At 33.6% G+C, this 132,212-nt stretch overlaps 3 protein-coding genes across 5 annotated transcripts; 2 read left to right on the top strand and 1 right to left on the bottom strand.

Annotated features, from left to right (window-relative positions):
* The first annotated feature begins 43,073 nt into the window (after window positions 1-43,073).
* LOC124363031 (putative fatty acyl-CoA reductase CG5065) lies at window positions 43,074-76,956 on the top strand. Of its 3 annotated transcripts, none has more exons than XM_046818091.1 (9): window positions 43,074-43,241; window positions 65,056-65,257; window positions 68,084-68,332; window positions 70,095-70,240; window positions 71,289-71,398; window positions 71,892-72,084; window positions 72,400-72,639; window positions 75,073-75,330; window positions 76,710-76,956. In XM_046818091.1, coding segments are annotated over exons 1-9 (1,551 nt in total). In that variant the 5' UTR covers window positions 43,074-43,239; the 3' UTR covers window positions 76,861-76,956. The 3 variants fall into 3 exon arrangements, with proteins under 3 accessions (XP_046674047.1, XP_046674049.1, XP_046674048.1); XM_046818093.1 differs by lacking the exon at window positions 43,074-43,241 and adding an exon at window positions 49,988-50,008; XM_046818092.1 differs by lacking the exon at window positions 43,074-43,241 and adding an exon at window positions 59,633-59,716.
* Window positions 76,957-91,535: 14,579 nt separating this feature from the next.
* Window positions 91,536-101,676, bottom strand: LOC124363030 (myotrophin). The gene is made up of 4 exons (XM_046818090.1): window positions 101,414-101,676; window positions 97,807-97,917; window positions 93,490-93,573; window positions 91,536-92,442 (listed from the first exon to the last, which is right to left on the bottom strand). The coding sequence occupies exons 1-4, from the start codon at window positions 101,480-101,482 to the stop codon at window positions 92,356-92,358; spliced, it is 351 nt and encodes a 116-aa protein (XP_046674046.1). The 5' UTR covers window positions 101,483-101,676; the 3' UTR covers window positions 91,536-92,355.
* Window positions 101,677-103,387: 1,711 nt separating this feature from the next.
* LOC124363029 (26S proteasome regulatory subunit 7) lies at window positions 103,388-121,982 on the top strand. Its single transcript, XM_046818088.1, has 8 exons — window positions 103,388-103,590; window positions 107,154-107,191; window positions 108,763-109,076; window positions 110,404-110,572; window positions 118,125-118,289; window positions 118,921-119,112; window positions 120,042-120,237; window positions 121,777-121,982. The coding sequence occupies exons 1-8, from the start codon at window positions 103,518-103,520 to the stop codon at window positions 121,932-121,934; spliced, it is 1,305 nt and encodes a 434-aa protein (XP_046674044.1). The 5' UTR covers window positions 103,388-103,517; the 3' UTR covers window positions 121,935-121,982.
* Window positions 121,983-132,212: the final 10,230 nt, after the last annotated feature.

The following is a 132,212-nucleotide window of genomic DNA, read 5'->3' as shown; positions in this document are numbered from 1 at the left end:
CTTCAGGCGTTGCCCAGGGCCAAACGAGGATGTGTGAAACGGCCCAGGCCCAACGAGGATGTGTAAAACGGTCCAGGGCCAAACGAGGATGTGTGGAACTGCCCAGGGCCAAACGAGGATGTGTGGAACGGCCCAGGGCCAAACGAGGATGTGTGGAACGGTCCAGGGCTAAACGAGGATGAACGAAACTACCCAGGGCCAAACGAGGATGTGTGGAACGGTCCAGGGCCAAACGAGGATGTGTGGAACGGCCCAGGGCCAAACGAGGATGTGTGGAACGGTCCAGGGCTAAACGAGGATGAACGAAACTACCCAGGGCCAAACGAGGATGTGTGAAACAGCCCAAGGGCAAGCGAGGATGTGAGAAACGGCATATACAAAGATACACACAAAGATAGCCTACATATTTTGTGCGGATATTTGAAAATATATAACTAGGAAAACAATTTTTTTAACACTTCGTAGAGGTAAAATAACGATTTATTAAAATACAAGAGAACATAATAGTTTACATAGTGCACAGTATTTAGTGAGCTTCAAAAATAGAGTAAAATGTGCTTGTAATAAACGAAAACAAGCATAATAAATCTCAACAAGTTACATTTTTGTTTAGTTATTGTAATGTATAACTCTTACACATGATCACTTATATCTTCCATATTTGGTATATATATTGTTTTATAGGATTTTATAGACACATTTTTAGAATATTTATTTATGCCCATGATTAAACACTGCGCTGTTGAATGAAGTCGTAATTACTTAATGTATTGCAACGGTGTGCTGCTTCCTGATAATAGTGCAATACATCTCTACTTAGAATGTAAAATGTTCATAATTGTTCTTCTATATGAACAAGAAGTGCCTGTAATATTTAAAATACATTTATAGTTGTTCTGTGAACATTCCGCCACGAGTTTCAAACCGCCTTTAGAGATGCAAGTTTGCCTTTAGAGAGTCAATGCAGGGCGTGTATCATTTCTGGTGTTTACTTGCCTAGGTGACAAACACTAGATACAAGCAGCATTAGGTAGTTAACAAGATCCAATCTTTCCTGTTGTTCCTAGAGATGTATCTTGAGTCCTGTAACGGTTACTTTATAATGGTTATTCATTTGTCCCAAGAGTAACCGTTACTAACTCAGAGTTTCTGTTATAGTCACTGTATGGAGCTCACGAGTGGAGCAGCGGGAGGAATGCGCCCTTACACTGACACGGCTCCCTGTCAATAACTTTTCATGCATTTCTAAAAACATCGTGCATGCTTGAGTATGAAGAATGTAGTTAAGTTTTCGAATAAAATAACATTAGGTATTTTATTTGTAATTACAATAAATAATTTGACGATCTATTATTTAATTATAAAAAAATTATGTTTTCATAGTATTATTAATAGTGTTGTTTCGGTCGTTGTTTTAAATTTGTCTATTAGACTATTTTCATTGGTTATTGATTTAATGTTTGTAATTATTGCAATATAATTCTACAATTGAGTAGTATTATTAATTGTATTGTTATTGTTGTAGCTATAAATTTATTTCATAAGTTTAAACTACATGCATGGTACCTTTTTAATGTAACCAATAGTTGCATTATAACCGTTATAAGTGCACTTAATGATGGAGACTCTCACAGTCTCTACGAACACAATAACACTTTAATGGTATCCTGGAACACAAAAGTGAAATGTTTCATGTTAGTTTTTACTTTTCACGTTGTTTGTAATAAACTCGTTTTATGTGCTAATTCTTTATTTTTACTATTTTGAAAACAATAAAATAGTTTAATTGATTTTTAAACTACATTTATTATTTTTTTAATTCGTGTTATAACTTAAAATGCAATGTATTTACAATATGTATCTCGTAATATTGTATTTCATGAGTACTTTATAGCTGATGAATACTTTGTAACCGTTACTTCAAAGTACATGCTGCCGTTGTAACGATTACGGCGTAGCTCCGGTTATCGCAAGAGCAACGCCGAGCGTGGACGGGTGACCGATGAGCTATCCTGTCCTTGCAAGCAGCCCACCAGCTCAGCCATTGGTAGTGGTTCTGAACGTATCTTTAAGCCGCTGGTCCCTCTCTACCTTACGTGTCAGAGAGGGCTTCTTAGCTTAGTCTAGGCAGTTGAAATGACATACGAGTATTTATTTTAATTCTTCTAGGACTGTTTGACGCATTCGGTGGGATTTGACCCGTGTGCTCGGGATTATAACTGTAACCTGTTTTGAGAATAGGGAGGTATCATGCTATGGATGCCCTTAGTCTGGCGATCTCCGCATTTCATCAGCCCAACTAGATGGGAATGGCACATCGTATATGACATAGAATTGGGAACTCTTTTTGCAAGTACGGCTCTCTGACCTCATCAGTAATCCTTCCTTCTCTTCATACTGTGTTCCTTGTATCAAATTTACGGAACGTACGATTGTAGCGTTCCGTAAATTCCTTGCTTGTCATCGCAATTGACAGTTTGCATTGGATTATTTGATTTTCGATTGCACGAATGCTGAAGGCTGCATAGAGCTGTGTTTGTCTGTGTAGTGTATGTCCATTCATTAACAACTTGCCGTAAAAGCTTACGTTAATAATAACCCATACATGTAGACAATTCCATTTTGTCACGCATCATTTCACTGTTCCTTCTGTCATTTGTGCTCAATCCTGCTTGCTAATAGTGAAGCAAACGGAAAGCTACATGTTAAAATCCACAGCCTTTTAGTGATGTCCACCATAAGTCGAATAATGGGCTCTACGATCCTGAAGACTGTGTGTCCTCTTTATGTTGAAAAAGTAATGGACAATGAAAAAGGGACGCAATGCGATAAAGAATGTCCCAGATGGTTTTACGTCATCTGTATTAGCTAGACTCTACCTATAACTATTGCTCTGATGGTAAAGATCAACTAAAACGTATGTGTAATCAGGTTTCAGAAATATTGAAATTGTTGTCTGATCTTCCAACTAAAAGCGACCTAGCAGAAGTGAATTCCAGCATTGTTGGTATTAAAGGAGAATTATGTGAGGTCTGTAAAAAGTGGGTGAATTCGAACCTAGACTGAAGACTGCAGAAGAAATAAGATATTATCGAGAGTTAAATCAATCAATGTATTAAGCCGGAAATATTATAGGCGAGCTAAATGATCGGATGAGAAGGATCATTTACAGTTGTACAATATTCCTGAATTGAGAAATTCGGAAACTAGAACACGAATATCACACGATAAGGCTTTTGCTCGTAGGCTGATTCAAATTGCTATCCTGGATCCTAATCACAAAATGTGAAGGTACTGAGAATTGAGAAGTATTACAGAGATAAGCCGAGCCATAATTATTCTGCCTTCAGAAAGGACAGGTTAGGTCTTACTAGCGAAAATGTCGGGCGGAGGTGTCTTAATAGCCATTCACTCTGAAGTTCCTTCTCGGTGGTTGATGTTGAGCATCCGTTTATGACCATAAACCTCCGTTGTCATAATGTGCTGATTGGTACAGCCTAATCCATCCCAGTTCATATTCAGATGTATACTCATCCTTCTGAGGCGCCACTGAGGAAGTTCGCTCTTCCCTCGACCCTAACAAAGCTGTGATGGTAGATGGTGATTTTAATTTACCTACCGTTAGCTGAATAGATACATTGGCCTCTGATTTCACGCTCAGGGCCCAACTAATAATCAATTAGGTTTCTGCTTCATATATATATATATATATATATATATATATATATATATATATATATATATATATATATGTAATGCTGAATACTAGAACTGTGGCTCAATCTCACCAGGGTTGATGAAAGCCTGACAGAGAATCCAAAATTATTCTGGGGTCACCTGCGTGGCCTCAGGGGAGACTTGATCAACACTTGATTGCCATCACTTTGACGATCAAGTGGTAAATGAGCCTCGTGCAATGTTTAATCTTCTACTAGCTGTGATCTCCACTATCTATTCATCTCCGTCAACTGCAACGCTTTATTACTCGTTCTTGACAAGTTGCTCATCCATGACGTATATCCTACATATGAGTAACGGCTACTGAAGTTAAAAATTGCCTTACAAATTTTGACTATTCTCAGGGCCTAGGTCCTGACATGATTACTGTCAGAGTCTTAACATTTTGTATTAAAGTGTTGGTTCTTCAACTGTCTATCTACTTCAACAGCCTCCTTAGACATGGTGTCTGTCAAACTTAAAAGCTGAATTCTCAGTGTCAATTTACAAAAACTAAAGACCAATATTTATTCAATCCACAATGGCTAAAGTATTTGAAAAGATTGTTTTGGCCGTAGTACCTTCATGTTTAGAAGTATATAATCATTCCACAACAACATGGATTCTAGCCAGGAAGGTCGACGTCAACCAATTTAGTAATTTTAGCAGCAGTGCACTTAATATTTTTTCAAACTGTAAACCAGCTTTATTGCGTGTATCTTAGATTTTACCAAGGCCTTAGATAGAATACGCCAGTCTCACCTGATTAGTAAGCTTGAGGAACGCAAAGTTACTGTCTCCTTGCTCTCCTGGATTCGAAGTTATCTGATTGGACGCACGCTGTGTTTCAAATGTGCTTCTACTCTCTCAAGGCCTGTTCTCGTGTTATCTAGCGCTTCTCAAGGCTCTCATCCGGGACCATTCTTATATAGCCTGATTGTGAATAACATTTGTAGAGCGTTGAATTTCCACTTCCTTCTATATGCTATCAAGTTTTATGAAGAGGTCTCCTCTGCCTCTCAATAGGTGCTGCAGAGTGATCTGGAGAGGATTAGCCCTAGTATCTTAATGGAATAAGTCTAAATCCCACTAAATGTTTGGTCATCAACTATATCAGATCAAAGCAGAGCTATCAGTTTGATTATGAACTCCAGGATGTTGTTCTTGGCAAGGTCAACGGTGTTTGGGATCTCGGAGTTGTTGTAACACCTAACTTTGGCACTGGAATAGGCATTAGTTAGGTGCCTATTCCTAACTGACCTTCCTAACTCTTGACCTTCGTGACCTTGGTCAACAAGGTCACGAAAACTCTTGTATTCATTAATCGAACTTGTCGCCCGCCGGGTCTTCTCTCTGCTGTCTCTCAGAGCTCTCCGATGTGTCCCTTATTCGACCTATAACGAAATACTCCTCTGTGGTCTCGTCACCTTACCAGGTAGGTCAATTCTCGTCTCTAGGTACGGTACAGAGCCGGTTCTTCCGAATGGTTAATGTAAGGCTCGGCTACCAGTACATGGATGTAGACCTGCAAGAGGTTCAAATCAGCTTGCAGCTTCTTAACCTGGTGGGCCGCATAAAATTGATAGACATGGTATTCCCCTTAAAGATCAACGGTGTAATCGACTGCCCGGAGGTACTCCACATCATCGATCTTCACGAACCTCGTCGATTACGCTATTGTCAACTGTTTGCCAAACACCACTTTCCAACCAGTATTACAGTTTTAAGCAGCGCCTACTCTATTTTTACCAGTTAAGGATCCGATGTTGACAGACAAGATAGTGAGTGGCCTTACATACTTTTAATAAGCACAAAGTAACATATGGCCAATATGAGTTAACGCAGTAAATGTCATAATTTTGCGCAGATATGAGAACTATGTGATGAGAACACATGCCTTGGAAAAGTTCGTTAACTATTTCAAGATAGCGGTCATTCGCATTTGTATATAGACTACCTAAAAAAACTAGCTACCTAGTTTTTTGTGGTTTTTATACTATTTTTTATGGACTTTTTATTTATTTTTTATGTACTACTATTATACAACATAAACCTAGACTCTTTACAGACAAACAAGCATAAACATACGTCTTTACCAATTATTCATTGTTACTCCTTAATCCTTCAAATCCAACGTATGGCACATATTTTAAATAATTTGATGTATACCTTATATTCCAGCAGCGATATGTTTATCTACACTTCTTGTTAAGAACTTTTACAAATTGCTTTTTAAAAAGCTAATTTCTTCTGGCCTTTTTGTTTAATTCTTCATGGCCTAATTTTCAATATTTTGACATCTAAAAAGCAAAACTCAACCTTGAATTAGGAAGAATACACCAATATTTGGAAAGCGAGTTTAACTAAATAATTGTTCCATTTTTCCCTCACGTATTGCCAACTCGGGTGGTGAGTCAACTCTTCCCTAAAGCTCCTAAAACTGTTGATTGGCGCAATATCGGAGGATACATCATCGGCCAAGGTCTTTACAACACAGCAGTGTCGCGGGTAGTTTCACTTAATGGTGATTGGTATGCCTGAGCACGCCTGAGACCACGGCCTACAGTCATCATAGTCTACTAATGTGGCTGTAGCAATGAGGCGTTAATTTGACATCTCTGGCGTTCGCAGACCTACTAAGCAGACCTAGTTTGTTTCCTGGATAATTATGCAGGCTAGAGGAGAACATAAATTAGTTTATTTTAGGATTCAAATACCGCTCTCCAGATTTCCTAATAACAACATTCGCCTTTTGGCGCCTCATTTAAACCTCGTACAAAAATAAAAATGTTCGTGAAAATAAAATCGGATAATGTGTACTCATTTCTTGTTGTCCTAAAAAAGTTTTATTTTGAAATTTTAATCTATGTCCTAATTCTTTTATTTTGCATTACACAACTATTTTTAACCGTCTTGAAAGTAATATTTAGTGGAATTCTATTAATTTTGTTCATTTTCGAGCGACCTTTACGAATGTATTGATTTTATTACTTTTATATTTTTTATTTTTGGTACAATAAACATCATATAAAAACTCAAATACATTTAATTTTGGGAGGAAGTAGCCTAAATGTTCGGAAACAAAAATGAAAAAATTATGTTATGAAACTAAAAAAAAATATAATAATTCATCCATTAATTACTGTATAAGGCGTAAAACTATTTGTGCTCCAAAACAGGATGAGGTCTTATGATTAGAAGGCTCTTTCTTTGGTCTATTTTGAATATCTTATATCTACTTGTCTATCTATTAAGTAGGACAATGATAAAGCAATATAACCAAATAAACTAACCGACAGAGTAAAAATATACTTCTTGAGAATAGAAACAACTCTATTCCTAGAAAATATAAACATAAAGTTTCGAAAATGTACCATAATTTTCCCATTCCTAAGGGTAATAATAATAATTAATTTTGTTTATTAAAACAACTGTTGGACTTAATCAACAATTAATTTGGTTTATACCAATTTTACGCTTTAGTTAGTTGAGTTTTATCGAAGGCTATTGCTCGATATCTTTTTTAGACTTGAAAATTTGCATTTCTATATATGTAATACTGAGTTCGATGAATTTGCATGTCACAACGTGCAGTTTGGCTTGCATTTCTATATATGCAACACTGAGTTCGATGAATGTGCATGTCACAACGTGCAGTTTGGCTTGCATTTCTATATATGCAACACTGAGTTCGATGAATGTTCGCATGTCACAACGTGCGGTTTGGCTTGCATTTCTATATATGCAACACTGAGTTCGATGAATTTGCATGTCACAACGTGCAGTTTGGCTTGCATTTCTATATATGCAACACTGAGTTCGATGAATGTGCATGTCACAACGTGCGGTTTGGCTGAAGTGTTAGTATATATTTTTACTCACAGGTAACCATGATGACAACGAGAAAATAGCTGAACAAATAAATGAGCAGACTAGCCGAGTACAATCATAAAAAATATGATCATGTAACATATAAAATGTAGGTTATTCGTACAGTAAAAATAATAGTATCGTGGAAATTCAGTGACAAGATTTGATTTCAGCGCACTCTTGCTTTGTAGTAATTTTCCTACATCACAGGAAATTTTTATCATTTAAGCACGTTTATGAAATCTAACTCAATGAACAAAAGTGTGAATTTATCATGGTAAGATCGAGAAACTACATTTTGTATGAAACTCTATTTCTTAATAAACAAGAATGATTATTATAGTATGCATGTTCAACCATGGAATTTGGCTGAGCGCCATTGAAGCTTAACACTTAGTAAATAGGCTGAAACTATTTCTCTTTTTTATGCCGGCGGGGTGTACAAATGTATTTTCTGCATGATGTCTTCCTTTCTATCTATCCACAGGACACCACAAGAATGAAATGGACTGTAGAGTTGAAATGTATCATGTATCCTCAGCGAAACCTATTACGCGACACGAGGTATGGCGTACTCCTACCCGTGGGGTCCCACAGCGGAGATTCCTATAGCGAGGAATCTACAAGAATCCCACAACGAAGAATTTCATAGCTCGGAGACTCCCACAACAAGGCGCCTAGCTGTAGGATTCTTTCCAGCGATGTGCCTCGCTAAGGGCTTCTTTGCAGTTAGACTCCTAGCTATGAGACTGATTTGTTAAATATTTCCCACAAGAAAGAAAGTGGTGGGGAGAATAAGAACGGAGGGAAGGCTAGATTACATTGTCCGATTGGGAAGTTTCCTCTCATGGGAGGGAAATGGTTTTCTCATGGATTGTAGAATAAAGATGAGCTGCTATAGTGTAAATATTATTAAATTTCTTTCTTTTCAGTGCAGTTTCTTCGTTGATTAAACTTAATAACCTAAAATACAAATGTATTCTTCATTTATAATCGAAATCGAGTTGGTTGTTTCTGTTCACTTCTTCTTTTTCTCCATTCACACGTGGGGTCTCACGGCTAGGAACCCTTTCTCAGAAGAAATGAAAATCTAAATGATCGTCAACTTACAACATGAAAACCAAAAATATAACAAAATGTGTGACTTTCACTCTCTGAATCTCATTGTCTGACAGTGATACTACCATTTACGTACCTAATGTTGGTTTTAATGTGTTAAGCTAAAAATACGACTCGAGATATTAATTATTGGTTTGATATGTGAATGTTGAGTTAAGGTCCAGTTTACCTTCCTCTTGTTCCAGCATTTGAGATTTGACGGATCTGACGCTGTCATAGACTTGACTGCGAGAGAGAGAGAGAGAGAGAGAGAGAGAGAGAGAGAGAGAGAGAGAGAGAGAGAGAGCGCTCCTCTTGGTTCAAGATACAATTGCCTAAAGTTTGTGTAGAGATGTTTGATACATTCTGTATAGGCTATTATTCAGCTTGTACGTTAGAACTCAAAGGTTTTCTGTGCAAGTCAAAACACCAGTATCAGAAGTAGTTATGTAAAAGCAACAGAACAGCATACAATTTAAAGGTAAAAAACAATAAATTCTTGTAACATTTTTAAGTTATTACTACTGCAAGAAAAAAATCGGTCTAATCAAGACATGGGTATCACGAGAGCCTCGCGGAGACTGTAGAAAGCCTTCCCGATCAAGTAAGTCTTTAAATAATTTTTGAAACTGTTTAAATTTGTTTGAATTTTTACTACATTTGGAAGTAAGTTGTACAATTTGGGACCAAAATAAAAAATTGAGTTTTTGAAAAGGTTGCATGGACTGAGTGCATGGACATGAACACAAACCACCTACAGTGCTGGAGACGTGGAAGCCTTCGCTTGACATGTTTGGTCGAGATTGGAGAGATAATACCTTCTTGCTCTCCAAGAGCATCCTAAATGGACTAAACACCAGGACAACCTGTAAGTTGGTGACTTTGTCGTCATAATTGAGGATAACTCTACACCGCTTACTTGGGCAATGGGCAGGATCCTGCTGTCTCCCAGGTAAGGATGGCGTCGTGCAACTGGTTCACCTTATAACAGCTACAAGGAACCTTAGCAGAAGCAAATAAGGTATCTTAGCTTCCTATTCATGCAAACTCCTCATATTCTGGCTACCTTTGAAATAATATTGAATCTGTACATTTGTTGTGATATGACATATTTATTGTATCGGGTTCCTGTATTATTGAAGTAGATGAAAATGTAAAATGTATGCTTTCTTTGCTGTGTTTTAACAAAAGTAAAATAAAAGTTATTTAATATACTGTTTTATATAGGTATAAAAGATGTTAAATTTAAAAAAAATATATAACGCAAAGCTTAAAAGTAGGAACTAATTAAATGCATATTATTATTCAGAAAAAAAATATGGTATTCAATTTTAATAGATATGAAAATGTTTGCAAAAAAAAAATAAAAAAAAATAACGATGTACAATAACTAACTGGAGTGAATAATAACTTATCATGCCACTCAAAGATATTTTGTTCCAATACCTTTCCTTCCTGTGGAAATGAATTCGCAAATGCATTTTTTTTCCGCTCATGCCTTCCAAAATCCACCATAATAAAAAAAAAAAACACACACACACACACACACACACATATATATTGTATGTCAGTACATATAGGCTTATGCAATATATCGCGAGCTTGTGAACACGATAACTGGCGTATTAAAAATATTTATACTAAATTTCAGAGCCAGTCTTAACCAATTAAACAATTAAAAGTTTCAAGGAGACCACCATTCGAATTCGAGCAAATTATTTTACTTAACTAATTTTCATTCTAAGCCCAAAGCAATAAGTTTACATATTACATATTTATAAACAACTTGTATACTTTAACTTTTTCGATACCTTTTAAGGTTTAAAGATCGCGATCTTTTAAAGTTATAGATGTATAGAAATGAACCGTTATTATTGAATATGTTTTTAAAACAAAACTTGTATTCGTTATAAATAAATGCAGTTAACGTTCCTACAAAAGAATTTGTATGCTTATAAAAATCTCCGCTCTGTGAGTTTTCACGATTATGAAGTTTATAAATGTTAGAAAATGTTACAATTACATTGACATACCAACATCGAGAGTTATTATTCCATGTATGTTACACATCTAAACTAATAATGTGTCCTCAGTTTGACATTTATAAATGAGAACCACGTTTCTTCTGACAACCGGAAGTTATATTTTTTAAGAAGATGCCGATCCAACTTTAAGCTTTATTATACCCGTTCTCATGGACCAGTTGCATATGCGAGGATCTTATCAAATAGAATAAAGGGAGAGTCGACACAGTACAGAGTGGATGGTAAAGATGAAAAATGCAACGCTCACATAGGCTACACGATTTGAACCTACACTATCTCTAACTCAGATTCAAAGTCCGACACCTTAGACTGCAAGGAAATCTGTACTCCCAAACGAAAGAAATCAAGCTTCATACTTTTTATAAGGCCGGTGGGCTCACAATGGATTTCATCAATCTATCTTAGATTCAGGCAGTAGACTCGGCTGTGTTGTCACAACATAATTAACGGTGGTAACAATGGTTTTTATCTGAATTATTGTTTTACATTCATACTCACATCCACTTAAAATATGCTTTTATCATACTACATGGCATTGTAGGCATTCAAAAATAGCAATCTTGGCTATCTTCTAAAAGGGGCTCACGAAGAAATCACTGAAGATCGCAAGACTTTTACATTACATGTATGGAATACGACTGAAGCGAATGATCTGTCAATTTTCTTGTCATAAATCATTAAAAAACGTGCCTAAAGTCATGATTCATGTATATGATGTAAACAACTCATAGCCTTATCTTCAGCGGTTTTTCCTCGGGAACCGCAACCAAATCTTCCAACACTATTAAATTAAATGACTGAAGTAAAAATAGATAATAATGTGGAAATCCAATGTTAAATGTCATTGCAAAGCTTTGATTTTAACGCACTCTTGCGTTGTAGTATCCACCTAGCTTACTGGATACTGGAGGCCAAGGCCTGCAGGCTCAGGTTTCCCTATAGTTAGCACCATTTTCCAATTTGTCAATACCACATCGATACTATCATAAACTAGTAATCATTCTGTTTGTAAACATTTCCAAAGTCGGTCAATCGTTTTAGATTGCAGTACATCATAAACATACTACATTAACTACATTTATGTTAATTGTCAAATAACATAAAAGGTGACAATAAGTTAAAAAGACTGTGAGTATTATAAAAAAGTTTGTAACAAATAAAACTAATTGTGAATAAATATGGCAAGGTTGATAATCATGTTACCAGTTAAAACTCAACAACAAGATCTGTAAAGAATGTAAATAATGGATAGACATGTGAATGCATTTTGTCAGCTCATATTTCTATACTATATCACAGTGTAAATCCTTAACCGATCAAAAGCTAGATGTCTCAACTAGCGCTCCTTGCGGTTTAGTACCAAACTAGCGCCCATAGTCCTCAACTAGCGCTCTTTACGGTTTAGTACCAAACTAACGCCCATAGTCCTCAACTAGCGCTCCTTGCGGTTTAGTACCCAACTAGCGCCCATAGTCGAAGAAGAACTAATCTTGGTACGGCCGCCGTATTTGTAAACTAGGCCTGGTCCTCATAACATAATCAAAGATTTTAAAAAATCCTTTTTTATTTTTAAAAAGCCATGTATCTCGTACATTTAAATAATTAATGAACAAAACTGAAAGCGCTCTATTTTGAACTGCTGAAAAATTGTGATAGAGATGGGTTCAAACACAATTAGGCGATCGAAATCTCTCTGGTGAAAGCAATGGATGTCCTTTACCTTCAGCAATGTTCCTCGAGCACCGCTACAAACTCTTCTAACACCGCCGGATTAAATGACTGTAAGTTCTCAATCGTTCTGCCATCAAAAAAGTTAATGTAAAAGGCTATGCCTCTAAAAAATGGTCTAAGATCCGATCGATTTATTTGAAACTGGATAAAGAAAGTTTTTTTTATTATTTCAAGAACAACTGAACACCCGAAATCAACACACACCAGTTGATTTCGCAGTTTTATGCTGAACTGGAGCTAATTCAACATTCACATCGAACCAGCCCTTCCCACTATAGCTGCTTTATGTGTAGAAGGCCCTTTCTATATCAAGAACTGGTAAAATAAGTTCAAACTCGTTACAAAAACTGACCTTTTAAATATTTTTGCTACATTATATGACCAGCTCGGTATGCCATTTCGTTTCATTATGGCGGGTATTTAAACTTTTAAAAATACATAATTTCTTTATGTACGAACCTAGGGAAAATATTAAAACTGTTATAGAATGCTTATAACATTTCCTAAACTTTAGGTTTTCAAACAATTTTTACACCTCAAAATTTTGTTAACTCAATGTACATACAAATAGCATAAGAATAAATTAACGATTTCACTCAAATCTACATACTTGCTTCGACTGAGCCGGAAGGACTAATTAATTTGTTTTCAGTATAGATATTCCGATAAGAAACTCCATTTTGAATACAAATGGACCATTACTTTTAATAGATATTCATATAATTAACAATTCGTAATAGTTGGGACACATAAAACATTAATTTTAGAACGTGGGCGGCCGGCAGCTAACTAGCGTCCCATCAGTCTAGAATTGACTGTCCGATATTGCCCGAAAAATCCTAGATACGGATGGAGGTTTTCAAGTCAGCATGTCATGAGTGGCAATGGTGTGAGATATACATATATTGGAATAAATGATTATCAATCTAAATGTTTTGTATTTACGAAAAACGTTCATTAATTAAACAGATATTGTACATATTTGTTTAATCTCGAAATAAAATTAACTCTCGAAAAAACGAGACTGAATTTTACATATTTTATCTGATATCTCATAAATGGGTGGTCTTGCAGGTCTAGGACATATTTTATTCAACTTTTAAGTTCATTTTACATAAAATCTAATAAATTTAACAACTATCTTAACGCCATAAAAACACCAGTTTCGCTTTATTTTCCTCCTTGTCTAGAAAATCGGGAGAAATCCTTCGCCAGCCGTAGCTCGCTAATAAAGCGTTTCCGGACGTATGTTTATACGAACTTTTTCATCATTTTGATGAGAGGAACCGATCTGAGAAGTTTGTCGGGTTACACGTGGGACACCCTAACCCTGTATCAGAACAACTATTACATAAGTGATGGTACAAAGCACATTTCTATAAATCAAACATACAGAATGAGTTACGCCATTGTTGGCAGATGGATAGATAAAACGGTCCAGAACCAAAACAGCCGCACTGTTGCTGGAACACGGAATTTATCGAGAAAAGCAAATGCATTCGTGGAATCGTGAATGGAAATAAGCGCACCTTTATTTGTCAGTTTTATGATGGGTTTTCCCTTATTGCTTGGTTTCCTGTACTCAGACTCTCGGGCTGATGTTTAGGGTGTCACGCTTTATCAATATTTATTTTGTACTAATTAATTTTGTTCTTTTTATAGCCTTTTCCAACGACTCTGGTAAGCGTCTTGAGAGGTGCGCAATCTAATTTCGAGGCGAATTCCATAAATAAACACAGTTTCAGTTGAATCACATCGACCAATATTAATCACTTTAAACCGCGTCTCTTTTACCAAGCACGTTTTTCATTTGGGTCCGTTTGTGAGTGTTCTGCGAAGAAAGAGTTCAAAAACACGAGTTGCTGAATCACAAATGTAGGTGGTTCGTAAGTGTTTTGTGGCATTCATTATTTCTGTTACTAACCAGGTCTAATCACTCTCGGGTCCCCAACCGCAGCCATCCCTTGCAAGAAATAACAATCTGGCAGAGGGTTCCACGATCTGAAAAGGACCCCTAGATTTCTGGTGGGGAAATCTCTATGGAAGACATGCTGGTTACAATGGCAGCGTTCGTTGATAGTCTGTATTTGATATCTGGATTTACCAATATTATCTTTCCATTATATGATTGGTCTATTTTTTATCTCTTAAGAAGAATACGACTCCAGACACCAGAAGTCTGTGACAACGTCAAATTTCATTCGTTGCTCTGAGAAGAAGGTGAACTGGAGCTAACTAATTTTCACATTCACATTGAATCAACCCTTCCCACCCTTTCCCACATTCGGTTGCTCCACAGTGATTTGGGATCGCGTCTCTTGTAAATGTCACTACATTTCTATAAAACAACTTAAATTTCATAGCAATAAAAGATCAAACTTTCTGCAATGCAATATATCTAAGATTGTAGCGTATACATTTGGGTAAGATTCCATATAAGTCCTTTAAGTTGTTTGGAATACAATGTAATTTGTGAACTAAAACATATTTAATAACTATTTGTTCTATGGCCAACTAAATTATAAACAACTGAAATGTATTATAACGTGATAATATTATTTTTTTAAACAGAAATGCGGAATTTTGTAGCATTAGCGGGTGTGAACTATGCCATCTCTCAGCGAGTACGTTATGAGGGTAGGTTGTAACCATACCAATCGAAAAAACACGACATCTATTTGATATAAATATTAAGGAATTTAGGAGAACATCGAAACAGAATCAAAATTTTAATACAATAAAAAATAAAGAATTTAATACAATTATTATTTTATGAGGGTAGGTTGTAACCATACCAACCGAAAGAACACTACAGCTGTTTATTATAAATATTAAGGTTATTATTATGCTGCACTATATTTGAGTTTAGATAACAGTCTGATAATTTATGAGAACATCTACTAAAACAGAATCAAGATTTGAATACAATAAAAAGAGGATTCCGTTCCAATATATACAATATAAAAAAATATTTTTGTTGGAAGTGTTTATTTTAATTTCGCCTGCAATTTCTTTATATTGTAATACCAGTAGGGATTTATATCGTCAATATTATGTACATAGTTTTCAGTATATCATATTTGTTTTCCCTTAGTATTTATTTGCATAAGCAAAATCACTTAAAAAGTTAAGGGGATCCGCCTCCTTCAAAAGCCAATTTTGGTAATTTTTGACAATTTTTTTTTAATATTATTTCAAAATACATATTCTTAGAAGTGTGTTTGTGAAATTTAAAGTCATTTTGAACATTCTTTCTTAAAATTTCGTGAGTTTTTTGTAAAATAGAACAAGTCGAGAAATTCTGGCATTTTTGCTGTTTTGCTCTATATTTGCTTTCTTATGTTTGATAAGCATTGAGATATGCTTTTATAAATGATGTTTTCAACTAAAGAATTAATATTGTTTGTTTATTAGTGTTATAAAACAACAAATATACAGTTCACTTTATAGTCATAATATAATTGTACATGTTTTAGTTTCATAATTTCTATAAGTTGGCAACACTGCACCAGCTGTTGAAGATGAAAAACAACAAGAGCTTTTTATGTTAGAGGTTATGTTTGCATTGTACAAATTGTGTTCTAAGTGTGCAGTAACCTGTAAACCTAATCCTAACCTTACCTATTTTATATAAAGGGTTTTACTTTTATAAAGGCATTTACTTAGTGCTGTGTGTAGTGATTTCAATTGAAGTGAAGAGTGTGCTCTAATAAGTTGTTTACAAGAGTTTTTATAATATACATATACAATATGGGTAGAGTTAAAAAACATAAAGTAAATAGATCTATGGTAATGAAGACTGCTATGTCCAAGAGACGGAAAGATACCAATACATCTGTAGAAAGTAGGTCCTAGTAATGAACCCATGGCGAATAACATCCCAAATGCTTTGCAATTTGAAGACAATTTTAGGCCTAATCATACTAATCTTGGTCCCAGTAATGAACAACATAGCCCTATTGCTCAGTCAACAAATAGCAGTTTACGAGGAGGAATGAAAGCCTACAAAAAAAGGAAAGGCCTCGAGGATTTGAACTTGTTTCGAGCTATAGGGCCTAATGTCAATGTACATGATGACGCTTCTGTTTACTGCCTCATGGATTTACAATCTGCTCAAAGGATTTTTAGCTGAACTACCATGTATGTTTTGCCTTGATATGAAACACAGATGTTACTTATGTATATAAAAATTCATTTGTGATTCAAATAAAGATACAATGTAAGTCATGTGATCAATATTCTTGTTTCGAAACATCAAAAAGCGTTACTGATCAAAGCACTAAAGGAAACTTTTCTGACATAAAACAGGAGGAATGGTTAAAACATTTAGTTCATTAGGTAAAGGGCACATGGCAATGGAAACCTTTTGTATGGGATTGAATATGCCATGCATGAGCCACTCAACGTATGATAAACAAGTGGCAAAAGTGACTAACCAAAACCATCCTGTACACCCAAGAGTCTCTAAAAAAGGCCAGAATAGAGGTAAGAAAGGCCTATTTAGAAATAGATAGCACATTAGATGAAGTGGGACTAATAAATATATCTGTGAGTTATGACGGGTATATATCTCCTCGGCACAGTAAGTGTCCACCTGGGAAAGAAAGCTGGTGCTTTTATCAGAGAGACTTGGCAAATGGGAGTGCTCCTAGAGAACATCTAACAGCTATAAAGACACCACTAAATGAGTATGTAGTAAAGCATATAACTCCACTGTATGTAAGGCTCTCAGAGAAAGATCTTTTACAACGATGCTCTTTGGGGAAAACTCAAAACGCCAATGAATCCTTTCACGGACTTATATGGAGTGTAAATGCCCTAAAGTATCATTTACAGCAAAGAGGAGAGTTATTGGCTGCAGTAGGAGAGGGTATATGTATTTACAATGAGGGATATCTTATCTAACTATGACTCAGCTTCTAGGACCAAGTCGGACTTTCTCCAGGTGCTTCTACTGCAAGTCACGCCAAGAAAAGAGATTCAGACCGCCTTCGACTTCGTAAAGCAAGGTCTACAGAAAAATACAAAAAATACAGGAAGCTGCTAAAATCAAGAAAAATCCAAGAGGAGGAGACAAAAAAAAGCAATGGAAGGAAAAAACCTATGGAGGAGGAGAATTTTAGAAAGTAAATAGATGTATTTTATCATTTAATCTTTGAACGCAAGTTTAGCGCAAATTCATTTTTTACCTGTTTTACTATACTAAACATTAAATAATTATGGAACCATAAAAGATAGAGCCTTGTAATTTTTACCATGTCATCTTGACACATGAGCTAACTTTTAGTTTATGGAAACCCCTTCTAAAAGCTAAAATAAAATTTTTATTCTAAATCAAATATTTTTTTGGAAATATTTATATTTGATTTTTTTTTTCAAACGTTTGTAAATTTGTATATAATTAACCTATTATGTTTCCTATAATCTAAAGTTGCATAATCTAATATAGAATAAAATAAAATAAGGTTTGTTTAAATAGGTTAAGATCCAGAAAAGTTAATCAACATTTTAAAAAACGCAAAAAATGACCTCAAAATTTACAAAATCAAAAAAATTCTATGTTCTAAACATAGGAAAAAATTATAACAGTCAAAAGTTTTTTTTTTAATGTGTATGAAGTTTAAAAGAAATACATACGGTATAAATATTTAAAAAAAAAATTAAAAAATATATATTGAAGGAGGCGGATCCCCTTAATAAATGTAAGTGTAGTACAAATCAGTACAGATTGAGAATGTTATTTGTCTTTGTCAATCTGTTACTGTCAATTATGAGTTATGAGAACTAAACTATTTTACTTTTAATTTTAAATTCAAGAATACAGGTCACAATATGTCTCCACTGAACGACCAACCACTGACAACTGACCAGAGGCCAATAGTAGATGTTGATCGTTATGAGAGAAACAAGATGGCGAGAATCAAGAAATGGGGATGGGGCTTTATTATTATTGGTTCATTCTAAATAAACTTATCAAAACCATAAACTCTAGAGATCTCTAAATTGTTTTACATTTTGGGTTTCCTTGCTTGTTCATTTGTCGGAATTGGCAACCAACAAGGTGGAGGATCTGTCAGTCCTTTATATAGATGATACTTTACACTGTTAATGTTAAGCACATTACATTAGAACAATGTTCAACAGGAATGCTTAAATATAGAGTACCGATGGCCATCAAGGCATTAACATCAGTTCAAATTCTTATTTCAAACATGAAATCGTAAAACCAATAGTAATACAATGTTCTATTTATTTATTACTTCCAACGGTACAACGCCATTTAACATAATTACAAGATTACAGACTTCTAAGATGACTATATTAAATTAAAGCTAGAAAAATAGAATATCACATTGTACACAAAACAACAACACAGCAATCAGAATAACAGATAATCATAAGGCAAAGCAGTAACAACAATAGTTTGACACCAAAATCATTTAACATTCATAGCAAGAATGTAACAAATCAATAACAAATATCAATATTTAACAGAACTATAATATGTAGGGAAATAATATACAATTATACATTACGAGGTAAAACAAACTATAAATTGAAGAAAAACAACATAACCATAATAACAAGCACATGCACTGATGAACTCATGACAACACCCTGGAGCACCTCCACTTAAAGGACAACCAAGAGCCCTGGAAGAAATCCAACCCATCGCAAACCAATCCCCCAGTACGCTGCATCCTCGCCAAACCACAGTTGCTAGCATAACTAGTTGGCCGGTATACTCTTCCAAACACTGCCTTTGATCTAGTTCCTCTAGGAATGTAGAAGTTTACTTGACGAAGGAGGTCAGGACAATCCAACTTGCCATTAACCAACTTGTAAAGAAGCTGAAGATCTTGCAATTGACGTCTAGTGTGAAGAGGATGCAGGTTGAAACTCAGCTCCAATTCTTCAATTGGAGTCGTCAGGTAGCTATAGCCCATTCGAACCCATTATTCCATATGTTTCTTTTTAAAGGAGTATTATTTAATGAAGACAATATTATTATACTTGCTACTACAGGTTAGTAATTAAGTGGACATTAGTAGCGTAGTGACTCAATGAAAGGGGTGTGCACTACGCTATACCCAATTAAATCGAAAAAATAATTCTGACGGTTTTCTGAATTAATATTAAAAGAACTATCACGATTGCTTTCATGGTGGATGTCAAGCTTAGTAGGATGTACAATCTTGGAGCACTGGAAAAAAGGTTTATTGTACTATCACTAGTACACTAGCCTACTTAGTAGGTTTTAACTTATGAACGAAAGCCGTAGTCCGCATGCTCGATTTGGTGGTACAAAACAAATTGAGCCGGTTCAATACCTATATCTCCCCGGCTCATGTGTGTTTTATATAGTGTATGTGTGTGTGGTTTATTGGCTGCAGAGGCCACTGACCTTTTGAAGGCGTTTGGCCTTTCCGGTAGAGTGGCGTCAAGACTCCGAGCCGTGGTGTACTGGTTAGGAGTAGCTCCAGTTTAAAATTTTGTTTAATTAAGTGTTTTGTTAGTTTTGCTGAGCTGTTTTCCTTCTGACATGTGCGGCTAAGTTTACGGCCCCTCACTGATGAGGTCCAAGAGATGAGTGGTTTTTCTCCTGTCATCTCTCCATCATGCGTGGTCGCAGAGAACCTTCGCTTTTGCGCTCTGCTGAAGGACGGCCACCATGATGGACATTTCTTCTAGTCAACATCTGTGATACCCTGCTCATATTCTTTATTTATTTATTTGTTATTGTTATTGTTGCCATTTATATAGTTTATATTTTGTTATTTAATTTTAAGTTAGTTTTAGATATTATTTAGTTATTTCTTGGATTTCATTAGGAGCCCGCCCTTAGCCGAAGGATACCGGGTGGAATTGGCATTTCTTGTTTCAAATTACGGCGTTTCTAATTTTTGTATGCAGGTGCACCTGACAAGGATTGTTTGAGGTATATACTATTGCAGGCACTTTTTATTTTTTTTTTATTTATAGTATATTTATATATATTTATATTGACTGGATAGGCCTATGTTATGTCTTAGTGAATGAACCTGAGTATACTGACCACGGTGTTCTTTATTTTACCTAGTTAGTTTTGATCCAGCATCCCGTTCGCCACCATGGGCGCGCGCTTCCCTGATGGTTTGCTGTGGGTGTGCGAGCGGCGATGTACCGGTTTCAAAATACTTGTACAGATAACCTTGCCTCGAGTTCCCTATCAGTAATGATACTAGTAACTTTATGTATGAGACAGAATGTATTACATTTTCCTATCTAATATCTATTGATCATAGATAAAATTATGCTGTTCGAGAATTCTGCAATATCTACTTTGGCAGAGCTACAGGTGCTACATTAAGTGTTGAAATCTATTGAATTACTGTGAGGTCAAACTTTACATTATTTCTTCTTATTACGGTGATTGAATCGATTTTTGGTTTGGAAAATATTTTTTGAGTTAATTTTATAGGCCTTTGAGACAACTTCTCTGAATGCAGAGAAAGTAGAGAAACCTTTCATTGATCACCCCCACTTGAAATTACAAGCATATAAAATACAACAATTTTGTAGTCAGATCAAAATAATAACGGCTGGATATAAAAATGTAAATTTTTCATCGTATGTATATACTTCAGGGAGTGACATGTATTTTATTCATTTGCAACTTAAGGAAAATTGTGAACTAAATATTGTTCGTGAAAATTACGTCATTTTAATTTTTTTTCTTAACGAAACCAATTTTTTATAAATAAACACAGTACGAGAACAACTCCCTTGTAGTTACAACTCATATACATTCTGTAATAATTTCATATATTTTATGTTTATCTTAAGCAGTTTTTATATGGTCCTTATTACAGAATTCCCTACCCTAAATGCCTGTGGTTTCACTTGGAGTGATAAAAACAATGTTCAACTTTTTTATATAAGGGACGTTATCTTAAAGAGCTATTAAATTAACACAACAAATTGTTTTCCAAGCGAAAAATTGATTGCACTACTTGAATTTGCCAGTTAAGTTCATCACTCATCCACTATTATTATTTTTCGATTACGCTTGAAATGTTTCATACGGAGTACGAACAATAGTATTTTCAGTATTCATTGATACGGATTATTTATGAAATCCCAAAGGCTTTAGAACTAAGAAGAGTAACAACAACAAAGTTATAGACAGTTACAGGTAGCTTTCCACCCTCTACTGCCTCGCCTGGGACTGTCTCCTCCTCCTCTACACCCCTTTAATCAATGACAGGGGAGCAAGACACGTGTTTGGCCTAGTCTGTGCGGTCAAGGGGTCCATTCAGTTTTAGCCCCCCTCCCCCCATCACCCCCACCATCCATGACGTCATTCGGAGTTTCGAGGACTTTTCTTTCAAGCTTTTATTAATCGGACCTGGTATATAAATACGTAAATTGTATATTTACAATTACCCTATTTAAATTAACAATACGTGAATGTAAAAAAAATTAATTGTGAGAAAGTAAAATGTTATTTTGGACATGGTTGGAATATGGAAGAAATGCATTTCGTGGTCGACCAGTCATATTGGCAAATCGAGTAAAGCTGCACTTGTGATTCCTGGAACAGATTTCTGTTAGTCTCTCAGCTAACTTTCTTACATAAATTATGATTTTTTTTGAAAACAAAGGCCAAACTATAAGAACTGATATTTCACAACGTACTGGGATATCCCATTAATAAGTCCAAGAAGTTCAATAACCCGAAACAGCCTGGTGGTGCTATGTGAGCCACGTAAGTACATCGGATCGCCCAGTATTTACTCCCAGATGTGTTATCTCACTTCATTACCTCGGCTGAGTAGTACACCATCATCGAACTCTATCGTCGTTCCTTAGCCAAAGCCTTCAATAAACCAGATTATCAATTGGAGTACATTTATTTCAATCAACTTCGAAACCCAACATAACATTACAAAAGATTTTAATCGCAAGAACAACTGTCAACATACGCTCAGCTGTCCAACAATGCTCAGCTGTTTATGCATCTGTCACGATTCATTCTAGAAGAGGGGTTACTAAAAATAACGTACCTACGCCAACTACGTCAAACCACGTTGCCTATACAGGGTGTCCGTAATTCTCTGGACAAAGGTATGCGTTATCGCTCAGGGCAAAAATCATATTTCACTATATGAACATTGGTCTCTCTGATCCTTAGTTTCCCATCTGTCTGCCTGTAGCCTATGTGTTTTTTATGAAAAAATTAATATCTCAAAAAGTAATAAATTCGATGGTTATGAGACAAACTTAATACAAACTATGAGTCACTGTATGTTTAAATGTATTTAATCTCATTAATATAATAACTGTTTTACAGGCAATCACAAGGACCGAGTAATTATTGGTTTAAATCAAAACCTGAAATCTAAATCAACAAAAAACAGTGTACATCGAGGCTTCTTGGGACCTTTCCAAAGCCGGCCTTTAGGCAAAAAAAGGAAAAAAGTAATAAATCAAATTACACCAAATTTGGCTCAAATGTTTATAATAATAAGGCCAGTTACCGAAAAAATATAATGAAATTATTTTTAGTACCTATTTTCAAAATAACTTTTTATGGCTAAAAATACTTGTTATAAAAATTTGAGTCAAATTTGGTATAATTTAATTTATTACTTTTTTAAAGTATTATGTTTTTATTAAAAAAAGACATATAGACAGAGAGATAAGAAACTAAGCATCAGAGACCCATCTTTATATGGTGAAATATGTTTGTATTGACCTGAGCAATAACTAGGTATACCTACCTTTGTCCAGACAGTTACGGGACACCCTGTAAAGAACAATGTAGGGCGGTTCGTGTACGAGACATCGTGCGGACATACACACAGGCAGAGACATAAATGAAATTTTCCCAGCCCCTACAGTTATAGACTTCGCTAACGCTCAGCCAATAAAGTACCTATGTAAATTGTGTTATACCTATATAACCTGGAGATGAACCATCATTATCAAGTTAGCAAAACGAGTAACCATGTAGGCAAATAATAATTTGAGGTGTACTCTAGTTATCGGCTTGATAATTTAAAACATTACATTAGGTGTCATTTACCTAGTTACTAACAGAAATGCTTTTGCAGTATTGATTTAACAACTGGTTAGGTTAACTCATTAATAAGTTTGTTTGAAAGTACTTAAAACACTAAAAGTAGTACATCACTTCCAAGGGAGCTGAGGTCAGTCAATTTTAATTAAATTTATGATTAAAAATAAGTATCTGCAACATATTATTTACGAATACAATAAATAATATTAAGTACCTGTGTGTACTCCATGCTATTACAATTATTTCTAATGAAAAATAATCGAATAGTATTAATTGATGGGTAATGATCAATAGTTTATACGAAATCAGTGTATAACGATCAGAGTCCACTATAGTGAGTCAATTAATACTTTTTTACATTACGGGTGGATTATATAAAATTGTTTATATTTTCTATTGCAAGATAACAATACATTGATTGTTTCTAAGTGAGCGATGACAATGGCACTTGCTACATTACAGCACACACACTTGCCATTACTCGAGAAGTAAGTCACGGATAACGAGTTCGAGTACCACGTCTGGATTCAACTTTAGGCTTTGAGACATACATAATGGGAAACTGGACCTATTTCAGGAAAGGTTACTGACGGCTTGACAGCAATTTCCATTCGGGTACGGCGAGGCGGCCATGGCAGTCGCCATGATATCTGTTAACGATGCGTACAACGGAAACTACGGCGTAACTCAGGGCATCACCTTGGGACCACTGTTATTTATTCGCTCAATTATTAATTAATAGGACTGTGCCAGCTGATACTGGCTGTCTTACAGGCAGTCAAGATAGTAACAACAGCGTGTACAATAGTTTGTTTTTAAGATTAAAATTTATATTTCAAAGTCCAGCAGATACTAAAGTTTTATACTTCAATTAGCAATTTATACTTCAATACATTTTTAAATCAGCCGAATTATTCTACGAGGTAGAATCTACCACATCTTAAGCCGGATTTTCCCGGACATTTGCCATCATTCAGTGAAACAAAAAAATCAGTAACACAACCAATTGATTTTTTGTTTCCCTGAACGATGGCAAATGTCCGGAAAATCCTGTTTCCTTCACAATCCTTCCATCGTCAAAAATAAACTTCAAACAAAGAATCTTGAAGCCGTTCATATAAGGAGCGTATTAAGGGCAAGGCCTGGGAGTCCAATTCCCTTCCCAAACAGTCTGCGAACAATAAAAAAATCCTTGGACATGTATAATTTTACTTCAGCTGTAGCTTTAAATAAAATTGTAGATTTTTTAAACGTCTGTTTAGTATTAAAATCTAATATATGTTCGGACGTATCCAAAGATTTTGCATATGGTTGTCATCTCGAAATATTAAACTGAAAATGCGGTCATGCGTTCATACGGTCAATTTGGAAAAAACCGATAACTCTTAAAGTTGGCACGTTAATACACCCGTAACCATTTAAAATATTTAGACACTCCATCATCTTGAAACCTCACAAGGCAAAATGGTTGTAAGCATATAAACTTGTTTCTGAAACATGCATCTAGATGTGATTGCACTTGTTTGTACACATGTTCACTTGTAATGATTCAAGGTTATTGTTTATTTCTAAAGGTTGTGTATGGTCATTATCGCGAAACCAAGAACCATGTAAATACAAACAGTTACTTTTATAGAACATTTCTTCGGTAGAGGCTTACACACTAGGTGGTTGAGGATGTATAAAGTACTCTCCCTAGGAACCTTTTCTTAGGAATTGTTGAACTTTAAGAGCTCATAAATGAGTTGCAGCTTAAAACAAACTACTGGATCCAATTTTAATGTTTTCCTTTCAAAATTCCGTGGAGAGGATCTTGAGCGTCCAATATACGCACATTAATAAAGTTGTAAAATTGAACATTCTAAAAAATTCTTCTTCGTTTAGCTGTATGATGCATAATAAATGAGATCCGACTATTTCGTTTCTAACCTTTTAAAGACCACCATATTTAAATATTAAGAACATAAAAAACGAATAATACTAAAAGTTACTTGAAGAAAGAAAACAATTATTTTTAAGTAAATTTCATTGAATCCTATTGCATTCGTCCTCCTAACGGAATGTCTGGGAGGGAGATTTTTGCATTTTCTCCAATCATGACCCTCAGAATACAAAACTACCATAATCCGAAAATGGTTATACAGAGTGTAACAAAAAGTTTGGGCTTGCTATGCGTTTCAGATTTTATATGTAAGTCTAAGCTAAAAATGAAGAATACTTATTAAAAGACAATGTTTGCTGCTCACAGCTTGTTCAAGCGTAAATTTAAAGTGATCATGCTCGCTTATGGCTTAACGGATTCCGTTGAAACTAGTACCGTTGGAATTGCAATAAAATATCCCAAATAGTTGATGCCTAGTACATTTTTTATAAATATACTGGTTTTTTTGTTATTTGACTTTTAAGATTTTCAACAGACACCATGTTGTTACCATTAAAGAAAATAACACAATTACTCTTTTTTATTTTTCTCTTCCTTCGTCAAACCTACGTGCTAAGTTTGGTTTCTTTAGCTTTACTAGTTTTAGAGATAATAATTTGTTAGTACACAATACAAAATGGCTGCTAGCGACTAAACTAAGTGGACATTGAAAAAAGTTTGTCTTCATTTTTTAGCTTAGACCACACACAGAATTTGAAAATACATAGCAAGCTCAATCTTTTTCTTACACTCTGCTTATAAGCTATTATGAATTACAACGCAAAATAGTTTTAAAATTCTCAGGCCATTTGCAACAATGTTTGTTTTTGTTTATTTTTTTTATCTAGATCTCGTAAAATTTTCAGGTAGCAGACTTACAAAGTTGTAAGCAGTATACAATATTGCGGTAATAATACTCGTCATTGCGAACACGATAACCACCGTAGTTCTTAATAGATTCAGACTACACTTGATACAAAGGCAATATTTGTATATAGCTTGAATGAGTTCGTTAGCCAGTCTTTACCAATAAAACATATCAAGATGATGGCCATTCGAATTCGGTAAAACATTCTAATTCCACTAACTCCCAGCATATATCCAAAACGATAGTTTTAAAAATATTCTAGGCAATTAGAAACATATTGTATTATTTTAATTTGTTTAGGTCTTTTAAGGTTTTAATATGGTGGTCATTCAAAATTAGTGTTTGGGTTTTATACCAGTTAAATAAATTATAGCTCAAAACAAGGAAAGTGTTGTATGATTCTCAGATAGTTTACAATTATGTTTTTTTATGTATTTTCGATATCACAAACTACCTTAGTTCTTATTAGAATAAGTTGAGGTACTTCAGCATTTACAAATAGCTGAGTTGGGTTTCCTGGCCACTCTTAAGCAATAAAAAGTTTCAAGATGGCGGTCATTCGCATTTGGGCAAAAATTGTGTCTCGAGATTTTCATAACATTAATCAAAATTGACACTTTTCTTAAAATTGTCAAGCAATTTCAAACAATATTTACTCTTAATTATTTTTTGAAAACTCTTGCTGTTTTAAGATGGTGGCCATTTAAAGTTAAAGAAGTATCCAACTGAACCATTATAATTGTATATGTTTACAAACATGAGTTCGGATTAATCATAACTAAATCAATTTTACGTTTTCACAAAGAATTTTATCTGCTTATAACAACTTTTGTCTTTCAAGGTTATGGACTTTCTAAATTTTTGAAAGTGTCACAATTATATTAAACTTGACAACATTGAGAGTTATTGTTCTATCAGTGATGTCCAAATTAAATATCTAAACTAATAATGAATTCATCTTCAGTTTGACATGTGAATGGAGGTTACGGCAACATGTGAAATCAACTTTTCTTCAGACTGAGTTGGAATGGATATTTCTATATCTTGTGGATATCTCCGAAAAACAATTACGTACAAATGAGTATGGCTGCCATCTAGAATTAGTGGTAGAGTCCGGCTGACGAACTTATGTAAGCAAGTAAGTACTAGCTCTGTACCAAGGTTAGTCAAATCGAGTAGAAATTACGGCAATTATAGTGTTTTCTATTATTCCACAATGTTTCTCTACTACTCAAATCTTTCAGGTATTCCATTAGATTGAGTCATAACACGTGGAAGCTGCATATATCAGGATAGTAGTATCGGTTTAGACTGTTACATTATATTACAGTATTCGAGTATTTTTATTGTTATAAACGTATTTACGAATATCGTATAAAAATGTATGGATGAATTTGACATCAATTTGATTTAGTTCACATTATCGGTCGTAATGTACTAAATATTTGCCTAATTACGAGGATTTAGTTAGTAACTAATGAGGCGTTGGTTCGATAGCATCGAATCCGCCTTTTAGTCTGGTAACGCCGAACATTAAATAATCCGATTGCTTCCTAAAATATTCCGTCAGATTCGAGAATTGAACTTGAGGATATACATAGCGCTAGAAGAAGCAATGTTTACAGTTTTTGAGTAATTAAAGCATTTCACTTGTTATGCGCTTCAAATATCTTGGTATTAAATACACAGTATTAAGGTGAGGTAGAAGTAATCTTTCGACACACGTGTACCCACCAAATTGAAGTCCTTGATACGCCACTAGATCATAGACAGGGACTGACATATTTTACAGCAAACTGTACTGAAAACAAGGCGAAAATTCTGAAAAACGTAAAAAAATATCTTTTTCAATATTAAATAAAATGTTCCATATATGTATACTTACTTATTTGTTTATTTATTTTATATTACATTGTAAAAGATTCTTCTTATTGGAATCAAATACTTAATTTATAAACAAACACTCCAATAATGATGAAATTTTTGTATAATAACAAAAATAAAATTTCATCATTATTGGAGTGTTTATTATAACTTAATTAAGTATGTATTATATTGTTCAAAGAAGATGACTTAGAAGGGGAGTCGACCTCCAAATTTTTTTTATTTTGTTTTTGTTTATCTTGTCATATTTGAGTAGCTTAACCCTTCTAGTTTATGGCAATATATAACACTATATATGTTTTATTTAGTTTAGGCCATGAAAAGATGTGTTAACATATGCTTGCACAATGTTATGAATAAAATTTACTGTCGCGCCGCCCAGCTCTGAGCTACAGAACTTTTTACAGTACTTATAGTTTTGATTATTTTAGCTATGGTCTTTGTATTTAGTGGTCAGAAGTTGTGATGATGCAAATAAAACACCATTTCAGAGACCTATCGAATCCGTTGCTCTTAGCAAAGTGGCGGTACCCAAAACGTGAGTGAATCGCTGAACAGTATAATATGGAGCCGAATCCCTAAGAAAGTGTTTGTTCGAGTTGATACTCTGAAAATCGGTGTTTATGAAGCAGTGTCCAGCTACAACAAGGGAAATGTGTCCAAGTGTCTTGTGTATAAAGTGCTAGCCTAGAACCGGGACAAAATTGCGTCAAGGCACTAAAGAAAAGTGACGCGGTACGAATTCAAAAAGCTGAAAAATCCGTCAACGAAATAGCAAAGAAATGCCGAAAAGACACTACATTGAAAAGGATGCTATTAGAGGGAGGTGAGGAAGAAGTTGAAGACCCTGACAACCCATCCTATGCTCTAGGACAGTACTAAAATGTAAGATTCCTACAAACTTCAATTACATTTATTTTCATTAGCGATTTTGAAAATTATGTGTTTTTTCCCTTCAGGTACATTTTTTTCGGAAAGTATAATAGATAGAGGCCTCAAACCTTTTACACATACTTTTGAATATACATTGAGTATTTAGATGAGAGAGATTATTAACAAAGTACTATTAAAACCCTATTTAAAAAAAATGAAAGAACTGAAACTTTTAAAAGTTATGAAAGCTTTTTTTAAAAAAAATCATGAATCGGTTGCCAAGCAACTTAGAACAAAACAAGCTCATACAAGTGTGTAATAAATACCGTAAAATAAGTATAAAAAGTTTCAGCCTTGTATCTCTGCAGGGCTTTGTGTAAAGTGTACCTAAGTTAACATTGAGAAGTATAGGAGGGCGACTCCCCTTAACACGTGTATACCAAATAAATGTTTAAAAATGGTTTAAGTTTCTTATTTTTATATTACATAAAACGAATTGACGAATAAAACGGAAGTATCTCTCTCGGATATGCTCATCTTATTTCTCGGCTGTATCCGGAAGTGGGAATCCTACAGAGCGACGGTGATAGCAATAAAACACAAGCAATATTTGAAGTGCCATATATACATTGTGAGGAAGAATGTGCTGACGGACGACAACAGCAGAAGTGGGTCAGCACCGGTCAACCTCATAGCGCAGTTGCTATGGATAAACAGCAGCCGTGAACGGCTACTGCTGACGCGTACTGCTTCAGCATCAGCAATGCCTGATCAATGCCACCATGATCGGTGATGTTCGTCCACCCGTTAAAGCCTTAAAAATTGAAACCATCTAAAAGAGAATAATATGAATGAAACTTGACTTTATTGGAGGCAAAGTTATGACTATAAAGCCCTTTCTAACACCCTCAATAAAATTTATTACAGACGCAAATAAAGGTTATTTGAAAAGAACACAATAACTTAATAAAATACCATAAACACAAACAGCTTATTGATAACACAACTTAAAATTAATATTGAACGTAAAATCAGTATGTGTAATAACACAAAGAACAATAAATAAGGATCATGATGATCATAAATTAATCTTACAACAAATATACTGCTTTTATAATAAGTTTTAAATTAATAAAGTATCCATTCAGGAGGTTTTTGAGCGTGAGTGGTAGAGAGGGCTTATTAGCCCTAACTCCGCCTCTTTAATAAAGGCATTTTTCATTCATTCATTCATTTCATTAATTGAAATCATTCACACATTTAGCCCTGAAGCATGTCAAGACTACGTTACCTTTCGCGATTCCTGCACTAAAACGAGAACACAATCCAAAATTTCTGATATCGTCGGGAAGTGCATTCCACAGTCGACAGGCACAAGCAGTGAACGGTTTATTGAAGAAACTAAAACGATGGTTAGAAATGCATAGAAAAAATGCTCTCCTAAGAGTAGATCAGTCACTGATTTAGGAAATGAAAGTGAGTCTTTTGGGTAGATGATTATTTAATTTGGTAGTGATTATTGCATGAAGAAGAACAAGAATATGATATTCAAGTAGTTCATTCAGTTTAATGACGAATAGCTGTTGAAAAAATGACTAACATGATCACTTCGTCTTAAATTGGAAAAAATCTGATGCAATAGTTTTGAGCCCTTTTTAGTCTGTCCTAAAGTTCAACATTAATATTTTTGTACAGTACACAACGTCACAATGTTAAAATGCGGCACAATCCCACAAGTCACACAGCCCAATTTTCATATTAAGGGGTAAAAACAAAGCAGTAAATACCAATAGAGACCCTATTACATATCGTAATGTTCTGATCATTCCACCCCAAGTGTTTGCCATAATTAATCCAAGGGTCTTTAACATATCACAATATTCAAGCTCTTTATTGTTTTTATTGTTGAATTCAAGCCTCGGTGTAGTAGTCAAGTCAATTTTACTAAGGATTCTGAAATAGCCAATAAGTATAATCTGAGTCTTACTTTCATTGAGTTTGAGTCCTTGTGTGAACCTAAATTTCACAATTTCATCAATATCATTCATTAAAGTTACAACAGCGTTTATATTGTTTGGTAGAAAAAAGGTGTAAATTTGCAAGTCATCAGCATATAATTGAAGTTTATAATTACTTATTACAGTTGTCACATCGTCTATATGCAATGAAAATAGTAATGCACCAAGCACAGAGCCTTGTGGAACTCCTCTACAGACATTTTTCCACGTCGAGTACTCATTACCTCTTCTCATACATCGTTGGCGTTCAGAAAGTCTAGAATTTTGCCAGCTGACACAATTATAAAAAAACCCATTCGCTTGAGTTTGATGAGGAGGGATAAACACATTCGAATATGGCCTTGGAAATGTCGAAGAGCGTCGACAGAGCTAGATATTTTTCGCTCATTGGTAAACGAATGCCATCTGTAATTTGAAAAAGTCCGGTGGTTGTACTACGGTTTGTACGGAAACCGGATTAAAAGCGAGAGAAGATTATTATACCGTTGTAGATCGGATGAAAACTGATGACGTACAATTCTTTCTATACTGATAGGTTTTAAATTGGGAGGTGATTTAGGAGGTGTTGACTTAGGTAAAGGCTTGACCAAAACTGATTTCCAGACCATTGGAAACTCAGAGGACATTAATTATTTATTGAAAATTGAAGTGATTATTGGAAGTGTAATAGGAAGCGTGTCCCTGAGAAATCATATCGGCAAATTGGCGGCTCCGACTGAGTTACTGGTTGTCCTCTTGATAGCTCCGAGGACGTCAGCCTCAGACACGGAAGTGAACGAAAACTGACGGCCAAAGCTCCCACAAAGAATTGCCTCAAGCTCAGAGACGTAGTTATTAGCCCCATAAACATCGGCAGGGATGTTGAAGAAAAGATCGTTTATGACGTTTAAGATTAATGGGGATAGGAACGCCCTGACTGGACTTGCCAACGCCAAGGTCTTTCAGTAGTGCCCAAATAGTCTTAGTAGATCGTTGCTTTACAAAGGCCCTGTAACAAATGACCTTGAGTTTCCGATATTCTGTTTGGTCTGATTTCGGAGTCCCTTATCTAGTCTAATCCTCAATACATTCAGCTCGCTTGGTCCTACGGAAGGAAAATTTGACAGTTTTTGTAACTGACGTGTTTGGTCAGATATTCATAGAATAGGTCATCGAATAATTTATGGTTGGGTTTTACAAGGATGTTTTTGGTTGGGTCGTTTTTTGCTAAGACTTCTAGGCATACTAAATCACATTTAAGTCAGTTAGTGCCATCAAGATTTAAGTTAATTTATTAGTATGTTATTAAATAATAATTATTTATAAAGTACATTATAATGTTGTAGGAAAAAATATTGTTTTTAATGACTCTCACTTTTAATTACCAGTTTAAATTTTTTTAAGGTGTTATATTTTTGGAGCCACGAGATATGTGTTTTTTTAATTGTATTTTAATGTTACAAATTGTAAGAACAAACTAAATTCTGTATGTAATACCTTACTAACATGTGCTTGTATAATAGGTGTGAATGACTGAGTGTTCAATGAATGATGAGCCCTTGATATTAGCCTACTTCCGCTGGTGGTCTCGCTAACCGCCTGCTGCTCGCCTTGTCACGGCCCAACCCTTCCTCTATCGGCCCAACACATCCCCTCTTTCCCAACCGTAAAACCTCTTACGACTTGCCCATGTCAATGCACAATCTGTCATATTGATGAATACAGTTCCACAGTCGACTCTTTACATTACACTTTTGTCATCATTTTAATTTCAGATACTAGGCAGAAACCGGGAATAATAACAGGAGCATTGACTTTTTTGGTTATTCAATAATCGGGAACTAATGACCAACGATACTTGACTGATATGCCTCACTCCTAAGACAAGCAACTCACCATACCACCACAGCTGACACTTTGTTAGACATTGTAGTTGTTGCTGACCCAACCCATGCATACACATTTATTTACACATGAAGTATAAAGCCTATGTAATTGTGTAAAGTGAAAAATCTGTAATCGTTATAGAAATATAAAGTACCTGGATAATAATAATTAACATATACAGTAATCGAAATTTGTTAAAAATATTTATAAAATTATTAGCAAGAGAATAGGATATTAAAATGTGGTAATTACTTAATGAAACCAAAATTTTAACTCCGACAAGATAGCCTACATTTTCGCATTAAGGCTATTAATAATAATATGCCATAATAATATTGATATAAATTGTTGTATATATGTATGATTATGCAAATATGTACAAATAAAGTAAATTATATAGAAACAAAATTATGTCCCAAATAAAATATTAATAACAAGAATTAAATATCAATATGTACAATATAGTAAATAAAATAAATACACGTAAGTGTTATAATAGGGTTGGTTAGACCATTTACACTTTTTGTTTCAACATCATTGTTTTCTTTAAAGTTGAAATAAAATTCAAAATTTATGAATTGCATGTATAAAGTATCCAAGTATCCATAAAGTCTTGCCCCTTCCCTCTTGAAACTTGAATGAATTTTGGTGAACTCGCCGGCGATCGCTTGTAGGACATAACATGATGAGTTTCAGTTGGAATATTAATGCTCTCTATCCGAAAACGGAGAGGGAACTCAAAATATTTAAATGTTAAACCATGAATTCAATTTTAAACACACAGCTTCAATATTCTCTATAATGTTTAAAACATTAAAACATTCGTTTTAAACATTTTGTGTATGGACGGATTTATTGCACAAACCATTGTCAAACTTAAATGTACGCCGACCTATCTAAATTACTGGAATTTTTTCAAGACTAAATGTAACAAGTTTTTCCTTTAATTCGGAAATTAATCAGGAGTTACAATTAATCTAGAAAATAACCACCGATTCACACCTAGAACGTGTTTGAAGGAATGCCTGACTAGATTATTGTCCTACTCAAATTATAAAGACTTTTTTTTTTTTTTTTTCAGGGAGACAAAACAATTTTGTTCGAGGTATATAGTTAATTTAAAAAGACTGTTCTTTTAAAGCTGAGTAAAATAGTATAAACTAAAGGTATCTATGTGGACGATGGAAGGATTGAAAGGATAATAAGGTTTCGGACAGCAGCCATCTTTATATGTTACTTTTTACGATGGTAAATGTTCGAAATCTTATTATCCATTTCTTATCCTTATTGGCCGTATTTCGTAGAGCCTGATTACAATTGTCAGAAATGAGTGCTTTGAATGGTCATTATTGCTCATAGTTATTGGCATAGTTCCATTACGTATTGCGTATTTAATGTTTTATATAATTTAAAATGTTACTTTCTGATTGTTTACATAAAACATAATAAATTATGTACGCTCTAAAGTAAGTCAAAACCTATAAGTTACGAAGCGATGTTTTTCCTTATTCTTCCCACAACCTTAGATAATTTAGGCTGAGTGTGATAGTTCATGTGAACACGGATGCCTCTAGACCTTGGCTCACCAATTACGAACATAGGTCTATCTAATGAGTGTGCGGAATAGTTCTGTTTGTGAGATCGAAATCATCAGAGGTCTAACCAATTAATTTGGGCACTCTCAAGGTCACCGGTAATAGAGGATTTGTGTTGTAGAGGAACCATGATGGATGTGATAATGCTTGTTTTAAATGTATATTACAAGTGCTATGTATGATAATGGTAGAGTAGCAGCCCTGACGCCATTTGTCTCGATTATTTTTGACAGGAACCGGATAAAGATGGCGCGAGATTCGAATGCGAGCAATAATGACAGCTAAAGTATAATTACGCTTCGTTATTAGTGCTTACTAACGAATATAACCATTTCACAATATTTTCTCATTTTTTCAAGGAGAGGCCGATATTCTTTTAAGCCTTATTCTGCTTGTGCTCATGGGATACTGGCCTGTGGAAGGATAACTATTTTTCAATCAGAATAAGGGGAAGTGTCTTTACAATACAAGTGCCTTTACAGATGGTACTGATGAAAATTACTATGTCACAGACAGGATTTAAACCTGCACTATCTCTAATACAGATCGAAAGTACGAAGTATTAGACCGAGTGGAACCGACACTCCTAATCGGTATTTTACTAGTATATTTTAAATCAGTATTGGAACAATTTAAAATGTGATCGCTGTCAAACAAACGAACACTTTAGACATTAAAGACCCAAAGAAGAAGGAAGTTACGGTATTTCTGTACTAAAAAACTAAATCAATTTTAAATGGAACATTCTCATAGTTTAAGCAAATTTAAATTAATTAATCTTTCTCTGTATAGTTACAAATTATAGCATAAAACTTCATTCTATACTTAGTAATTGCTGTATTAATATTTATAAATAGTGTATAAAGTATCATTTAATTTTGAGCTTCATCAGTTGAAAGTTAATTAATTAGTTTATTCTGCTCTAATTCAAAGCTGAACCTAACCTAATTCACTCCACCCTACAATTTCTTACAAACTTGCACCAGTTTTGATATCGAAAATGGATGTGATGTAATGAAAGAGTTCTGATATTTATACAAACACGATAGGTCTAAATTTGCTAATAACGTATACATATGTACAATAATGTGCTTTTTATCTTGTTATAGATAGTACAATTTTTGTTATAATAAGAATTGAAATGATTTTTCAAAGAAAAAGATAGCTTAAGAATGGAGTAAAATTCTGCTCTTGTTTATTTTAAACAGGACAAGTGATTGACCTTCGAGTTATGCTCTATTACCGCTAAGCGTACAGCCTTCATAAGTTATCTAAGCAACTTAAGTGATCAAAATAGTTACGTAAAAGAGTAAACGAACGTGGGACTGCATACCAAGGCCAAGAAGGGTTGCACCCTCATAAACCTATCATAATTAAAATTCTGGGCATGTGAATTAATTGGTATAATTAATTCTTACGGTTCAATATCGAACTCCTAACCACCAATTTTGAGATTTATAGATCAATTTATAACCACTCGTATGAATATAAGTGGATGAAATTTAAAACGTTGTATTATTACTCTAGGAATTTGCCTAGATCCCAGATATAGTTTTATTGTTTGCATTGTACAAGGATTTAACTGCTAGTAAGACCTGCAAAAACCTTACAATCACCAGATTTATTGATAATTCATGATTAAACCTTATATTCAATAAAAAAGAGTTGTGCCTTTAAATTATAAAGATTATGGTTCCCAATACCGTTCCTTGGAGCACTCCTCAAGTTTTAAATGTTAGGATATAGATATAATAAGTAGACAATATGTTATAGTTTCCCTATAAATCTTTAAAAGAATCGTTCAACATGAACATGTTCGTTATCACATAAAAATGGCGAGAAAATAAAATTTAAATAAGTTAAAGTTAAAATATGATTGCAAAAATCCTTGCGTCACTTTTGCCATAAGCGTGCGAACTATTACGGCGATGATGTTAGCACAAAGTACGGGTATTAAAATTAGATTTCATTCAATTGTTCAACACTATTTATTTTATATGGCGGTAATAAACTACTTCCTGCATATTATAATTTAACGGTGATAATTTAACAAGTTTTTTAGTCACCGACTTATCGTCTTTCTATGTCACTTGCGTCATGCATGAATGTGAAAGATGCTGAAAGCCTTCGCAGTAACAAGGGACTGCGGGCTTTTACAACATATTATATTATTGATTACTCCACAGGCCAGACAATAAAATAAATGCTAATACCTCCGTGGCGGCAGTTTCCACACCGTGAGTCTTCAGTATTCCTATTGCAGGACACTTCTGTAAAAGATGCAAGAATCGTCATTATGCAATAAACGCTAACGATCGTTAGTCTGTTGTCCTAACGATCGCCGGCACTTAATTTATTTTGCATGGTCATTTATCCTATCTCTTATATAACTGGATCGAAATGATCCTGTCATCTCTTTTTTTTTTACCTTTTTATCATGCACAGAGTATCGTGTTGGGCAATAATAATATTTGAAAGATTGAAATATAGGTTAATAACTGGCTCTTAGAACAAAGCATAACCTTAGTAAAAATGTACCACAGTTTCTGAGGTACCTATCTCAGTATCAGTCTGAGCTAAAAATGACTATACGCTCATGATCACATTGGTTTTCATGTAGATGTGAACAATTCTAACCGTTCTCTAGATTTTATGCAAGGGGGATGTCCTGAACACCATTGGACCAGACTATGGAGCTAATTGCTTAAAAGACATAACCTAAATTAATACCTCTGAGCTAATGGGAAGCTCTCAATCACACTGTGGTAAGGTGTGAGCATTGAACAAATTCCTTTCTACAGCGCACCCCACCTGCAACTCTGAACCAATGAGTGGCCTTCGACAGAGATATCATTCTTCAATTTCATATGGAAAGATGTTTCCAAGCATACCTAAGGTAGGGAAGGAAAGACTTCCACCTCAGCCACCCTCCCTTCGTCATCGTGCACCCAACGAAGCTCATAGACACACGAGATGAACTGTTACAGTGCAATACGTTATTCAAACTAATCTCAATCTCAGAACTGTTCTCAGTCATTAGCTAAGAGTTGACGATAAGGATGGAACATTTTATTTCTGTCTGTCGGAACGATATCTCGAGAGCAAACTGACCTATAGATTTAAGATGTTCATGAAGCTTCATCTCGTTTATAGGCAACATCGAGTTCGACTATGATGCATGCATTTACAATAGGGTGGGAAATTGTATTTGTATGTCTATCTGTCAACAGGATATCTTCATCAAGTTCAAAGATGGTGCATGGATTTACAATACTAAGATGATAGGCTACATGCAAAAATGCCTTTCAGATTATGTTATTAACTCCACATTACAAGGGTTATCTTTATATTAGCGTAATAAATTGTCTACAAACAATAATTATACAAACAATCTGGAGTAAATTAACTGTAGTGACTGTGAAATCTGTTATATTGGACAAACTGGCAGAAGTTTTAATGACAAGTTTAAAGTACATAACAAGCTTTGAAAATAAATACTATGTATACAATAAATCAAATTTCACTGAACATATATTAGAAACCGACCATAATTACACCAATATTGTAATGTTGTTGTGAATATCTTATTGTTTTTTTTTTACATGTACTAATGGTGTTACCGTAGATAAATAAATAAATAAATATTGAAAAGAACATGGTAATTTTAGATATTGAAAGAAAAGAAGAAAAAGTAAACACGAAAGAGGAATGACATAATATACTTAAATTATAACAAAGAACCTCATAACATTTTAAGCAGCAATCTGAAAAATAAGACAAACCTTATTTTTGAAAAAAATTAAAATATTAAATATAGAATACTAACCAAATTACAATACATTTAATACAATAATACATTTAAACTTATTGAAAACAAAGTGAACCAAAATAATGTCAAACAGGAATTATACAAACAATCTGGAGTATACAAAATTAACTGTAGTGACTGTGAAAGCTATTATATTGGGTAAACTGGTAGACATTTTAATAACAGGTATAAATACCATATACAAGCTTTGAAAACAAACAACATATCTACAATAAAATCAAATTTTGCTGAACACTTATTGGAAACTGACCATAGCTACACAATTATTGAAAATAACATCGACATTTTAGATATCGAAAGGAAAGGAGAGATTATTAAGGAAAAGGAAAATTAAAGAAAGGAAATTAAACACAAAAGAAGAATTACATATCTATCTAAATTATAATAAAGATCCTCATAACATTTTAAATAGTAATCTAAAAAATAAGACAAACCCAATTTTTGAAAAAAAAATAAAAATATTAAATAGGTAACAGATTACTAAATATAAAAATATAGAAAATCAAAATTAAAACTGTGTCATATAAATGTAATATCTGTTTAAGTGGTCCACGTGTGTATATTTAGTTGTTCAATATCTATTTATAGGTTAATGTACACACTGATGATGGTTGAATCCCGAAACACGTGTCTGGGAATAAAATAATTAAAAAAAGGATTTTAGTCGACCATTCATTACACCTTTCATTTTCACTGTAGATTTTTCGGCTTTTACTTACACTCGACGTAAATAACCTACCTATTTTATGATAAGAGAGGAATAACACGTGTAACTTGACATCTGATCCTAACTTACATATCACGCTGTAGCATGCTCAAATAAAATGATCAACAGAAACTTCGACTCCATTTTTTGATAACTATATCAGTAGATTATTTGATAAGTTGAGAACCCTTTCTCCGGAACAATATAGATAACGTTTTAGATTGCACCCTGGAGGGTTCACTTCTACATGATTTATCTCTACCAATAGAATCTAGACTGGGTGGCACTTACATTTGAGCTATAGATGCCTAGGGGCATATAAATTATCGCAAATGTCAAGATAATATTGAAATTAAGGGTTGATTGTCATTGGTTGGTTGGATTGTCAATGAACTAGTTTTACAAGTTTCTGCAAGCCTGAACTATCCCATGTCCATTCTGACTGAAAAAGTAGCTATGGAAAAGAGCTAGCAATTCTTCTTTCAAAATGACATGAATGAGACATAGTTCTCGCTATCCCTCATGGCACCTTTACAGGAGGGATACTCGCAACCATGCCATCCTGAATATCCTGTCACTCCGGAAGCAACCCAAAGGTCCTTCTAGTACTGCTACAGTACGAGACATACCATTGCAAGCTTGGGTTGTGACATATTTACTGTTCATGATCATAGAAGATTACTTTCTTGCGATATCATAGTATTAAAACTTAATTAATATCTGTTTACATTATTGTTAATAAATAATAAAACTAAACAGCCAAGCTTGCAATGATATGTCTCATACTATAATAGGTACCATGAGAGAATTCCTCAGTTTCATGTCGTAAGTGAACATAGCGAAGCATATAGATTATTAGGTGATTTAACTTTACAATATATCTTAAAGTCGATTAGACATTATAATATATAGTACAGTAATGAGGACGATTAGACCTACAATGCCTCAGGTAATAGAGTTTACTCTACAATCATAAATACATCACAGATTCTTGTATTCGTTTCTATTACTGAGAGTAGTGTCACTCGATCAAAGCTTTTTCAGTATAGTTCTCATAGAATAGTGGATTTAAAAGGATCGGGTTTTGGTAACAACAGCGTCTCCTGAAAGGTTATAAGATAGTTAGGACGTAACACCGTTCCTTGCAGTATAATATGTCAGCTCTGGCCGTGTCAGGAATTTGCTGCACTAATTGTATTTGTATAATAAGAATTGTATAGTAAGGATTTGAGGAATCAAATTCACTTTTCTTACTTCTTGTTAAGGAAGTAAATAATCTGTCTTAAAAATCAAAGTAATTTAATGTAATCACGCAGTGTGATTACTGTGATGGCTAATCGGCCAGTGTGCAAAAGAAAACTAAAGATAAGTAATTGCAGGATTTATTTTGACTGGACGATCGAAGGTCGCACAGATGCACAAGTGTGAAATCCTGCGCTAAGACAGCCGTATGAAGCTAAATTCGTCAGGCGCTGAGAGTTTTATTGTTTAATTGGTTTACAATCGCCACTTCAATGGCACCGCGCGCTTACTATGGTAAAGTCCATAACAGTGGCCTTCACGTGGTCATGTGGTTTGTGATCCTTGACGGCTACGCGTCCTTACCGTGGCTGAACAGCAGCAATGAAGGATCAACAGGGCCTGTATTCGCCCTGTTTCAGTTATTACAACAAGGATCTTTTATATTTCATGTATTTATTCGCAAGATTCTAAGGATTCTCTTTTTGTATCCACAGAAATCTATAACTTAAGCACTATAAGTCTTTATGATTATTATTAACGATGGATTATTTGAAACGTGACCTGATTGATTACCATAGAGCAGTGAATTGTAAAAGAAAAATATTAATTTCAAATTTATTATTATGAATCGACAATTCCGCTGATCTTGCTCTTCCTTTTTCTACCTTCACATCATATGCCTTTGAACCCTTATGTACATTATCGAAGAAACCTAAATTCACTTCTGGAAAATCACGTGACCCATTAAAACCCGTAAAGTTTTACTGAATTTTTTTAAATTTCCTATTTGAATGCTCAACAGTACAGTAAGAAATTATGGATAACATGGTCCGATACCATCGATGGATTTATTATATCGTTCAAATCTCCATAGAAAGTATTGTCAAATATTTAAATTCGAGAAAAAATATTCAATATATATTTAGTATATGTTATCTACATATTTCAGACTTTAATAGTTTTAACTTTACTACTCGAATTGTGTTTTGTAGAAACCCGTCATTGTTGAGCACGTAGTCATCTTATGTCGTTGGTGAAACGATACTTTAAAGAAACTAATAAAAAAAACTGTTCTATTATCCGATAAGTAAAAAAAACCTATTGAAACTTAAATAACTGGGTATTCAACACCCAATAAACTACAACGCCCATTTTATGTTTGAAACTTTTTAATTACGTTTAATAAACCCAAAATGTCTGCAAGAAATGAATAGTACAAAAAGTAACAGAACTGTATGGGTTTTGCCGTACTGAAACGGCCTTGAGTTTTTACTGTAGACAAGAATTTGAATCTTAAATGATTTTACTTCTTTTTCTGTTCAGTAATTTCTTTAAAAGATAATAGTTGAGCTTTCCAATTAATATGTTTGTGATTTTTGTTATAAATAACTGTCAAAAATATCAGGAATACTTTGGATACATCTGGTATAAATAATGTCTTTAAAATGAACCGTCTCATACGACATCTCGTAATGACAAGGGAAGTAAAATGATTTCAATACAATTTAACATTGTTCTTATAAACAAAACCCAAGTAAGTTAACAAGTAGGTTAGCTAGATTTGTTTATATATCTTAATCTGTGAAGATAACTGCCAAAATAGATGGTAATAACTTTTTACATTTTTTAAACATTAAGCCATATAATACACGTGATATCTGAAAGGTTAGTAGTGACTAAGTCACGTTTAAAATTTACAAATATAGTTTAACTATAGATTTAAAGATAAGAAGCGTCATTGTTTAAAATAATGCACACGAATTAATGATTTCGACAATTTTATTATAGGATAAAAATTGCAGACTGCTGTTTATTGGCTGGTATTCTTAAACGAACATGTGTACCTAAAAATTTGTTTCAAACTTGATCCACAATGATTCAATTGAGATTTTTGTGGACAGCTTAATACAAAATTGAGCAAAATCAAATTACTCACGTTCTGTAAAGGGAGTACAATGTAACATGACCAAAAGTTAGGGATTGGGGAAAATTATTTGCCTAGCTAGGACCTCTTCTTGTTAATCAAACATGTGCTTTACATTTTTTAGGACTTTCGCATTAAAATTAATCATAGTCAGACCCACATAACTGGGTTTTTCATAAAAATATAAACAAATATGTACTTAAATATAGAACATCCGTATGCATCGTAAAGAAGGCAATATTCTCAAAATATCTACATCAAATATAACTATAAATTTGTTTAATGTATATGCAAAATTTAAAAAAAAATTGTGTTCAATTAGATAAAAAAAACAGTAGCGGAAAATTTTGAAAACGCTCAGCTTCATAAGTAACGAATTATTATTGAAATTTTTTATTTAAAACTAAACATAAAACGCATTTATAATCTAGCTAGCACATTTTGCAAATCTACTGAACAACGTAAGTCGTTTGATTTGAACCTAATATAAGTTTATATATGAATAGAATTAATATTAATATTAATAAATAAATAAATTTAGACTATTAATTAATTAGTATATTAATAATCATAAATTAATAAATATATGGTTCGAATACAATTCAATAGCTTACGCTTGGTAAATAAATTCAAAAACATCTAACACTTTAAAAGTTCACAATTAATGCCTCTAGTTTTGTTAAATAGTAAAAATTAATTTTTACTACTTGATATCTATCGATTCGAATTCAGAATTAATAATTCTATCCTACGTTAGGTAGCTATTTACAAAGAAATTATCACTACTTGATAAAATGGGACATTGTAGCTCTCGTACATACACATGCACCCGGGGATAGCGTACCGGTGCGTAGTGTAGGTACGTCAGGGAGATGACGTAGCTGCCAGACAATTACCCAACGTCCAGAGTGTCCGATACACCATCGTGGCGTACCCACAACCCGTCAGTCGGTGATATGTTGTGTTAGAGGACGTACCCATCCACACCACATGTAAGTAACCCAACGCAAGATAACGCTGTTCTGGTGTCATCGTTACTGTTTATAGATAGTGAAATACATTCTATTTGTGTTTGTTCATTTTATGTTGTTTATATGTTTTATCATAATAACACATGATACCGAATGGTAATTGTATACTCAATTTAAACACACGTGCTCTTGGAACAGCCCTACTGAACCAAATTAAAATGTTTTAATAATTACTGTATATGTTGGAAAATAAGGATCATTAATATTTAAAACTATATAAATGAAAATTTTTTTACGACTTCAAAATCAGTAGTAGCTCTTGCCAACGGGGTTCAATTCCTTCGTGCATCAAAAAAAAACTTCAAAAAGATCCAAACACATTTTAAAGAATTTTGGGTCTAAAATTAATGAGCAAATGTAAAATTGACTCAATACAACATGTTCAGAATGAGTCGGGGTTATATATGTTTGTGCATATAACTAGTTTTCAACGGTATTTTTGATTGAATATTGCGAAAATTTAGTTTTTTTATTAGATACGAGTGCAATTAAAACAATTAATAAGTATTTCACCAACTACTATAATTACAATTCATAAAAGCTAAATAGTTATAAAATAATTCAAGTGTTTGCATTTTTTAATTCATTTGTACTTGTTAAAGAACAGTTACTTTTAGTTTATTTCAAATAAGGAGTCGTTTTGAAAACGTTTTAATGTGCTGGCATTAAGAAATTGTGAAATTATTACTGTACTTAATGGTGCCCTACTTTCTGAAACTGCAACATATATACCTATACAATTTTGTTAATAAAACAAAATTGTGTTTAAATGAAGGGTATTTAAACCTTGTGTAAAATTAAACTAAGGAATCTTAAATGGTGTACCATTATTGACGTATATGATACATATCACGGTTCCATTTGGTTGTATACGTACACTTCTATTTAGGCGATTGAGTATTCCTACCCCCGCTGGCTTTACAGGATTAAGTCCGTCTAATGCTCGCGAATTCTCATTTGACTTCATAGAGTACACCGAAACCAATGACGTAATCAGATCTTTCGTATATATAATTATGTCAATCCCGCTGGCTACGCTCACGTTTCCTCGACCTTCGAGAATCGTTGCGACTCATTCAAATTACATCAATTCAATCTTTTATGTCAATCATAATTTTACAAATTCACTAGTAATTCAAATTTAAAATAGCTAATTACACTTTAATAATACACATATTTTTAGATATATTACCACTACAAGAAATTAAACAAGTACAAAGTAGTAAGAGTAAAAAACTCAGTAATAATTGTTTTTCCAATTAATCGTGCCAGCGCACTGCAAATAAACTGATTTAGGCCCGTTTAAATATTGATAAAGCTTTGAAATTTGCTAATTTCCAGAGAAATTTGTATAAAAATAAATGTCAAAAACTAAATATTAAATATTGAAATGAAATTTTGCTAAATTATTCCCCCAAATGTATCTGTATTTTTATTACACAACAGGGGTTGTTTATTGTAATAAAGAGTTCTTTTACTGTAGCCCGATCATGCCTTAATATATATACATATAATATTGAATGATCATAAGGTAGAATGTTTAGTAGGTAGAAGAGTCTCACCAGTTAGGTTGAGAGTGATTCTAATTTTCTGAATATGCGGAGTCCCCATTTCGAAACTCCAGTATAAATTTGCATCTGATATCTATATATATAAAAATGAATGTTTGTATGTTTGTCCTTTATGGAATCGTGAACTATTGGACCGATCATGATGAAAATTTGTACGTATATGTATTTTTCCACGGAGAAGGTTTATAAGCTATGCCCATCCCTTTCCCGATTCAGGATTCCGCCCCACTGGTTACAGAAATACCCATAAGAAATGCATTGCAGCAAACATATGTTAACGTCTTTTCAAATTTTTTAATCAGCTGTTCTTTGTAAACATATATTACACTTATAGTTTTAAAGCATAGAGTAAGCTTAAGAGAAACGACAAATTTTGTTTAAACTGTTTTTGCAATCACTGTTAAACATAGACTTTACTATCCAGATAATACAATTCAAATTTGACGTAAAAATTCACCTTTAACTGCAATATTTATTTAATATAAACCATGCTCATGCTTGATCAGAAGAGTAATGCAGATATCATAATTACTATCTTACGTTGGCTACAAATATAAAGAATGTTATAAAATCAACCTTAGTTGTTTTTTTTGACAGAAGTATGGTTCTCAAAACTCCGTGTGTACATATTCTCTCGATCGAGACAACAAAGCAAGCTCAATCGTGGCATCGGAGATATAACTAATTTAATCTAAAATTTATTATAGTAAAAAAAAAATTTACTAAGTAATATAAGGACTTCGGTTCTTAAGATTTGCGTGCGAAGCCGTGGGTAACAGCTAGATAGAGGCAGGAATATGGTACATACCTTCATAATACGCCCAAGAGGCTCACGATGGAACGACTATCAATTATCTCAGCAATGTTTAGAATGTGATAGAAAAAGAATAAGTGAATATAGTGTACTGTTTTCAACGGGAAATTGCGTGCGAAGCCGCGGGCAACTTTTGCAAAAAATTATTGAAATGCGCAGCAAAGCGCGCCGGGCCCGCTAGTAAATAAATAAAAAATGCCTTTATTCATGAGCGTATTTCAACAAAAAAAAACTGTTTTTCAAATCAATCATGTCAACACTAAATCATAACTAAAACTAACAAAACTACATAAATCACACCTCATCATCCACAACTAGTTGGTTTTGATTAAAAATTCTTTCATCTTATCTTTAAAAGACGAACAAGATATAATACTTGTAATATGTTCGGGGAGGCCATTGCATATGCTGGGATCAAAATAAGAGAAGCCTCTTCTTCCAACTTCCAGCCTCACTTTCGGAAAGTGAAGCCTTCCACTTAGCGGGTGCTTCGTTGAGAGACCTTCCCACGATACAAGACTTTCTTGCAGAGATATTGTGGTTCTCTAAATCTGAGAACCTTGGGGACCGTGCAACACGTCAGTAGCCTGCACACTGCATCTATGGGAAGTAACTGAACAGCATCTTAGTAAGGAGAGATATGATCAATCCGTCTTATATTGAAAATGAACCTAATGGCTGAGTTCTGCAGCTTTTGGATTCTGCCAACGTCCTCTCTCGAAATGCTGTTCCCATAAGCAGGTAGACAGTAGTACAATACTGTCAGGACATCGTCTGCATAAGCCACAGTTTCGCAGTCTTCGGCAGTAATATTCTAAATCTGCATAAACCCTTCAATCTGCCGATCTCACGCTGGGCGACGTGAGAAATGTGATCGTAAGCGAGATCTCGATCTAACACGACTCCAAGAGTCTTAAATCTATCGCACGCGGCCAACCTCTCACCGTTAAGCACCACTGCCAACCCATTCTCACTAAGGGTCTGTAACAGATTGTGCGGAGCAATATGCAGCACTGCGCATTTGCTTATATTGAGCCTTAGTCCAGTTTGGATTGAGCAAATTGACATGTGGTATACATCAGCATTGATCTGACCGATGGTCCTTTCTATCATATCAGGCTCTTAAGCGAGATGCAGCTGACAGTCATCTGCATAGAAATGGAGGGTGGAACTTTGCACACACAGCGAGAAGTCTGATATGTACAAGTTGAACAAAATTGGGCCGAGGCAGCTGCTTTGAGGTACACCTCGAAATTCAAAAAGTGGCTGAGATGTCTCATTGCCAAATTTTTGTGACTTGCTGTCTATCTTGCAGATATGATCTCATCTATGAAATCACACCTTAACCAAAGCCATAATTGTTCATCTTGGCAAGAAGCATTTCATGACTGATTGCATCAAAGGCTTGAGAACAATCTATCATCAGAGAGCTGCATTTACCTTTATCTTTAGCTTCATATAACCCATTGTCTAATTGAAGTAATTTTATGTTACGTCTAATTTGAGGTTTACATACTTGCGTCATTGCGGAAAATAGGTGAATTAAAAAATAACATTTTAGCGGCCAAGTATACCTAAATTAAAACTGCCTCACGAGTTTTAAGATTCACAGCAAGTACGGTAATAATTATGATGGCAAAATTAGTTGATTGGGGTGGGTTGGTTTAATTTCTATCATTCCTAGACCAAAACACACCTTTGTATACGTCAATAACAGTTCAACATTCAGAGCTGTCAAAAGTGTATCTACTATCTATGCACATATATTGACGTTAGATGAGTTTACGATTCTTACAAGTACGAATTTCACGTATATTACGTTTCAGACAAGGAGGTCAAAGGACTATGTATCAATTTCATTCGGTACTATATTAAAGAACCTCAAATACCTCAGTTAACTATATGACTACAACCCGAAATGCCAATTAACAAACTTTAAAATCGGAAAAGTTAAGTTAAGTCTTGTTGAAACACATTGACGCGACAACTAATGAGAGAGATCGGGCCAAATCAACTTGTAACTCGATTTAAAGGATTTTCTACGTGTTTATTTATATTTATTATTGGCTGAGCGTTAGTGAAGCCTATCACTTGAGGAGCTGGACAGATTTCATTTCTGTATGTCTGTCCACATGATATCACAAAAACGAACTGACGTATAACTTGAAATTGTGCACGTAGCTTCATTTTATATGAGGAACACCTAGACTAATAATGGTGCATGTTAACCCATGGGATTTGGCAGAGTGTTAGTGAATATCTTGTCATTGGTTTTACAAGTAACCATGATGGCAACGAGAAAATAACAGAATAAATCAATATGTTAACAAACTATGTACAATCATTTGAGACTTTAACAAGTAACACGTTTATTCGCAGAGTAAAAAAATAATGTACTGGAATCTATGTTAAAAGTCGGTTACAATATTTGAATTCGGCGCACTTTTGCATTACTGTACCTGCTAGCTTACCGGAACTGTTATTTTCTGAACACTGTTATAAAACTCAAGATAATGAACAAAATGTGAATGTATCATGTGGCAAGATATATCGAGAAAGATTTCATCAGTACGCTTTGTATTTTACTCGAGATTACTTGTATGCACATATAAAACTTCATAATTCTGCATCAGGAATACTTTGATAGTGCATGTTCAACCTTGAAATTTAGCTGAGCATCGTTTAGATGTACATTTTTTTCTTTTCTATAACGATTTTGTGTCTGTTTATCTGTCCGCAGGTCATAAAGAGAGTGAAATGAGCTATATGGGTATGAAATTTTGCATGCATACTTACCGAAGCCTGTTACGCCATACGTTGTGTGGCGTACCCTTGCTTTGTATGGAACAAAATAACTTTTTAACCACTTTACTTTATTGACATAATTTTATCTATATAAATTTGGAACGTTTTTTACACTAAGGTAAACGGTCCCTAAAAATGATTGTCTGTAACATTCAACTTTTTAGGAAAGGTATTTTAATTTATATATGAGAATCACAGTCTGTCGACGAGTCAGCTGCAATAAGAATCGAGCCCTTGTGACAATTTATTTTATGATCGCTAATCACCATAAAATCTCGGTTCTTATGTCACGTTTGAATGGCGATTAAATGAAGTTTTGCAGTGTTACAGATTTCAGTTATTGTTCTCCTGCTATACAAATTTATGGTTTGTATTATTAAATCCCAATATTCGAATTTTGAAATTTCAAAACTTCTCCCTGATACCTGATGTAAGGTTTATATTCTTTGATTCATATATTTTATTTCTATATTATTTTATTCTATAAGTTTGAGTTGAAGAGAGGGCTAAAACTGCCCTGACTCCGCCTCAAATATGAAAACATATTTAATTTCATTTATGTCCCTTAAGAAATTTTGAACCATTACATGTTTCAGGTTTTGATAGTTATTTGTTGGTAAAAAGTTAAGTAGGCTACGAAGACAAAGTAAGCGTTAACAATTGAAGAGCTCTTTTCCAAAAACTGCTAAGTCCATTTTGTTATAAATTGAGTTGCTATTACTACATTATTAAACATTCACAGCTCTACCATGCATTATAATAATTTTTTCCTAAACCCTCTTAGTCACATTTATTTTAATAAAATAAAAACAGATTTTTTTTCCAAAACTTATCTAGGTCCCTCAGAGGTTTTTTCCAAAACCCACCATGTCCAGAAGCATGCGCAATACAGGACAACAGCTGACTGACTCAAGCTATTATGCGGTATAGCAGTAATAAACATAACCTCACTTGTTGATGTTTTAAGCTGCCAGTGTGTTGCATTTATGTTTCCAGTTTTTAAGTATATTCTTTTAAAACTTTAGTATGAGTGATTTTGATTTAGAAGGGCTTATAAGCCCTCAAGTTGTGCTTCCAGGACGAGGTAGAAGTGCTTCCTTGGACTTAGCTGTGTTTGGAAAAAAGCCTTCTCAAAAATTGACTTCATTCATTTAAATTTTTAAAAATCAGTGTTTTCAAATATTTTAATAAGTAAGTACTTCTTTTAACTTAATATAGTGCATAGTAATCTGATAAATGAGCGGTTGTTCAAAAAACGGGTTTCCTGAAAAATTACCTTTTTGGACTTAGCAGGTTTTGGAAAAGTGCTCTTCAATTAATTAAATCGTTTGTCGTATTTGCAAGAATGCGTATCATACATATAGTGTGTGTATGTACCTTACTTATTATATCGCCAGTTACATAAAACCCCTTATCAATTGCCTTGGTTATTTCTAATTATTCTTATATTATTTTATCAGAATTATTTGAATTATGAGAACATATAGCTCCTCCTCACTAGTTCCCTGCCAGGTTTACAATATCTGCAGAGTCAGAAGGTAAGTGCCTCTGTAAACGCAGCGTTGGCAATTCTTTTGGCTTATACAGGGTGTTTCAAAACTCTCTCTACAAAATTTAGGATAGGCTATTGTTTCACGTACAAAACAGAGCCTAGACCTAAATGCAAGTAGTGGTCTATGTTTTTCCGTTTACGGTTTGTCCGTCTTTTTGTGTTTTATTTTTAATTAAAAATATATTTTAAACCAATAAATCTTATTTTATATATTTTACTTGTAATCAAACTTGTTTAACTGCTTATGTTGATATTATATGTGAATAAAAAAAAGGTTGGTCGAATTTGGCAATTGATTTTTAAAATGGCGCCCATTACAAAAGTTTAAACTAGGATTTCTTAAAACCATTAGTTTTACAAAAATAATTGTTTAAAGAAAATACTATAACACTTTGAATGGTATTTTGAGTTTTTAAATCGGATAAAAAATAACTGAATTATTCCAAGTTTAGTCCAACCATGCATATCCCGTCTAAAGAATCAGCAGTTCAACAATGGAACGAATATTGTTCCATACAATATTGTTCCATTGTTTGGACCAATATTGTTCCAAACAGAAACAGCCGACCAATTATTGTATTGTGTTTATTTATTTGCACTAAACCTGTGATGTTATCCTATTTAAGAATTGTCATTTTAGAAAATAATTCATTAAGAAACAAGTTAAATTTAATCTTGCAAATAAACAAACCACCACTTTATAAGGAGCTTCCTTGGGTGAAAGAAGGATTAATATAGTGTATGTATACAAGGAACCAGGGGCGTACCGACTGGGGGACGAACGGGACCTGTCCCACCCCAAGAGACTTTTATTTCCAAACATTAGATCGCCTAATAGTCTATTTTCGATAATAGACCAATATTTATGTTGGAACTTAGAAATATATCACAATCAAATATATAAATTCTAACCTTATAACTATTTTAATTTTCGAAATACACGACACTGCACATGTAATAATTCAAATTTGTACAAAATATTAAATATTTGAATTTTGATGACGTAACGCAGCAACCACGAAAGTAGTGTTAGTACTTACTATTTCTACAGGCTTCTACCTGTACTCGTTAGTTGAGTAACTGAGTACAAAATGTACACCTACTGGTTTAGAATAAAATGTTACAAAGTCCTCCTAAAATGGTACAGGTACAATTCCAGTTATTGTTACTGCTAAGAGCCCGAATACCAGGGTTGACAGTAACCGTGTAATGCACTCGTACTGATCAGTGTCGTACCCAGGAATCTTCTCTGGGAGGTATCCAAAACACCGGTGATCTGGAAAATCCTCCAGATCAGTAGGGGTCCGGGAGCCTTCCCGAGGACATTTTTTAGAAATATTAGATTTTAAAATCTTTATTTTATAGTTCTTCTGAACTAATAAAACGGGAAAAGATCAACTTAGATCGTATAAAGTTTACAGTAAAACCACACCCTCTCTACCACCAATCACCAGGAAGCTTATGCAGGAATAATTAAAATCTACCGCTACAAATACAGTTTAGGCCTACATGGAGTGTATTTAACTAAAACAAAATTTAATTATAACATTAACCAAATATTGAACAATATAGTTATCTTAAGTTTAAATCACAAATTATAACTGCAAGAAACAATTATTATATTATATTACTAGCAGTTGCCCGCGGCTTCGCACGCAATTTCCTGTTGAAAAACAGTACACTATAATCACGTAGTCTGTTTCTATCACATTCTAAACACTCCTGATATAATTGATAGTCATTTCTCCGTGACCCTCTCGGGCGCATATGAATGTGTGTACCATATTTCCTACCTATATCTTTCGTGGTTTTTGCTAGGTGTTTATAAGTTATTCAGTACAATTAATTTATATGGATGGATCTATATAAACTAATTAGGTTATAAAGAATCAAATTCGGTCTGTTAAAACTAGTTTTTTGTCTAAGATATTTCCAGTTTTATTGTGGGGCTCCGATCAAAAAAGTTTTTCAACGAAAACCAATTTCGATCATAAAGCGTCTTCTTTCAGCTCTTTTCATTTACCTTCGATCTAGCCAAATTCGATTACATTATGTGCAAACATTCACGGCTTTGTTCTATGATGTGGTTTTTATAACAGAGTGTAATAGTATTTTCATTGCATTAGATAGTTTACTATCTGCAATAACTTCTTCTATACAATCTGCATTACACTACTAATTAAGCACTTCACGATAATAATTGTCTAAATTTTAAATATAAACAAATGTTTTGTAATAACAAACAGCTGTTATTACAAAAGTAATAACAGCTGTTAAGTATCAATTCACTTTGTATTACGTGTCGTAGTGCAGTCTGCCGGATCCAATGTAAAACACAAAAAAATCAACAACTACTTACAAATGAAAAATTAATTAAAACACATTTTCCAGTGGACCAAATTGTGCATCTAACCCATTCTCGAATTCCATTGAAAACACACACAAAATTTCATAAAAATTGGTCCAGACGTTTAGGAGGAGTTCAGTCACATACCCACGAACACAAGATATATATATATATAAAAATTACTGAACAGAAAATCAATAAACACATTTGCAATATTGAATAAATGAATTTTCTTCTGTGAGTATTATAGTATTCAAGAATTAAATGAGTTCCTCAAACTTGTGGTCTCCCATTACGTTTATCGCTAAAAGCTATTACACTATTAAATTATCACATGGAAAAAATTATTTGACTCTTAAATACAGACATTTCAGCCAAAAATTTTTACCGCTTATAAGGTAACAATTATAATTTCTTATTTCTTATAATATTTTTATAATCATATATAATTTCTTCCTTGCCAGGAGTAGACAACAGTACAAAAGAGAAATATTCATCCAGTTCATGCGTAGTTTGTTTAATTTATAGGAGATACTAATTTGAAATTTAGTTGGATTTCCCTGCATAGTCCTACCAAAACTTTATTCAGGTAAGATGGTTTAAGTCAAAGTATAAAAATGTCAAAAATTTTGGAAACGTTATTATAAAATTTTTATTGTTGTAAGAAAATAATATAAAAAAACTAATCCGAAATATTTAATTTTACTAATCTGAACTCAGTGTTACAAAAGTTAAAGTTAAATTTTCAGACCTTTGTAGTTATTTCGCTGTTCTGAGAAAATCTGTACAACCTGTAAACTTGAAAAGATTCTGTGTTTATTAGTAGTGAATAAACTAACTTTTGAAAAAGAACTAAACCTGTACAACTTAGCAACAAAAGCTTTAAAGCTATATAAGAATATTTCTGTTTCATTGTATTTTATGTGCATAGTGACGACAATTTTCACACTTGTTTTTGGTTAGGTTTTAAAAGTTAAATTCCATAACAATGCTGTTATTAACTTCCAATAAAATGCTTATTAAAGTGAACAAATAAGTACTTTTGACTTACAGTGTTCTTTTAAGATAAAAGCGTAATATGTTATGTTTTCTGTACACACCATACTCTCTCTTTAATCTCAGCTTCTCCCTTCCCGATGCTACCGCGCCTGACAATGATAATAAGAGTAGCATGGACAGTTATATACAATTTAGCCCTCTAGGATCACATATATTTGACCTGCTTGAAAATAAGCAATTGGTCTTTATATTATAAAAGAAGTCTATGACAAGTAAAAAGATCTTTTCACTCAATTCCATATACCAGTTTACAATAATACTCACATTGTTGTAAATTTGATTTCCTCCAGCCAATAAACACTAATATTGCAAACCATATTTTTTACAGATCTTGAGTAATAAAAGTGATAACTTTAAACAGCCCTGTTATGTAGTATTGGAGCTATTCAATCAATCTACTTTTCAAACAGTCGACACTTTCCTGCAGTGTTTAAATCGTGAATAGAACATAGGTCCATCCATTTTAGAATATAACACAATATACTCAACAATAACGCAGTTTTGCTGTGTCCTATTATGTTAATTTTCTTTTGAGATTAATTAAAAACAAGTACAAACTGATTGTTGTTTTTTTTACTAAACGTTCTCCTTCCTCTTAGTGTAGCGTCTGGGACATGATGCTGGCACAGACTTGACTCCTGGAATCTGGAGTCATATTTGCCTGAAGAAATTTAAAAAATTCGGCGTCGAAAATGTTCTAAATGACCGGTTTACATAGTTTCGACATCAGAGGCACCTAGATTACAAAGTATAGTGTAATCTAGGTAAAGAGGCATTCTCGTCATGCCGTTATTCTCGTTGTAGACTGCACTACAATGTCTTAGACGCGATCTCTAAGCACGGTGGAGCAACCGAGTTTTCTATACGTAACGTAAGTATGGTGGGAAGGGTTGATTCCCTGAGCTAAACTGGAGCTAAACCCAAAATTCACACTGAATCAACTCTTCTCGTCGTAGCTATGTTAACTATGATTGATATGAAATTATAAAAAAATGAAATATAAATTTGTAATTTACAATATTATTTGAACATAAAGTAGGAATTTATAAAAAATTCATATTACTTGTTAGTTGAGTCGAATTTTAACACAAAAAAATGTATTGTAAACATTAGTTTTCAACTCAATAATACCAGCGTTTTTGAAAATGGATTATTCAATATGAAATTTGTCAACCATAGTGACATGAAGTGCAAAGAAATAAATTTTCTATATAATTAAAGTCAAATTATTTCAATTTTGTGCATTTTGCACAATTTGAAAGTCGATGGAGTTTGAGCGAGTAGTGTCGTCATATATACACAGACCGCAGGGACTGCTGCAGGCTACTAGGTGTCGAAAGAGATTCGTAGTAATTACCTTTCTATTACCCACCCAGTATGTCATTAAGTGGTAACATGTGTGGTAACTTACATTAAATGGTAATTTACATCCTCAGTAGAGGCGATGGTTCCACTTTTGAATAATTGAAATTAAAGATTTATTTTTACAATCTGAGATTAGAGTTTGGACTACCAAATATCCGAATTGTTTTTAATTCACTCCGTGAAGAGTTTAAGTTTTTTGTTTTGTTTAACAGGTGTTTAACTGGACATGCCACGCCATAATGATGCTTAAATATCCCAAACATATAATTTCATTATCACAGCTAAGGTGGGAAGGGTTGATTAAGAGTGAATATTATAGCCCCAGTTCAACTTCCTCCTGGTGATCATTTATCAGTCATACAATTCATACATCTATACATAGTCCGCTTCTGCTTCTGGAAAGTAGCGGTCTGATACTGTATACTGTATATTTTGTTTATAGCAGCTAAACATTTGTATCAGAATTGACGCAATATGTACTCTATAAGAGTCCTAATATTTTTTGTAGTAATTTCCCACTTCTAAAATATTCTTTTTTTAGTCATACCTGCTCAATACGTCACATATGTGCTCTAAGAATTCACTCCCATTTTTATGAGCTCTAAATTTGCTCTCTAAACCAAAAAGTTTTTATTAGACTACTCTAAATTCTACAGCATCTTCGCAGGATTCTTGGATTTGACATTATGATATTACGAGAAAGGGAGTTCCCAATCTACACTGCAAACGATCTGTCGGAAGTTTAGCAACTTAACTGTTTATAGGTTTGAATGAAGAGGTGTGGTGCTGTACGACGGGCCTCAATAGGGTTTACGTACGTAAACGTCTAGTGTAGGTGAAGGTTGCAATAACGAGTACACGGCTGGCGCGGACGTGCGCTACTGGACTCGCATGGCGATCAGGCTCTGGCCTACAGTTCGCAACCAGCCCATCTGTAACCCTATTACTGCAATCTGCAACCATGATACTGCATAGCACGACATGTATTCCTTGAAAAGTCAGACCTAAAATTCGCGACCATCCCATCTGTAACCCTATTACTGCAATCTACAACCCTGATACTGCATTGCACAACACGTCTTCCTTGACAACTCGGACCTACAGTTAGCAACCAGCCCATCTGTAACCATATTACTGCAATGTGCAACCCTGATACTGCATAGCACGTCACGTTTTCCTTTACAAGTCGGACCTACAGTTCGCAACAAACCCATCTGTAACCCTAGGCTATTACTGCAATCTGTAACCCTGATACTTCATAAAACGACATGTCTTCCTTGACAAGTCAGTCCTACATTCTTACATCCCCACTTTGATGCAATTAAAACCGATCGCCTGATCCGTAAATCATTATAAAATCATTAAACGGTATATCATTGTTATACAACTACATAAACATAATGAAAATCGCCACTTATAACGTCTGTATGTAGTTAGCTAACGTCGATTTAACATTTATTTACGTGTCTGACGATTGGTTCTAGCTGTGTGAACGTAAGAAAAACATGATCCTCCACCATAACTGGCATGGCTGGCGATCGCTTTCTTTCTTAAAGAGATATTTCTCTGTCGATTTCAAGAAAGAGCAGGTTGTGTGCTTGTACAGTGTAAATTGTATTGTGATCAGACGCCCTTAGGTCTTCATCACCAAACATGTGTGTTCTGCGAAACTGATTTTGAAATTTAAATATTTACCTATTAAATTATATTTTACTAGCTGTTTCCCGCGGCTTCGCACGCTTTAACTCAACTTTGCCCGTGTATTTGTACTTCTGGTTCATGCACGTACATGTATTTTATTATAAAGCGGTCTAACAGTCAAGTTTTAAGTTCAACCACATATTTACCATAAAGACAAACATAAATTAGTGCCTTCAAATAGTCTTTGGCAAATTAATACACGTAACTGTCTCGTAATTGCAATTTATAATGTGCTGGCGCTTTGAAAACTTTTATATTTTGCAGCACCACCTCGTGGTGAGTTTTATAAATGAGTATAGCATATAAACCTTCTCCGTCGAAAAGTACAGATACATTCAAATTTTCATAATGATCGGTCAAATAGTGTACGATTCCATAAAGGACAAACACACAAACATTCATTTATATATACATACATATATATATATATATATATATATATATATATATATATATATATATATATAGATTATCCTTTTCCCGCGGTCACAGTAATTGTTTAAGTGTTAGATACTACTGAGAAAACTGCTTTATCGTTGTTGTGTTGTCGATTTTTAAAGCGTGTACATCTGAGACCAAGTTTTACCATTATGTTTTATTTTAGCTATACAATATGGCCTAGTATACATTGTGTCCACAAAGCCATGTCACAATTTTAATTTATTATACTACTCTACTATTGATTGTAGGTCTATGAAACATATATAAATTAAAACAGTTCTTTAATTCAGTTTCGTTTTAATTAGCTGAGTTACCCACTGTTTTCATATGGGGCTAACGTTTTTGCGAAATCAGCCTTAATGGCAAGTTTGTAAAAAAAGTTAAGTATATTTTGTGGCTAGCAAAGTTTTATACTGTGATGTCAGTGCAACGTGAGTTTCGGTGAGTGTTTCATGACAATCCCTCGGACACATGCACCATTTATTGATGGGATAAGACGTTTAAGGAAATAGACAGGTGATTGGAAAAAACGCGGACAGGTAGGTTATAAACGAGATAAACGGATCAAACCGTCGAAAACATTCAAAAACGTGAACTGTATACCCTAAGTATACAGTTCACAAAGTTTTGAAAACAATACTCAAATTTAATGGTTAAACCCTCAACTATTGCATCCTCAAAGGGCAGATGACAAATTGAAGTGTTATGTACGACTGCTGTTGTTATTCTGTAGGAAAATGGACTTAATCAACATTTTATAAATCGAATTGTTTGTAGTGTTAAGACTGTCTTTCACTTGTCTGGAAACGTGCATTGTCATAACGTTCGTATATTTAATACTTAAAACAACGAATCAGAGCTGCGATTGAATCAGTTACATAAGAAGTCCTGATCAAAATATGGGAGGAGATTAAAGAACTACTAGTAGAACCGAGAACGGCGTTGCTGAACCGACAGGCGTTTGGTTTGGTCGTATAGAGTTCGTTGAACGTAAATAATGCCAAGGCCATAGCCTAAAGAAAATTTGGAGGGATCATTTAGCTATGAAACCCCGCTTAACATTAACTTTATTATCGTAGAGTTCGGGGAAGGGTGTTGAACAATTTGGTTTAATGATAATGTTATAAGTAGAATTATACCCTTCTCAGAGAATTCCATTTTCATTATTTCCATAATTTCCTCAAGTATTCCATTTTATTTGTTTCCATAATTTCTTCAGACAGTTTCGGGAATGGCCCCCTGAATATGCTGCTGGAGGCGGAATGGAAAGTCTCAGTTTGTTACCATAGTAGTTTTGTAGGTCACGTGGCTGTGACGCACTTCCGGTCTTTGGACGGTCCTTGAGATTGATTGGGTATAATTTATTTAGGTTGATGTCCTGAGGGTGTGCTAATTTGGATTTTGCTCTTGAGTTTTATAACTGAGATATTCTCATTAAATTGGAAATTTTTGTACGGCTACCATGTATATAGAGAGCGTGGGGATAATTGAGGATATGTTTGAAAATTAGAAAATAAACCAAAAGCTGCTATCCTATAACATTACGGTTTATTTAATTTAATTTAGTGTTTCTTTGTTTTTTTCTGTTAGAAACTGTTTAAGTTACAGTGTTTGTAATCTTTGCATGTTTGTGTGTCTTATTAGAATTACCGTCAGTAATTTCAAATTGGCGGCATTGTAAACATGTCAAAGCAAAAATGTCGTCTGCGGATTAAAACTTAAAAGATAATTAATAAAAAAACAAAAGATACCTTAGTTATAAACGGATGAAAATTGACCGAATAAATTCTTTTATTGAGCTGGTTTAATCCAATTCAGTCCATAATTTGGTAATTCGACAATATCGTATAATAATACTAATGTCTTTATTCCCAAGCGTTCTACAAGTATAAACTCTGGTTTACAAAGCAACTTAGGTTAGTTTACTACTAACTTATAATATTAATACAATAATAATATTAATATAATATAAAAATGTTATATAGGCTACCTATAACATTTAGAAGTTAAGGGACTGTTATATGATTTAAAGTTAATCAAATTATTTATGTCATTAGTCATTTAAATACGGGAAGAATAAGCGTATATATCGTGTAACTACTAATAACCTTCTACAGTACATGCCGACATAGAGTAGAGAAAAAATTATAACAATCCTTAACGTAAGATATATTTTCTTTCTTTCTTCTTGTTTGCTGAATTTCAGCAGGTTCTGCTTACTTTGAGCATGGAACCTCGATAAACATTTTTGTATGTATGACCAGTTTTTTTTTTTTTTTTTTATATTACCTTATTTATAGATTTAAGAAAACTTACAATTTCCAGTATTATTTCCATATCAAAGCTCGTTAAAAGATCTTTCAATATATAAGGTGGATCTATTTTCTTCGCTTTCAGTTTAGTGAGCAATTCATGTCTGAATTCGTTATATTGCACACAATCAAATATTAAATGTTGAAGACTTTCTATGGAACCTGCATTGCATTTGAGGCATAACGGAATGAAATAACAATTTATCTTAAATAGGGTTTCATTAACCCAAGCATGTCCTAGATATATTTAGTAAAACCTTTTTTTAAATACAAAAACAGCTGTTGAGCTTTGGAGTTGTTATTGAAATACTCGTATATGTTTGTGGAATTGTTGCACAATGCACAGCTGCACTTGTGTTGATTTTTACGTCAGGTGATTCAATACCGGTGCAAATATAATTATACTTGATTTCCGGCTATTCTTCTGTTTATCACAAAAGAAGGGTCACCATCACATTTGCAGCACCAGGTGAGTCTACATATTTACATTAACCATAAAGTAAACCAATAGTCTCGGCATGAAAAATAATCTTATCATGTATTGATTTTTTCCATTATCTTATATCTCTCTAACGAATCTTAGGCCCCTTGCATTGTGAGAGGAGTAGGCTATGTTAGTACTGCAAACATAGATTGTGTAAATGCTAGGCCTCAACTGTAATCTTTATTAAATTAAACAAACTGTTATTTTAGAATTGCTTATGTAGGTATATATGAACAATTGTACTACTGTATTTGTTAAAACTTTCTTAATTAGCAAAGATTTTTTTATAAAATCCACACTAACACTTTCACCCCTTGTATATAGCTTGACTAATCGTAAAATATATTGCCTGATAATACGTCAGCCGAAGTCTATGCCTCAAAGTCTAAAAGTTTTGAACTAATTTATTTCTAAAAATTTTAGGTCCGTTACTGTTTTATTCACATAATAGGCCTACATATTAATTGAGAACTTAATTTTCTTCTAGTGAAGCCAACACTGTTTTTGGCCGCCTTTACAAATTCAGAAGAGTTATAAAATATCTTCTTCTTACATTCTCTGTTTATTTTGCATTTTGGAAAAGAAAACTAGAATTTCTCACATATATCAGTAGTATAACAATGTTGTATTTATGTAATTCAATCGAAATTCCTTTAAAACAAGTAGTCATTGTTACTGTAAATTAAAATTTGGGTACTTTGGCATTATCAAAGGCTACAATGTTTGGAAGAGTTTTTCTTAGCGGGGACGTAAACACCTATATTATTAGAAATTACAGATTTTATTTTACTTACCAAAGTAAGTAAAATAAAAAATGAAAGTGATATGTCATTACAACGATCAGTTCTTGTTTTTTGCACCCAAATGTCAGCGAGAGGTAGGCTGCTCTCTTCTAATACACTACTTGTTATTTTTGTACGTTTTATAAATATATGTCTATTAAAAAGCGGCACTTTTCATTTTTTTCGATCGCTCTCTTTTGCTAGCTTTCAACGACACTTTCTTTTATTAACACACTGAATTTTTTACTTTACTAGAAATCGAACGCTTGTATTGATATGGAAATATGGTAACACTGGTCTATTTTGTCACGACAGGGTTTCAAAAATTTTTAGTGGTAGTAATTTTTTCAAATATTTAGTGGCATGTTTCCAACCGACTATGTTGGCCATTGTCTATAAACAAGGCTACATACAACACCGAAGAAACTAAAATAACCCCACCAACGTCAATGTTTGCAACATAAATTCCCAATATAGTCGGTTAAATATGGCAACACTAATTCATTTCGTCACGACAGGGGTTGTAAATTTAGTTCCCTTTAAGCACGTAATTGTATTAATAATATTTAATCGATGAAGCTCACCACACGGTGGTGCTTAGGTAAGTTACCTATAGCAACACCTAAACTTTCCACAGGAAGTGGTGGTATTGAGGGGTAGAGGAATGTAGTAGTATACGGAGGTGGGGCGCCCACGATCGCTTGGGTCTAAAACTGTAACAGGGTGCAAGTGAGTAGGCGGCCGGATGGCGTGGGCGCCCCCCCCCCTCACCCCACATCCACTCACTACGTGTGGGGGCGGCCTCTGTGTTTTCCAATTGAGATTAAAATCTGCAGAGCAGAGCTAATCATGTAAACCTTTGTCATATAAATGTTGTCACGTGGAACAGACTTTTATAACCTATACTTAAAATCAGTGGGACGGTTAGATTACAGTAATCAGTTAAAGGTATAGGTAAACCGGATGAACACAAGTTTGAATTTATTCTCGGATCTTGAAATACCTTTATTGAATAATGTATTGGCATTTAAAGGTCATCGGTTTATTGTTTGTGGGTAGTTACCTCCCTATTTACACAGCATTCAATATTTGTGAGCATGACGTTCCAAAGTGATGGATAAATTTTACAACAGATGAGATGAAGAATTCTTCCAATTTAAATATATAGATTAACAAAAGCGGTTAAACGAAATTTATCGACAAGTTTACTCGTTTAGTAGTCTCCATTGTTTACAGTAATTTAAATGTTTTATGTCTTTTTAATAAAATTATTTTATAAACTATACATTTTTTTAAGAATAACCACTATGTACAATACTGATTTATGCCTATTATTTATATTATCTTCAGTAGCAAATCAGATGTTTCGGTTGTTATTATAGAAAAACTGAAGTCTGAGAGAATAAAATGTAATAAATATTTTGGAAGAAACAATGTGGTTATTATTGCTGGTAAGTTTTACCGTGGTGTAATGTTCAGAATTAGCGATACATTTTAAATGGTTTTTCAAGCTATAAGCTTAAATTTAAAACCTTATTTTCTAAATTACTAAAATACAACGTTTGCTGGATTTCGGATCAACGCGGAAGGCTTCGATTTGGTCCAACAGCGGTAAACACCGTTCACAAATGATTGATGTTTACCATTTTCAATTTCGACGTAGAGGTAGTATAGGTGGAGTTCCACAACAAATTTCATTAATCTAAGTCAAATTGTTCAAAAGTTGTCGTTGGATATAAAGAAAAATATCAGATTTCGTCATCAACTATTGACAGTCCAGGAAAACTTAAATATATGAATTAGTTTTAGGTCACAACTCTAAATTTTGCAATCAATGATTTCTTTAAACTTATTATACGTCTATGCACAAACTGACTTCACTTTGTTTGCCGAACCATTTCAGAACACGACTGGTAAGTGAAACACGTGGTATCAGACAATCCAAACCTAACAGTGCCTCACAAGCACACTATTCGATATATTCATATTATAGTGCAGTAAATGGTAGCTTCAAGGTATGTCTGTATGAAGGTACTGTGAATTCTGTTGCAACGAGACTTGTGTTTTACGTTTTTTGTGCTCGGAGTTTTCCGCTACCAAAATATTTCCTAATAATCTTGAAAACTTTTTGCACAGTTAACTCTGTTTTTTTTATTTATAAATTCATTTATATGTGTGTAAATACATTATTTTCTGGTATTACCAACGTCTTGGCTCGATTAGCCGTTAAATGTAACAATTTCGACCGTGTTTCGAGTACATTTTCTTTTTTTAATTTCAGATTGTTTACGGATGGCATTGCAAAATAAAAAGAGGTCTATATTTATTATTATATCTAAGTGATGTAAACTTCGCCTAAATTCGCCCACTACGTTTTAATTAAGTATCAAACATCCAGAAATCTGTACTAACTATCAAATTTATAATATTAATACAGTTAATAAGATAAAGTATATTATAGCCAACCGAATGGAGTTAAAGGAAAACTATCGAACCCATCGATGTAAAGACAACATCGATATATACTAAGACATAGATGGACAAATGTTCACGATGCAATGAAATCGATGTCCAGAAGCCAAATAACATATCACCATATTAAAATATTCCATTCACTGTGCTGTATTCGTGGAACATTTATCTTGCCAACACCGTCCATCTAAATCACGGTGGTAAAGACATTAGCACGTGAAATCAGCAAGCACTTGTGCCAACATAACGGCTATTAGCAATATCACTACAGCACACTCAACTCCAATGACACACGAGCCAACCTGCGTACGACCACGACGTCCGTTCAAAGGTTCAAATATTGGATCGGAGCTTTCACTCTTCTTAGGACTGCCGTCTGATGTAATCTTGATGTTTATATACAGCGATGATATTTAATTGGTGTGTTTTTCTGATTTACTATACGTTATATGCCACGCTACAATCGGTACCTTTATCATTTAAATGTGTAAATTTGTGAATTGGAGTTGATGTGGTCTTAAACGACGAGAAGTAATTTTATTGAAGGAGGAGCTCTTCTTATTGGCAAAAAAATATACACACACAACACACACCGTTACAGATGCATACGTTTGAAACTTTGGAAGCTCGTGGACAGAGCCCTAAAATCGAATGTATTTCAATTCCACAAAAGGCGCATCTAGAATGTAAGAGATTTCAATTGATATCAAAAACGGATTTATATACCTAAATTCGGCGTAAAAAATTAATAAATTCTTTTGAATATACTGTACTGATTAGATAACTCAGTAAAAAGAAAACTAATATATTTCACTATAATTTATACTACTTGCCAAAGTCTTTTACTATTAGTTGTTTTTTGTTATGTATTATTTCTCTTTTTTGCCCACAATATCTGAATCGGATAGAATAGAACGTATGTACTCGTATTGTGCCACCTAATTATTGATAAAAGATTCACGAATATTGGAGCCTGAATAAATAATTGAAATATATTATTATTATTATTGAATAATAATTGTATCATATAATTATAAACAAATAGAATTGATTAGAAATTACTTAAAATGGAGAGGCACCTTGACACATGCTTGTTGTTCGATGTTAATCTTAGAGGTAACACTAATCTATGTTTCGTTATGTATAAGCGATTAAAAGATTTTCAAAATGAATACATAACATTGATTTTTAAATGTTTTATATGTATTTTTCTAATTTTAAGTTATTATAACTGTTGAAAGTGGCTGGTAAACTAGAAGTATAAAATTAAAATATAGATTTCCATAATGAATTATTTTAACGTTAAAACTTCACGTGTTTCCTTATCAATGTTAACGTTAATGTCGATGCTATTGTTTTTAGTTTATTTCTTTAACAGCTTGGTTACATTACAAAAGCATAACATTGAACACACAAAATTGAAATAATGTTATGGGATTTTTTATCGTTCAGCGTCTTCCTGATATAAAACATTATTTTTAATCATGTATAATAGCCCATTGATTTGTAGTAGCGTAATAACTGGTTATGGTGAATAACTAATAATGAAAAATAAATTGTATAAACATATAGTAATAAATACCAGTTTCCAATTATTGAGAAAGAATAAAGTTAACGGCAGCATTAAATTGGTTCTAGACATCAGTTAAAGAGCTATACGATTGAAAAGCGCGTATGTAAAATTAAATAAGTAGAACAGGAACGTTAGTAGCTCGTCCTCTTTTAAATGTAGGAGTATAAAAATTCGATTTTGCTTTCATCTTGCAGGATTTTCAAAATTAAAATCTAAAGATCTAGTAATATTTTAGACATGTAAGCTAATAACCATGGGAGGAATGGGAGAAAAATATTTGGATTTTCAATGGGTCTTTCATATATTTCTACATTGGTATTATGAAAGGAACTCTTACCATCACTTTGACTATCCTCATTGAAAGTGATGCGGTTTTATGTCTGCAAGAGAGGCTGGTGCCACCCTTCATCTCTAGCGTCAGTGAGTCTCTAGACAATTTATTACCAGGTAAAGTATGAGTGAGTAGAGAGTTCACAATTGTCTCTGAATGTTGACAGGATGAGCGGCAGCGAAGGCCACATCGCGGAGTTCTACCGCGGCCGCCACATCCTGGTGACGGGCGCCACGGGCTTCATGGGCAAAGTTCTTGTGGAGAAACTGCTGAGGTCGTGTCCCCAGCTGGACCGTATTTACCTCCTCATGCGGCCCAAGAAGGGACAGGACGTCAGCAAGAGACTGGACGAGTTGATTAACGCCCCGGTAAGTCAAGAAAGCCACGGTGAAAGTATGTTTAGTTCTTATTTAATTGAGATTACAAGACATCGAAGCAGGTATGAAGTGAATCGCAAATTACAACTTAGAGTAATGTATAATTGTCGTAAAGAGTTGGTGCTTGTTATTTAAGTATCCACTATGCTAGTAGCAGTTACCCGCGGCTCACCACGTAATTTCGTAGGTTTTGCACCTATATGAGCACTTCTCTGGTTTCAAGTGTAGTGATATTTCCATCGCTAATGTCGAGTTGCCTTCTTGCCGCGATCAAGAAAATATGTTTAAAAGTGTATATTTATGGTCATTGTAATTTAATTCGATGTTAGTTTTTTTTTATTCCATTACCGGTAGCCTACTGGTGTTGTCTCTTTTCTGATCAAGAAAATATATATGCATACGCAGCTCTGAGAACCCTATTTTTTGTCAAAAGACAACTAATTTAGATTTGATAACGGTCTTTAAGCTTAAAGTAAAGGTTGGACTACATTGTCTCTTACAGGTATATCTGCACTGCTAGCAGTTACCCGCTCCTTTGCACGCAATTTAGTAGGCGTTGCACTTGTACGACCACTGCTGGTTCGAATTACATTTCCGACGCCAATCTTGAGTTCGCCTTGTTACCACAATCCTAATACGTCAAAAAGTTTATATTTATGGCCATTATAATTTACTTTGGTTGATAGTAGCATTGTCTTTTAGATCTAATACTTAATATTTGATAAAAATGTACAGTTAAACGTACATTAACAATTAAGCTACGCGTTCATTTATTTATATACTGAAAAGTATTGTTAATATTTTAGAACACTTAGAGCTGGAATTGGTACATTAGTTTAAAAACACAGACCATTGAGCTTTTGTCTAGCATAGTTCTTGCTGACTGCTTCAAAGAGAGTCTTCAATGTCAAATTCTGATCATCTTATATTTTGGGCATCTTGTAAGATTGGTAGATCTAAAACTGCGTTAAAAATATTTGTATTCGCTATAAATGTAAACAAATTAAAAATAATAAACGATGTCTACCCAGAACAGTTGATGAAATTATAAATGTTCTTTTAATTAATATTTCACATCTTTAGAGACACAGAATAGGATTTTCGGAATAAGAATAGGACTATATTCATCCGAGGGATCCTAAGAATGTTCGCGTTAAATTTCAGCGCAATCGGTTGAATAGTTTATGCCTGGAAGCAAAACAAACGAACAAACGCACTTTCACTTTTATAAAAGTATTAGGATTAGTATTTGTAGATACAGTTTTGAGTAATTGTAACAAAAATAAAATCATTTTAATTTACGATATTTAATTTTACAAACACACAATAATTCAAGTAATGATTAATAAATAATTAAAGTTACTTTATTATGGTCATTACTGATATTATTTACAAATTTAACTATGAACGATTTTACATCTTTTGTAGGCTGAGGTGTCCTGTGAACCACAACGAAATTATAAAAAGACGCATGCTACACGTACACGTGCTTTATTATAAAGTGGTCTCAAGCTTTAAGTTCAATCAGAAATTAATTTAAAGACAAATATTCATCATATATTAACGCCTTAAATAGTGTTTGGCTATTTAATATACTTAACTGTCTCGTAATTGCAGTTTACAAAGAGCAGGCGCTTTGAAAACTTTCATTTGTTATCTTATAAATGTAATTTATAACTGCTTTAATTGGTAAATCTAAATCTTTCACGACTCACCTTGAAGACATAAATGAACTCCTCCAACAGTTTCGGAGGAGTTCAGTGACATACTCACGTTTACAAGAAGAAAAAAAGATATACGTGCATTTCAAACCTCGTATTAAATTAAAAAATGTCATTGGCAATACAACAAATTAGTCATTAAGCTTCGCCCTTCTCAATAAAGTAGGGTCTCGCATCAACTACACAAAGGAATCTGGATAATATAGTGTTCTCCGAGGACCTCTATGGACTTTCGTAGATAAACATGATGACCTTCATTGGAGCAGGTTCTTACCGAGTCATGCAGTTCATCAGTTTTTACCCCCAAGGTACCTAATCTAATTGGTAGGAATCAACAATATTGGTATAATAGTTTTACCTATCTCTCTTTTTCTGGGCTCTTTTTGTTTATCTGCTGTATCTCTTTTAAACTCCATTGTTGTTGCTAACAATGTAGAAGTAAAACAATAAACCAATAACAGATTATCGAAGAACACGACAGAACGTATCGGAAGTACTTACCGAACTGATTGTAACTCTTTCTCAGCAATTATGAGCTCCTTATATTCGGTACTCACACCATAATATGTCCGATGTACTGCGCCCAATGCATACCAACTAGGTGTATAGGCCTTCGACCTTTTTATTGAAAACTTTGCTTCTCTTTGGCTTTCACTTTGACTCAAAATAGTTCTTGCTTGGACCAAGTGGAACCAATGAACACATTTTCAAGTTTCCAGGACTTTTTTATGAAGAGATTTATTGAATAGATGGAAATCTGGATTGTGAACAACAAAACGATTTAAAAAAGACATGTTAAGTCTTTAATAACTTAGCTACCAACATAAATTATTATCGACCAATAAGTTGAAGAGAAAATTAGAATGGAACAAACGAAGAATAGTATTTTTTTATTTTTGGTAAAACCATTTAAAGAACTGGAAACTCAAGTAGAGTGTACAGGGTCAGTATAAAGCCATCACTACTTTGGAAGTTTCCGGCATCCTGTATATAAGTTATTTAACTCTTATCCTGTGGATATTGTTTCTATTGCAAGTGGTGAACAATGATTTTATCTAGATTGCACACACTTAAACACATATTCCTGACTGTCCAGATATTTGACTGGCTCAAACAGCACCACCCGGAACAACTGAAGAAACTGACGACGGTGTGTGGCGACATCACGAAGCCCGTGCTGGGTCTGAGTGAACAACACCAGAGGATGTTGCAGGCCGAGGTGTCCATAGTTTTCCACTCTGCGGCCACTGTCAAGTTTGATGAGGCGCTACGTCAGTCAGTCGCCATGAACCTCCAGGGCACCAAGACTCTCACACAGCTCTGCCTCAACTTCCCCAAACTTGAGGTACAGTATGTCTATCTATCTCTCTATCTACATGTCGAATACGTTTCGATTCTCTGAGTTAAGCAAGTGGTAATGATATGGTAAATTTTTAGTTTTAAATCCATGAAAGGCCTTATAGAACCCTTGTGTGTGTGTGTGTGTGTGTGTGTGTGTGTGTGTGTGTGTGTGTCCAGCAAAAGTTCAGATCTGAATATTTGTTGTTTGAAAGGTTGGACATCTCATTCTTGTCTGAATGTGTCACTTATACTGATAATAGAAATAATTGGAGGCTTATTAAAGACTTTTGAATTATTATCTCCTAAAACAATACTAACTGTATCAAAGGACGTTCCTTCTTTTAGTACATTAAGACGATCTTTTGACCTTACAGACTATACAAGTAATTTATAATCAGGTTTCTAGTTTATATAGGGTAATGTTTATATTCTATAGTCTTTCTTCCACCATATGGATTACAGACTATTTGGCTGAAAATGGCGCCTTGCATTCTTTTTATCTCGCTGGCACATGGTGACATAAAGCTATTTTTACGTGTCTATTGATTGGGTTCACGTGCATCAGGTTAAAAAAAATATGATCTCGGAAAAACAATTTGCTATGAAATATTTAATCCTTTCGATACTCTCCGATTTCGAGCACAATCAAAACTACAACAGCTTACGATCAATTTATATTTTGGGAAATTTATTTCTATACATTTACTGAAAAACTAAGCTGTGTTCTTATATAATGCAAATTGGCTTTTGGATCACGCACTATTGTTAGAAGATTTTATTTATTTTCCTCCGACATTTTCGAGAAGTTGAACTGTTTTTCTGAATATGCCAGATAGTGTAATCATATTAGAACTACAATAACAAAGGAATCAAAATATAGGTATTTTAAATCCAAATCTATTCTCAGTAATGTTATATTTTATTAGTAGCAATCCAACAAGTATTGAGTTTCGTTGTTCACATTTTTATGCAAATTACTTTCTGAGCTAAATATAATAACTAAACATTAATATATGGTTAAAATACCAGTGTTTGCACAATAAAAACTAATGAACTGATAGAATATCTAAGAACATGTTGTCATTTGTACTTGCGGGCGAGGGTCAGGGACTTGCTGTGGAGACTGTGGGGGTGACGGGCGGTGGTGCTTGTTTTATGTGAGGTCACACAGTGTGTTTTGAGCGGTTGAATGTGTTATTGTTATTTTTTACATTGTTAGCTTCTTTTCTTTACCTTTCTATAAGAATTATATTGTTTTAGTTCATGAGTTATTTTAAGTGAATTAAGCAATTTTGTTAATATTTTATTATAAAATATAAGTATGTTAACAGTTTACATATGTCTGTATTCAATTATTGTAAATTTACTGTATATGATATGAGGTTGAGTGGTAGAGAGGGCTATACAATCCTAACTCCGCCCCTTCAAAAAGGGCATTTTCATGTCATTTCCATTTCGTATATTGTAGTGTAAATAATTAAACAAAGTTTCCAGTTTAGTGGAAAATAGGATGGAACTTTTTCTACAATTAGTAGAATGTAAGCACAACTATATATGACACTAAAAGGAACAATGATTTGAAGATGTTCCATACCACCTTTCAAGTTCTTTTCCTAGGAATACCCAATTCAAGAGTTGGATTCACTGTGTACTCTGCACTCCTTAAAAATATGGCAGACCGATTGGCAAGTCTTGTACCTCTCTTAATATATTTTGATTGCGTTACTTTGGTTGAAGTTGAGGAAATGACACATTCATTTTTACAGGCATTTGTGCATGTGTCGACGGCCTACTGCAACTGTGACAGACAAGAGGTCCATGAGGTGATCTACGCTCCGCCAGCCGATCCTGAGAAGATCATCCAGTGTGTAGAGGCTCTGGACCAGGACATACTGGACTCCATGACAGAGAAGTCAGTAATATGTCTTTGTCTTTCAGGAGATACTGTATATATAGTGTCGCAAATAAATATACGGAAAAGAGTTGATGATTGAATCAGAAAAGTCGTATAATAAAGGCATTGAGTTATTAAGACTTGCATCGAATGGAGAAATTCTTATGAAGCGTTCACAGTAGAATACTGTTGAGTTCGTCTCTTATTAACAAAAAACACAATGGCCTCTTTAATTATTCTTAGGACCGCTTTTTTCATTATTTTAAGTCTGCTAAATCTTCAGAGGACGTTTATCGTATTAATTTCCATACGAATACATAACTACTAAACGCTGCATTATCTTTCCTGCGCTGTCTTCAGGACCCTCTCTAAACGCTATATATGGAGACCAATCGAAGTCTGCCAGAGACTATTTTCTGGATAATAATTCCAGCAAGAATTGGGAACTTGATATCTTGAACTCTTTTTTTCTCTTCCCTGTTTCTGCAGAAAGAAGCTTAGAAATTTACAAATATGTAGGCCTAATAATGCCACTTAATTATACCATTGTCAATATTTATAAACAAATCAGTTAAAATAAAGTATTGCTTGTTAAGAATATTAATAGACTATATTTATGGAAGTGTGGATTGAATTGTTATACAGATAAAAAAATATCAAAATCTGTATAAAATATAAATTTATATATTTTGTTTTTATGAAAATGTTACATTTTGAAAACTTATTCTTCTAAAGTTTTGATTAGAACTCTTATGCAGATAAAAACACTATCACAATCTGTATAAAATATAAATGTATATATTTTATTTTTATAAAAATGTTATATTTGAAAACTTATTCTCCTAAAATTGATAAGAACTGTAGTATGAAACTTTAAATGCTCAAATTTTGTCACACATTTTGTACTGATTTGTTTTAATGACAGTTGGCAGTGGCGATTATTGATTTAAACTGTATACGGTGTTGAATACTACAATGCTCCTTAAGAAACAATATACGAGTAGTATATTGTTTTTTGACAGATACTGTCATGTCTGCAAATTCTTAGGCTATAATTTTGTTTCAGAATTATTAAGAACCGACCGAACACATACACGTTTACTAAAGCTCTAGCCGAACATGTTCTGCTCAAACAATCAGCACACCTGCCCATTGCCATCATCAGGCCGTCAATCGGTAAGTTTTTGCTCTGGGAAATAGTCACAACAAAATAAATTAATAAGAGACACTTCATTCTTTTGCTTAAAGGTTTTTTAATGACGATATAAAGTTTGAAAGGATAACAGGGTTTCGGACACTTTCAATAGTTATATGTTACACAATGTAATGATACAACGTTTTGGGATTGAAATCTATCCTCTTCGTCAGGTGATGATATAAACAGTTAATGTAAAAAGAAGAGAAGAAAAGGGGTCTAACAACCGAAAACTGCTTGGAGTCCAGACAGGAAAAAGGAACCCAGGCGCTGTTCCTGTACAGGAGCACGAGAATTCAAGAGCACTGTCACACGTTACACCAGCACAGGCGAAAACGTTGCACTTGGCTAACTTGAGAACCATACCTAATCACCGACAAATGTGAACTCTTCCACTCAAAACAACTAATTGTACTACATCAGGTGATGTTTTAGATGATCTTAGTTATTACTACTTCTGGTGTGTTGTGACAGTGACTGCCTCCTGGAAGGAGCCGTTGCCAGGATGGGTGGACAACCTCAACGGTCCGACTGGTCTGCTGGCTGGTGCAGGGAAAGGTTTGCTGCGCACAATTCTGTGTCATCGGAACAAAGTGGCCGACCTCATACCTGTGGACATGGCCATTAACCTCATGATCACAGTGGCTTGGCATCTTGCTACCATCAGGTACCTCAGTGAATAAAGACTTGCAGACTCAAATTTTCAAGATCATTCATCCAATTTTGAACCTCAGTTCTAAATTCAACTTTTTGACTGTCCTTACTTTTATGGAACGAAGCCCATATACTGTCTTTACAAATAAACAGTTATTGTTAATTAGGTGACTTCTGTCAAACGATATATTACTTTATATTTAGATAGGAACTTACTTACTTATGTAGTCTTTTAATACTTGAAAGACTACATAAAGTTCTTGTAGCTATACAAATCCATGGCGACTTTTTAAGAGAAGAATTTCTTATTCTAAACGAATATTTATAGGCCCAATCGTCTGCTCATATACAACTGCACATCTGGATCATCAAATCCCATCTACTGGCGAGACCTAGAGAAGTGGGGCCATCAGTTCCTGGTCACCCACCCCTTCAGCAACGTCCTCTGGTATCCTGGGGGCAGCTTCAAGAGCAACTGGCTCATCAACAAGATGTGCGTTTACGCATTTCACCTCACCCCCGCCCTCATCATGGACACTATCTCTCTACTGACCGGCCAGAAGCCTGTGTAAGTAGCTGGTGTTTTCTCTGTGCGAGTAAATTGACAAGGCACTTCCACGGTTACTACCAAAGACAGATGCCTCACTGAGAGCCGATAGAGTTCGCTTGTGATATACTGTCTCTCCTGTGGTAGACGGCATATATCTGTCCGTTTTCTGATGTTACCTCGTAATGGGAGGTCATACACTTTTTTGCTTTCTTAGAACAAGAAGCTGAGATAATGCAGTTAGTCCTAAACATACCTTTGCTCTGCTTCCTGAGGGATAGGATATTTTGGGTGGGTAAGGTTAAGGGTAGGGACCGCCTCATTTCGAGATTCACGAGATATTTGGGCAATAATCTGTCATTACTAATTAGAAGATGGAGCCATTTCTGTACCACCCTCTCCAGTCAAAGATGACAGGGTTGGCACGCCTTTATGTTTAGATTAGCGAGTGCCTTAACAGGTTCCATACATTCCAACAGCCATTCCCCGCAGTACACTAAACCTACGGATCTATCCTTACGCCCCAATATCTCAACATTTTCAGTTAGTGATGTGACCCTCCTGGACATCCATAAGGTTGCCCAGATTTAAGTAACATATCGGTTTTTGCTGTACCCAGTATAGGTTCAACCGGAAGACATAAACCAGCCAAATGTGGATCCCCTTGGGCACCTATACACTCAGTGGATCTAACCGCCTTAGCGGCACTTTCAAATGCTCGTTTCTGCCTAATGGTAATTTCAAATGTACGCCAATATCCAAAATGTATGGAGTGTACAAAAAGTCATAATGTAGACTTCACATGACCAGGTTAATTTTAAATTTCTTGTAGCCATCTTGGATGCATCCTTTCTATTTGTATACGTAGGAATAGGGTGAAATGATGTAATCATTATTTTACTCGTATTTTCATCCTGAGCACAATGGTACGAACTATTGCCCGTTAATAAGTTATTACGACAACACAACTCGTAAATCTCTACATTTTACGATCCAGACAGAGTTGCTTTATTATGTCAGATTGCTTCTGAAAATGAAACCTGCCGTCGCACAGCATATTGTTGAAAGACATTGGTTTTAATTTGATCGCTGTCTGTAAGAATTCAATTTACAATTTGGTAATTTACTTTTTATATGAGATGACTATCCTAAATTATTATAGCTTTGAAAACGGGTTATGACTCGCTTTTCCTTTTTTGATCCCTCTTATGCCAGGACCAATATTAGTCTGCAGTTAGGCTATATATACAGGGTGAATATAAAGTCAGGACCCCCCCCCTCTATTTTCTTCTATAGGTAATATAAGGAGATATCCTTTGGGTAGTGGTGCAATGTGGAAAGGAAGTTTCATTTTATGACATTGAAAATTTTTTTTGTCCCCCAAAAATGCGAAATTTTGGGGACAACCCAAAAATTTCAAATGTAAACCCCTATCAAGTGACCCCTCATTTTAAAGAGCATGAAAAAACTTAAATAGTAGTGAAAACCAGAGATTGCTATCTCTTTCCTAATCCGAAATAATAGCCAGTATTACCAAAACAATTTTAATAACTCACCACGTCACGAAGATACGAAAGTGACAATGTTCCAGCTGCATGATCAGCTGTTGGTGTCAGCTCTACTGTCTATTATAAATAATAATGCATCAGCTGACTCATACTGCTTATTGTGTTCTGACGATTTATTTACATTGAGGTTATGTATACTGATGATAGTCCAGTTGATTTTGATGTGAATATTTCTTAATTTTTGAAATCAATTCTCAAAAAAAAAAAAATTCTCCAAATAAATCACTGGATGAATTACTTTCTAAATCACTCTGTGCCATTTTTTAATTTCGCATTTTTGGGGGACAAAAAAAATTTTCAATGTCATAAAATGAAACTTCCTTTCCACATTGCACCACTACCCAAAGGATATCTCCTTATATTACCTATAGAAGAAAATAGAGGGGGGGGTCCTGACTTTATATTCACCCTGTATATATGCAAACTTAGTATATTACAGACTAGATTCAAAAGTAATAAAACAGAGTATTATCAATATATTTTTCTTATCTAACTTAAACAAGAATTTGTAGAATCTGATAACATTTTATCAAACAATAAATTATTTTAAGGGATAGATAAATGTGGTGCAGAAAATTTAAAATACATTTCTGAAAGCATGAACTATATATAGCACCGGAGAGTAGCTTGAAAGAAATTAATATTCTTTATTACTTTTGTGACGGAAAAGGTTTAAAGACTGCTGAAGTATTAGGAAGTTGTTTTAGAACAACTTTACAATCTTTACAATTTATTACAATCTTTATTTCTACAGCACTACAACAAAACTGTTATACCTAAGCTGAAATGAGTCTATCGCTTTTTAAAATTACGTTAAAATTTGTATATATTACATACTTACCATAAGGTTATGGTCTTAATTTACAAAAAATGTAACTGTCCACAGCATGCTCAGAATCCAAGACAAAGTACAGAAAGCCGTGACTTGCCTGGAATTCTTCACGACACACGAGTGGCAGTTCATGAACGACAACATGACCCAGCTGCTCACAGACATGCATCCTGACGACAGGAACGAGTTCGATTTCAACGTCTCCGCACTCAACTGGGAGTCTTACATAGAATCGTATGTGCTCGGCACAAGGCAATACATATTAAAAGACGACATGAAATCTATGAACTCTGCAAAAAAACATTTAAGGAGGTAAATACACTGTTGTTTGTGTTCACTATTGTACCCCGCACGAAAGTAGTCCTGTGACGTATGAAGTGGTCGTATCCACTGATGATCACCAGTTGTTCCCGCTTTGACGTGGCTAAGTTCATGCACTGCCGGCTTGATTTACACGTTGTCTGCAAAACACACGAATGGAATCAAATGTACATATATATTACAAGCATGTATTTTTATTAATAAAAGACATGTACATTTGCCGTAACAACTGATAATGTTTCATTTGATGCTGATGTTGACACGATGTTTCTTACACGTAATACGTACAACTGACAACAGTGTTGAGCGCGAGGCGTAAGGGATAATTCAGTAACACCATCCACAATCGGACTATTTTCGTAAGAGCCGCTTTAGTATTATACTCGTGTTAATGAATTCCTTAAAGAGTAGTTTAAACAAAATATAAAAAACTGCAAGCAAAATAGAATAAAATATAAAAAACGGCGTATTTATAAGAAATAAAACAGTTGGCAAAATTCAAGTAAAACTTAAACTTAACTTGACAGTCATATTTATTATGGCATTTCTAAACACAAAGATAAACTTAAAACTGTAATTATGTACATTTGTAATTTTTATGTACACTGATAACATCAATATGCAATCAAACATCAAAATACATTCCAAGCATTAACAATAGATCTCATAAGTAACGTAGCACTCTCCAATGTAAAAAATGACACCGCATCCAGGTACCCCAAAAGCCACAGACAAGATACACAAGTATCTATCCTATAAAAAAGAATTAAATAATACGATGATAGAATATATTATGTTCATTTTTCAATAAGATAAAAACGAAGTATACGATTAGGACTATGGATAAATAAAGAAGAATCATTTCTATAGTTAAATAAAAATCTAAAATTTTATTTTGCAATAATTAGCCTAATGTAATTTTAATAACTTAGTTATTCCTGTAGTTCTCACTGAATTTGTTCTTTATAGATTTAAAGACAAATACTCCAATAATGTACGCGTACTTTTTATTTCTTTGAGGCATTTCGTAGAATAATTCCAATAAGAAAAGAGCGTATAGAATGTATTTGTTCTTTATTTTAATATTCAATATAAAATGTAATTCACTATTTAGAAATGCATCAAAATTCAAAAGATCGCATTTATTGATCGACTTCTTAACACTTACAGTACTGTGTGTGGCACATAACATGAATAAACCCTTTGTCCAGCTAAATATATATTGGTAAAACAAATCATTTGCTTTCTTCCACCCAGCTGGCAATGCGATTCATACAGCCTAGCTGCAAACTCTTGACTACTCTAAATTTACGCGCATCCTCAAATTCATATCGTTGCATCATCTGCATTACCTTTTTGTATTGTTACAGAATGTACTGGGTCCATAGATTCAGCCAATTGCTGATCCTCGCCCTTGGCTGGCACGTCATTCGTTCAGGCAAACTGACAACTCTCGGGTACAACATTCTCAGCCGCATACTCAACTTCATACCATTATCATCTCTTCCACGCTCTAAGTGAATTTTATCTTGTACGTTACTTAAGTTAATGAATACCTGTTACTTTAAGTTTTATATTGCCCAGTTACTGTTGAAAATAAAATAGCGTCATTTTAAATTGTGTCTGAATGTTAACCTAGTTTCAAGAAATCTAGAGACGATTGAATATGTGTGCCGCAATTTAGAGCAATTGGGGAGAATTTTAAAAGTATTGTAGCTATTAATAACTACACATATCCAATAATATTTTTATTTTTGGTGCGAGGCCTTTCGAAATCAAGGTTTTCATCATCATAATTGATATATTCTTTACTATAAAATAGAAATAAAGAAAACTAATTAAAAATGAGATAGACCCTCCAACAATGTTTTCATTTCAATAACATTGAAATAATATAGGTTATAAATATAAAGTCACGTCTAAATTTTTCTTAGTCTACTAGCTAAAATTATTTCAAATCCATGCGTCATATGGTATTTGAAGATTATTTGTAATGAACGCATTATGTAAAAACAGATTGGACTGTAAAATATTTAGACTCGGTTCTAAAAAACAAAACTATTATTGTAATATTTTGGTATTAATAGCTCTCTACAACTAGTTTATCATTCCATAATTTGATGATATTAGCCAATCGTTCTGTTGGTAGTTTTGAAAGTATATATTAAGTAAAAATACATGTCAAATGACTTACATTGAATGAATTACATAACTTAGTTATGACATTTGTCTTGTAAAACATACATAATGATGAGGTCTAAAATATAATTTTTATAAATTTAATACACAGTTGTAACTACTGTACACGATTGATAAGTAGCATTAATATTGAAAATAATTTCACCAAAAATTGTTTTCAGCAATGTCAATACCAAACTTACAAATTGCTGATTTATTGGCATGCCACCTCAAGGAAATCAGTCCGTCCACATTTGTCTCCAAAAATCCACAGATGAGGTGTAAATCCACTGAATAATTTAGAATCCATAGATGATTGGAATAAACGAATAAATTATTTGGACGATCCAAACCCAGACACCTTACTAAGGCTAATAATCAGTCCCAATCAACACGAACTGCTAGTAATGCACTATGCCCACCAATTGTAGCTCCTAGGTCTGGTCACCAGATCGCACTGTAAGTAGTGTCTCAGAGAGACTTCCATGTTTAATATTGTCTGGAATTCAAAGCTATCATTCTTGTCAGTTAGTGCATTATGTGGTCTACAGTGTGTTGTTTAATAAATAACACATAATCCTAAAATCGTATTAATTGTGTATTGTGTCTTCAAATGTGTTTTTCTGTGCATATTTTACTGACAAAAGTCAAACAATCAGAAACCTTTGTTTTTTGAGAGATCAATAGGACTAATAAGGATTTTCCACGTTTTATACTGAAACATCTTACTCTCATTCATAGTCTTCTTTCATCAGTTTTTCAAAGCAAGAATGACTTTCTTTGTCATCCGATTCCACTTATGAATGAGAGCACCAAACTCTCTTACTTCTCAATAGCTTCATGACATTCTGAATTTTTTTACTTTTTATATATCACAGGTATTTAATAAAATATAGTATTTAAAAGACTTTCTTAGCAAAATACAACGCTTTTAAGACATTAAAATTTTTACTTCTCTTCGAAATGAAATCTTTTATTTAGTGGCGGCCTGTTTCCAACCGACTATGTTGGCCATTGTCTATAAACAAGGCTACATACAACACCGAAGAAACTAAAATAACCCCACCAACGTCAATGTTTGCAACATAAATGCCCAATATAGTCGGTTAAATATGGCAACACTAATTAATTTCGTCACGATAGGGGTTGTAAATTTAGTTCTCTTTAAGCACGTAATTTTATTAATAACATTTAATCGATGAGGCTCACCACACGCTGGTGCTTAGGTGACCTATAGCAACACCTGAAATTACCACAAGAAGTAGTGGTATTGAGGGGTAGCGGAAGTGTAGTAGTATACGGGGGTGGGGCGCCCACGATCGCTTGGGTCTAAAACTGTAACAGGGTGAAGTGAGTAGGCGGCCGGATGGCGTGGGCGCCCCCTCCCCCCCACATCCACTCACTACATGCGGGGGCGGCCTCTGTGTTTTCCAAATGAGATTAAAATCTGCAGGGCAGAGCTAATCATGTAAACCTTTGTCATATAAATGTTGTCACGTGGAAAATCCCATAATAAATTCCTATATAAATATCAGTGGGTGGATTGCAGTAATCAATTGGCAATAACCCGAACAATTGCGAGTTTAAATGTATTCTTTCGATACATTTTTAATACAGTAAGTGTATTGACATTTAAAGGTCAATTCGTTATTGTTTGTGTTCTAAACTCATCTCACTGTTTACAGAGCATTACATTTTAACACCTGTGATATCCTAAAGTGGAAAATTCGAATAGTTATATTAATAATTGTGGCTAGATTAGACATACTTACAAAAACAAAATATAAATTTTTACTGTTTAAATGTGTGAAGTCATTAAAAGGCAGTTCAACATAAAGTTATTGTTAATAAAGGGCAATCGTGAATATTCAAAAGGTAAACATATTGTTTACTGTGCTGTGTACAAATAAGTTTCACATCAATTTTTATTAAAGAAAAATCCGTTTTCAAAAAAAATGTTGTTAATTCTTTACTGGTCTTTAAAAAAGAGCTACTACACACAAGTAACTTTTGTAGAAATGGTCTTTTTGTCATTCATTTTAGAAAAATTTTCATAAAACCCAAAAATAAGTGTAAATGGAGGATAAAAATACATAATATTAATATTGTGAATTATTTTGTTTGCACAAACCGGGAGCAACAAACATTAATATTGTCAGTTGGGAGGCATTAACATGTTTGTTGTTCCTGGCTTGTGCAAGCACACTTTTAAAGTGTTCGTGCTGCTTATGCGTTGAGCGAAAAAAGTAGCGTTGGAATTGTAATAAAAATTGTAAAACAGTTGTTATCTCGTAAATGCCTTGTATATATATATATATATATATATATATATACATTTTTTTATTTATTTGACTTCACAAATGTTCAACAAGTGCCATTTTGTACATACTAAATCACAACGCAATTATTTGTTATGGTTTCTTTTTATTTATCACAACATATGTGTAGAGTTTTATATCGGTACCTTTACTAGTTCTAGATATAATATTTTTGTAAAAAACACAAAACGGGGGCTAGCGGCCCATTTCTCGGTCTATGTGGACATACTTCCTAAACACCCAGCATATATAAACATAGGTGAGCAATTCATCATAACGATCTAATAAAGACGATGTCCAGAAGCCAAATAACATATCACCATATTAAAATATTTCCTTCACTGTACTGTATTCGTGGAACATTTATCTTGCCAACACCGTCCATCAAAATCACGGCGGTAAAGACATTAGCACGTGAAATCAGCAAGCACTTGTGCCAACATAACGGCTATTAGCAATATTACTACAGCACACTCAACTCCAATGACACACGAGCCAACCTGCGACCTGCGTACGACCGCGACGTCCGTTCAAAGGTTCAAATATTGGATCGGAGCTTTCACTCTCCTAAGGACTGCCGTCTGATGTAATCGTGATGTTTATATACAGCGATGATATTCAATCCAATTTATGTGTTTTACCAGTTTAATTCCATAAAGGGCTTTATAACAATGTTCGATCGAGCAGTCTAGGTAAAAATCTATTATTGTAAAAAAGTCTGGCATTTAATCTTCATTGTTTGGATGTGTTATTTATGCTGATGCAATAATCTAAGAACTATTTTTGCTTTTATTTTGTTTCAGCATCATTATCTGAGGTCCTAAATTTTTACAGTCTTGCTCGACAACAAAACGCTACTGTATATTTACAGTTCATTTCGTTTTTTTAATATCCAGGCTTTCCCCTTCCCTACTTTCTCTAGAGACTAGTTTAACAATAGACTTTGCAGCAAAGAACATTCCTTCTTTTAATTTGATGAGAATGTATGTTGTTGGTTCCACAGTGATAACAAATATATTTTTACACACATATATTAATACACATAATTTTACTTCAATAAAGATTAATGAACACAAATTGGTTTGAAAATATTAAAAGTAGTTCGGCTTTTCAATCATAATTATATACTGACATACATAACATGAAACAAACTGTTGTTTGTTCCAACATAGTAAGCGTGACAAAAAAGAGCCAAATGCAGTACAAATTAATGGACAAAATGTAATACCTCTATGGCGTAATAGTTTGCAGGCTTGCGTGGTAAGTTAACAACCCGACTTTGATTCCCAGTAGCGCAAATTTGTATTGCTTATATAATTTAAATACACAATTAATGCAATAAGAATTTATAAACAAAAACACTAGCCCTGACATGGTCCAAACCCGAATTTTCACTTCTCAGGCATAATGCTAACCATTTCCTCAAAGCTTTTTTGTCCATCAATTTATTGTATGATATAAAAAAGTCGTGTTTCATTATTAAATTCATTACACATCGGCTCAAACGTTTTTCTACACAATTTCAATCAAAAGTTTAATATTTTTACGCTTTAATTAAAGAATAATCTTAAATTAATCTATAAGTAATCTATTTCAGAGTTAGTAAAAACTATTTGAAAGTGTAATCATTACTTTAACAGTATTCATTATAAAACAACATTATCTGTTAAATATGAGTAGCTTTTAATATAAATAAAATATATTTATAATTATGTGTGAATAAAATATTTTGAAAATAAAAATTACTTTGGCAGGGAATGTTTTTTGACAAGATATTTCTTGAAATGCTCTTTAGTATTTTGCAAGATTTTAATACAGAGACAAATTAAAATAATTACAATTTACAAATTGTAATCTAGCAATGCTATTTTAAGATAGAGCACTTGCAATATTGAATTTAATCATTTAGAAATGTAGAAAAGTTCTCATGATCAATATTGAGAAATATTTGCTTCAGCACTAGTCTTCAAAGTCACAAGTTAAAATGTTTAAGATGGTGAATTTGGTTGTGGTTAGATTATATCTTCAACCACAGTTGAAACCTTGATGGTTCTTTAATGTATTATTATCATCCAACATTGTTTATTATTTATTGTTGTCATTACTACAAGGTAGGAGTACGCCATATCACGTTTCGTGATATACAAGTTGTTCACTAAAAGTGTTCCAATACTTTGGGATTTTGTTCTTTCCCAAAAGCACATAAAAATTAGCAAAAAAGTTCATATGAAGGTATGTCTTAAAACCTTTAGTTTTCTGTCTATCTGTCTTATTATAAAAAATATTATATCTTTTGAATCAGTAAAGATAAACTTATAAAACCTAAGAATCGTATTAACCTTTGATAGATCTTTTTTAAAACAAAATATTAACACAATCCTTTTACCCATTTCAAAATGGCGGACGTTTAAAAGCAATTAACGTCCGCAATTTTAAAACGGTTACGATAAAAACTGGTTCAAAAGATATAATTTATTTTTATAAAAAAACACATACAAATAGATAGACGGAAAACTAAAAGTTTTAGGACGTACCTTCATATGAACTTTTTTGCTCATTTTTATATGTGGAACAAAATTGCAATGTATTAGAACACTTTTACTGAACACCCTGTATATACTTCACCGAGGCTCTGTATAAAATTTCAGTTCTATAGTTCATTTCATTATTGGCAGATAACATGACAGTCATACAGAAAACTATTTGTTAACGTTCAGCTAAATCCCATTGAGTGACATGCACCATCTTCGAACTCAGTGTTGTCAATATAGAAATGAAAGCTTCATGAAAAATTTTAAGTTCATATAGGTCAGTTTGTTTTTGAGATAACATGTAGACAGAGACAGATAAAAATAAATTTTTTCCAGTACTACGAGTGAAAGGCTTCGCTAATGCACATGCTCATTTATAACATTACATTTAGATTTGTTCAAACATCTGTTTTGAAAAAAAGGATTGCCGTTGATTTATAATAAAGGGAATAAAATATATAGTCCTGTGGTTGAGGTAAAGATTTGAAGTTGTGTTAATCAAATACACTACGAGTATTAAAGGCGTAATAATTTGGAATATTGTCCCAAACTTCCCCAGACTATCTTGTTACTTCTTCCAGGAAGTAACAAGATAGTCTTTGATAAATTATTTCCAACAATGAAACGGAAAGTTGTGATGAGGATTAAATAATTAAAATCAACCATTACTTGCCCCAAGTTAAAGCATCATATTTGATGACGTTTAATAATAAAATTTTGGAAAAAGGTATTTTATTTTCTCCAGGTCGATGGAGCCATTTTATGTGATCAATAGTATAAAATCTTCAATGTTTTATTTGTAATTTGGAATTTTGTTGTGTTTTATATGAAATTTAATAAATAATGTTCAATAATTAATTAAATATTCATTAATAGTGAAAGTCCCGTTATATTTATGGAACTTAATGTATATTCAGTGAAGAATTATACATATATTAATTTTTGAAGTATATGGAATAATTATTCTCTAAAATGGAAGGGAAAGGAATGATTAAATTAGAATAAATTAATTGGTAATATTTAATGTTAGTAATTATTAAAATAAATTTCAATACAACTAATGAGACGTTGAAATTAAATACTTTTACCTGTATTCCTGTTATCAGCTGAATCAACAATCAGCTATTTTATTATTAAGACAATTTACTAATGTTTTCTGTAAACATCAACAATCTTGAGTCAACAAAATGTGTAGTCTATTATCAACATGTTTTTCTCCGCTATCCTCTATGATCCTTTTGTTACCGACTGTTAGTACAGTAAAGGAATTGCATATCTTGTATTATAATAAATGAATATCAAAAGTATTTCAGTTCATGTGAAAAATTTTAATTATGTGAAGAAACTGTTTTGAAAAAAAAAACTTGTTGCATAATATATAAATTTTTGGTAATTAAAAGAGTGACTTTTATGAAACCAAGTTTTTATTGTTATTGTATGGTCTTATGCACACAAGAATGATAATTTTATCACAAAATCCAGACATACATGTTACACACATCTTAATATAAAATTCTACTTTCCCTCAGTAATCTACACTTCCCTGCCAGTTGAAGCTACAACCTATATAGCCAAAAACCTATGCAGCTGCCATTTACATCTGAGTAACCTAATTAGTTCTGTTCTGGCTGGTTTATACATACTACACTGGGTAGGCTAGAGTAAAAACCGATGTCACTTAAATCTGGACAAAGCTTATGGATGTCTAGGAGCGGCACACCACTAACCGCAAATGTCAAGATTCTGAGGTGCAAGGGTAAATTGATAGATCTGGTAGTATATTGTAGGAGATGACTTTTGGAAGTGGTAGTGCTCCCTAATTATTAAGGGCTGTTATTAGCCTAGACATAAGGGCAAGCCGCCCCCTGCCTACTTCGACTGGAGAGGCTGGTTCAAAGATTGCTCTCCCTTCTTCCAAGAAGATTTGACTGAAATTGACGCCCTAAATCCTCCCTCATGAATGTATCAAGGACGCGGCCCCTATCCTTAAACTTACCCATCCAGAATATCCTGTCACTCCAGAAGCAGTGCAATTATCCTTTTAAGACTCTGTACAATTTTTAAGCTTCTTGTCCTAAGAAATATAAAAAAATACAAAAATATATTATGTTTGTAATTATAATTTTAAAATATAAATACAACAAATCTTATAGAATGTACAGGAATGGCACATCACTAACCACAAATTTGTATATATTGGATTGATTGATATGTCTAGCTTACAGTAAGGATGATTGTTAGGGGTTAGTGGTGTTCCTTAGTGCTCTAGGTTATTGTAAGCCTATACATGTGAGAGTACCGTCCCCTACCCACTATAACTAAGATAGTGCCCACCATCCCTCCTCATGGTGAATCCATGGGATTTCCCCAATACCCCACCCATACCCATCCTGAATATCTCGTCACTCTGATGATTATGGAGAAGCCCTTATAGAATGAAGATCAGTGAGATTCCCTCTGCTTTTTGTTTTAAGTAAAAAAAGTTCTTAATCCATTTAATGTTTTGTAACTTAAGCATAGTGATCAATCAGTGATGATAGTCAACAGTCAATATGGGTAGGTGTCAATAATTTAATTTGTTGTGTGTGTGTGTGTGTGTGTGTGTGTGTGTGTGTGTGTGTGTGTGTGAATAGTTTTAATATTTTTATTTTGGCAGACAACTTGAGGATACAATTTGGTAAATATGTTGAGAATATAGTGTTATTTGAGTGTGGCTTAATTTTATTGAGAATGGGACTTTTTTAGTACTAACCCTTGTATCAACTCTGCAAAATAAAACAAAACCAAAGTAAGATTTGGCTTTATTTTTTTATTTTAAGAATTTATTGATTATATACAGTTGTAATACATATATTTTTGCACACGAAAAACTGGTTAGTAAATAATAAAGTCATGAAATTTTTAATCACTAAAGTGCTATAAAACGGACGTTATTTTTTTATAACACCTCGAAAAGGGTTTAACCAACACAGCGATAAGCTTGGCTGCAACTATGGTTGATGATGAATAAAGATTGTTCCATTTAAATAACTCTACAACATGATGCTTGCATTGATTTGTTATTTACATCACTCAGTTTCAAGAAACAGTATCATCATTCATTGTAAGTCACATTGGATGCAAAAACGTAGCCAGGAAAAAACTTTTGGAGGGTCCAGACAACTGATATTTTGTTGGGGGAGAGTAAGGCCCCATTTTGTTCCTTAAAGAGTTCTTCTTCTTGACCTGCTTCTTTGTTGAGAACGATCTTTCAGCATTAAATATCTAGTAATACTGAATTATTTAAATAATAATAATCGTTTACTAAAAAAGTGATTTTTTAAAAATTGAAAATTTGGGGATGTCTAGACCCCTTGGATCCCCTTGGTGGCTACGTCCTTGATTGGATGAAATTTCGGTACAGTAGAACCCCTCATATCCGGCCTCGGTTTTACCGCACCTCGGTTTATCCGGCCACTTCCCGGAAGCCAATATCGAAATTTATTTACCACGGCTTGCAGACGCGCAGTTGCACGCACTAGTCTCCCACGACTCGCGTTATTTTGGTGTATCTATTTGTTTACATTTTCCTGTGTTGTCCTCAGTTGTGCTAATAGGTTTAACCTGTAAACAGTTCGTTGATTATTTCCAGTGCGGTTAGTACAGTACAGTACAATTGCTTTGTTTCGTCAAGTGCTGTGTACTGTAGGTTGGTTTATCCGGCCGAATCGTTATCCGGCCATGGGCTCGGTCCCGTGGTGGCCGGATATGAGGGGTTCTACTGTAATATTAAACTGTTTTACAAAAAATTTCAAATAGCAAAAAATACTATGCTAGTAAATAAACTAACTCAATCAGACCAAGGATTAATAAATAGAATAGGATAAAGGTAAATAATAACAAATTCTTATCAATAATAAAAAATATCACGATTTATTCAAACTAGCTTTAAATAATTAACCTGTAGAAATTAGTGAACCTTAAACAATTGATTAATCTCTAGCCATAAATTGGAAATACACCTAATAGTAAAGCCCCTAAAACGTTATATAATTTAACTGTTGCAACATACCAGTACCTTACTCGTACAAAAACACAAAACGCAAGAAAGTTTACAATTCTTTGGTCACTTTACTAATAATTAAGGAAAGATATTTATGTTTTCATTCATTATTTTTCTGCTATTTTAAAGTATTTATTTTTTTGACAAAAAGTGGGTGAGTACAAGATGATCAGGCAATTCTTGCTAATTCAAGCTCTGAAAGTTGGGAATATTTCAAAATTTCTTGTTAGTGGTCAGAGAGTGGTTGATGATGAATGTCACCAGTACAAAATAATGGTTACTATTCTTAAATGCAATGTTACACAACAGTTCATATAATCACAAAATGGACAACATTGGAGCTTCAGCGACGTAATGTATATAATAGCATTTTCAAAGGCATACATAAGATTAAGACATTATAACTGGAGAGAATCATCTTTCCAGTTAAAAAAATAATTTTTTGTTAATGTAAATTAATTATTTGTAGATCTGTAACATTTTTTAATTAATATTTTTGTAATACTTAATACAACCAATATTTAATAAACAATACACTGGCAAAGTTGATTGCAGTAGCCTGCAATGTAAGGTAGGCATTCACCACAATTTAGTTTTATGCAACTTTTTAGGTTCTGAAGCATTCTTGTTTGTTTTCCTTGTTTTTTGTACCCTGACTCATTATTATAACTGTGTTAGAAGAAAAACATCGTAGTGAGTTTGTGCCAACACGGGATTGTCCGAATCGACCGTGCCAAATCGTTTGTGGGTACTATCCAGTTGAAATTGACCACTCTACTGTATCATCACCAGTAACAATCCTTAAGCACTGGATACAACAGTTGAAAACTGCAAACTTGGACTTCTAAATGTCTATGAAACGTTATATAACTATAAAAGTTTTTCAGTACTGCTAAAAGCAACTTTTTCCACAGCAAATTTTGCTAAAGGAGACGTTTACTTTAATAAATTTTCAGAATACTTGAATAAAAGAACGTGTTGGGAAAACCTGTAAAAACCTTGGAGAACCTTTATTTACTCTGTTGCTTACAATATAGACTACAACTTGATCAGCAAGAATTGACTTGAGGCCAACTGAAGTTAAACACTGGCAAGAAAAGAACTTAGGACACAAGCCTGGTTCACTTATGGTAGTTCCCACAGCTGTAGTAGGCCTAGTAGTTATAAGCCTTGCTAATACTGTAGGATTAAGAATCCCATAGCATAACTGTACAATTAGTTTAACAAATGTTAAACACCGTCTAAAGAAATTTACAAGAGAGTAAAGCCTCGTGCGCACTACGACGGAACGGACGGAAACGACAGAACGGACGACTGGAAATTTTAAGATAGGGTGTGCGCATTAGGACGGAACCGCCGCGCCACGCCAGACTCGTCTTGGGTGTTTTAATCAAGTTCTCAGTCTGTGTTAAAACATGTCAAAGATGCTTCAGTGCTTAGATGAAGAATTAATTATTGTTGCTGCATTCGTAATAGAAGAGGAAGAGGCAGAGAGAAGACGAAGAAAATCCAGGTTTTGGGTACATAACATAAACACTAAAAGGTTAGCTTTGGGGGAGTTTCATACGTTATTCCCAGATTTGATAGAAGACGATGAAAAGTTTGTTCATCGTCACCGATTTCTTCCCAACAATTCTCTCTTCTATTGACGTTAAAATATTCAGGATGACGCATGTTGTACAGCTCGGTGCAGTTTTGAACAAGAGAAATTAACTTGGAGACATCCATTTTGGCTCAGAAGATATAGCTGGAATAGAGAAAATTTCCTTCCGTTCCGTCTGAGGTGTGTGCGCTTACAACACCGGACGGGACGGACCCGACGGAGCCGACGCACAGAATTTGTTCAAAAGTTGTTTTCCTCAGATAATCTGACTGACGTCCGACGCGTCTCTTCCGTCCCGTCCGTCCAAGTGCGCGCATCTCCATAACAATCAATACTATTCATATTTGAAAAATTCTGTCGTGTCCTTCCGTTCCGTCGTAGTGCGTGCGAGGCTTAAAGGTTCCAACTCTAAACTGTAGTAATATTTAATGAAGTCTTCAAAATAAAAATGTTTTAATATAGCTACAAGAAGGCAGCTTGAAATTTTCTTCTTTTTTAACTTTTCCTTTGCAACTTCTGGGGTCCGATTACAGCAGTTGCAATACAATCCCAGACACCAGCTGCGAAGCTGTCAGTTCAAGGACAGCTAAAGTTAAATGTTGCAATTTACATTAATAAAATTACTTATACTATGTAAACCAGGCTATTAACAACATTATTTCTTATGTTACGCACATTTTACAGAGCATACACACAGCTATTACTGAGAAATTTAGATATGATCCAAAATGGCGCATAGGTGTTAGATAAAATAAAATGTGATATAGGAGCAGTTCAAACATTTTTACATTCCAGTTACAATTACATTTGAAAGAGCACGTTCTAAACAGTCTTATTTCTACTAAAATGTACCAAAATACATTACAACTCATATTTCTTTCTTTACATCCAAACCTTACTTTTCAAGATTCTAAGTAAAAAATTGGCACTATATCTAGGAAAATGAGATTTCAGATTAGTACAAAACAATATTTTTGTATAAACTTATTTCCATGAATATAACATGTTCTAACAGGAAGCAGTTCTTGTAAATCAATATTGTTTATATTGTTAAGAGTCTATACAGTTTGATTTGTCAAGAAATAACTTTTATGTGAAATCTCTTTGATAACTCAGGGTGTACATTTCATTAACAATCTACTTTTAAGCTACCGCAATACAGTTAACTTGGTACTGTTACAAAAGAACAGTTTTACGTTTTTATAGCAGGCGTAACCACTATAGAGGGGCTAAGAACCAAACAAATTATTTACTTACAGTAGAATTAGGATAGTTATTCATAGAACACTCATTATAGTTACGTAAGAAGAAGGTCGATTGGTAATACAGATGGAAAGATTTGAAAATACAGTCCAATCTAGTTTATCCAATGCTTTTTTCTCTAGAACCACACTCAACTTGGATTCGTATTTCGATAAGGTAAATGCGTTTAGGTGAATAAAAACCTAGAAACACTACACATTCAGAGCCACCTAGTTTAGGAAGAAGTGAACACTGAATGGCCTGATTAAAAAATGCACCATTTAAACTTTTATGCGTAAATAAAAAACTACCTCTGTAAACAAACATGTAGGTTAATATTTTTTTCACTTTTAAGTCAATATATCTGGTTACATTTGCAGTACACAATTGACTTAAGTCCTTGATTATAGATCCTCAGAAGGATCCTTCTGAGGATCTATAATCAAGGCTTTCAAGGCTTGAGTGTAAACTTTTGTTTGAAAAAAAAAAAAACACTATTCTCGTGAATTAACTCGTTAGATATTGAATATCCAACTTTATCTTCAAATGTTTATAGTTAATTGACAGAACACTTGTGGATAATAGATGATGACTGAGTGAAGATGTGATGTTGATGTTGAGTGGAGATGAGACTGAAGTGATTATCTTTTCCCAGAAATTTTAATAGATCTGCACAAAGTGACTCAGACGAAGACCTAGATCTGCCTGTAGTGATTGTCTGTCCAAATTTCACTCATAACACACAACTCTAAGTTTGCATTTTAAAAATATACAGGACTAGTGTTTTGTTGTGCCTTGAATCCCGTCAGGGAAATTTGGCTGTGATTGGAGGTGGTGGTGAGTAGGCATATGTCAGTGACTCAAACTGGGGAGGTAATATTTAAGTGTGATAGGCATTAATACACAAAACAGGACCATGGTTAGGTTTACTCATGACAGCAGGTATCTGGCTAAGGGAGATAAATCTGGTTACATCCAAATGTATAAAATGGCCAGCAGGAATTGTGTCATGTGACAATTAGGGCCGTTACTGTGAGGAATTTAGAATTCCTCTGATTTTATTTAGAATTCTCTCTGTGAAGCACCTATAAAGGCAGATAGCTTCAGTTGCCCAGAGTGAGACTGAAATTTGGCAACAGAAGCTTCTCTTACTTGTGCCCGAAATTGTACAATGACCTTCCCAGACAACTTAATGCATCTTGACATCTACTGCATTTTGAAATAAGATAAAATTTTTGAATTACAACAGCTAAATAAATGTTTGTGAAATTAAATTTAACTAGTTTACTATTTATTATTTTTAAAAATTATGTGATAATTTAGTTTTACTAATTTTATTGATTTATTTAATATTAATTGTGGTTAATTGTTATTACTAATAAGTAAGACCTGAATTGTTCTGAAAATCTGTTTTTGACATTTTTCTTTATTTATGACAAGCAGGATATGATGTGGATGAAGTAGCATGAAGTGGGATGAGGACACTGTTTTATGGGCCAACCAATAGGGAGTAGGTCCTAGCCAGGAAGAGAATTACTCATTCTGCAAGCTTTTTCTGTATGTAAAATACAACACTTCAGTAAAAGCTGAAAAATCCGAGTGCTGTTGTTTTGGAGTATAGGTACATCATCAACACCCAAATATACATCAGTGGCCATCTTTAAATATAAATCGTAGCACCAACATATCAGTGCTTGGAAATCATAAAAGTATCAACAATTTGCAATAATTGTGTTTTTTATTTAGCCTTTTTTTACATGAGCTATCCATATTATAATGACTACATACAGAAACTCAAAATAGTCCTCTTAAGGGTTATTTATGCCTTCTTTTGTGTTCTAGATGTTTCAAATTTGATCTGTCCAGATCAATTCCATTCCAAACCTGAATAAACAAGACTGTGCCAAATGAAGACGGTTTTTCTGTTGTTACAATTTTTTAAATTTTTGAAGCAAAAATAATGGTTAAAATCAACCTACATGCATTTTTTATGACAAATCTTCCTAATAACCATTCTCTTTTAATAAATGAAAAGCTCATTATTACCAATTTAGAACCTAAAATGAGTTCATAAACACATGGAAAATTCTCACTAATTGGATTATGCTATGAATTTATAACAGAATCACTGTTATATTTTAAAGAAATGTTATTTTAATGTAATTTATTAGATAATTAAATATAGACTACTATCAGATTTTTTTATACAGTGAAAGTAGTAGTAATTTTTCATAATTCAAACATAGGAATAATTAATTTGGGAATTTATTTAAAAATATACGTAGCACCCTTACAATTTTATTAATTAAAATTTTCTTATAATAAATGCAGATAACAACTCTAACTACATGTTGTTGATAAAAAAGTTGAGTCACAAAAAAGTAAACACAAATAAAAAATTAATTGACATAAGTTTAACAAATCACACGGATCTTTAAAGAAATTAATTAAATAGTACTACCCTGGATTATCCAGAATCCAAGGTACTACTAAAAGTTAAATCAACTTTACTTTAATTTTAAAATATACCAAATCTACACTTTTCACAAAAAATACTGATGATAGTTCTTAGCAAATTATATGACAAAAAATCTCAACTAATAGTAACTATAGCCAAATTATTACTTTTTTTTAAACATTCCTATTAAAAACATTCACTATATTTTATATTTCACACAAAAATATAAGTTCACAAATCAAAATATAAATAGGAAATACCGTTGACTACGAAAATATATACAATATCTTCTAAAATGCATTATTTTTATGTACAAATAACAAAATACTCAAGCTTTATAGAATGTACGGTTTCTCAAAGGTCGTGGAGATCTGTAAAGCGCAACTGAATTGAAATCCAATCTAGAGTAAATAAATAATATTTAGTAGGCCCTCTCCTAACCTAGTTTCATGTTGACTAATACGTACATATTTTACTCACAGTAAAAAAAAAGCACTCTCAGTACTTCAATATGCTTAAACTTATACTTTTAGAATGCATCATAATGATGATAAGTAAACATTTAAATACAACAATACAAAATACAACAAAAAATAAAATCAATACAGTAGGCTATAAAAATAAATACGTGCAAGAAGTGTGGCCTACTGCAGCAGAGCTCGTATCTCTTCTTTATCTGCAGCGTCAATATAAGTGGTGCCATCAGGTGTTGTGCCTTCCTTGGACGCTCCCTACACAAATGTAAAATCATTTACTATATTAATTTTTAAAATTTAAATTACTTCAGATCATATTCAGGGTGAGGATGGACAGTTAACATCTTGTATTAAACATTTTGCATATATGTACTTACATACAAGAAATTTTGCACATCAAAGAGATTACCTAAGCCCATTAATTTTGTATACTCTATGGAAGTACTCATTTCCACAGAGTAATAGTTTGGAAGGTTGAGATAATAATAATGTTTTACTGTTGTATACAATTTTCATTCACTGACAAAGTCATGAATTGCAGCTTAAGAGCTAAGTCAACTATAAATTTGATAATAGAAAAACATTGTACCTCCTATGCATATAAAATATCTGCACAAAGAATCAACCAAGAAACTACGACAGTTACGAATTAGATAGGAAATTAGAAAACTAAGATTAATTAAGAGATTAAACAAATTTGTTGAAGTAAAACTTAATCCTTTCACCCAGGGTGGACAATATATTGTCCACCAAGTTACTCGCCAAATGTACGGGTGGACAATTTATTTTCCGCAGATTCCATGTTTTGAAATAAAGTATATTGGCTCAAGTAATATATATTTAATTATTACGTTGCTTTGATAAACTTTACAGTTCTCTATTTAGTAAGAGAGTGTAATTCTGCAAATTTTGGTACCAGAAACATTACAATACCCTGAGTAGAAATTGGAAATAATAATTTCTTAACACATATGCAGACACAGGGGACAGCCATGACCACCCATAATGGCTCTCCGAGCTGAGGAGGTCATCTAAGTTCAAAGCCGAGCACAAGCGGTTACTACTATGATTATTACTGTCATATGGATTAATAAGATATATTGTGTCTGCAAAATATTAACGCAAATTGCTATAAATATTCCCACTGCACTGTTTGGTGAACTGGAACACACACATTGAAAGTCATTTTGTCAATACAGTTAGCTTGTTACAGTTCCAATATTAACCACAAGGTAGCAGCACTGTTCAGAATATGGTTGAGGGCTGTAGAATATGATCAATGGTTGTAACACGAGTACTCACTTTGTCCAGAAGTGTTCTGACACAGTAAGTGTGACCTTCCCAAATTGCAGCCAAGAGTGCGCTGATCCCGTGCTTATCTTTTGCCTGCAAAAATTCCACATTATTTCATCATTTTAGAAGAGTTGGTTTTTCTATCAGTAAAGTTTTACATACTACAATCAGTATTTTCAATCACCATTTTCATGTATGAATATTTACTGTAAACTTTTAAATTATGGTTTATCTTAGAGAATGCAAAGTCACATGTAATAATATTCTCATTCATGACCCAATAACTGAAATCTAATGATGTATAACCAAAAATAAACAAAATCTTTAAAGAGACTGTCTGCAACGTTTATCCAATTATTTCTCTAAAGAGAATGTTAAAAAAAGATAAACATAGCTAAGAAAGTCTAAAATATTAATAGCCTCTGTCATAACATTCATCCTCTTTTTTGAAAAGGCACGAAAATAGCTGATGGAGATCAATGTTTTCGGGATACCATTGTTTACTGTCTATTGCTTCCACTATCAGTGACGATCTTCCACCTAGTGCCTTCTTAGCTATGTTTGTATGCAAGTTGTATATGTGCAGGTGGTTTGGACAGCAAACCTTAATAGTGCCTACAGATAGCAAGAAGCTAATATGGCCATGATTTTGATTAAAAGAGCCAAAAGGAATTCTGGCCTAGTAATAGATGGAGGTTGTGAAAAAAAGGAAAAGCTTTATGGCATGGAAGATAGAAGACTTTGTAGAATAGTTGTGAATGAACTGAACCACATGAAGAACATAAAATTTAGAAAGCTGTTTAAGAATTAGTAATGCTGATTAGTGATTCTTGTAAACGCTACAAACAAATCACAAGGACAGGGTTGGTGCAACCTTAGGGCAAAAAGTATGTACATAAGGAGGCAGATATCAGAAAATGATAATAGGATTAGAAGGCTACCAGTATTCTTTCTAAAACTTAAATTTGTCTTGAATACTCTACCTCTGCCATACACTTAACCTCCTTTATTGCAATATAATGTTTTTTCTTCTTTTTGGATCAAGATGGCGGAAGTGCTTGTTATATACTGAGTTCCGGTTACCTCTTAAAATTTCTTGCTGCTTTATGCTATTTACTTGTTACGAGGAAGCTATAACGTGGATTGCATTCCTAGTAATAGGTCAGCTACATGTGTTAAACACATTCCACTGCCACATACTTCACATATAAACACATTATTATTGTTGGTTGAGCATTACTGATTATTGTCTGTTAGTGGTGGATCAAGTAGTTACTGACAATCACTGACCAGTATCTCATATTTAGGACAGGATCAGGCACAATATTTTCATTCAAAAGCTTTTTTTGAAAGTATAAAAAACAATTAAGGTTTTGTGCTATTATTATAGAAAAATTCTATGACAAATAAAATAGTCCGGAAATAAGCCTTTGTCGTGAACATATTACAAGTCTGGGGCTTATAGTCTACAACAAATGACATTGCCAACATGGGACCAACATTTAAATCTAATCTACATCAAAATGACGGACCAGAAACACTTCAGACAAACCCTCAAGAACTGTCTACTGGATCAACCATTTTACTCGCTAAACGAATTCTATGGGAGGAGGACCTAAGACCAACGAGACAACTAGACCAAACCTTTATTTGGTGATGCAGTTACTAAACTTAAAGTTTACTTAAATAAAGATGATTTGACTTTGACTTCAACATAATTTTCAATTTGATCATCATCAAATGACATCACCAACATGGGACTACATAGTATTTAAATTGGAACTTCTTCACATGATGTCCAACAACGTGAGGCTTCACACTACAGTGGAACCTCAATAAGTCGGATTAATAGGGACCGCGGCCGATCCGGGTTAACGAAAATCCGGGTTAGCCGGAGAATTAGGTAAAAATTAATAAAATACAGTATACTTACAGATAAGCTCCATTATAATTGTAAAAACATCAAACATATGCACATTTAATTATTATTAATCCTTACAGTACAATTAAAACTGTTCATTTCCTGGTAAAAAACTCAGTCAGCTTTGGTTGTGCCAATGTCGTCCGCCGCTTGCGTGCTGTGCGATCCCGCAGTCTCTTCAACATGAGCAATTCAGCCGGCGATGTTTCTGCCTGCCGGTAGTGTACAATACAGTACACTACACACACAACACGGGCACAAGCGAGCGGAGCGAGGTAGGAACGGTACTGAGAGGCCAGGCGTGGCGGTAGCGTTGGAGAGGATTTGTGGAAATACGCTTCTGTTATTGTTTCCGAGAATCCGGGACAATGACCGCCACTCGGCCGCCGTGTGCCATGAGTTACACACTCACTGTCATACAGTCCCATCAAATACTGATGCATCATCGAATCACGGATACTTTACAACTCAAAAATATTACGTTTTTATTATTGAAATGTTTGTCTGATTTTTTTATTTTTTAATTGAAAATCGGTCCGGGTTAGCCGGACTTCCGGGTTAACGGGGACCGACTTATCAGGGTTTTACTGTATTTAAATTTACCCCTCACATTCTGAACTTTATCAAACCTCTCTCAGATACTCTGCAAGATTATGATAAAAAGTAGTAAGATCAGCCATTAGATTTCTTGCAACTAACACTCCCATCTGTTACACCCCAAAACAGTAGCAAAATCAACTCCATTCTTGTTAGGTGCTCCTTAAACAATTATTTTTATTTTCTCCACTATCATAAATTTGCAACCCACGGTTTAAAACACTTATTTCCCCCAGTTATGAAGGTAAAATTAGAAAGGTTATGGATTACCACTAAACTACATAATGCATCTCACCTACATGAACTTTTTTCCTCTGAAATTAGGCAGTGGCGTAGCTAAGAGGGAATGGGGAAATAGAAACTCCCCCTCAAAAAACTCTATACAAAATTTAGAAAAAAATATACATTAACAGCAATTCAACTTGTTTAAAATGAAGCGGTTAAATGTTTCTTTCTAATTCAAATGTACTTTGAATTAGGCCTAATTTGTTTCAATTTAGATTTATTCTATACTCCACATTGTAGTGTGTTCTTCAATTAGATTCATCCCCCAAAGTAAGTTCTAGCTACAGAACTGAAATTATGTTGTAAAAGTACATGACATTTAACATTGTTTCAATGGAACTAAAATCAAGATGGCTGCCACTATGGCCAGCTCTTTGAACATTTAGTTCCTTTGAAATTAGGTACCTTAGTGGGTAACATGTTCTTAGGTTACATAATAGTAGGGGAGCCTGGGATGCTAAATTTGCAATTACTAAAGCATCATAGGTACCTATTGGATTGTGAAGATTAGGTCCTAAAACATAAAAAGTTTATGTTTAGTTTGCCATTTTAGTGGGTGAGCGTGTACAAAATTTTCAAAAATGTAAGAAAAAACAGTCACATGGAAATAGTTGAGCATGTCATGAAAAAAAATTCAACCGCACTTGAGTATTTCAAGGTGATGGTTTTTTACAACTTTGTGAATCGCCCATTTCCTTACTCAAATCGTCATATTATAGAAATATACACTGTTCTTCATGTACTTAACTTACCTTGTCTTAATCATGACACGCTCGAGTCTTTTTACCTACAAACGACATTGTAGGTATGTAAGTATGATATTTTAAACTCAAACTCAGATTGACATCATTAACATAAAGGAGTTCTAGAAATAAATTTCAGATTTATAATAATAATTGTATATTTTACTATTTTTAAAAAACAATTTTTTGAGTTTTGGGAGAGAAATTGTTTTGGATTTAAATTTGTTTTAATATTCACTGAACCTTGATGTTTGTTTAATAATCAAGTCCGAAAAATGGCGCAGAGCAGCAAATTGTCAAAGTGCGGTTTGTGTAATAAAAACATTTCTAAAAATAGTAAAGCGCTTTTATGTGCCAGGAATTGCAAGTTTTGGTTCCATATTAGTTGCATTGATATAACTGAGGATGAATATCAGTTATTTGTAGCCCTTAAAGGGAAAGCTCTGTGATATATATATCTGTGATAACTGTCGGCTACCGGCATTTTCTAACCTTACGAGATCGAGTCAGACAGAAGTTATCAATCCAAGTTTAGGATTGTATTTTTTTACTAAATCTAACGGATTGCCCACAACGCACTCCTATATATTAAAGGTTCGTACATGGTAGACGTACATTACAGGGTACAAGGTTTCTCGCCATATGATTTTCTGACGTGCTCGAGTAGCGCGCAAAATCTCCGCTTGGGCTCCCCTACTATAATACATCTTACATTAACACCAGCTTCCTTTGAAATCAAGTACTGGATGACATGCTCTTGTCTTTACTTATTTTACTTACATTAACATCTGCTCCCTTTGAAATTAAATACTGGATGACATGCTCTTGTCCATAATCAGCAGCGTAGTGAAGAGGAGGTCGCCCGTCTATTTCTTTATTCAAATCTATTTCCTGTTAATACATCATTCGTAAGTAAACAAGATTGACAAATCGAATTATTAATTTAACACTGACAATAAAATTGCATACAAATCGACATAAGTTCAACATAAAAATAACAGCATGAAAATAACAAAAATATCACTAATACACATTGGTTTGTTTTATATGGGCTCAGAAAATACAGTCCCTAAATGGAATTGGTCTGATTATAAATAACATGAACTACTTCAATTGGAACTAATAAAAGCAATTATTTTTCTTAACTTAAAGAATATCTTCACAAATCATTCCAAATATATTTTTGTCATTAGGCCATTCCATATCAGATCAACACGGGGTATAAACCTGACCCTCTCACTGTTTGATGAAATTTGGTACGAAAGTCGTAGATTTAAAATTAATAGATTAGGAAAATTGCCAATATTTTTCCAGATACCTCAAACGGTTACAAAGTTACAGCTATGTAAAGTTTTACAAAATCCACACACATTTTGGAAGCACCATTACTTTTTTCTTAAGTGAGCTAGAGAAATTGGAGTGGGGTAATTTTACTCAGTTTTTAATGCTCTTTCTTTTGATATGTAACACGAAATACTTTGTTAACAATGATTTTTGAAAAATCAAATTCTAAATTTTGATTTTCTCTATTCTTGAAAGTTGAAAAAACATGGATGCAAGACATTTCAAAGTGGTAGGCTAATGAGTTCATAGGTTTTAATAATAATATATAATAGACTTGGTGTTTTACAAGTCTCAAATTCTATTCAGAAGAACTTCTTTTCTTTTTTTCCTACATAGAAATTAGGTAACAAATTAATTCTAATGATAATTATGCCGTTTTTATTTTTTTATCATCTCTCGTATCTGTGATGTAAGTTATGGATTTATTTATTTTGTGATATAAGATTTTTTCTACTATTATGTATTAAGTTCTTTAATGTTAACTATTTAGAATTATTTTACTATCATTTGCCATCCAGATGCCTTATTTTCTTTTTTAATATAAAATAACTACACCTGTGTATAATATTTTGTGAAAATATAAGCGATTTTGATTCGATTTGTAGAATTGTAATAATATGTATCTTTACCTAACTTTATTTATTTATGACGGTGATCATTATCAAAATTATTAATTGAGTACTTAAATGAAGGTTGCCCCTAAGACAACAATTTAGTTTTACCAATATTTTTAGTTGAAAATAGATTTCATTATTTAAAAATGCATTTTATTTGCAAATGTGAGGAGACACTCATAAATAATAATCAGAAGAGTCTGTCCCTATGATTCTTCAAGTCAGTGGCAAAAAGAATTTTTGTTTTTTATGGTTGCCACAGTTTAATTTATAGGAAGTGGGAGGAGTTATGAGAACCTCTATTTCAATTGTGCAATATCACCGCAAATATCAGAATAATCAGACAAAAAACAGACTCATAATTAAATGTATTTTGTACTTAAAACAGCGGAGCTATCTCTACAGCGTCTCTAAATTAAAATAAATTTTGATTTTAATATCCCATTACCCAATGCTTCCAAACAATTTTAACCCTTCGACTGTCCTTAGTATTTTCTTTAAACACTAAGCTGTTTTTTCTTAATTTTACAAGCTTACTTTCTAAAATCTGTAAAAAATAGTTTTTTATTGGAAACCTAACTAAATTTGGTATTATTTTGTTCGCAATGAACAGTATAATACAATGACAATAAAAAACTATTTAAAAGGGTTAATATTTTCAATTGAAATTTTCACGGTGAGTTAGGATATTTTAGTTGTTTTTTGCATGTGAATAACGGGGAGGGATGTGCCTAGAAAATAAAGTTAAGTATATATAAATTTCAAATTCCAACATAGTTTTAAGGCCACAAATTTAGTCTAGTTTCAGAAAATACCTATATATACTAGTTTATATAAGTCTTTGGGTAAATAAATTAGTTTTAGCACAAAAACTGAAAGTTGTATAAGAAGAGTAGGGTTTGTGATCAAAAACACATAAATTTGTGAAAATATTTATAAATTGTTACAAATTGTAGACCTAACTAGGCTATATTTGGTATCATTTTATTTACGATAAACTAGGGAACACTATAACAATATTGTGAGTATATATATATATATATATATATATATATGTTGTTATAAAACACTTATAAAAACAAAAAGAATGAGTGAAACTATTTTTTTCTGCAAAGACAAAAAACCAATGCTATGCTCGGCTTTAACTTTCCAATAGTATATGAATCAGGTTGATACTTGATTTTTTTATGTATATTATCAAATGAGATTAAGAAAGCGGGCGGGCCAAATCAACGGATACCCGCTGATTGGCATTTATGGAACAAAAACAATGGATATTCGTTGAATGACAGTTGAAGGGTTAATGAACTCTGTCCAAAATTGACCATGTCATTTAGGCAAAATAAACATGCTCATACATTTCAGACGATTAACTTGTGTTGGTCCTGGCTGTCAAGCAGACCACCTAACGCAACAATTCGTCACGTATATGCTGGGATGGAGTCCACACACTTTTGAATATATTCTACAAGCTGTTCAATCTCTAGATGTTTGATAGTGAGTAGGATGATTTTGAGGCCTAGGCTATCTTAATGTGTTTTTATCTTTATCCTGAGGGAGGAAACATTAAGAAAACTCTCTTCAGCAACCAACAGCGTTTCACATATGACTGATGGTACCTCATAGCATCATAAATATGATTATACCCAAAACATTGTTTTAACATTTTAACTTGGAGGTTAGCTTGGTATCAATTTACAAAATCGTGACCATGGAAAGGTATGTTCTTTTTTTTTTCCTGAAAACTACAATTTTTCCTGAAAACAATAGTGAAGAAAAAATTTGTCGGCAACGAAAATCAAAGGAGTTACAATTTTTTGAAATCCTCTGAAAACTCTGTTTTTGACAGTACCTCTGGCAATTTTACTGAAATGATGACGTTAATCCTGTCAACGATGCCTGCCCGCTGCGCAGTGCTGCGCACTGCTTGCTCTTTTAGAAAAAAAAATTAACTCGAGCTTGCAAAAGTCGAATCCCAGATCACGTGATGCCCCTGATCCTTAACCCTTCAAATGTTGTTCGACAAAATTTTGTCGGTTATTTTCCATCTTTAATGCAATAATGCCCGAAAGGCATCAATATAATACAATGATATACTTTCCCCCCAGTTTATATGCACCTGTGATAATAACACTTGGCTATAAATGCCCAACCCATGAAAAAAAAGTCCATTTTTCATGGTCACGGTATTGTAAATAAATACCGTTAGCTTATCTCACAATGCCTGAAAAATTACAATTTATTGTTGTTCTGATTAAAATCAAAATATGGTAGGCTAGGCAATGATCTCAAGAATTACATAATAGTAAGTATACACCAAAAAGTGGTGAAAATTTAATTCATATTGAAAAGTTGTGCAAAATGTACAGTAAATAAGTTGTAAAGTATCTTCTATGAAAGACATTTTATACGGATATTTTGAAACTAACCTTATTCTCGACATAATCTTTGACGATGTCAAGGTCGCCATTTTTAATACCCCACACTAATTCACTCATTTTAATAATTTTTCCCGGTATATTTCAGGAAATTTACAATGAAAGGTTTTATTTAAAACTAAATTTCAAAACTGTTCTTGGTAATTATTTGTTCCCTAAAACCAATTCTTTCCCGACTCAAGAAGTACGATACAAAATGACAACACAAAATGAAACCGACTTCGCCTCTTCTATTTGAGCTTTTCTGCTATTAATATGTCACCTGATAATATGTACTTTGTCAGGTTTGCCACACACAAACATCTAAGATAATCCTCACGCATAATATTAATACTATAAATACTTTAATCCTACACACGCATAAAACAAAATCATTGCTGGAAGAACCTTTTTAAAAATAAAATTAAAACACAGTACTAGATTATTTTTACTTAATCCATTACAGCTCTACATTATATCAAAATTCCGTATCATTGCTTAGGAGAAAGAACTAGAATTAGATTATCAAAACAAAAAGAGTAAAAGTCCACATGTATGATTAAATAGCAACCAGAAAGACTCCTTGATGCACGATTGATAATCACAATATTACTTACACATGTAACTAAATTACACAGACATATTATTTACATAATGTCACTCTACTAAAATTAGTACTTTTAGTGTATTACTACTCGATCGTCTCATTAATATTGATTATAATTAGTATTGCAACCATACTCTAGGATAGCATGACGTCCAGTCGTCCTAATGTTGTAGAATATCGTTGATAGCTTCCCCTTTCTCCTTTGTCTCTCGTAATTAATGAATGAATTGTCTTTGTCGTGTACCGTCTTATCCTGTCTGTTATCTCTTCAAGTTGGGGTAAACGTAAATCATTGATCTTTCATAACAGAAGTAAAACAACATTGATCTACTATTTCATAATGCACATTACTAACTTCATAATTAAATCTTGCGTGTAAATAATATCTAAACGTGCAATATGCAAATAAATTTAACTTATTTATCGCTAAGCTATACAACAAACATGTTTTTTTTATGTTTATTTTATTCACTTTGTTGTCATTATACATATTCTAAAAATTAAATTATGGGCTTAATATAACTGAAGTAATAAATAAAAATTCTTGAATAAATAACTTGTAATCACAGCACATATTGTTGTTCCATATCTCGTTGTACTTATGTTTGTATCGTTTGACATTGTTAAATTTAATATTCTTTTAAACAGTGATTTTTTTTCTTTTAAACAAATGACTTTTTTCAGCAAAATTTGTATTAATATCTGTTTTTACGTTATTTACTTTTACGAGAATGTAAGGTAAGGCCCAATGTAAGTAAGTAAAGGTTATAATTATAATCAACAGAAAGATTAATTTTCTTCTGCATCTGTATCATCTGCGAAAGTTGCAATTTGAGTATGTCATACAACATTTTCTGGAGGTATATTGGTCAGCAGTATATTGGAAGTATAAAATGGATCAAGTACAATTCCTTGAGGGACTCTGGATTCTAGTGAATATAGCTGAGTTAAAACATCTTGATATTTTAGTTTTAAAAGATTGTTTTGAAAGATATGATTTTAGTATTGAAAAAATAGAATAGGGCTATAACTCCTTACTTTTGTATAATATATCGGTAAGCCATATCTTATCAACTGCTTGACTGACATCTAAAAAGGTAACTGAACAATACCTTTTTTCTAAGCACTGCCGTATGATCTTTACTACTCTATGGTCTTGTAGTATTTTGCCATTCTAGCGCCTAAAACCAAATTGATAATCAAGTTTTACAGAATATTCATAAATTTTATATATATGAAAATCACTAAATTATGCACAAAGCAACTATAAACGGTACTTTGTAATTTTATGGATAAAATTCAAAGCCTGATGTTTGCCAACGAGAAAAAAAAACAAATAAAGTTTTACCCATAGAGCAGGATTTTAATGCAATAGAAATACTGCAGAGTGCAGAGTGAGCTGTGAGAGATACTAAATTGAAACAACTCTAGACGAAATTGTCATACTACTTTGCTTTGTCATTGTGTTGTTTTGTATTTATCAGAGTATTTTTACATCTATTATATAAAATGCCAGACTATTTAGGGGATGATATGAGAAAAACAAAAGATGAGAAAGAAGGAGAAGAGAAAGAAATAAAATGTAAGTAACATGTTTGGTTCACGATTAATCAAACCCAAACTATTTTAAGGTTAGGGAGTCTGTCCAGTTAAGTCTAGTGACCTTAAACAGTAGGCTAATTAAGGTTTAGGCCTATTTAATGTGCACAGTATAATAAAGCCTCATTCACACTCTAACCAACAATTTCAACAAACATAGCTTCTAATGTACCCAGACTACCAGTGGCAACCATAAGCTGTTGGGGCATTGGGATCATGGAGATTGTCATACATTTCACTCTTATAGGTAATTAAAGGCAGCCTGCAGAGTTCCCTCAGCCTATTCAAGTTCCAACAAGCTTTGTCAACAGTGTACTCTGTTATTTTGCTGAGAGTAGAAAGGAAGAGTGGTTGTAGTAATGTCACAAAGGTTAAAATTGTTGTCAAATCGAGAACCACCATAGCCTTCTCAGCTCTGTAAGTTTGTGGTCAAAGCATAAAATTTTGTGTTATCACATAGATGGTGTAATTTTTACGGAGTAATATGCCTATCAGTTGAGGATTGGCAGAGATTTGTTGTGTATCGAGGCATTTAATTTAAATTTTAAGACAAACTTGCTATAATTCATTCCTTACTTATTATTTTGGTATTTATTTACAATACCGTGACCATGGAAAATGGACTTTTGTTTCATGGGTTGGGCATTTATAGCCAGTATTATTATCTCAGGTGCATATAAACTGGGGGGAAAGAATATTATTGTATTATATTGATGCCTTTCGGGTATTATTGCATTAAGGAGCAGGGGCATCACGTGATCTGGGATTCGACTTTTGCAAGCTCGAGTTAATTTTTTTTCTAAAAGAGCAAGCAGTGCGCAGCACTGCGCAGCGGGCAGGCATCGTTGACAGGATTAACGTACTAGTCACTATCATTTCAGTAACTTATCACTTACCTTAATGTTCATTGTAGTACTTTCCACACCGAAAACTGAAGTCCCCAAATTCGTTTACAACGAGTTCGTTGCCACACTTCCTATTACCACAACGCCTAGTCCGGTTATAAGCCCCGTGGTTTACATAAAATTGCAAAACTCCATACTCGTCTTTACGAATTGCTTCCACATAAGATAACGAACATCCAACACAAAGGTGTGCCATTACCACTACTGAACTAGGAGGTTAAGAATAGACACAGAGGAACAAAATAGTTCGAAATGGCGTCCCTTCTTTAATTTAGAGAGCCGCGGAGTAATACCAAACTGTCAAATATGGATAGTGTTGCCAGAGGTACTATCAAAAACAGAGTTTTCAGAGAATTTCAAAAAATCGTAACTCCTTTGATTTTTGTTGGAAAGAGTTATATATATATTGGCTTAAATCTTAAAATAATAGGCACATATTAAAATGATGGACGTTTTAAAATAATAGGTAAGAGAAGAACTTTTTACACTGGAAATCAGGAGAAACCTTTTTACTGATGTTGGCTCTGGCTCTAGTACTGACTTAGAAGATATTTGTTCTCTAGTAATGAATGGTGAAGGGGTGACGTGGGAAAACTTAAGATGTAATGTTTGCCTTCGTCAAAGTATTGTCTGTGGTGAGATATCTCCATCAAACCCATTATAAACTTATCTCCAAATATCCAACATTTGAAGGAGAGTTTATGGAAACGGTGAACTCTATTATTACTTTAAGAGGTTTGATAACATACCTGGTGCGTATTTACCAACTTAGTAAATACACAAAAATTCAATTAAGGGACAAATTGGTTATTTTTTCAATTTTACTGCATCTATATTGTTTACAAAGGTAGCATGTAAGGGTTGTAAGTTGCCTTTGCCCTTATGTTTTAGTCATTGATCTCAGTGACATGATTCATTCTCTGCAGTCTTGACTTCATGCTGATTGGTGTACAGTCTGGCATCACGTGAACCTTTTAGTGGCAGTCCATTGCTTTTTAGTTTTTCATTTTTTTTTTGTTATACTTGAAGAAGAGAGTAGGTTTCAATCTTCAAAATGTAGTGTTATACCTTTTGTAACATATGGCAGCAGTATAATATATGGCCACCAATACAATCGAATCATAATTATCGGTACTTTGGGATTATACCGACCACACCCAGACATGAATCGTTATTCGACATTTTGCTTCTACTGATTACTAGATTAGCGTAGAACAATATTTCGTCAATATAAAAGAGGAATTGTCTTATCGCAAACCCCTCCCCATCCTCAGACAGAGGTCAAAGTCGAGCGGTCTAGTAGATAACGTGATTGCAGAGTCTCGCCGCCCGTTCAGCTGGTGCGTCGCTTTGTTGTACTTCCGTGTTTTACCTCTACATTTCTCCAAACACAAAAATTCAACAAAAACGAACATTACCAAACAAAAACTAAACTCTTTATTGAAAAAAACACTCAACACTTGTTTTTATTCTTGATCACACTCCGCCACCCAAAATGCGAGTGCCTCCGGCCATCAGTGCGGGCTTTGGCACCCGGTGCTGCCCCGCGCTGATGTCGACGAAAGAAAAACATCCCTCGAGATAGTACCTATCAGTAAAATATCAAATTCTAGAGGGGCTGATCAGAAATATAAATTGAATTGTAATGGAAAGGCAATTATGTACCGTACAAAAAACTTAAATAATCATGTGATGCCACGCGGCCTGCCATAATTGGGATTCTCGAGAAAGATAAGATAACAGCGACAACAATACCGATCACAATACCTGGAAATGCCTGTTAATTGATGGAATGTTAGTTCTGTTACTCAACTACATCGTTTTATAACGTTCTAAGTTCATTGAAAAAAGTTTAAGCGTCGGGGGCATATAACGGAATCTGACCCCATTAACAATTGATAATCGTTGTAAGTTTGTAATTTTGTAATTAAAGAGTTGTTTTTTTTTCGTTTTATCATGTTTGTTTCTACAAATTTATATTTTTGTGTTCTTCATACTGGTGTGGTCGGTATAATCCCAAAAGTACCTCTAAACATTTTTTTTAGTTAAAAACCAAGTAAGTATTTAATTAATTTTAATTTTTCATCATTTTAATTCAGATTTTTTTTAGTTGGTAATAAGTTTTTAAGTTGTTAGGTCAACTTGAGTTGTCCTGTCTTCTGCTGGCCGTGTTGTTATATCATGTTCAATATTCAAATGCATAGTAGGCCTATCAAATTTTGTGTTTCACAGACTATTTATTGTTCATTGTGTTTGTACTGTGTTCGTGAATTTTAAACCATGACAACTCCAGATGGATAATCCTTGCTTTTAATATGTATTGACACCGACACCAAAAAATGACTTATAAAAAGTACAGCGAAACTACAGTTAGTAGTGTATGACTATAGTTTGAACTGTTTCATGAATGTACGTTTATTGTTATTAGCTTGGAATGAATTGAATACAGTGATATTGTTACATGACCAGAATGACAATATTGAATATTATCGAAACATTTATCGTTGACATAGTCTTTGCTGGCATTTTACACAATTTGTTTAACATTAATATAGTTGGTGCTGTGGCCGTTCAAAGGGTTAAAGTAGTTCTTGTTAATTATTATAATATTCAATCTTATATGTTTTTATTTCAATTTCAGCCTTGGATGAAGCAGACATTGCTCTCCTAAAGTCATATGTAAGTAGTCAAACATTTTAATAGTACGTATTTAATATGCATTCAGCAAAATATTTTAATTAATACAATTCCAGGCTGATAATACAAGGTTTGTCCAACATATCATATGTCATGTAACAGGTTTCGCTGAGGCTGCTTGCAAAATTTCAGACTCATTTCATTCGTGAGATGTCCTGCTGACAAATATCTGTTTGTAGACATAAAGCAGACAATCATATCATACAGAAAAGATATATTACACCCCACCTGCAGGCAAAAGAGAAATTGTTTCTGTCTCCTGAGTGATTGGCTTCAATTAAATAACGCTCAAGTCTAATTCCATGGGCTTAGTCGCTTAGTGGTTTGACATGGGCTATCATAGAACTCATTCTTGTCCATGAAAAAATTAAGTTGCTTGCAAAATTTAAAGTATACTGATGAAATCTTTCTCTTGATATCTTGCCATATGATATATTCACATTTTTGTTCTTTTAGTTAGCTAACGAAAGCACTGTGTAAATAATAGTTTTGTTGAGGTAAGGAGGGTACTGCAATGCAAGAGTGCACTGAAATCAAATTTTATTACCAATAGCATTGACTTTCCACTCAATTATTTTTTTCTCTATGAATACAAAATTCACATGTTGAAACCTCGTATGAGTGTACTTAGTTTGTTTACAAATTTATTTATTCTGCTATTTTCTTGTTGCCATCACGATTACCCATAAGACCAATGAAAACTATGCACTAAGGCTCAGCCAAATTCCATTAAGTAACATGCACCATCATCACATTCAGTGTTACTCGTATAAAAATGAAGCTTCATGCAAATTTTCAAGTCTATAAGTCAGTTGATTTATGAGATATTGTGTATACAGACAAAAGCGGAATTTTTCCAGCCTCTTGGGATAGGTTTCACTAATGCTCTGCAAATAAGTAGAAAAATGGCTTGGAAATCATCATCAATAAAATTTTGGAACTCCTATTATGAGTTTTATCCTTTTAGTTACTTCATATAGCTTATTTGCAGTATCGAGGCTAAGGCGTTAATTCTATACCTTATGACCCTGATTAGACAGAATATGTTTATAAAAACTATAATTAATTATTTTTTATTACTCGCTAACTCTAGCTTGAGAAATTAATATCAATCTTCCATGAGTTGAAGAACTTACTAAGGTGCTTTATGTCCTTAAATTGGACAGTCACAATACATGGTAGAGGTCAGTCTTAGAGGCCTACCAGAATATGTTGCATACTATCCTGAGAGGTATTGTGTTTGATAGAAGACACATTAACTCTATCTTGAAGCAGAATTACAAAGTGGAGGAGGGGGCTTTTGCAGCATTCAGATCAAATATGAGAGCAAATTTGTCCAGTGAGGAAACAATTAGTACCGTAAAAAATAAATAACCCTCAAAGATCTCCAGTATGGCATTAGATTTTCTGAAATGTGTCAAACCATAGCAAACCTGTTGAGACTATTAGGAAAAAAAAAAAACAGATAAATTTCAAAATTGTCTTTCTTGATTTTTTAAAACTGTTGTCATCAGACCTGCTAGTAGATTGAGCATACTTTATGCTGTTACCAGGGCCAAGGTCAATACACCAAGAGCGTGAAGACGGTAGAAGATGACATCCAAACAGTGATCAAGCGGGTGAACGAGCTAACTGGGATCAAAGAGTCAGACACTGGACTGGCTCCCCCCGCCCTCTGGGACCTCGCAGCAGACAAACAGACACTGCAGAATGAACAGCCTCTGCAGGTCGCCCGATGCACCAAGATCATCAATGCAGACTCTGATGACCCGAAATACATAATCAACGTGAAGCAGTTTGCCAAATTTGTTGTGGATTTGGCGGATTCTGTCGCGCCCACTGATATTGAGGAGGGCATGCGAGTCGGGTCAGTAGTTTAACACGAACTTGCATAATTGGTATTTGTTTCTGTACAGTAGTTTCTCAAGTGTAATCGTAATCTTAATATTATTATAAATGTGAAAGTGAGTTTGCTTATTACGCTTTTTACAAGTTTAAATATTCAACTGATTGTACTGAAATTTTATATTGACATTCTTAGGGTCCCTGTTTATAATATAGGCCTATTATTATTTCGAAAATCCCCAGTGGTCTCCAAGATTGTGAAATATACCACAGTCTTGGCCTCTAAAGTTGCATTAGAGCAAACAAATATCATTAATTGGAAGAGCCAAACATCAACTTTTTTGTGTAAAAATTTTTTTATTGGAGCACAACTGTATGTTTAATTAATATAACCAGTATTTTCAATTTGTTTATATTTATAGTCTTGAAAACAGAGTAAGCTTGATAGTAATAAGCTTACTCACCAAGTAACAACAATTCTTATTTCAACTATTTCTGCAACCGCTGTTGAGCACAGAGTAAGAAAATATCCAGATTAGAAAATTAAAAGTTTTAGTAAAAATAGACGTAACTGCACATTTTAACAAATATTAAGTATGCTGTGCTTGTTCGTAACTGTAATGCAGATACAAATTATTACCTAACTTTTGCTTTAAATTTAGACTGTTATAAAACTCATCTTATTTGTCCTCTGACAGAAGTATGCTTCTCAGACCTGTATATATATAAAGTTTCTTGATTGGTAAACAAGGCAAATTCAACAATAGAACAAAAGCTACTAGTGTAAGGATTAAATTACAATGGCCATAAATATACACTTTTTGACAGATTTTCTGAATCGTAGCAACAAGGCAAAGTCAACATTGGCATCTGAAATATAATACATTCGAACCAGATATGCTCATACACCTGCAAAGCCTATGAAACTGCATGCGAAGGGGTGGGTAACTGCTAGAAACTAATAAGCGTTGCAATGTAATCATGGAAGTAAATGGGAAAAGCAAATAATTCTTTACTATAAAATTCTTAAGAGCAATCATTAATATTTTGGATCATTTTTTTTAATTTAACAAAAACAATAATGATGTCTTGAAAAGATTTAACGAGACATAATTGAGTTAAAATATTATTGTGATATAAATATTTGGTATGTGACAATAGATCCTAGAGGATTAATTGAGAAGTAGTTATAATACAAAGATAAGTTAGCTTTTAAGAAATGCACACTCACACCAAAATAGTGAATGTTATATACTTTTCAGTAAATGAATAATTTGGATTTTAATGTATGTTCCCGTTTGTCATGATTTCCTACTGATCGGTCGGTCGCTTAATCTGTCTGAATGCAGAGTGGACAGGAATAAATACCAGATACACATCCCGCTACCACCTAAGATAGATCCGACGGTGACTATGATGCAGGTGGAGGAGAAACCTGATGTGACTTACAGTGATGTGGGAGGCTGTAAGGAACAGATCGAAAAATTACGGGAAGTCGTGGAAACTCCTCTACTGCATGTGAGTAGGTAGCATAGTCAATAATACGTAAACAGATACATAGCTTCTGCTATGGGCTCTATTTAATATGTACAGCCTCAGTTAGGTAATCGCATTACCACTTGCCAATAAATTCATCCTTCAATAAGTTTTTTGTATTAGAAAATGAATGGTTCTAGACATAATTGATTGAGTGATATAATTTATCACTACACTTTCATTATGTATTTGAGGCCAGTGACATCCCATCATTCACGCATGTTCTTGTTCCGTTTTTATCTCATTTCTGTCTAAGACAGATTTGTCTCCTCAAAGAAATTATACAAAGGTATACAAAACTCTGTTAACACATTAACTGCGTTGCGGTTGATTTCGACTGGTCTGGGCTGCGGATGGAGTGCTGTGCGGTTGTATTCGACGGCATCTACTGCTTAAACTACATTATATTGATTATATGATCTATTAATATGACTTTCTATTACTGAGAGTCCATTATAAACCAAATGCGGATTAATAAAATTATTTAATGGTAATTTAGTCAAAATATTGCCAATAAATTTACCGTTGAATAGTTAAAATATTATTTTGGCTATTTATTTGATTATTTAAAGAAAAATTATTTTTGTTTGTTGTTTCACCACCTCATTATGAGTAAAAATATAGCAAAATCAAATGGCAATCCATGTGGTGTCTGTGGCAAAAATTCAAAGTTTGGTTCCATATTTTTGCAATGGACCCTGTAGACAATGGAACCATTTAAAATGTGTAAATCTGTCTTATAAAGAAGTAAAAAATTTACCACTAGCAGAACAGAAATGTATGGCAATGTCCTAGTTGCTCTGAAAAAAGAAACAAATTGGAGGAATGTAAGGATTTAAGAAGCCACGATACTAAAGAGGACCCTAATGAGGTTGAGTTTGAGGATTCTCTCTCTTTGGCCACAGAACTGGGTAATGCGATATTACGTGAGAATGAGGGAATTAAAACAAGCACTGCATGAATCCAGAAATTCAAAATCATGTTATGAATTAGAGCTAGAAGACAAACTAATTGAAAAAGAAAGAATTAATTAGAAATATGACAGTAGCACAAAATAAAAAAAGAAGATGAGTTGAATGCAACAATTAAGTCTTTAGAAAATAAGCTTATAAGGGAAAAAAAAACTACAATGTGGAACTCGCAACTGAAGAAAAAAGGGAGGATGTGAGCTCACTGAAGAAAATTAGTAATGTGATGTGTAATAAATGTGAAGTTTACAAGCAAGTAACTAAAAATATGATAGACTCAATTAGATCATTGGAAGCTGTGATTTGTGATTTGCAGAATGAAAATGATGCTCTATTGAAAGAGAACCAATCAAACACATCAAAACAATACGATTTAAAATGTTCTAACTGTTTTCCCCAGTTATGAACAAGATTAAACATGCTACTAAGTCAATGGAATGGCAAAATCCTAAATATACATCTAAAATCAATAAAGAGAAGACTGCAGTTTCAGTGTATTGGTCAAAATAAATTTATGGTTCTCTCTGCAGACGATGTTTTCAGATGATAAACATGAAAATGAAAATGCTTCAATGAATACTTACCCAAAGGAAAATATTTTTACTAAGACTTCTGATAATATGCCAAAAAATGTCAAATCCGTGAAGAGAGATGTATTAGAAAGCAACAAACAGTGCTATACTAAGCCTAGACTGTTAATTATGTCGGATAGCCACGGGAAAAACTTAAGTAATATTATACAACAAAAAACAAATATTAACGTAACAGCTGTTGTGAGATCAGGTGCGATGTTAAGCTGGTGTTTTCAGAGAGGTGAATGAACTAACACTTGGCTATAATCAAAACGACTTTGTCCTTGTCATAGGTGGCACCACACAACGTAGAAGGCACCAGTGTTAAAGAATGTTTTGAATGACTTTGACACATTACTGGAGATGACAAAAAACACCAATCTTATAGTTGCTTCTCTGCCTATGAGACATGATAAGCCAAATTTAGACGATAAAATAAGCTTAATTAATGAGCAGCTAATTAACAGAATCAAAAGCGCAGCCACCAACATTAGACTTCTAGAACTTCATTTATTGCCCCATGATCTCTACACTCGACAAGGCATGCATTTCAACCGAAAGGGAAAAAGGAAAATTGGCGAGGAAGTATTGAGATTGTTACGCGACTGCTGTTTTAACCACGCTGCAATCACAAAGAAGAAGATCAGCCAACCCCTCACCAGAGTATCCTGTCATTATTGTTGAAGAGGACATGAATACAGTAATACATAAACTCAGAGACCAAAACAAAATTGCTTTTGCCCACTGCATCTCTGCTGCTGACTTTCATAGTAATAGGCACATGAGTGCGGGTGTGGCAACCACATTTAAAAAAACATTTTAATACACCTCCCTGGCTTCAGACTTCGTGAGTGAAAGGTTAACATACCAATTACTTAAATTGGACATCAGTTTATGGGTTGGTTACTAAACCTACCTATAATTCAAAACCCTACTGTACAGGATTATGACACTGCTTTTAAAAATTTAACACAACACATTAAGCAAAGAGAATTGAGCTTATTGGTCTGTTCACCAATGGGATGTGTTAGGGACAACATTCCCCTTGAACTTTTTATCACCAAACTATAACCAACTACACCTCAACACGAGTGTTAAAATCATGTAGTTGTCAGTGATGAACATTCCACAAGAGTTCTCCGTAATGGCCTTACTTATTTGGACTTTGTGAAGGGCCTACGATCACAGCTTGAGATAATGGTGAGAGAAAGATTCAACGGAAAACTTTCAGTTTCCGACAAAACTTCACATCAAGGGTCCACTACGAATCTTTGCTGCTCTGACATTGAGACAACACTCGAAGGTCCCACAACCAGTATGGACGACCAACTACACTCCCCAACAGGGACTCCGGTCTCCTCTCTTCTCAACTGTTTGATTTCAGACTCTGAAGTGCAAGGTTTCACAACACCAATTGTAACAAAACCACAATGTCCATTAGATTTAATTAATAGTTTTTTTAACATGACCAATCACAAAAATCCTAATCTAAATTTACCATCGAAACTCTGATGAAGTAAAAAACTTTATCTCAGAGCCAACAAAAATAAACTTAAATTTAAAAAATTCTTGTCATGATATTCCAGATGTTTTTTCAAATCTTCCATTGTAAATAATAAATTACAGTTATTTCACATTAATATTCAACATTTACCTTCAAGAATAGAATCTCTTGAAATAACTGTAAATGAATTAAATTCCTGATATTATTGTTTTAAATGAGCATAAAATGTTGGATACTGAAATAGCTAGGTTTAATTTGGGGGTTATCAGGTGCATGCTTCTTTTTTTTCGAGGGTTCTTTACATCTGGAGGAGGGGTTATGGTTTCTAGGTAAAGAAAAAATTAAGTATAAAAATGTTAATTTGCAATGTATTCAGAGTGTTATATCTGAAAAAGAATTTGAGTGTTGTATATTGTGGATTACAAATTCAATGGTTTTAATTTCGTTATTGGTTGCATTATATATTATAGATCTCCCAGCTCAAACATGTCTAATTTTTTTTAGAAAAACTAAGTTTTTCCCTAAGTATTATAGTTAAGAAATTTAAAAACATAATTGTTGTCGGAGATATTAATATAAATGTTTTAGATAGTAATGACAGTAAAAAGTTGAATGATGTGTTAAATTTGTACAAAATGAGGTATCTAGTTAATTTTCCTACTCGAATCACATGCAACACTGAATCAGCTTTGATAATGTTTTGACTAATTGTAATGATTTCTGTATAAAAGTAGAGGGTTTAAATACTCAAATATCTGACCATGATGGTTTGTTGGTGGTTGTAAATATTTTTGACAGTTGCAGCAATAATGTAAATACTAATAAACAAGAAAACAAGTTTATGATTAAAGAAATTAGGGATTTTAATGAGAGAAATTTGGTTTTGTTTGTTAAGTTTTTAGAAAATGAAACTTGGTTGAATGTATATAATGCTGATGTAAATTGCAAATTTGATGTATTTCATGAAATTTTCATGTATTATTTCAATATATGTTTTCCCAAAATAAAAAAAACGTTTACGAAACAGTAACAAAAGTTGGATGACACAAGATCTAAAACTAGATAAATTGAGAATCATACAGTTAAGTAATTGTGCTAGAGCTACTAATGATCATAATTTATTCAACCAAGTCAAAATGTTAAAACAAAAATTATAAACAAAAATTATAAGAAAAGTTTAGTTTGATAGAAAGAAAAAGTTATTTTCAAAATAAAATTGACAAATCCAACAATGTATGTAAAACAACCTGGAAAATTCTGAATTCAGAAATCAGTAACAAAAAGAAAATTCTGTAACAACATTGAAATTGCAGCTGGTGGTAGCCTTTTGGTTGATCCTCAGGCAATCAGTAGTCTGTTTAATGAGGTTTTTACTAATTATGTTGATTTGTCAATCATTCCACAGTTAGCACCAACAAGCAAATATGACAACAATGCTCTGCCTTGGCTCAACAACTTTGTAAAGCTTACTTTTAAATTCAGGTCAGTAACAGAAAATGAAATTTCAAAAATCTTAAGCTCTTTTCAAAATAAATTCTCAAACCGGATGGGATGAAATTCCTATGACAGTGATAAAATATGCCAGCAAACAACTCATTAAACCTTTGGTACACTTGGTAAATTCCTCTTTTATCAGTGGCAATTTCCCATCAAATCTTAAAATCGCAAAAGTAGTTCCATTATTCAAAAAGGGTGACTCAAAGGATCCCTCCAACTATAGGACCGTTATCACTAACTGCCCACCTTTTCCAAAATTTATGAAAGAGCCAGCTTACAACCAATTAGTACATTATCTTGAGACTCAGTGTTTACATGATGAAGAACAACATGGTTTCAGACCCAACCGATCTGTTTTGTAACGGCTGGCATTGAATTTATTAATTCAGTTATCAACTCTGTGGATAAAGGAGAGAAAACAGTGGGAATTTTTTTGGACCTAAGCAGAGCATTTGACAGTGTATCTCATAAACTTCTTTTTAACAAAATTGAAAGCCTGGGAATTTGTGGCAATTCTTTGAATTGGCTAAATTCTTACTTAATTGATCGTAAACAATTTGTTGAAATAAAAACTACGGAAAAAAATCGTATTATTTGCAGCCACTCTCCTCTTGCTCAGATTCATCACGGCGTTCCACAGGGCTCAATTCTTGGCCCACTATTGTTTCAATCTGTTATTTAAAAGGTCTACCACTTTCATTTCCTGGTGGTCCATCAAAAAATTTGTGCCTCTACGCAGATGATGCTAGTTTAAAGATTAGTGAAAAAATCATTAAATAATTTAGAAAATAATTCAATATTAAGTCTAACAGGTATGAACAATTATTTAAGTAACCATAATTTATTATTAAATGCAAGTAAAACCAATTTTATCATTTTCTCAACAGGAAAAGTAAACAACCCATTGATCCAGTTATAAATATCAATAATAAAGTTTTGAAAAAAGTAACTTCCACAAAATTTTTAGGTCTAATTGTAGACGAAAACTTGACATGGAATCTCCACATTGACCATGTAGTGGAGTAAAGTTAGTTCGGGAATATATGCTATTTACCAAATGTCCAAATTTTGTTCAATTAATACATTAAAGGCACTCTATTATGCACTGGTCGAATCATCTGTCGCTTTTGGTAATTGCTATTTATGGTGGTACATCAAAGCAGAACTTAGACAGAATTCTTCTTCTTCAGAAAAGAGCTGTACGAACCATGTTGAATTTAAATTTTGACGTTTCAGTTCGCGAACATTTTTCTCACTTGGGCATTATGACTGTCTACAGCCTTTATGTGTTTCATACCACACTACATGTAAAACAAATTTATGTAATAATAGTTTAATTTCCTAGACTAGGTGACAGACATACATATTTTACCAGACATAGAAACGAAATTGCCAATTGACTCCCATAGGCTTGAATTTTTCAACAAAAAAACATCAAGCGCAGGTGCAAAATTTTTATCGAGGCTTCCTGTGGAATTGAGAGGCATTGACAACTTTAAAGAAATTTAAAAAAGAGCTAAAATTGTACTTAACAGAGAAACCATTGTATGGGTTAGCTGAACTATAATTAACTTAGTTCTTTTATCATATATTTTATCAATACTGTATATATATATGTTTTTTTTTTTTAGCTTTTAAGTTTTTTCTAATGACGCCATTCAATGTATACCACTGTATACTTTATGAATAAAGTTATTTTCAATTCAATTCAATTCAATTCAATTTGCCAGTGTGCACTTCACACACACTGAGTGCAGGTGAGTGTGGTGTGTTACTCACTTGGTGAACCCCATGGACTAACATTAAGGATGACTATTTACACAGGTTCGGATGGTGAGCTCTGAGGACATGTACATGTATCACTTAACCAACTTATGTCCTACTACTCCATGGTGCACAAGTCGTTGAGATGGTATAAACAAGTGGTTGTATATTTCCTCCAGATGACCATGATCAATGCACATAAACTGTACAATTTTGCCAAGAAGGATTCAGCTATCAGTTTGTATGATTTCCGCCTTGAATTGATAGTGGCATTCCTTCCTGATATGGAATAACCAGCTTTGATTCATCCCCCAAAAATCTGATGCACGTGCTGTCCAAGACCTACAAGAGAGTATATTGTAGAGTATGCCTCCAGAAAGGAAGAAAAGACTCAAAAACTGTATTTATTTGTGCCCAGTGCCGTGGCGAACTAGCCTTGTCCCCACTCAGGTGCTATGAAAAGTGTCATGCACCAAAGTCAAGTAAGACTTGTAAATAGTGTATAAATGTATATACATATATATTTAGTAATAGTGATTGGAAGAATATGGATAAAACACTTTTTCAAACATTGGAAACTGCTGGAATCGAGTGCACTAGGTCTGGTGTGGTTGGTACGCTGTTGAAATCGACCACCTCCCAACGATGTCGTTTCCAAGAATCCAAAAGTACTGTATGGGCTGAAAACTGCATATTTGGGTTTTACATTAATGGTAGTTATTAAACTATAACAATTTTTCACCACCGCTAAAAGTTTTACCGATTTTTTTTTTAGCATCAATGTGTTAAGCCCTTAAAATTAAGTTAATAATAATTAAGTATATTCTTGGAGATTATTCCAAAAAGCTTAATTATTATAAATCAATATTAATACTTTCTGTAACAATAAAAATACTGTACTGTATAAGGTTTATTTCATTGTGAATTGTAAACAACAGTTAGAACAGTTTTAGTTAAGACAAAATTTATTTATTTATTTGCCTCACGCTGACCAGCTATATTACTATGTGAATGGATTTATAGAATGATCAGTATGTTGTACTTATGATTATGGGAAATTGTTCTGCAAAGAAATTTCAAATTTAGGTGAAAGAGACTTGATTTAGCTTTATAAAAGAGATACAATGTGGTGTTATGCAAAACTAGCAATAAAAGCAATCATATATTGTATGTCAATTTTAAATACACTGTAATAAAATTAACCTGATGAGCTTTGTAATTGGTTTCAGCCTGAAAAGTTTGTTAATCTGGGAATCGAGCCACCGAAAGGAGTGTTGCTGTTTGGACCACCTGGGACTGGCAAGACTCTGTGTGCACGAGCTGTGGCCAACCGCACTGACGCCTGCTTCATTCGCGTCATTGGATCCGAGTTAGTCCAGAAATACGTAGGAGAGGTGAGTTTCACGATCCCCATAGAATATGTAGAGGAATATTTAAATTTCCCAAAGCCTCATAAGTGTGACATGTATATTTCTTATACTTATTTTGTCATTTGTCTTGGTGATGTTTCTTTTTATTGGTGAGTCAAGGATATTGAATTCTTCAATTAATATTGTAATCTGCAAAGCTTCTCATGTAACTGAAGCTTGATTAAAAATGTGTTTGTACTTGAATTCTGTATGTACCAAATAGTTAAAGTAATAAGAAAATGATGATTGTGACTAACAGCTAGTAGGAATTAGCAAAAGTTAAAATTGCCTGTTTCATACAATTTAGTCATTTTTATTTATTTCAATAGCCTATAAATCTGCACAATTATTGTTTACTATTTTGGTTAAAAAATATTAATCAAAACCAATATCAAGTTGTTAAATATGTAATAAATTAATTTCTTGACTGTTTTAGCGTTCAACACCTGATTATGTTTAGAAAATGCAATTTCTATTGATATAATCAAGAGATTTAAATTATTGAATCAGTTACCAACCTCTTCCCTGTGTATGTACAAATGGAAAAAAGTATGTAATAGGCTATTTTATTACGGAGGTTTTGCAACTGTATGTTGTACCAATGTGAATGTTTCAGGGAGCAAGAATGGTGAGGGAACTGTTTGAGATGGCTCGAAGCAAGAAGGCGTGTCTGATTTTCTTTGATGAAATTGATGCCATCGGCGGAGCCAGGTTCGACGATGGGGCAGGTGGCGATAACGAGGTACAGCGGACGATGCTGGAGCTCATTAACCAATTGGACGGCTTTGATCCACGTGGCAATATCAAGGTATTAACCTGGATGAGGAGTTGTTGCATTCATTAATCACTACTTCAGAAGGCACTTATAGAAACTTGCATAGTGTCTTATTTCATCATTTGTCAATCCATCTTTTCATTCATTTATATACAAGAATTTGTTGCTCTATTTTAATTGCAGAAGATCATTCACTGTTGGTTTTGGAGTGGTTATTAGTTTTAGTATTGAATCTGTTATCTAACAATGGTCTTTGAATTGAATTTTAAAAACTTATGATAGAGTTTTTAGTTTTATTTTTGTATGCATGTTGAATCAGTCTTGTATAAAATGTCAAATCCCAAACAATATTTTACCTCCGAAACAATAGGTTTTCCACAGTTTATAAATAATATATCAGTAATTAACAAATGCTAGTAAACGGATCACTACTTTTTGCATAGCTTATAAATAAATAAAGGTGCATTAGAATCTAATCCAAAAACAGACATTTTGTGCATTTAGTCTGGTGGTGATTGAAAGTGAAAAATGCAACAAAAGTTGTGTGTGAAAGTATTGTAGTGAGTAGTTAAGGAAAACTAAAAATAAATATAAAGTATTGATGTTTTTGTGGCCAAAATATTTGTTGCTATTTTAACCACTATTATATTTTTATGTTGTTTCTAAATTGGACCAATACTGTTCTTGATAATACATAGTATTCTTCTAAACTAAGTTGTTTATTTCATATGTAATAATTAATTCTGTCTTATTTCCAGTTCTGTTTAATTCTGTATTGTCCTGACTTTTTAAATATTTTTGAGCCACAAATGATTATTTCATCCAACTATCGTTTTGTCTGAGGATAGCATAAAAAAGTGTTTCTGTCTTATGTAACTCATGGAAAGTTTCTGTAACAATCCTTAGTGTTATATTTTGAAATCATAATGAACTTCATACAAATGAATGTTTGTAATCCTCAGGTGCTGATGGCCACTAATCGACCTGATACGCTCGACCCTGCTCTGATGCGACCGGGCAGACTCGACCGCAAGGTGGAGTTCGGTCTCCCAGATCTTGAGGGCCGCACCCACATCTTCAAAATTCACGCCAGATCCATGAGCGTTGAGCGAGACATCCGCTTTGAGCTTCTAGCTAGGCTCTGCCCCAATAGTACAGGTCAGTTGCAGTTTTGAAATTATTGATAAATTTTTATGGCTCACCCCTATGTTTTATTTTTCCTCATGTTCAGTAAATAAATCTTGATCATAAAACTACCAATGATATTCTCTGAAATAGCACTCCTACATTATGTACAACAAATTTAATGACATACATAATTAAAAAAATAATACTTTTAAAATGTTAATGTTTAAGATACAAGTGTGTGAAATATTTATATATTTTTAATATAGCATCAAAATAAGCAGAATTGTGTGTTTATTAAAACAATTTATAATTTGTAGCAGAAATATTGTATGTTTACTAATGTCAATCGTGGAGTAAAATTTAAGTATCAAACAAATAGTTAAATTAGGATTTTTAATACAGCAATATTACAGCAATTTTTTATTATAGGTGTGTTGATTCTGATACTTGATACCAGAATATTTTGATACTCTTGAATACTTCGTACTTTGTGTAAGAAGAGGCATAGGTAGATAACCAAATTAAAAATTTATGGTCGTTTTATAAATAATGTGTAGCTTGTAGTTCCGACAGATGGAGCAATTGCTATTTTTTACCCTGAAATTTGTGTAGTTGTATAAATATGTCTTCCATAAAAATATATGTATGTTTATATATTAAAATTTTTTTTATCATGGTTAAAGGTGGTTGGAAATGTTTAACTGTGTGCTTTTAATGGCCAGAGTTTTTTACTCTTAGTTACAAATAAAACAGAAATGAATATTGACTTCAGAATTCAGATATCACAAATTTTAGTAGTAGAATCCAAATCGAATTTGTTTCGTATCGGCCCATTCCTGTTTTAATAAAAAATATTGTACTGTATAAAACTTAGAAAGTTAATATAAATGTTTAGTACAAAATAAAACATATTTTTTACACACAATTATTTTGTTTAATTTTAATGTAAATAATGCTAACTTTTTCACTGCTGATCTACACTGAGTGTTCTTGCCTTTTGCTTGGAGGCTACTTCACACTATGCGTCAATTGCAGTCAGTGTGTCATCATGAAAATGTTGTTAATTAAAAAATAATAAATTAGTTTTTGGCTTAATGTTAGTTTGGCTGATAATCTTTATATTTCTCACACTGTAATATATCACATTAACCTTTTTTGTTATAACACCAAAGGTATGCATCTTTTCCTGTTATTCAATCTGCAATTAAATTTCAATAATAATGATTTATGATATGTTAAAATTTGCACTTAATCGTAACGGTTTTTAACTAACCATAAGACAAACGTGTTATTTCTGTGTAATGTATCAAAACAGTACAATAAAAAAAATAAAACCTAGTTATTTACTTAAAATCCCTGATTTATTATGGGATAACTACTTGTAACTGGGAAGATCTGTAGGATAAACATTAATTTCATGCATGTTAGTGGTTTTAAAAAATTTATTAATTTGATGATTTTGTTATCATACACATCAATATTCAGATGAATGTATAAAATGTTATTAAAAAGATTTTGTCCCTGTTGTGTAAGAATTTTTTAAGACTAAAACTTTTGTTCTTTCCCCAGGAGCGGAGATTCGTTCTGTGTGCACGGAGGCTGGCATGTTTGCTATCCGAGCTCGGCGTAAGGTTGCCACTGAAAAAGACTTCCTCGAAGCTGTAAACAAGGTCATAAAGTCCTACGCCAAGTTCTCAGCAACACCCCGCTACATGACCTACAATTAAATGTTGTTCTTTTGTATTAAATCCTTTAATAAATTTAATTTAATAGGTGTTCTGTGTAATGCTTTATATGCCTCTCTTTATTACTTATAATTAAAATTGATATCTCATAGTAATTCTGCTTATCATGCAAGTTTTGTACATTTAAAAATGTTTGGTAAACTGATATTTAAAAATAATACCATTGTTGTCTATTTTATTTTAATGACGCATTAAACCTGTAAACAATGAAACTTTTGCAGTGAATTACAGTAGGTAAAAGCTTAAATCCACATTATTTCTTGGATGATTTTTATCATTAGATGGTAGTGATGTGTTTAATCTGAATCTCGAATCCCCTGAATGTTAAATAAAGATTCGGATTCAAGAATTGAGCACCAGGATTTGAAAATTAAGTCTGAGGAGATCTTCTGTGTCATTAATTATGGGCTGATTGGCAGTACACATATTACTGTTTGCTAAAATGTGTTATTTTTGTGATTTGTGTTATAACTATTTTTCTTCGAGTTTGCTTGTTGGTGCAATTGTTTTTTTACAAGTTATTACGTTGTATTTTATTTGCAACATAATTATTTATTTTGTTAATGTTTTCTCGTGCATGTATTCATTATTTTATTAGTTCTGTGTGTATTGTAAAAAGTTTTTACCATCAGTAAAAGACCTAGATCACCTGTCAGTAAAAATACGATTGTAAATAATATATTGCTGTATATCGCATATAGAAAGCGGTGTTGATGTTGCCAGTGACGATGATCTTAGTGATACTTTTGTTAATATTTCTAACACTGACAGTGAGTTAGAAGGGTTCGATGATGATACTGACAATGACCCCGACTATGAAGCTTCATAGTTGTCATCTGACGAAAGTGATGGCAGTCCTATTAAAGTAGCAGCAAGAACAGTTAGGCCTATTCCTTACACCAGTGCTGTAGATGCTGTTATTAATCAAGTTGCAACAAACCCACCCACTGATAACATATCTGATGATCCTATCAGTACTAACCATCCAGGTTGGCTTTTAGTTGATGAAAATAATGATAACTTTACTCATACATTTGTATTTGATGAAGTATGTCATCCAAAACATTGTACTTCACATGACTCGCCTCCAATAGCATACTTCAATTTATTTTTTACTATTGGTCTGCTTACTCAGATTGTAAATATGGCATATAAGTATGCTATAGATTATATTAGAAGACACACACACAATTTATCATCTGAATCCAGAGCCTGTGATGGGAAAAATGTTACCTTGCAAGAAATGAAAGCGTTTATTACAATTATTTTGAATATGGTATCGTAAAAAACCAACAATTTAGCTATTGGTCCATAGCTAGCTCACTTAAATACACCTTGGTTTGGCAAAATTTTTAGCTGAATTTTAATCCTTGTTGCAGTTTTTCCATGCAGTAAACAATGATTTACTGGCAAAACATGGACAACCAGGATATGATCCACGTGGTTAATTCAATCCCGTTCTACAACATGCTAACCAGATCTTTGGAACTTATTTAGATCATCGTAAACTTTTAGTTGATGAGAGTCTTGTAGGAACAAAAAGCCACTCACAAATCTTACAATACTTGCCGAACAAGCAGCACTATCGTTAGGGTGTCAAACTATGGATGCTCTGTGATTCTGTTAGGTTATTTATTTATTTACGGTAACACCATTAGTACATGGAAAAAACAATAAGATATTCTTATATTCAACAATAACCTAGTAAAAATGATCCACATTATAAATTATTAACAATGCCAAAATAAATTGCTACAACATAACAATAACATATAAAATAGACTATATAGAAAATAACAATAATAGCATAGCAACAATAATAAATAGTAACAGTAATTATACGATCAAATATACATCCATCTGCACTTACACATATACTATATAGGAATAATTTATTACAATAAAAGGGAAAAAAAAGAATCAAATGTATGCATGTAGAAAAGAGTAGAGGAAAAAATAGAAAGAAATAAATATATACACATATTACTATGAGCCAGGTGTCAATGTCTACAACAAAAGAAAATGTTTTTTCAGGTGCATAACGCTATCACTGAAAATGTCATGCTGGGAGGAGACGAGGTTTCCAAGTCTGTGAAGTCTCGGGATAGTGCTGTGATGTACAGCAAGTGCTGTCTTTCTTTTGTGTGTTAATGGCTTTACTGTAACCAAGCGAACAAGTGTGGGGCTCTCCAAAAGGTTATTCCTAAAGGCATACCCATTAAAAAAAAAAGAAAAAACACCCCCTCCTCTTCTTGGACCAGCCTGGAAATGATATTCCCAATACTTCGAGCTAGGCCTATTCCTGTCCTCAGAGCATGACAGTCTGCGGTTGAAGATCTTCTTCCTGCAACTGTATCATCAGCTCTCTCCTTTCTTCTGTCCCTCATCTGCACCTAAAGAATATATGTTCTGCATCATCCCGAGACGAATCTCCAAAAACACAAGTGGGCAACGTGCGTTACCCCATCCTGTGCAGGTACGATCCAAAATGAACCTACAAGAACTGAGTGAGGAAGAAGCCCACTTTGCCGTGCTGTCTTTCCATCCACTCTATGATGTTAGCGATCAGCAACGGTTTCATCCAACTTGCATGGATTCAGCATCCCAGCGAACTTGTAATCTCTGCATGGTCACAACTTTTACAACTCGCTCTGCTTCCTCAACTCCGAGCTCTTCCTTGCTGTCAAAAACATGCTTATGTTCTTGCACCTTTAAATCGATGGGCATTACACTTGTTATGACCTGAACAGCTGGCTCAGACAGAAACTGTCCAGTACGAGCTAGCAACCCTCAAAGCGGCTTTTCTCTGAACAGAAGTCATTCTCTTTCGATACTTTCCTTTCAAAGTAAAAGTCAAATAATTCATTGTTCATATACAAAACATTGTACAGAACATAAGTCGTACAATAAACAAAGACATACAAATTAATTCATCATAACATTAAAATTTAAAACAGATTGTTATAGTCTATGAAAAGAGCTAAGGAGCATAATAAGATAACCAAGCTAGGACAAGTCTTCTAAATACTTTTGAGTAATAGCCTTTATGGCACAAAAAACTTTTAAGAATTTTTTGAATTAAGTTGCACTTTCACAATCCCTTATTTTTTCTGGAAGGCTGTTAAACAATTTGGATCCAGGTTATAGAAATAATTTTTGAAGTGAAAACTTCTTTAGGCGCGTTGAGCGTTTTGGTAGAGGGTAAAATCCTCGGTTCGCGTCACCGACATGCTAATGATACTAACCTGCATGAAAAAGTCAGTCTCGCTGTGTTTTTTAACCGTAGACTTGGCCGCGGACTACTAACCTGCATGAAAAAGTCAGTCTCGCTGTGTTAAAACTGTCCCGGCGGAGTATGAAAACAGACTGTGAAAATCAGTGACCTTTAACTTCCTCTCGCGATTTAAAAGTGAAGCCAATGTCGTACAATTCTGTAAGATGCGTCAAATTAAAGCTCTTAATATTGGCAATCTATTGGTTACATTTTTAAATATTAAAAAAATTTCGAAATAATTTTGATTATTGTTTACATTTTACATAGCGTTTACAATGACAAGAAAAAAGTAGTAAGCGAGGATTTTTTTTATTTTTTGGTCAGACAAAATGTGTCAGCGAGAAAGTTGTGTGAAAATAGATGAATATTTTTTTTGCAATTTATCATTTTTTTATTGGAAGTTTAGTTTAGCCTGTAGTAGCGTATGAAGTGATGAGTGAACGTTTCAGCCGGAACTGTAGTTGGCGCATTGGCTTACTGATACCGTATTAACTCAATAAATTAGTTTATTGTACAATAAAAATACCTTTACGAAAGAACCAAGTTAATTTAACTAATTTATTAGTTTTAAAAATATACTTTATCCGTAGCAATAACTGTATTATTTACAACGGTGTTCAACTCACTGTTGTTCACTCGGTGTTTACTCACTTATAAATGAATAATGAAAACAACGAATATATTTTTAAACATTTTTAATATTTGTACGAATATTTGTATTTAAAATTTAGCATTATTCATTTTAATTATGTTTTTAATATTTAACCTCTTCATCATGAAATGAGTATTATTACGGTATAAGATTTATCTTACTAGCGTGGTAAAATAGATTTCTAGTTATTTGATAATATTTTTTCGTGGATTTTAAAATTGGAAAATTAAAAACGCGTCACATTTACAATTACAGATGTACTGCTACTATAACGTATTGTTAATTACTCTCAACTTAATAGTTCCGTTTTCACTTCTATCGGCAGTCCCACGACTGCTACTGTTATTTTTTAAATGTGCTAGTCTGAAACAAAGGTATGAGTTTACTCTTGTGCCTCATTCCAAATCCGTGGCTACGAACCCGGAAAATTGGAGAGATTATTAAAAGTGAACAAACAGATTGAATATATGAAAATATAAGGTAGTCAACAGACCCTCAGCTGGAAAAACATCTTGACAGCTGTCACAACATCCCAGCCCACAGATGATTCAAATTGCCCGCTTATGTAATTTAAACACATGACTTGTCCATCTTGAGACCTCTCTCCTGCGTTCACCATCTGATGTCATAATGACCAGATGCCTATTTGTCAGGTAGTTTTGCACCATCCTGAGCAGATACTCTGGGATCCTGAAATGTTTCTCCAAGACATCCAGCATGTCTGTCCATCTTGCAGAATTAAAAGCATTCTTGATGTCCAGACTGCCCAACAGTACTATCTCCCTGGAATAGGGGTTCCTCTGCTGTGCCAACTGAAATGTGGTTACCACTTCTTTTATGGCACCAATGGTTGACTTCCCTACCTCAAACCATACTGCCATGTGGAGAAGTCGCCAGCCTCCTGAATTGCCCTTGTCAGACGTGGCCAGTACGCTGTCCCAGTCAGAGAGGCCTGTACCCTGATGGGGAGCCTGAATCCCCCTTGCCTTTGCTGAACAAGACTAGGCAAGGGTCTTTTCCAGATTTTTAGGAAAATACCTTCCTTCAAATAGGGGCTGTACATCCTTAGGAGTACTTCCGAGTAAAACTCCAAAGGCACCTTCAGCTTCTTGTTTCAAAGTGTTCTTGCAGCTTGCTTTAATTCTTCTGTAAACAATGGCAAACCCTGAACCGGCACTGCATGCACCTCTAGATCTCTTATACGATAAGTTTGAAAGAGTATCAACGATGTGCTCCATCCTTTCAATATCTATCATGGGGCTGGGCAACAGAGCTCCGAGCTTTCGCTTTATGATCTTGTATCACAGGCTCCAGGGGTTTTCGTTAACGTCACGTCTAAGCTCTTCCTACTTGAGGTGCTTGCTCTTATTTATTACAAACTTAAGTTCTCTTCTTATACGTCTGTATTCCAAGTGAGCTTCTTTTGCAACATCACCTCCTTCTCACCCTGCGCTGATGCAGACATCGTCTCAAAGTCAAAGTCAAAGTCAAAATATCTTTATTTAAATTATGTACATGGGTACAATAAATAGTGTCACTACAACTAAGTTACATAATTGGATGATTATCAGTAGATCATGTTGTTGAATAAAATTCTTCAAATGAATAAAATGCTTTTCTAATTAAATAATCTTTTAACATTGATTTAAATTTCTTAATATCTTCAAACTCTTGTTATTGTTTTTGGAATTGACTTAAAAAATTTTATTCCTGCATAAGAAGTTTTTTTTTGTATAAAATTCTAAATTGTGTCGTAGGGTATTACTAATTCCTTCTTGTTCCTAGTATTGTAAGTATGGGTTTCACAATGAATTTTAAATTTAGATTGATAGGTCCTAACATACATAACACATTCTAAAATATAAAGGCTATGCACTGTTAAAATATTTAGTTCAGTGAAATTATTTTTCACTGACTCATCCTTCTTCATTTTCAACATTATTCGTAGTGCTTTTTTTTTGCAAAATTAGAATTTTATTTAGGTTTTGGTTTGTGGTTCCTCCATACACTCCTATCCCATATGCAATGTGGGATTGAATATGTGCATGAAAAACCATTTTTAGTACTGACAAACTGCATAAATAAGAAAGTCTTTTGACAGCATATAACCCAGAATTTATCCGCTTAATTATCTGTTCAATATGAAGATTCCAGCTAAGATTTTTTGTCTATTGTTAGACCGAGAAATTTTGTGTAGGAAACTTGATCCAAACTGGAAATCGTTTATCAATATGTTAGGATTTAAACGTTTTCTGTCTTGTTTTGTATTGAAAGAAATAAAATTAGTTTTATCGGTATTTAAAACTAATTTGTTGTCAATGAAAAAATTTGTGTACATTTGAAAGTTGCAGATGTGCAGATATCTCCAATTTCGACTTCTGTTTTTGCAGATATAATGAGATTTTGAGTCATCTGCAAATAGGCCACAGCTGGTTTTTTGAACTATCAAGATTACTAAGGCAGTTTGGCATATCCTTTATATAACATATAAATAATATAGGACCTAAAATAGACCCCTGGGGTACTCCATTTTTTACTAATTGGGTGTTGGATTGAAATTTTAGTAATTTGTTATTTTTTATGCGAGTTATTTCAACGTATTGTTCTCTTTTAGATAGATATGACTCGAACCACTTTAAAATGAATATTATGGATACCTAAATTTTGCAATTTGTTAAGTAAAATTTTCATGAGATATGCTATCAAAAAGCCTTTGATAGGTCCATGAATATTCCTGTTACATTATCACTTTTGTCGACTGACTCTATTACAGACTCAGTGAATTCTATCAATGCAGTTATAGTAGATTTATTTTTTCTAAAACCGTGTTGTTCCTTGTCATAAAGATTATTTATTTCTAAGTGTTTGACCAATCTATTGTACATGGTTCTTTCAAAAATTTTTGAAATTGATGGTAAAATTGAAATCGGACGATAATTTTGAATGTCTGTTACAATACCTTTTTTGTAGGTAGGTACAACCTTAGACAATTTTAACTTACTAGGAAATATGCCAGTAATGTAATGAGAGAAGAATTTACCAGATGCATTAATGGTTTAATTAAAGAGCTTTTTGCAAATTTTTATCAATTTCATAGGCACTCCGTCATACCCGCTACAAGATTTATTTTTGAGTGAGTCAATAATTTGGTTCAGTTCTTCTACACTCAAGGGCGGGCATTGAAATTTAGGAGACGTTATATTTATGTTCTCAGACTGTGGTTGTAATGAATTTGAAGGAAGGTCTTTTAACAGTGCATCTGTCGCATTTATAAAATAATCATTGAAGGACTTTGCAATTAGAGATGGTTCAGTAATAGATGAATCTTTTGATTTAATTACAAGATTGCCTTCGCATTTATATCCATTCTTTTTTGTTTCATTATTTATAATTTGCCATGTTGTCTTGCTAATATTTTCTGAATTTTTTATTTTAGTGTCGAAAATAATTTTGTTTACATTTTATTAATTTTGAGTTGTATTGCCTAGTTTTATTCTTAATTTCATTTTTAAGGTTTTCTCTGATTTTTTCAACCTTGACAACTTATTGAGGTGTATAATTTCATTTTTTTCATCTTTCAGTTCGTCCGTAATCCATGTCTGTTTTTTATTTCCTTTTTTAATTTGCACAAGAGGAAAGCAGAGATCAAAATAGTATCTAAAGATACTATCAAAACAATCATACTTTTCATCTATCGGAGAACAAAAGATTGGAAGCCAATCTTCTTTTTCTAATAGAGATTTGAATAATGTCATATTGTCAATTGAAAATTTTCTTCCTACGAAGGTTAAATTTTGTTCAGATTTTACTTTAATTTGTAAAAGTTCGAGCATTTGCGCATCATGATCAGACAAGGCTGTTATAATTCCAGAGACTTTAATTTTCATTTTTATTATTAAAATTTGTCAGAAAATTGTCAATACAAGATTCAGATGTTTGTGTCACTCTGGTTGGAAAGTCAACTAAAAAATTCATTCCATGTCGATTTAGAATGTTCTTAAGATCTCTCGTCTCCTTAGATTCATCTAACATGTTAATGTTAAAATCTCCTGTAATGGTTAGATATTTGTCCTTCCCTACAAGAAAATTCTATAAGAAAGTTTTAATCTCTCTAAAAATTCGTTATTTTTAAATTGGGGTGTTCTGTATACTCCTGCCAATATAAAACTAAACTGTTCTGTTTTAAATTTAGCGACACAACATTCAAATAATTTATCTTGGCACAATTCTACAATGGCAGGGAGCACCAGCTGCCTCCCCTTCAAACCCTCCTTTGACAGAATCACTACACCCCCTCCAGAAGTTGTAGTACGGGAATATTGTGAAATTAAGTTATAGTTGTCTATATTGAATCTTTCAAGTTTAATTGATGACATATTGTGTTCTGTTAGAACAACTATTTGAGGATCTAATTCAGACAAAGTTATTTGTAATGATTCTTTACGGGAGTCTAAGTCTCTAATATTTTGATGAAAAAATGTTTAAGCTTTTATGATTTTTATTGAAGTTCATAAAGTTCTCCTTAGACAAGCGATCTCATCTGTGCACCAGTATGCGTCTTTTCTCCCTCGTGGAATCGACTTCTTAGGTATGGAGGCCCTCCGTAATAAGGCCATGGTTGCCTTCACCAAGTCCTCAGCTGTGCCTTCCCCATCCAGTACCTCCTTTTTAGCTGTCGCAAGTACCTCCGAAAGCACTTCTTCATTCATTTTTCACACGTTCCAACCAGCGGGTGATGGGCTAATGCTGCATAGAATCATTGTTTCGGGTAAACCTTAAGCAATAAGTGATATACTGGTGATCGCTACCAGTATAGTCCTTACATACTCTCAAGCCTACAATATTACGTGCAAATGCCTCCATTGTAAAAGTAACGTCCGGTATTGCCTGCATATACCCTGGCCTGTGAAAAGTGGATACACTTCCTTTGTTGATCACAGCGAGTCCTGTTCTTGTAACAAGAACGTATCTTCCTCTGGCATCTGTATTGGTCAAATCCCGCTCCAAAGCTTTTGCATTGAAGTCTCCGGCGACCATGACATTACCATCAAATGTTCATAGGGTGTCCTCCAAATTGTCAATCTTTGTCCGGAAGTCTAGGATACTCTCGTTGGAATTGAAGTAGCAGCTCACCAAAATGATATCTGTGCTGTATCATGCTAATGATGTTATCTTGTTCGTGTACAGGATGTTCTGTCGGACAACTAATGGTTGGAAAAGATCCATTTGTTCGTAAGTTATTGAAAACCCATGCAAATGTTTTGTGAGTAGGTATTCTATTCGGAAATTGTCTTTCATATTCAAATTTAGCTGCACGACTATTTCCATTGGCAAAACCATAGATGAAAGCAATATCTGCGTAGTCTTGATTTAAAAAAGTAAATGGCATGTTATTTAAAAAAAAACACAAATAAAGTACAAATACACTGCACAAACCAAAGATGGTTTTGTTTTTACAAAGAACGTCCATTTAATAAACAGATATTGCATTTTCTGTCTCTTTTTTATGTGTTGATTTAATTAAACATTAATTTTTTAAACTTTCTTTGTTTATTATTGGTCTATTTTACATCATTCTCTTTGGAATTAAATTCTCAACAAGTTTTGGTTAAAAACTTTGTTTGTTTATTTTCAATTTAATGAAGTTAATGTACTTCAAATCCAAGCAAAGCATATTTTCCGAGACCGAATTTTGCATATTTTATCTAATATCTCAGATATGGATGGTCTTATAGGTCTGGGACGTATTTTATTCAATTTTTCAGTACATAAAATCTAATAAATTTAACACCTAACTTTACGCCATAAAAACATGTTTCACTTTATTTCCGTCCTTTTCCAGAAAATTGGGTGAAATCTTTTGCTAGCCGTAGTTTGCTTTCAGACATATGTTTATAAACTTTTTTCATTATTTTGATGAGAGGAAACCACCTGAGAAGTTTGTTGGGTTACTAGTAGGACACTCTGTATATAAAATACTTTTTACAGATTTAAGTCACATATGCTGGAAGTCCACGTTATAATAAAGTAAAAAGTAAAGTAAAAGTAAATATGTCTTATTTTAACAGGCGAAGTTAGGGCTAAGAAGCCCTCTCTAACACTTAACCTGGGGACCAACGGCTTAAAGGTGACTTCCGAACCACCACCAATGACCGGGCAGGCGGGCTGCTTGCAAGGGCAGGATCGCTCAGCGGTCACCCATTTTAGCAGCAGCCACACTCGACATTGCTTGATCTGATTATCTTATGATAACCGTTGTACCCACTACACTACGCCATTAGTTAAGTAGGCATACATCAGTTAGGTATAGTATACGTGTTTATGGTTAAGAATA

Source organism: Homalodisca vitripennis, chromosome 5 (genome assembly GCF_021130785.1).
Source record: "Homalodisca vitripennis isolate AUS2020 chromosome 5, UT_GWSS_2.1, whole genome shotgun sequence".
NCBI lineage: Eukaryota > Metazoa > Arthropoda > Insecta > Hemiptera > Cicadellidae > Homalodisca > Homalodisca vitripennis.
The sequence above is the reverse complement of the archived record's forward strand: the minus strand, read 5'-3'. Positions and strand labels throughout refer to the sequence as shown.

Excerpts from the sequence above, each read along its gene's own strand:
- LOC124363030 (XM_046818090.1), bottom strand. The coding sequence starts at position 101,482 with ATGAGTGAATTAGTGTGGGGTATTAAAAATGGCGACCTTGACATCGTC. Across the intron at positions 97,918-101,413 it reads AAGATTATGTCGAGAATAAG|GAAATAGATTTGAATAAAGA; the intron begins GTTAGTTTCAAA and ends ATGTATTAACAG. Across the intron at positions 93,574-97,806 it reads CAAAGGGAGCAGATGTTAAT|GCAAAAGATAAGCACGGGAT; the intron begins GTAAGTAAAATA and ends GAATTTTTGCAG.
- LOC124363031 (XM_046818091.1), top strand. Across the intron at positions 68,333-70,094 it reads TCAACTTCCCCAAACTTGAG|GCATTTGTGCATGTGTCGAC; the intron begins GTACAGTATGTC and ends TCATTTTTACAG. Across the intron at positions 75,331-76,709 it reads GCAAAAAAACATTTAAGGAG|AATGTACTGGGTCCATAGAT; the intron begins GTAAATACACTG and ends GTATTGTTACAG.
- LOC124363029 (XM_046818088.1), top strand. The coding sequence starts at position 103,518 with ATGCCAGACTATTTAGGGGATGATATGAGAAAAACAAAAGATGAGAAA. Across the intron at positions 107,192-108,762 it reads TTGCTCTCCTAAAGTCATAT|GGCCAAGGTCAATACACCAA; the intron begins GTAAGTAGTCAA and ends TGCTGTTACCAG. Across the intron at positions 118,290-118,920 it reads TCCAGAAATACGTAGGAGAG|GGAGCAAGAATGGTGAGGGA; the intron begins GTGAGTTTCACG and ends TGAATGTTTCAG.